This window comes from Anabrus simplex, chromosome X (genome assembly GCF_040414725.1).
Source record: "Anabrus simplex isolate iqAnaSimp1 chromosome X, ASM4041472v1, whole genome shotgun sequence".
NCBI classification, from domain to species: domain Eukaryota; kingdom Metazoa; phylum Arthropoda; class Insecta; order Orthoptera; family Tettigoniidae; genus Anabrus; species Anabrus simplex.
In genome coordinates, this window is record NC_090279.1 from 113,000,808 (window position 1) to 113,122,703 (window position 121,896).

General features: G+C 40.8%; 1 protein-coding gene across 1 annotated transcript; it reads right to left on the reverse strand.

The window, feature by feature from the left end:
• Positions 1 to 60,138: 60,138 nt before the first annotated feature.
• Positions 60,139 to 117,128, reverse strand: LOC137503328 (zinc finger protein 14 homolog). Its single transcript, XM_068230882.1, has 5 exons — positions 117,063 to 117,128; positions 110,393 to 110,514; positions 99,891 to 99,973; positions 86,919 to 87,211; positions 60,139 to 60,308 (listed from the first exon to the last, which is right to left on the reverse strand). The coding sequence occupies exons 2-5, from the start codon at positions 110,456 to 110,458 to the stop codon at positions 60,139 to 60,141; spliced, it is 612 nt and encodes a 203-aa protein (XP_068086983.1). The 5' UTR covers positions 110,459 to 110,514; positions 117,063 to 117,128.
• Between the last annotated feature and the right edge of the window lie 4,768 nt (positions 117,129 to 121,896).

The following is a 121,896-nucleotide window of genomic DNA, read 5'->3' on the forward strand; positions in this document are numbered from 1 at the left end:
AATATCTACAGATTCGTAAACCGTCTGGGCCTCTCGTGACCTGAAATGAGGTAGAAACATCATTCACTGTCGAAATCCTTTACTAAATTTACTATTTTGTGGCCTTTCAGACTGTGGTTCACTAGTCAACAATATTTGTACCCTAACCTAACAGCGTCTCACTCTGTGAAATAAGTTTTAGGTACGAGGGCGACCTAGTGCCATTGTTTGTAAGGTTGTCGATGTTCTACGACAAGTATAAAACTTGACTTCCTGTTCATGGAACATTGACTGTAAGAGGTACAAGTGAAATTTGGTAGCGAATATTCCACTAAAACGGAAGGGCCTGTGATGACAATCATCACTCGCATGAAACGGGAAGACCTACAATATGGCTGTAATCATGACATGAATGCCTACGACACACAAGTAATCCTTTAAGTGTCATATACCTTTTAAACTTCCTGTAGGTACGTGTGTAAATCTTCATAGTATCTTCAGATATTCCAATTAGGTCGTTGCACTCTTGTTATGGTTTAAATTAAAATCACCTTCTTAAGTGGTCCCATGTGACCGGCGATGTCATTTTCGAGGTTCTAAGTAGGGTTTTGGAGTTACGACTGCAGCGTGTAAATGACAACAGAGTAAGGGCCTCTCTACTAGCTGCTGAGTGATGGTTACCTTCGTGAAAGTAAAGTTGTTATTGTTATTATTATTATTATTATTATTATTATTATTATTATTATTATTATTATTATTAATTATGTGCTTATCACTTTGAGATTATCATTCATATCTTTACATTGAGTTTTGTATGGTTGAATGGACTTGACCACGTAAATGCTCGTTGTTGTTGTGTCATCTGTCCCTAGGCTGGTTTGATGCAGCTGTCCATGCCACCCTATATCGTGCTAATAACTACAACATCCTACATCTCATACTTCTCCCGTTCTTACCGCGTACCAACAGCTGAAGGGATCCTGAGAGTAGTGGGGCGGGGTCTCTTGTGCCTGGCGGGAATTTATTTTGTTCGATTGCGCTTATTTTGAAAGTTAGAGACCTCTGAGGTCAGGGTGCTCGTTCTTCTCAAGCGGTGCAGTAGTGTTTGAGTGAACTCCGCGCCACCAGCAGTGTTGAGTGTACTCAGTGTAATCATGTTAGGAATTCATTCCATCAATCCCTTGTTGCTGAAATGAGTTATGAAGGGTGTTATCACTTTTACAGTCTGTGGAAGAAGAAGATATTTTTGTGAGGAAGAATTAGCAGTAGTAGACTCTAACGGTAATACGGGACAGAGCGCTAATGAAAACGTAATAAATATTAATTATAGCGATTCAGCTCTTTCTGAACATTAAGAGGAAATAGTGATGTTACACAATAGACAAATAATCCTCTTCCTAAGATCTCATGTAGCCTACAACTTTGTCACTCATTTACCGGGAGTGAAACTCTAACAAGAAGCTCGGGATATTTCTTCAGGAATGGTAATATGTTGTAACTATTGTAAGCTGGAAAAATTTATCTAGTCTTCTTGGGTTCCTGAAGTCACCAGCTTCTCTGGTACCAAGTTTTAAGTTTCTAGGATGCCTGGGTGTGCCTCATTAATTCACGTCTATTTTAATTTTTATACCTTAAGTTATATATACAGTACAGTATACTACGTATATGGATAGTTCCAAACCGACTTTCATTCATTAATATGGGTTATATTTGACCCCGCTCCCTATGGGTTGTAGGGGCGTCATGCCCCCACAGTATATTTTCCAGATAGTAGGTAATATTTGTACGCCTCCCACGCCAAAGTGGACCGAACGTGCACTTTCAAAATATCCTGAGTGATACTATTCATCTCAGCAAGTCCGAAAAATTAAAAGCAAGATTCCTGAAGAAGGCCTTGTGTATTTCAAAGTATACACCCTCACGTCTAGCATATGTTCTCGCCAGAGAATCCTTCTACATTGAGGATTTAAGATACGACCTATGCCTGCCATCAACAGAAGCATACCAGAGTCTACTCCGTGAACTGCAAGGAAAAAGAGAAGAAATATTTCCTGAATTTTACGCTACAGATGCTATGGTCAACAGAGAATGGATGAAACCCAATTACGCATTGAGACACTTCATGACGCGTTTTGCCGTTCATGGTTTTCACCACGGTATCTGCACGAGAGACATCTACCACCAACCGGATGAACTATGCGTGTGTAAACTTTGTAATAACCCATGTGACAGATATCACGTAATGACATGTAAGCGCAGAGAAATATCTCTGACAAAATTCTGTGAAAATGTTTAAGAGTACGTCCTCTAATTATGCACATTGTGCGAAATTAAATTAAAATTAAAATTATGGATTCGACACTATTTTCGATTATTTTTATATATCACTCCCCTCGGAATCCCCACACCAAAGGGGGCTGAAGTTGGACTTTAAAAATTTTCGGAGTGTTACTCTTCATATCAGCGACCCCGAAATCAATGGATTCGACGCTATTATCGAATTATCGATTATTTTTATATATCACTGCCCCTCGCCCCCCTTCACGAAGGGGGCTGACTTGAACTTTTAAAAAATCCGGCGTGTCACTTTTCATGTCAGCGAACCCGAAAACTATGTACTCGACACTATTTTCTATTAATTTTATATATAACCCCCCACAGTGCTCGTCTCCAGATGGTAAGTTATGAGTGTACCAAATTTCTTTGATTTTTCTTCAGTGGTTTAGGAGGAGATGTGTCATTTACATACAAACATACAAACATTCATTTTATATATATATAGACTAGCAAATATACCCGTGCTTCGCTACAGTATTCTACAATGTATACGGATATCGAAGTAAATTGCTGTACATGAAGTGAATAAGAATTTTTTAATTGCATGTCTCTTGGCGTTCTCCGAGAAAAGCATAGGGAGGTCCGCAGACGTTGTTTCCAATGTAAAGTGCGAGTTGTGGAGTTGTGATGATAACGACAGGTCCACTTGTCTGCCGCAATTCACTATGCGTAACGTCAGTCACATTTTGATGGGTATATTTGTTTATAATCGGGGGCACTTATACCTAATGATAAAGCGAATAAGGTAAGAGAGATTTTTTTAAATGCACGCTCCCTTCCCTTCTGCGTTGGAGAAGGACCCCGTTCCCATTGCTAATTAAGGGCGATGTGGTGAGTACTGATCACAACAGCTGACAGTCACCATTGATGTATAAAGTATTAATTACAATGTAAGACACACCCCCTTCTAGATTGTTACAAATCGACTTAAATTAATAAATGTAGATCGATATACGGAAGTATGTGTATGTTCACGTTCATTTACAGAATAACTGCTGGTAAACGGTGCATTCATATTGAAAAATGGATTTATGAAAAGACGCCTCTGGACTCATTTAGCGATCTAAACGGCTGGCCCTATGATATTTAGTCGTATCTCGTCTATTTAAAGGCACGATTGTTTTAGAATCGTTGAATAGGGTGAAATTTGTGTAAGGTTTTCACACAGTGAATTCTTTTTCAGATACTTACGCGACAGCTTCAAACATAGAATTTGGCTGGGTGGGCCAATATTCGTGTAGAAGTTGATGATCCCATCTTTCCTATAAGTGAACCAAACCATCAATTATACGTGTACAAAGTGCAAAATTCAGGTAAATCCATAAATAGAGCCTTTTTTTTTTGCTAGGGGCTTTACGTCGCACCGACACAGATAGGTCTTACGGCGACGATGGGATAGGAAAGGCCTAGGAGTTGGAAGGAAGCGGCCGTGGCCTTAATTAAGGTACAGCCCCAGCACTTGGCTGGTGTGAAAATGAGAAACCACGGAAAGGAGCCAAATTTAACATAAGGGATAGAGATACGACAAAAAGTCATAGGACCAAATTTGTAGATCACTCCAAATTGAACCGAGGTTGTGCCATCCGTTTTGTGATACGACTTACCGTTTAGCCACCAAATACCTCGAAAGGAAGGTCTGTCCCATCATTAAAATTGCCTCCATACTTCGATAGTTTCCGGGAGTAAAAAATAAAAGGTTTAAACATCTCGTAAATTTTCCGTCGGTCACAGGATAAAAGCTATAATTTTGCCAAATTTCAATTTTCTAACTCGTCTGGGAGATTGTGCTGCCATCTTGATATGGGGAGGGGGTTAAAAATTAGGACCTTCAGGAAACTTTTAAGTCCGTGAAACCTATAGGTTATCGTTCAGGATAAATATCACCGACTGTGTTCTTATGCTGATTTGAAACTCCCAGCGTGTCTTTCTCAGAGAATTTTGAGCATTTTAGATTTTTCTAGGGATTCTGAAGTCATCAGGTTGTATGGTACAAAGTTTTTAAGTTTCTGGGATGCCTAGAATGGTCTCTTTAATTCACGTACGTTTTCATTTGTATGCCTTCATTTTTATATATATAGTACTCCTATCTATTAATATGGATTATATTTCACCCGCTTCCGTAGTGGTTCTAGGGGCGTCTTACTCCCACAGTAAGTTTTTCTTTCTTGCTATTGGCTTTACATCGCACCGACACAGATATGTCTTATGGCGACGATGGGATAGGAAAGGGCTAGGACTGGGAAGGAAGCGGCCGTGGCCTTAATTAAGGTACAGCCCCAGCATTTGCCTGGTGTGAAAATGGTAAACCACGGAAAACCTTCTTCAGGGCTGCCGACAGTGGGATTCGAACCCTCTACCTCCCGAATGCTGGATACTGGCCGCACTTAAGTGACTGCAGCTATCGAGCTCGGTACAGTAAGTTTCCCAGGTAGTAATTCATACTTGATATTCATACTGGAACATACACAAGTCTATTATCTTGGGCACTTTTGATAATTTATTTTTTCACCCTTTCTCACCCTCTATGCCAAAGGGGGCTGAAGTTGGACTTTAAAAATCCCGAATGTTACTGTTCATCTCAGCGACCCGGAAAACTATGGATCAGGCAGTATATTCGATTATTATTATATCACACTCGCCCTCCCTCCTAAAGGGGGTTAAACTTTGAGTTTTAAAATTCCGGAGTGCCATTATTCATCTCAGCGACCCCGACACTACTTCCAATGATTTTTATATCTCAGCCCCATCGCCCCCCCCCCCCGCCCCTAAGGGTTCCTGGGGTGTCCTACCCGCACGTGGTTTGTCTCCTGATACTAAAATTTCGAAGTGTACAATTCACCTCGGCGACCCCGAAAACTATGTATTCGACACTATTTTCGATTAATTTTATATATCACTCCGCCCTCGCCCCCGATCCCAAAGGGGGATGTACTTGGACTTATAAAATAACCGGAGTCTCACTAATCATCTCAGCGACCCCGACAACTATGGATTCGGCACTATTTTCGATTATTTTTATATATCACCCTCCCATCACCCCCACCACGATGGGGGCTGAAATTAGTAAAAATTCCCGAGTGTTACTATTCATCTCAGCGACCCCAAGAAGTATGGATTCGACACTACATTCGATGATTTGTGTATCTCAGCCCTCCTCGCCCCCGCCCCTAATGTTTCCTGGGGTGTATTACCCCCACGTGGTTTGTCTCCTGGTACTAAAATTCCGGAGTGTCACTATTCATCTCAGCGGCCCCAAAGACTACGTTTTCGACAGTATTTCCTATTATTTCTATATATCACTCCCCCATCCCCCACCCCCAACGAAGAGGGCTGAATTTGGACATTAAAAAGTTCCGGAGTGTTGCTATTCATTTCAGCGAGCCCGAAAAGTATTGATTCGACACTACTTTCGATGATATTTATATCTCACCCCTCGCCCTCCCCCGCCCCTAAGCGTTCCTGGGGTGTCCTACACCCACGTGGTTTGTCTCCTGATACTAAAAATCCGAAGTGTACAATTCACCTCGGCGACCCCGAAAACTGTGGATTCAACACTATTTCCTATTATTTTTATATATTACTCCCCCATCGCCCCCTACCACGAAGGGGGCTGAACTTGGACCTTTAAAAAAATCCGGAGTGTGACTATTCACCTCAGCGACCACGAAAAGTACGGATTCAACACTACTTTTGATGATTTTTGTATCTCAGCCCCTTCCCCCCCTGCCCCTAAGGTTTCTTGGGGTGTATTACCCCTACGTGGTTTGTCTCCTGATACTAAAAATCCGGAGTGTGACTATTCATCTCAGCGACCCCTAAAACTGTAGATTCAACACTATTTCTTATTATTTTTATACATTACTCCCGCATTGCCCCCACCCCGAAAAGGGCTGAACAAGGACATTTAAACATTTTTGAGTGTCACTATTCGTTTCAGCGAGCCCGAAAAGTATGGATTCGAAACTACTTTCGATTAATTTAATATCTCACCACCCGCCCCTAAGTTTTCCTGGGTTGTCTTATCCCCACATGGTTTGTCTCCTGATACTAAAAATCTGGAGTGTACAATTTACCTCGGCGACCCCGAAAACTATGTATTCGACACTATTTTCGTTTCATTTTATATATCACTCCCCCCTCACCCCACCCGAAAGGGGGCTGAACTTGGACTATAAAAAATCCGGAGTGTCACTATTCATCTCAGCGACACCGAAAAGTATGGATTCGACACTATTTTCGTTCATTTGTATATCTGACCCCCCTTGCCCCCGCCCTAAGGTTTCCTGGACTGTCTTACCCCCACGTGTTTTGTCTCGTGATACTAAAACTCCGGAGTGTACAATTCACCTCGACGACCCCGAAAACTACGTATTCGACAGTATTTTCTTTTAATTTTATATATATCAGTCCCCCCTCGCCCTTATCCAAATGGGAGCCGAAATTTTACTTTTAAAAAATCGGGAGTGTCACTATTGACCTCAGCGACCCCAAAAACTATGGATTCGACACTATTTTCGATTATTTTTTTACCTGAGCCCCCTAACCCCCACCCGTAAGGGTGGTAGAGGTGGCTTACCCCCACGGTGCTCGTCTCCAGATAGCAAATAATAAATGTTCAAAATTTGACTGAAATTGTTCTAATGGTTTAGGAGGAGATGTGTCATTTACATACATACATACATACGTACAAACATACATTCATTCTTATATATATAGAATATATATCAGTCCCTCCATCCCCAACCCCCCACCCAAATGGGAGCAGAAATTTGACTTTTAAAAAATCGGGAATGTCAAATTAAACTAAATTGGGGCAGAAGGCCTCTAAAAAATATAACCTTCACACTGTTGCAAAACATAGATGGCTAAGTTAATAGTGACATTACACAGGTTTCATCTGAGACAGGTGAATCCTAAAGATCCTCTCGGTGGCTCGATTGCTCACTAATAATGTAACGGGAGTCAGTAAATCTAAAATTATGCACGGCCCGTGAAATCTGGGGGCAAGCTTGCCCGCGGTAACAAAGTTTTTAACCATGACTTGATCTCCTACATTTAGATTGGTGGGCCTCCGTCCACGATCATATCTTTTCCTAACTTCTTCATGAGAAGCTTTAAGATTGGCCTTAGCCTTCTTCCATAGATCTCTAATGTTATCGGGATCTATTGTCTCAGGTAGAATATCACTAAGAGACCAAATGTTAGAGAGTGGCGTGTTAGGCACAAACTTAAACATTAAAGAAGCTGGAGTGAAGTTATGAGATTCATGAACCGCCGAATTCAAAGCGAAGGCCAACCAATGCATGGATGTGTCCCACCTGGAATGATCATCATGATGATAGGCGATTAGAGCCGATCTCAGATTACGATTGACCCGTTCAGCCAGAGATGGTTGAGGATAACACGCTGAAGTAGTTACGTGTGATATAGACAAGCCAAAACAGAATTTACGGATGAGATTGGAGGTAAAGGCTTTAGCATTATCAGAAATTATATATTGACACGCACCAAAAGAGGCAAAGATGGTATTTAAACAAGCAATACTGGACTGAGCGGTAGCCAGATTATTGGGAAATAACCAGGAAAATCTTGTGAAGCCATCTACACACACAAGAATGAATTTGTTGGCGTTCCCCTTTGATTGGGGGAAGGGTCCTACGTAGTCGACGTGGGGAGCGACGCTTGCTGAGAAGATAGAAGACCTAACTTAGTGGACAAGGTGGGTTTACTGAGCAAACATGATTTACAAGCTTTTACCAATTCACGAATTTCGCCGTACATACTTTTCCAAATGAACATCTCTCGGGTCTTTTCTCGGGTTTTTAAGTTGCCTAAATGCCCCCCTAATGGGGTCTCATGGTAATACTTGAAGATCATGGGTACGAGAACAGCTGAAACCACAACTTTCATTTCTTGATCATGCCTCTACGGGCAACATAAAACCCCATTCCTCAATACATAAGGGACGACATGTTCCCCAGTAGAAAGGGTTTCCATAATAGGAGCCAGCACTGGATCTTCACGTTGATATTTTTCAATATCCCTAAACAACATGGGGGCATCAGTTAGAATGTTATTCACACCATGAGGTATGGCCTCGGGAAGAGAAGAACTGTCTTCCTGTTCAGAGGTCTCCATATCATTAGAAAACATACGGCTTAGTCCGCCACAACATTTTCAGATCCTCTTATATGCCTAACATCAAACTAGAAGGCAGAAATTCTGAAGGTCCAGCGGGCCATACGGCCAGTACGACGCGGCCTAGCTAAGACCCAACTTAAGGCTTGGTTATCTGTTTCCAAGTCGAACTTGACGTGTTCCAGAGAGAGGCGGAACTTCTCTAGTGCAAATAAGACTGCCAAACCTTCAAGTTCATAGATGGAATACTTGGCTTCTTGAGCCGATAATACCCTAGATGCATAGGCGATGGGTCGCCTTCCGAGTACAGTCTCTTGAAGAAGCACTGCAGCCACCGCCGACGGCGACGTGTCGGTTTGAACGATGAATTTCTTCGAGAAATCAGGCATAGCAAGGACAGGGGCATTACAAAGAGCTAATTTCAGGTCTTCAAAAGCGACTTGTTGAGAAGGCCCCCACACTAATTTGAATCCTTTCCTACGGAGTAAGTTCAAGGGCGCCGCTCTGTTAGCGATGTTGGGAATCAATTTCCTGAAGAATTTCACCATGCCGATGAACCCGGCAATACCTTTGATGTCCTTAGGAGGTTGAAATCACAGATAGCCTGTGTTCTGGAATGATCAATGGAAACACCATCGGGCGACACAATATGGCCCAGAAATGACATGGAAGGTTTAGCGAAAGCAACCTTAGACAATTTCATGGTTAACCCTGCCTTACGAAGTCGATTAAGGACCTCTTTCAGATGATCTAGATGTTCTTCAAAGGTCTCGGAAAATACGACGACATCATCAAGATAATGGTATAAGTACTCGAATGTGATGTCGGAGAAGACCCTATCTAGCAGTCTCGTTAGCACAGCTGCCCCCGTGGGGAGCCCGAAAGGCACGCGGTTGTACTCACACAAGTACCTATCCGTGACGAAAGCTGAGAGATGTTTGGATTCTTCGGCTAGAGGGATCTGGTTATACACCTGATTAAGGTCTAAGATATTAAAAAACTTAGCCTTCCGAAACCGTGGAAAACAAGAGTGAAGGTCGGGAAGAGGCACAGATTGTAACACCACCTTCCCATTTAGTGCCCTATAGTCGAACACCGGCCTGAAGCCACCTTGGAGTTTCGGAACGAGGAAAATGGGCGATGAATACGCCGACTTAGAGGGCCGAATTAAACCAATTTTCAGCATCTGCTCTATGATCTCCTTCAGAGCCTTCATTTTAGGTGGAGATAACCTATAAGGTGGAAAGCTAACTGGGACCGAATCAGTACCCTCAATCTTGCATTCGATAAAGTCAGTAACAACAAGAGTATCGGAGAAAACCTCTGGAAATGACTGACACAACTTACGAATACTCTCAGCCTGCTCCTTAGGTAGATGTCTAAGGTCTAACAACATCTCATCCTGGATAGGCGAAACAGATGAACAAGACACAGAATTACATTTTAACAAGGGAATTTTACAATTATTGGCCAAATTGAAAGTGCACTTGCTCTGAATGTCGAGCACTAGATTAGTAAACGACATGAAATCCGCTCCCAATAGAATGGGGCAAGACAAATGCTCAGCCAAATACAGTTTATCTTTCCAAGTGAATTTAACAATCCTAATTTTGGCAAAGTTGAAACCTGAAATTTCTAATGGAGAAGTGTTGGCCGAAATGCATTGAACCGAAGACGAACAATAATCGGAAAATTTACAGACAGACTTTAATTTAGAGTACCATTGAGCCGAAATAATAGAACACACACTCTCAGAGTCTAATAGAGCTGTAACGGGTTCATTATTCAACTCAATTTTGCGAAAAGGAACTAGTGCGGGGGTCTCCGCCGCAATCCTAAGGCATTCTTTGGGACCTTCGAGTGATAAATTAGAAGAGCCCTGACTTTTCCCTGGGCTTTCGTTGGGTTTAACAGGGGCTGAGCCTGAAGAATGTGAGCACGCCGACTCAGTCGATGCCACTAGTCACTACTGATTATTTGCGTTGGTGGAAGTTGCACCAGACGTTGAAGAGGAGGGGGTGCTATTAGCATCGGGGCAATTCATGGCGATATGGGAAAACGAGCCGCATTTAAAACAGCCTTGGGATGACCCTGCTCCGCTCTTTGTCTCATTGAATTTGATCAAAGGGCACTTGTTCCGGAGATGATCTGCCCATTCACAAGCATAACACTTGCGGGCTATGGAAGTTCGGCGAGGTTGAGGCCGAAAATTACTCGAAGACGGAGGGGGCTCCCGAGCGACACGTAATGTGTCGGCATATCTAACTCCTTCGGCAGAGACAGCCATAGCCTCTAACTCAGCAAAAGTTTGCGGGCGCGACGCGAAACACAAGTATGACCTGTAGGGTGGTGAAATTCCTTCCACAATGGTCTGCACAATTTGGTATTCTAGGAAATGAAGAACAAATACCCTTGTGTAAAACTTAATATATTGAATGAAGTCAGCAAAGTTTTCATCCAGTCGCTGGACTCGGTAATAGTACTTTTGTATTAGTGAAGACCTAGCTCGAGCCGGAATGAAATTAGCTAGCAGATGGGCGTGATAGTCTTCTATAGAGGATTGTTCAGCTATGGCTCTGACTATTTTGTCTGAAAGGACACGAATGGAGTAAGGGTAAATAATCTGAAGAATTGAGAAGGGGAAAGCGAAAACACAAGAGCGTGATCCTGAAAATCAACTAAAAATTGTAAAAATGAAATGACATCGCTAGTAGAATTGACTGAAAATTTAAAAATTCCCCTAAGTAATATAGCCAAGGGATGAGGTAAACTACTAAAGCCAGGTGATATAACAGGTAATGGCCTAGGGGGTGAAGAGGCTTCAGAGACAGCGTTATTCAAAAAGAAAGGTGGAATGGAGGTACGACGATCAAGCTCATTCCCAGATGGGGCAGAAATTTGTTAAGTTGCCACAGATTTTCTGCTTTCTGCGTTCTCGGACAAGTCCTCCTCACATACGATGTTTACAACAGTGGCTTGATCAGATTTGGGAGTAGCAGACCCAGTTAACGAATGACTAACTTTACTGGACATATTAGAGAGGTGCTCAACAAGATTACTTGCCTCCTTACCCTGAACGTCGTTTAACTTAAGAGACAATAGATCACTCACCCTATTATAAAAATGGTACAACCTAGCCTGCACTGTTTTAAGTTGATTTGGAGATGGATCACTTACTTCAGAAAAATTAACTACAGATGCTAGCTCTGTAGTATTGTCAGTGATAGTGGAGAGAGCCTCATCAATATCTTTCTCTCGCAAGGTTGGGATACTAATTGGCAATCCAAGGGATTCCTTACGCTTGGTGGTATCGGCCGCAATCGTGCCTCCAGACTGAACATTTCTAATGGCTAATTCATAAATCAATTCCTCCTTGCGCAAGTAGCCGGGATAGAGGACTTCGCGAGGGCTGGACATGATGCCAGAAACTTAACAAATTTAGAAAAATAGGAAGAGAAAATTTCCGCGACTGAGAAAATTGTTAGAGTTCAAATCAAAGCTAATGTTTAGCCGTCAAAAGGGGCTTATTTGAGACCCATTTAACCACGCTCTGCTACCACTTGTTCCGGGATATCTGTGGAACAGCAGAGGTGAAAGAGGGTGCCGGGAGGAATGGGTCTAACTACAAAGTCAAAGTTAATTTTAAATTTTAAGAAAAGGTTATATTTCCTTTTTTTAAAAAAAGAACAACGAATAACAATGTAACAGGTGCCAGTGTTAACAAATAGGTCGAGTCAAGATAAGATACGCGGCATAAACTGATCTTGGGCTTCAAGACCTTACTTTACAATTTTGAGCTCCTAGCTCACATTACAACCACAAATTCGTTCAAAAGAGCAGAAATACCCTAATACGCGGAGCCCTTGCTCCTCATTACAATATTAAGCCTCCCAGAGGCATTCCTACAATACTAGAAAAGAGCTGCACCGCTCTCAGATTTCCAAGCCTCTTAAAGGCAATACCAGGCTTTACAATTAATTGCCATCAAGGCACAACTTACAACAATCACACGGGGGTATCTTGTACCCAATTTACTGGCCCTTAGCAGAAAAGAATAGGTTAAGTAAATGGCCCGAAATACAAAAATAAATGGAGGTGTGTACTTGCACTCCTAAATACTCATTTTCAAACCTAAAAGGCACTAGGCCGATGAAACAGGGGCTATTCCCAAACTATGGAGGTGACCCGTACATGAATAACTTAAGACATTACAGAAAGCAAGAAAACCACTTATCAAAATGCAGTCGCCTCAAACCAATATGAAGGGGAGCTCGAGAGGGTAAATCGCTCTCTATCCCCGAATTACAGTTGCAGACTTTATGTTTAGAAAAGTAGGTTACATATTAAAGGTTCGGACCTTTCCCGCGGGTTAAACTGCTAAGCTAGCAAGAAATAAGATGTTAAACGGCCATTACCTTGCTGAAGAGCTGCTGGCTGATGAACGAGGCACCACCCGCCTCCTGCTACACGTCCACACACTAGGTTACATATTGATCAAGTGGCCAAGGGACGAGAAAATCAACAGTTTATAAACCCTCAGGGAAAGTTCGAGACCTTTCCTGAATAATTAAGCCACAAACTCTCGGTTTTACTGGTAGATGAAATCGAAGAAGAAGCCCGTGATTGGTTAGAAATTAATTACAGAAATTCTGGATTGGCTAAATTCAAAACTGGCGGAAAGAAAGATAAATATTGCCAACCCACAACTGAATGAACGAAATTTAGTAAAGAACAAATTTATGAATACAAAATTTCTTCAAATAAAGTTCCTTCAGTTCGCACCAGGGTGCATGATCATAGTTTTTTAGTATAGACATCTATGAGAGAGTGTCCACACTTCTTGAAGAACAGAAAACAAAACAAGTTGAAATTCACACAGAACTGGCAACTTCATAATCACAAAATTAAGGTATTGACATCTTCTGAGCAAAAGTTTAAGGAGGTCTAGTTTTAAGTTCAGAGTTTCTCCTGTAGGGGAGTTTTATTAGCGCAAAACTTAAATGTGCGGCGTAGAGGTGTACCTCCCGGTATAGTTGTTATAATATTGTGCACACAAGGAAGGAACACTGTAGCCCAAAATGGACTTGTTCACAACTAATTATACTAACTGTTATCATAATGTGTGCACAAGGAAGGAACACTGTAGCCCAAAATGGACTTGTTCACAACTAATTATACTGTTATCATAATGTGTGCACAAGGAAGGAACACTGTAGCTCAAAATGGACTTGTTCACAACTAATTATACTAATTGTTGTTATAATATTATGTACACAAGGAAGGAACTCTGTAGTCCTAAATGGACTTGTTCACAACTAATTATATTAATTGTTGTTATAATATTATGTACACAAGGAAGGAACACTGTAGCCCAAAATGGACTTGTTCACAACTAATTATACTAACTGTTATCATAATGTGTGCACAAGGAAGGAACACTGTAGCCCAAAATGGACTTGTTCACAACTAATTATACTAACTGTTATCATAATGTGTGCACAAGGAAGGAACACTGTAGCCCAAAATGGACTTGTTCACAACTAATTATACTGTTATCATAATGTGTGCACAAGGAAGGAACACTGTAGCCCAAAATGGACTTGTTCACAACTAATTATACTAACTGTTATCATAATGTGTGCACAAGGAAGGAACACTGTAGCCCAAAATGGACTTGTTCACAACTAATTATACTGTTATCATAATGTGTGCACAAGGAAGGAACACTGTAGCTCAAAATGGACTTGTTCACAACTAATTATACTAATTGTTGTTATAATATTATGTACACAAGGAAGGAACTCTGTAGTCCTAAATGGACTTGTTCACAACTAATTATACTGTTATCATAATGTGTGCACAAGGAAGGAACACTGTAGCCCAAAATGGACTTGTTCACAACTAATTATACTAATTGTTGTTATAATATTATGTACACAAGGAAGGAACTCTGTAGTCCTAAATGGACTTGTTCACAACTAATTATACTGTTATCATAATGTGTGCACAAGGAAGGAACACTGTAGCCCAAAATGGACTTGTTCACAACTAATTATACTGTTATCATAATGTGTGCACAAGGAAGGAACACTGTAGCCCAAAATGGACTTGTTCACAACTAATTATACTAACTGTTATCATAATGTGTACACAAGGAAGGAACACTGTAGCCCAAAATGGACTTGTTCACAACTAATTATACTGTTATCATAATGTGTGCACAAGGAAGGAACACTGTAGCCCAAAATGGACTTGTTCACAACTAATTATACTAACTGTTATCATAATGTGTGCACAAGGAAGGAACACTGTAGCCCAAAATGGACTTGTTCACAACTAATTATACTGTTATCATAATGTGTGCACAAGGAAGGAACACTGTAGCTCAAAATGGACTTGTTCACAACTAATTATACTAATTGTTGTTATAATATTATGTACACAAGGAAGGAACTCTGTAGTCCTAAATGGACTTGTTCACAACTAATTATACTGTTATCATAATGTGTGCACAAGGAAGGAACACTGTAGCCCAAAATGGACTTGTTCACAACTAATTATACTGTTATCATAATGTGTACACAAGGAAGGAACACTGTAGCCCAAAATGGACTTGTTCACAACTAATTATACTAACTGTTATCATAATGTGTGCACAAGGAAGGAACTCTGTAGCCCAAAATGGACTTGTTCACAACTAATTATACTAATTGTTGTTATAATATTATGTACACAAGGAAGGAACTCTGTAGTCCTAAATGGACTTGTTCACAACTGATTATACTAATTGTAGTTATAATAATGTGTACATAAGGAAGGAACACTGTAGCCCAAAATGGACTTGTTCACAACTAATTATACTAACTGTTATCATAATGTGTGCACAAGGAAGGAACTCTGTAGCCCAAAATAGACTTGTTCACAACAAATTATACTAATTGTAGTTATAATAATGTGTACACAAGGAAGGAACACTGTAGCCCAAAATGTACTTGTTCACATCTAATTATACTAACTGTTATCATAATGTGTGCACAAGGAAGGAACACTGTAGCCCAAAATGGACTTGTTCACAACTAATTATACTGTTATCATAATGTGTGCACAAGGAAGGAACTCTGTAGCCCAAAATGGACTTGTTCACAACTAATTATACTAATTGTTGTTATAATATTATGTACACAAGGAAGGAACTCTGTAGTCCTAAATGGACTTGTTCACAACTGATTATACTAATTGTTGTTATAATAATGTATACACAAGGAAGGAACTATGTAGGCCAAAATGAACTTGTTCACAACTAATTATACTAATTGTTGTTATAATATTGTGCACACAAGGAAGGAACTCTGTAGCCCAAAATAGACTTGTTCACAACAAATTATACTAATTGAAGTTATAATAATGTGTACACAATGAAGGAACTCTGTAGCACAAAATGTACTTGTTCACATCTAATTATACTAAGTGTTATCATAATGTGTACACAAGAAAGGAACTCTGTAGCCCAAAATGGACTTGTTCACAACAAATTATACTAACTGTTATCATAATGTGTGCACAAGGAAGGAACTGTGTAGCCCAAAATGGACTTTTTCACAACTAATTATACTAATTGTTGTTATAATATTATGTACACAAGGAAAGAACTCTGTAGTCCTAAATGTACTTGTTCACAACTAATTATACTAATTGTTGTTATAATATTATGTATACAAGGAAGGAACTCTGTAGCCCAAAATGTACTTGTTCACAACTAATTATACTAACTGTTATCATAATGTGTGCACAAGGAAGGAACTCTGTAGCCCAAAATGTACTTGTTCACAACTAATTATACTAATTGTTGTTATCATAATGTGTACACAAGGAAGGAACACTGTAGCCCAAAATGTACTTGTTCACAACTAATTATACTAACTGTTATCATAATGTGTGCACAAGGAAGGAACTCTGTAGCCCAAAATGTACTTGTTCACAACTAATTATACTAATTGTTGTTATCATAATGTATACACAAAGGAAGTGACTCTTTGTAGTCCTCTCAGCTAAAATTCATTGTTGTTGCTGTACCAATAATTTTACCAGTCTCGGGTCAAAGGTACTGATACATACTAACAGCTACGGGGGGTTGCCTTGTCTTACTTAAGAAGGAATGTCCTCACAATCTGTTTGGAACGTTAATTTTATACTATATTAACTACGTTTTTATATTTTGTAGACACATCTAAGCCCAGCCAATGGTCGGGGATTGTTGGAATTTTCTAGGTTATTCTAGAACTCCCCTGATTTTATCTGCAAAACAGGAAATTACTCAAAGTGTTTTAGTTGCATTCCCTGTTCTGAGATACATGTGGCAGCATTCTGATCTCTTAGCATTGCATGCACAACCAGTGCAAGAGATGTTTCGGCTTGTCAACTCTTTTCCTCTGTCCACGTTTGGTGCTGCTACTAGGTTTTCGCTGGTGGTAGATTTTACTCAGAAGGAACCAAAGTCTTACAAAATTGTTAACAAGGAGCATTTTTCGGCCTTTTTAGAGATTCCTTGTGGATAAAATGTTTCACCTGGGAGTGCAAAGAACACTGGTGTCGTACCAATCACACAATGTCCACTACTTCAGTTGAGCAGGTGACCGAGTACGTCCTAGCATTTCATCCGCCACCAGTGCATGAGACGTTAAAAATGACCATCTATAGCCACCTGGATTTCAGGTGGGAGGGAAAATTATTAAGTCCTATTTCACTTACAGGTCTAGAAGATGAGGAAATAGATGGAATTAGTGGCAACCACATTTTGAAATGTACGTAACTGATAACTTATATTGCTTTAAAACCAACAAAAATCCTTGTATATTCATGCAAGGCAAAGCAGAGTTGAAACATGATGATATCATTAGAAACAAGAAGATTTGAAAAGACCACTGTAATTTAGAGTCCGTTAAATCTATCAAATGATTGAGCCCTTTAGAGCGGTAGTTGTAATTCACAGAAGATAGTCATTATCCAGAAAGAAGTCTTTGCAAAACTTAACGAAAGAACCTGGGATCGAACCTCTCGCACCAATCATCAAGACGACAAACTGAAACTCTGTTCCCTACTTGTGCTAAATCGGTTTGGGGAACGAATGTACTGAATTTGTTGGCCGTTTGATGTTAATATCCCGTGTGTTGGCTGTCAGATTCTTTATGACCCTATCAATAAAACATGCTATAGGTTGACTGATAATGAGGAACCTTGCCTGACTCTCCTCCTTCTCCTTGCTGCTCTACCGTTATTTGTGTCCACAAAGTCGTGGACTGTGCTTAGAACAGCAGGATAATCTATATTGTGTCTTGCCAAGAGAAGCCAGGTATTCTTATGTCCTACTTTATATTATTTTATTGCTTCCATGGAACAGAGAATCACGTTCTTCAAAATATTCACTTGAAAACAGAAGAAGTTAAATAGTTTCTGAAGTATATGTGGATCGTATTTCATGTAATTTCTTTATAAACTCAGGGCATTCTTTCCTAGATTTAAAAGAATTATTGAACTGAAGTATTACAGTGAGGCAAGTCAGTTTGACATGCATTGCATGTTAGTTTTGGGAAGGCATTCTTTCTGATAACGAAATATATTAGACATGTTCGCGATATTAATAACTGGTTCGATGTTAAGCAGTGCGGGCTTAGGAAAGGTTGTTCCACTGAAGCTCAACTTGTGGGGTTCGAGCACATTATAGCGGATATCCTGAATTCAGGAGGTCAAATTCTCACCGCTCACCACCCTCTAGGTCCCCGGTACCACCTAGGAGTGATGAGGTGAGTAACCTTACCCACCAGGGTGAGAGAAGAAGAGAGAGGAAGAGAGAGAGAGAGAGAGAAAGAGATGGAGAGAGATAGAGACCCTGGTGAGAAGGTTGTTAGCGTGTCCGCCCCAAAATGGGAGTAATAGCGAACACGAGGAAGAAGATGGGCACAAGAAGAATAACACCGAAGTTCAAGCACAATTTAAAAACAAGAAATCATAGAAAAACTTACCGGAAACAGCGGAGGAAGACGACTAAAAGGCCGTGGAAGTTAATCAGAGGCAGTGCTCCACCGAACGTGGCGAATGAAAACCAGCATTTACATGAAGTTTAAAAAACTTAATGGAAGGGCAAATAGTAAGTAACAAACCAAGTTATTAAGATGATAAAGCCTAAGTTTATTTTTAAAACGTAATGGCAAAATGTAAATAAAATCAACATAAGGTTGAAAATGGAAAAGGAAATTAACAATAAGTAAAATAAATTAGAATATACCCAGGTGGGGTTTTAAAGAAAATAAATTCATTACTAAATAACAATTAATGAAAAATAAATACTCTTTAACAGATAATAAATGGGGAGCTTTATGAAAACAACAAAGAAGGAAAGGGGTGACCTCCGTACCAAATAAAATGTAATCAGAAAACAACGGAAAACCAATAGACTCTCTTACATAAGTACAACTTGAAATAAAATGTGATCGATCACGGATAGTTATTTAATAAAAAAACTAAGTTAACAATTATTCAATAAACTGGATCTTCAACGCGGTCGTTTCTAATAATTACCAGATTTGAAAACGTTCAGTTTACACCAAGGACAGTTTCCAAGGCAAACAGAATTTTACGTAAAAATACCTCCTCACGCGGGGCAAGGAAATGGTAACACAACATTTAAGGAGGAGAAAATAAATTAATTAATTTAAACAGTAAACGATACACTCAACCCCGAAATATATATAATTCAAGATCCACACAGGCTCAACACGCCAGACAACAATTCACCCGACAACAATCCACACACGAACCGTCGCCAAGGAAACCACAAGAAAACAAGCAAGGCCTCCTAAAACACGGAGGAAAAACAGGCCAGAGAAAATGAGGAAATTCACCCAAACCCCAGAAGGGGGGGGGGGAGAAGAAAACCTACCAAACGAATTAGAAAACAAAACACAGGAAAGCAAACAGAAAGCCGAAAGAGGTAAGGTTCGGTACCTTGGAGACTGTACCTTGGTTTACAAAGAAAGTTACAATTTAAAATGCCAAAGTAGATCAGTAAAATTTTAAATTAATAATTCCAATTTAGTTCATGGTGAACCTTCCACATTACTGTGATTAGTTGCCGAAACAGTTTTCCAGATTTTCGATACCACACACGCAAATAGGAATAAATTTAACGGCGAAGTCCAAATATTTATTATTATTATTATTATTTTTCCAGAAATCTTCGAAAATATCAAAATCCTCTTCAGGACGACGTTTAAAGTGTGTCGAACACTGGTACGTACCTTAGGTGATGAAGAAATGAGAAGAATTTTTAACCTGACATTGTTGACGAAGAAATACAGTCAAGCCACAGGGATCCAGACCTCGTTGTGAAGTATCCAGACGAAAAATAAATCCAAAAAACGCTCAGAAGAAAAGGCAGGAGGTCTACAATTAGTTCATCTGGGGCAAATCCCCGTTATCGGGAGATTACGGTGGTTTCCAGCTACTCCACGACTCCATGACGCCGGACACAAAACCACACGAGCTCGCTATCATGGCTGACTCAAGCGAACTGCCTCTCGCGTCGGCAAGCAAGCGAGGAGGAGGCCAGTTTTGCCTGGTAGCAGGTCTGCGCATGCGCAACCAAACAGAGCTAGGAGATACTGCGCGCGGCCTACATTAGTTTAAAACGGTATGTCGAGCAGTCCATTGACACAGATATTCTAGGGCTCACAGGCCAGTTCAAAATGTTTATAAGGGGGAGGCTCACATTATTTAATATCGTCACAGCCCTCCCGCCCCGAATCGACGACAAAACCTCATGCACATGCCATCAATGATGAGGTGGTCACACATACACTAAATTTGGGCGGAGTAGTCCAACAGAAAACGACCACCAAGATTAACTAGTTTTAGTTAGAAGTTCACATGACCAGGTTAATAGACCAAGACACAGTTCCACATCACATAGTTTTTAGAAATAATTGGCGGGGTGCGATCAACATCAGTGTCCAGAAATGTTAACCGAGCACTCGGAAAATCACCAGAGTAATGTTTGTCATCAAATAGAGAGCACAATGACCAGAGTTCACCAAAGTTTCAGGTTCACCTAATACACATGTTTTCTATGCATCACACAATGATACAGTTTATGACACATGACGCAGTTCACCTAGAGGTTTGGCAACTCTCACACTAATCACAGATATACTGACCAAAATTAAATCAAAACCACATGATTACAAGTCCACGCATTCAGGTTATTTTCTCAAGCACGGTGGTAAATTAATTTTTTAATGCATGAATACCTTTACAAGTCTCCTATGATATTTAGGGAATGCATGATCTCGAGTTGCAAAAGGGTGACAACAGGGGAAAGAAACGCACAACGGGACCAGGGGAGGACCAAAGAAAGGCGCAATTGGTGAATGAAATCTTCAAAATAAGTGAACCGCAAATATTAGATCAACACAGTTTTGTTACGCTTGATTGAGTCAGGGCCACGGTACACCACTCAAAACACAGCAGTAGGTAGTCAACGAGGTAAGCACCAGTTAGTACACGGAGTATCCATAATACCAGAATGGAACGAGCAACCACACCCATCACCATAGCCAAACAAGACCTCAAACTTCAACACTCGATTCGGTTAGCAATCAAATACCCAGAATTAAAATCACCGCAAAAACAACAACCCATAATCAAGAGCATCGACCATAACATGAGGTGCCATAACCGCAGTGCCAAATAGCAATATTCCACAGAAGTTCAGATCAGAAGCTCTGAGTGAAACAACACCTAGCCCACAAGTACCATCACCACAGTACAACGGCTTACCACCACTAACTAAACATAAATAAATATGACATAGGTCGAGAAGGTTTTCCTCTAGACAAAGATCATTATACAGGCGTACACCAAAGAAAGCAAGTTAAGTCCAAGATATTGAATTTAGTAGATACAGGGCTACGACACAGTGAAGAATCGACCACTAACAGATTCCAAGATCCACTGACAAGAGCATTAGGGCAAAAAAAAAATTTTTAAATACGGGTTCAACTTCCCACATCAAAATACACCACCTAGTTGAATAAAAGAGAGGACAAGAAACCAAAACGCAATAGATAAATCCAGCTTCAAGAAGTCAGAGTTAGGATATAAAATATGGAAAATCCAAGGCTTAAAAGGGTAAACATGTTTAGAGCAAGGGAAGGATTGACTGGACCTGTTGGAGACTTCTTAAGGTATCCAGATGGAGGGTTCCCGAACAGTCTGTCATCGACAACAAATCAGCCAAGCAACACCAAGCAACCGCACACATCATTAGTCACAAATAAGCAACCTGGAACTAACGGAACAGAAATAGGGATAGAAGAATCACAGGAGGGAACACAATCTGGAATCAGTAACCAACCTACTACACCGAACCTTAAATACAATTAATTTCACAATGGCCAGCCAATCAAATTAAAAGGCAAAGTAAAACCTCAGATCGGAAGACCAAAATGGAAAATATCGAGCAATGACGCACACAACGTACACCACCGGATACCCAATAGGGTCTCGGCATTACCCGGTCTACAAATACGTGACTTTCCCATCACACTGTCGCTCTACAGCCAACAGGTACTTTCTCCTATCTACCAGGAGAGCAAGCAAATAAAACATAAGAGGCGGAATACGAGGCGAGTCCATGGAAAATGCTCACAGTAGCATGAAGAAGGCAGTACTCTACAAGAAGACCCCATAATCTACTCGCAGGAAGATTCCAGTACCGACCAAGGGAGCACTACTCCGTCCCATACCGGAGTAGCCAACCCAGAGCACGGTAAGATGACAAACACCAAAGTCAACAGACACAAGAGATCCACTGAGAAAAATGAAACACCATAGAGTGGTAGGTAAAATTAAAAGAGCTTTACTGTTGAAGAAATTACAGACAACGACATCAGACCAATAGGAAATGCATGGAGACAGGGAAAGTAAAACCCGAGCATACCAAACAGACACATTACTGAAGACCAACAAACTAATTCTGAGAGTAGTAGATTCATGTAGAAGAAATGGCCATATCCACAGAACACGGAGGTAAATCAAAGACAGATACTAACACTGCCCATACCAAGGTGCCAACATCACCAACTAATACAACACAAAAGAATAACCCAACCATGACAAACCACACCGGACATGTGTCAGCTCCACAAAGGGATAAAGGAACACAAACATCCTCAACAACATGCCGTGAAGTTCTCATGCCACCCCAAAATAAATCCCCAAAAATAATCCACGGTACCGTCACAACACAACCACCTTACATATGTCCAAAGCCATCCCAATGAAGGTTCAAAAGGGCATATACCACCCCTCAGGCAGAGGATCATCAACAACAACACAAGACCCGACAAGTAGATATGGTAGGGAATACTTGAACCCACAACTCAAAGGAATTAGATAAGTACCAATAGGTTAACAAAATTTTGACAACACATATTCTAGGCCTATAATTACCATGGCAGTGCACGATACCAACATGGAGAGAATAATCAGGCATAAGAGACACCAAATTACCAAGCAATGTTTACAGCAGGATGAAATCCAAAGCAGTAGTTCAGAAGAGGTCAGTCAGATTAATTAATACACAGCAAGACAAGTTACGAGTAGCAAACTAGAAGTGGCCATGACACCAGATAAATGTGCTTGAACTAGTTGATAGGTTACACGAGGAAGATGGTTCACGACACACCAGAAATAGTGAAACACGCTCGACCAAAAATCAGGAAGGAAAAAACCAGTTAAAACTATAATAGCTCAGGCACAAGGCCATCCAGTTATCCCAACCTAATACCGGCCAACATGGCCCAACCAACTGATGACTGCCTCACGAGCAGTTGACAGAAAAGACAACTCCAATCACAAACCAAGACCAGACATACATACACATATTCACGGATGGGATGATGAAATGAAAAGACACTCAAGCCAACAACACACAGCACACAGCCAAGGCACAAACACACAAAGCTCGGTAAAGATCGAAGCACATCATATAGGCAGATTCAATATACCAAATTCCACACAAGGATGGGAACACATCTCTAGTAACAGGTCAAATAAACCAAACATGATCTCACAAGGGTGCATATTTAACGGCACACTAAAAGCCAACTACACTTCAGATAACAGAAACTTGAACCAAATTTGAAGAAATAACAAAGGCAAGTAAGGTTAAGCAATTTCCAAATTAAAAACCAACCAAAGAGAACAGAAACATTACAGGCTTGATAAGTTTCAAAATACCATGATGTTGCCCACTAGATTATCAGATGCTAACACCCAAGAACGGTTACTGGCATGGAAACAACAGAGGTTAGCCATAAGTTAGTAGGGGCAAATAACTTACCCACACAGCCCCAATTAAATGAAAAGCACATACAACCATCAATACCATAACACCAGGTCACATTTCAAAACCATGAAAGGGCATAACACATCACCGTGCACTTCAGCACATAACCGTTTACACATATAATTAGGCATAATGACATGCTTAGCGGCTAGGTCAAATTATAGATCAGAATCACACGCCAGAGTTAACGCAACGGAAAACATTAAATTTAGAAGATAAATAAACGGTTAGCATGTACCCCACCGAAGTACCATACAGGAAATATGCTAGAAATGATAATAACAACATTAAGTCTCGGAGCCCAAGGCAAGGCCAGAACAGATAACGCAATAAGGTGATCCCAGGACACACAATGTCACACTGCAAAAGCAACCGAGCAACCTTCACATAACATAATGATCAGAAAAGCTCTCCACGATTAAACCAGTTTAATTCCCACCGAAATCGCAACCACAGTATGCAGGTAGGCAGCAAAAATACAAGGTTGACAGCCAGTACGCATAATACAGGACATGTACCAGGCGGTAGTACACCAGTAGCCCTGAGTCAACCAAGTCATACTCTATTACAAGTTGTTCAATAATTACAACTTCCACTAACCCAGAATAATTAATTACATGCAGTCACTCACCAAATCCGCCAGGAAAAAGGAAGAAAAATTTACAGGTCACCTCGAAACAGCAAGGCAGAAGCAGAATACACAGCACAGGTACCCAAAGGGTTTCAAAATCATAGTCAGCAAGTAGGTAAGACCATACAGCTCAGCATAAACACAGTTGAAAGCAACAGGGAACTCCAATACACAGGTACATGAAACAAATAACATAGGGAATTACACGAGATCCTTGCATTTCCTTTTACAATAGTTATTGACAACAACACCTTTAGTTTCTTAAGTCTTTGATTTTCATTCACCAACATTCACTACAGCACTGCACCAAGCAAGGGTAGAAAGGGAGGAAAATTAGGCTGCACAAGGCAGAACAACAGAGATTAGGCAGCAGAGCAACAACAGTGGAACAACAAACAACCACGCTCTGCTACCACTCTCACCGCTCACCACCCTCTAGGTCCCCGGTACCACCTAGGAGTGATGAGGTGAGTAACCTTACCCACCAGGGTGAGAGAAGAAGAGAGAGGAAGAGAGAGAGAGAGAGAGAAAGAGATGGAGAGAGATAGAGACCCTGGTGAGAAGGTTGTTAGCGTGTCCGCCCCAAAATGGGAGTAATAGCGAACACGAGGAAGAAGATGGGCACAAGAAGAATAACACCGAAGTTCAAGCACAATTTAAAAACAAGAAATCATAGAAAAACTTACCGGAAACAGCGGAGGAAGACGACTAAAAGGCCGTGGAAGTTAATCAGAGGCAGTGCTCCACCGAACGTGGCGAATGAAAACCAGCATTTACATGAAGTTTAAAAAACTTAATGGAAGGGCAAATAGTAAGTAACAAACCAAGTTATTAAGATGATAAAGCCTAAGTTTATTTTTAAAACGTAATGGCAAAATGTAAATAAAATCAACATAAGGTTGAAAAATGGAAAAGGAAATTAACAATATGTAAAATAAATTAGAATATACCCAGGTGGGGTTTTAAAGAAAATAAATTCATTACTAAATAACAATTAATGAAAAATAAATACTCTTTAACAGATAATAAATGGGGAGCTTTATGAAAACAACAAAGAAGGAAAGGGGTGACCTCCGTACCAAATAAAATGTAATCAGAAAACAACGGAAAACCAATAGACTCTCTTACATAAGTACAACTTGAAATAAAATGTGATCGATCACGGATAGTTATTTAATAAAAAAACTAAGTTAACAATTATTCAATAAACTGGATCTTCAACGCGGTCGTTTCTAATAATTACCAGATTTGAAAACGTTCAGTTTACACCAAGGACAGTTTCCAAGGCAAACAGAATTTTACGTAAAAATACCTCCTCACGCGGGGCAAGGAAATGGTAACACAACATTTAAGGAGGAGAAAATAAATTAATTAATTTAAACAGTAAACGATACACTCAACCCCGAAATATATATAATTCAAGATCCACACAGGCTCAACACGCCAGACAACAATTCACCCGACAACAATCCACACACGAACCGTCGCCAAGGAAACCACAAGAAAACAAGCAAGGCCTCCTAAAACACGGAGGAAAAACAGGCCAGAGAAAATGAGGAAATTCACCCAAACCCCAGAAGGGGGGGGGGGGAGAAGAAAACCTACCAAACGAATTAGAAAACAAAACACAGGAAAGCAAACAGAAAGCCGAAAGAGGTAAGGTTCGGTACCTTGGAGACTGTACCTTGGTTTACAAAGAAAGTTACAATTTAAAATGCCAAAGTAGATCAGTAAAATTTTAAATTAATAATTCCAATTTAGTTCATGGTGAACCTTCCACATTACTGTGATTAGTTGCCGAAACAGTTTTCCAGATTTTCGATACCACACACGCAAATAGGAATAAATTTAACGGCGAAGTCCAAATATTTATTATTATTATTATTATTTTTCCAGAAATCTTCGAAAATATCAAAATCCTCTTCAGGACGACGTTTAAAGTGTGTCGAACACTGGTACGTACCTTAGGTGATGAAGAAATGAGAAGAATTTTTAACCTGACATTGTTGACGAAGAAATACAGTCAAGCCACAGGGATCCAGACCTCGTTGTGAAGTATCCAGACGAAAAATAAATCCAAAAAACGCTCAGAAGAAAAGGCAGGAGGTCTACAATTAGTTCATCTGGGGCAAATCCCCGTTATCGGGAGATTACGGTGGTTTCCAGCTACTCCACGACTCCATGACGCCGGACACAAAACCACACGAGCTCGCTATCATGGCTGACTCAAGCGAACTGCCTCTCGCGTCGGCAAGCAAGCGAGGAGGAGGCCAGTTTTGCCTGGTAGCAGGTCTGCGCATGCGCAACCAAACAGAGCTAGGAGATACTGCGCGCGGCCTACATTAGTTTAAAACGGTATGTCGAGCAGTCCATTGACACAGATATTCTAGGGCTCACAGGCCAGTTCAAAATGTTTATAAGGGGGAGGCTCACATTATTTAATATCGTCACAAAATGTACTGTATCGCGATTGACCTATGTAAGGAATTCGAAAGGGTAGATCATGACAGAGTACTGGCAAAAATGTTTGTAATCGGACTAGAAAAAAGAGTGACCGAATGGGTGGCTATATTTCTAGAAAATTGATCTCAGACAATTAGAGTAAGCGAAGCTTTATCTGTCTCTGTAATAATTAAGAGTGGAATTACTCAAGGCAGTATTATTGGACCTTTATATTTTCTTGTATATATAAATGATATGAATAAGGATGTGGAATCAGAGATAAGGCTTTTTGCGGACGATGTTATTCTGTGCAACTACAAAATGACTTCGATAATGTTGTGAGATGGAGAGCACGCAATGATACGCTGATCAACGGGGTTGAAAGTCAGTTTTAAAAATAGGAAATGTCCTCTCACTGTTAATTACTGCGTTGATGGTGTCAAAGTTCCTTTTGGGGGATCATTGTGAGACAAAGGTGACAATATAAGGAAAGATCTTCATTGGGGTAATCACATGAACGGGAGTGCAAATAACGGGTACAGCTTGTGTAGGGGTTGTAGTAAGGATGTAAAGGGGAAGGTATATAAGTCCATGAGAAACCCCTTCCAGTGTATGGACCCTCACCACTATAACTTGATTCAAGAACTGGAAAAAATTCAAAGAAAATCAGCTCAATTTATTCTGGATGATTCCCGACAAAAGAGTGGCGTTACAAAAATGTTGCAAAGTTTGGGTTGGGAAGACTTGGGAGAAAGGAGGCGAGGTGCTCCAAGCTGACAACGGAGAGATGGCGTGGGAGGACATCAGTAGACGGAAATGTTTGAGTAACGTCTTTAAAAATAGGAAAGATCACTATATGAAGATAAATTCGTAATTTAGGAGGAAAAATTTAGGCAAATAATCTTTTATAGGAAGGGGAGTTAGGGACTGGAATAGCTTACAAAAGGAGATGTTCAATTAATGTTTAATTTCTTTGAAAACATTTAAGAAAAGGCTAGGAAACAACAGACAGGGAATCTGCAACCTGGCAGCTCTTCTAAATGCAGATCAGTAATGATTGATTGATTGATTGATTGATTGATTGATTGATTGATTGATTGATTGATTGATTGATTGATTGATTGATTGATTGATTGATTGATTGATTGATTGATTGATTGATTGATTGACTGGTCACGCCTCCCAGCCACAGCTCTCATACAGTTCAATGTATCTAAGGTTCAATTACCTTTATACACACAAAGAGTAAAATGAACAGAGTCAGAAATTGCTGTGATGGACTTTGGCGTGACCAGTCTTAAGGAGAACAATGATTTACATTAACTTCAGATAGATGGTATTGTGTCTTTAGGCAACCATGTTCTGTCTCGCCTAGTACTGAGAGCTAAATGCAAATGCTAAAATGAAACTCAAAATGAAGTACTTTCTTTTCCCCAACGAACTTATGAATAATTTCTTACACATGCGTAAAATATCAGAGATTTCCATTCTTTCTGAAAAGCTTGTGATAGTAATTGAGTAAAATATTTCGCAAGTACCTAAAATCCAACCCGTAAACTATTTTCTTTCTTCCCATTACTGCTTACATACATACAGGCATCTTCATTACAGATTTTTGTACATTTCAGCGGTCACTCTGCTCTCTGCTTCTCTTACCCTTCACTTACGGTACGAGTTCAGTATTCTCGTAAGTAACCTATCCTCCTCCATTCCTCACTTATGATCCCACTACTGAAGCCAGCATCGTCTGTGCGCCTCTGTGGTGTAGTGGTTAGTGTGATTAGCTGCCACCCGCGGAGGCTCGGGTTCGACGCCCGACTCTGCCACGACATTTGAAAAGTGGTACGAGGGCTGGAACGGGGTCCACTCAGCCTCGGAAGGTCAACTGAGTAGAGGGCATTCGATTCCCTCCTCAGTCATCCTCGGAGCAGTTTTCCGCGGTTTCCCAGTTCTCCAGGCACATGCCAGGATCGCCACTTTCTTCCGATGTTCTCATGCTTAGCATAGCAGGTGAGGCCGCCTGGGCGAGGTACAGTTGTATCCCCCGACCCAAAGTCTCACGCTCCAGACTGAGGCGGTAGAGGTGGTATCCCTCGCTGAGTCCGAGGGAAAAGCGACCCTGGAGGGTAAACAGATTAAGAAAGAATAATAAGTGCTGCTTTGGTAAATCCATTTCCGTTCTACCCTCCGCAATTACCTGCTGGTGATGCATTGATAGTTTCTAGGTTACACAACTTTAAGTAATCATAAATCATTAAATGATCACTTCAATAATCTTTCCCTAAGGTCGCTAAGAGACCAACTATTTAATTGATCTATACAAATAAAGTCTGCTGTTTGTAATTTCGTTTGTTTTGTCAATTATCAGATATTTATCTGTTTTACGTCAACCAAAGCCCGTATCAGTGGTTTTAATTTTTCGTGTCTGTTTGTTCCACCGTCACGGCGAAACGGCAGGATAGATATCGACCGAACCTCATGTTTGGAGTACTCATCCCGGGGAAGGTTTTGATATGAATATGATTTTAAATTCTTTGAACAGACGGGGGTTTAGAGTTAGGAGAGACAATTTTTTCTTATTCCCACCAAAATCCGTGAACTATGTGTGAAACATCCTTTCATTATAAACAGCTTTTGTCATGTGCATAATTTCGTTTATTCTTCACATGCCCGAGGAAATTACTATTTTCTGCGGGTCTCATGCTCTACATTGAGTGACCGACCACGAACCTTCAGGTTACCAGGGCAGCGTCACTAACTGCTTGCTAGCAGGGAGGTAACGTCATCATTCCTGTAAACTCTTAGTTGTTCCTTGGATCTAAAGCAATCGGCCATTCTGCAAGATATTGGTGGAAACCGTTGGAGGTTACAATCGTCCTCGAATATCACTAGGGGATATTTGAACAGTACCGCGGAGTGTAGCGTATTATTTAACACCGTAAGGTGTTTTCTGGCATTTGTTTTAATTTTTACTGCACTTGTATTCTACTTCCTTCTTCCGCTTTAATTTATTCCCTCTGCCTTGTCTCTTCAGGCTAAGCTAATAACACCATAAGTCAACTTCTTATCTGTTTACCTAAGAATCCTGCGCGTAAATTTCTCCCCTGTTACCGCCTTCTTACACCCTTAACCCACACAATGACAATGTATTGAAGGGCAGTTCATTCAAACACATCCACATGTTTGTCCTGTTCTCATCTTCCACTTCCTTAACCGTATTACTTTCTTCGTTAATTACTCGGTACGAAACCTCGATACTCTTTCCTTTGAGGAAACATTTCAAGCTGTTCAAATGTATAACTTTTGGCCCGCAAAATATCCAAATATGGATGCATTTTAATCAAGGTGCAGACCTTCGTTTCGTGGTAGTTCGTGGCTAAACGGTAAGTCGTATTACTAAACAGATAGCACAATCGGCGTTCAATGTGGAGAGATCTACAAGCTTGGTCCTATGAATTTTGTCGTGTATCGATTGTTGACACGTTCGATAGTGTTGCATACTAATAAAATCTCTCAAGCTTGATTGTGACTGTCATTAGGGAGAAGGGTTCTGCCTTTATAATGAGAAATCTCTATCTCATCTGCTAATGACAGTTCTCAAGTGAGACTGCCGTTGTAGTAGGACCTCCAGACCTCGATTGCGTTTCGCAGTAGGAAATGTGGCCTACCATTCTCTATAAAACTTCCCCAATACCTACCTTACATCGGAAACAACGTATGGCGTCCCCCATGTTTTGTTTTACGGATAGCGCTAAGAGACATGCAATTTAATATAATCTTAGTCACTGCCTTTAGAGTAATTTACGGATAAATACGTATACAATGTAGAATACCGTAGTGAAGTACAGGTACATTTGCTAATATTCTGATTTCATCCTGAATAATATCACTGCATGCCGCCACGTTTGAATACTTCCTGTAAAGCCAGAGAGTACACACTTCGTCTGATGTTGGAAGAACTCTCCGATTCTCTGAATATGCTCAACAGAACGTCCCCATTGACTTACAAGATGTTAACAGAAAACAGTGTATGACGCAGGGACAAAGAGTGGGCGGTTCACAGTATTCTGTTACAGTACGGCAAAAACGTCGCAGCACAGTGAATGAGAAGCAGCAGAGCAGCCTAACAATCAGACTACGACAGGACCGAACCACCTTTAAGGAAAGCACGGCGTCACAAGCAATAAAAATAACCTTACGCTTCAGCACCTTGACGGTTTTCTCAGACGGCGGGTGCTGAAATTTTGTCCCGCAAGAGTTATTTTACTGTTCTCCCCCGCAAGAAGCGATTTTTTTTACATGGGTAGGTCTTTAGCACTTCACACGACTTTAACGCAGACTGTGCCTTATCAGCCGAAAGGATGGATCGTCTTTCTGTGCGAGTGGTCCCGCAGTCTTTGGGTTCTCTCTACATCCCACAGGGCAACTGGTGTGCTCCCTGCAGGGGAAGCGTTGCCCTGTCTGCGTGGTCCCATAGTCATTGCGTTCTCTCTACACTCACAGGGCAACAGGTCACCCTACGTGTGCTTCCTGCAGGGGAAGCGTCTGAGTGGTCCCATATTATTCGTGGTTCTCTCTACATCCCACAAGGCAGCTGGTGTGCTCCCTGCAAGGGAAGCGTTGTCCTGTCTGAGTGGTCCCATTGTCATTGCGTTCTCTCAGCATCTCACAAGGCAACAGGTCACCTTGCGTGTGCTCCCTGCACGGGAAGCGTTGTCCTTTCTTAGTGGTCTAATAGTCTTTGTGTTCCCTCTACATCCCACAAGGCAGCTGATGTGCTCTCTGTAGGGACAGGGTTGCCCTGTCTGCGTGGTCCCATGGTCTTTGTGTTCTCACTACATCTAAAAAGACAGCTGGTGTTCTCCCTGCAGGGGAAGCGTTGTCCTGTCTGAGTGGTCCCATATTATTCGTGGTTCTCTCTACATCCCACAAGGCAGCTGGTGTGCTCCATACAAGGGAAGCGTTGTCCTGTCTGAGTGGTCCCATAGTCTTTGCGTTCTCTCTACAACCCCCAAGGCAACAGGTCACCCTACGTGTGCTCCCTGCAGGGGAAGCGTTGTCATGTCTGAGTGGTCCCACCATATCTTTCCTGCATTTAGTAACACCCTATTGAGCGATCTCCATGTGGTCCATTTCTCTGTGTATCCAGCGGGTGTTCTTATGACCAACGAAGACAGAGTAGAAGATGATCTGGAGGCGAAGGAAGTTGGCGATTGTGGTTGGAGAGGCCAGGGTTTTCCATGACTGTGGCGCCAGGGGAGTGAGTGAGTGAGTGAGTGAGTGAGTGGGTGAGTGAGTGAGTGTGTGAGCGACGGAGTGAGTGAGCGAGTTTGTGAGTGTTGAGTGAGTGAGTGAGTGAGTGAGTGAGTGAGTGAGTGAGTGAGTGAGTGAGTGAGTGTTCAGTGTGAGTGAGTGAGTGAGCCACGGAGTAAGTGAGCGAGTTTGTGAGTGTTGAGTGAATGAGTGAGTGAGTGAGTGAGTGAGTGAGTTAGTGAGTGAGTGAGTGAGTGAGTGAGTGAGCGACGGAGTGAGTGAGCGAGTTTGTGAGTGAGTGAGTGAGTGAGTGAGTGAGTGAGTGAGTGAGTGAGTGAGTGAGTGTTGAGTGTGAGTGAGTGAGTGAGCGAGTTTGTGAGTGAGTGAGTGAGTGAGTGAGTGAGTGAGTGAGTGAGTGAGTGAGTGAGTGTTGAGTGTGAGTGAGTGAGTGAGCGACGGAGTGAGTGAGCGAGTTTGTGAGTGTTGAGTGAGTGAGTGAGTGAGTGAGTGAGTGAGTGAGTGTTCAGTGTGAGTGAGTGAGTGAGCCACGGAGTAAGTGAGCGAGTTTGTGAGTGTTGAGTGAATGAGTGAGTGAGTGAGTGAGTGAGTGAGTGAGTGAGTGAGCGAGTTTGTGAGTGAGTGAGTGAGTGAGTGAGTGAGTGAGTGAGCGACGGAGTGAGTGAGCGAGTTTGTGAGTGAGTGAGTGAGTGAGTGAGTGAGTGAGTGAGTGAGTGTTGAGTGTGAGTGAGTGAGTGAGCGAGTTTGTGAGTGAGTGAGTGAGTGAGTGAGTGAGTGAGTGAGTGAGTGAGTGAGTGAGTGAGTGAGTGAGTGAGTGTTGAGTGTGAGTGAGTTAGTGAGTGAGTGAGTGAGTGAGTGACTGTGAGTGAGTGAGTGAGTGAGTGAGTGAGTGAGTGAGTGAGTTAGTGAGTGAGTGAGTGAGTGAGTGAGTGAGTTAGTGAGTGAGTGAGTGAGTGAGCGACGGAGTGAGTGAGCGAGTTTGTGAGTGAGTGAGTGAGTGAGTGACTGTGAGCGAGTTTGTGAGTGAGTGAGTGAGTGAGTGAGTTAGTGAGTGAGTGAGTGAGTGAGCGACGGAGTGAGTGAGCGAGTTTGTGAGTGAGTGAGTGAGTGAGTGAGTGAGTGAGTGAGTGAGTGAGTGAGTGAGTGAGTGAGTGAGTGAGTGAGTGAGTGTTGAGTGTGAGTGAGTGAGTGAGCGAGTTTGTGAGTGAGTGAGTGAGTGAGTGAGTGAGTGAGTGAGTGAGTGAGTGAGTGTTGAGTGTGAGTGAGTGAGTGAGCGACGGAGTGAGTGAGCGAGTTTGTGAGTGTTGAGTGAGTGAGTGAGTGAGTGAGTGAGTGAGTGAGTGTTCAGTGTGAGTGAGTGAGTGAGCCACGGAGTAAGTGAGCGAGTTTGTGAGTGTTGAGTGAATGAGTGAGTGAGTGAGTGAGTGAGTGAGTGAGTGAGTGAGTGAGCGAGTTTGTGAGTGAGTGAGTGAGTGAGTTAGTGAGTGAGTGAGTGAGTGAGCGACGGAGTGAGTGAGCGAGTTTGTGAGTGAGTGAGTGAGTGAGTGAGTGAGTGAGTGAGTGAGTGAGTGAGTGAGTGAGTGAGTGTTGAGTGTGAGTGAGTGAGTGAGCGAGTTTGTGAGTGAGTGAGTGAGTGAGTGAGTGAGTGAGTGAGTGAGTGAGTGAGTGTTGAGTGTGAGTGAGTTAGTGAGTGAGTGAGTGAGTGAGTGACTGTGAGTGAGTGAGTGAGTGAGCGACGGAATGAGAGAGCGAGTTTGTGAGTGTTGAGTGAGTGAGTGAGTGAGTGAGTGAGTGAGTGAGTGTTGAGTGTGAGTGAGTTAGTGAGTGAGTGTGAGTGAGTGAGTGAGTGAGTGAGTGAGTGAGTGAGTGAGTGAGTGAGTGAGTGAACGAGTGTGTGAGCGACGGAATGAGAGAGCGAGTTTGTGAGTGTTGAGTGAGTGAGTGAGTGGGTGAATGAGTGGGTGAGTGAGTGACTGTGTGAGTGAGTGACTGAGTGAGTGACTGAGCGAGTTTGTGAGAGGTGAGTGAATGAGCGAGTGAGTGAGTGAGTGAGTGAGTGGGTGAGTGAGTGAGTGACTGAGTGAGTGAGTCTACATCCTAAGCTACTTAGCTCGGACATTTCTTTCAAGTCTGTTACTTCCAACTTACGAATATCTTTAGTCCACACAGCTTTCACTCCCGTACACCAAAGTCAGCCGGAAGACAGGCCGATGTAAAGACAGTTTCAACTGGAACCTCACTAATTTCTTACAGAATACCGTTGGTCACAACTGCGAACAGACTGCATTAGCTTCACGTTTTTTCACGGTATACGAGTGGTGGTATATGTCAAGACACAATACAGAATGCACCTTGGATTAGATAAGAGCTCATCCAGTCCGTAGGTAGTTTTAATATTCTGGCTATTACTATTTTTACACACATCTGAATCCTTCCCTGTTATTCTACGTTTTTCAGAATGGCTCCTTTTAAACTATGAATAATGTTGCTGTTTGGTGCAGCCTTCGATGCCACCCTGTCCTGCGCTAATCATTTCATTTTTACCCACCTACTGAATCCTACATCTGCTCTAATCTGCTTGTCATATTTGTAACTTGGTCTACCCCTACTGCCCTTACCTCCTACACTTCCATCAAAAACCAACTGCACAAGTCCTGGGTGTCTTAAGATTTTTCCTATCATTCTCTCCCCTCTTCTCGGCAAATTTAGCTGAATCAATCTTCTCTCTAAAGGTCTATTAAGTATCTCTTCATTTGTCATTCAATCTATCCATCTCACACACAACATTCTTTTCTACCTCCACAGTTCAAGGTCTCCTTCTTTCTTTTTGATCAATTTATCGTCCATGTTTCATTTCCATTCAACACCACGCACCAATCGAATGTCTTCGAACACATCTAATTCATACATCAATGTCCGAAGCGAACAAATTTCGTTTCATAAGAAAGTCCCTCGTTGCTTATGTGGTCTGAAGTTTATGTCTTCCTTACTTCTGCCATTGCTAGTTATTCGCCACTCAAGTAAGAAATGTATCTGATTTCCTTAACACTTAATTTCTAAATGAATAACAAGAATGACGAATAATAATTTAATATTACAGCCTTTACATTTACTACTATGAACGTAGGAAATTCTGCACTCTTTATCTTATACTTTCAGATTTGACGACGGTTGAAACTTCAATCACCTGCGAAGAAGACTTGTATCGTGCATGCCTGTTAGAGAATGGATATGTATACTTCAGCTACTACTTCTAAAATATTTTATGTGAAAAAAACTGTAACTGGAAACGAATTATGAATCAGGACTACAAAATAACTCTCAGCGTTTTGAAAATCTTAGTATATTTTTAAACAGTTTCATATGTTCTTGTTCCAATGAACATGGAACAATGCTCCCGAAAACTGGCTCTGGATTAAATCATTTTGATAAATTGTGAGGAATATATAGACCGTGTTCTGCTTCGATAAATTGTTTCTTTCCTTTCTTTACATAATACGTTATCTGCTATCACCTGCCGATGAGACGGATGCTATTGTTAAGTGCGGTGGGTAATGAAAATCAACACCATAGCTCTGAACACATCAACTCAGCTGTAATTAACTAGGCTTTGTATATACAAAATACATTTCAACGCTTGTCAAAATGAATATAATGCTATTATTACTCTCAATCTACTCGTACTTGCCACAACCACCCAGTCAACTTAGCTACACAATCACCTTATATATCGCACGTGCTTTATCGACCGAACGTTCCCTCCAGTCAGTCTCACTTCTTGTTATACGCATTAGGTAATGCGCAAGAACTGAGGAGGTCCAGATCATTCAAAGTAGCGAAAATATTTTTGGCGCCAGTAGATTATAATGCAATCGTATCTGAACAAGGCGCATAAACTGAGAAGATCCAGATCATTCACAAGTAGTGAAAAGCACTAGTGGGTTATAATACAATCGTACTTGAATAAGGCGTAAGAACTGATAAAGCCCAGATCAATCACAAGTAATGGAAGGCACTAGTGGGTACAATCGTACCTGAACAAGGTGTAAGAACTGAGAAGGCCCAGATCGTTCACAAGTAGTGGAAGGCACTAGTGGGTTATAATACAATCGTACCTGAACAAGGCGTAAGAACTGAGAAGGCCCAGATCATTCACAAGTAATGGAAGGCACTAGTGGGTTATAATACAATCGTACCTGAACAACGCGTAAGGGTCATCAGGCCGCTCTACAATTGGGCGTGTGAGTTTCATAAATTTCAGTGGTTCTGATAGTTTAGATCGCTGATATGCAAATCTCACTGCAGAACTGTTGTGCGGGCAGGGATATACTTGCGCCTTCGTTATTTTCTAACATATTAGTGTCTAAAATCCGTTTCCATATTCGAATGATCTGGAAAGTCCGACGAGCTTCGGCGCACCACGTTGAGGTAAGTATGGTGTGAGCATAGGGGAAAATATTAATTTCTTATATGAGGCTCTTCAAGATAACGGAAGTACTAGAGAGCTTACCTACAGCGGTACTGAAGCGGGCAATCATTCTCCGTAACCCTAATCATAGAGAGAAGGAAAAAGTCCAACTGTTCGAAGAATGACAGTACCGTCAAAAGAGTGGTTAGGGCCACGATGGCTTCCTCATCTCCATTAACGTCATTCCGTGTGGGTCGGCAAAGAACAAGGTTTCAGCGAACAAGGGGTCTCTGACAGAAGCATTGCCGGACTCAGCTAGGGAAGCCGCGACCACCAGCTCACTGCAGCCTATTTAGCGTTGTCTCGTTTGAAATACAAAAAATAAAAAATGCTCGAGTAACCGGGGCTTGCAAAGATAATCGAAAGTACACGATTTCAGCCCGGAAACTGCCGATTTTCGAAACCTGCTGCATATCACATTTCAAAATCCACTGTAAAACTTAACTGTAACTCGTCGGAAACAAAGAACTCCTTACACATTTACATTCAGAAACCTTGGACTTCTTTTGAGTACTTTTCGATTCTCTATCGGGTAATCTGTTTCGTTCTTTTCGTTCGTAACAAAGAATACGATACAGCTTAACACTCATTGTCAATGAATTTTAGGAGCTATAATTGAGATCTGCGGCTAGAAATGTAGATCAACAATTTACTCCTCCTGGCTATATTCAAGAGAGAGCAAGAATTTTGAAGGTAACCATCCCAAAAAGCAACTTGAGTCTTTTACTTTCGGTTGGAAATGAACGATACGGATACGGAGTATTCGGAAACAACATGAGCATTACAGCGTTGGTCATGTGCTGCAGTTAACCAATCAGATCGTTGTAAATGTGCACGTGGCTTGAGAGATGAGCCTCGTTGGCGCTGGTGATTGGCCACGAGCAGGTTAAGCAGCACCCGCGAAGCGATCTGATTGGCTAAATTCAGCAGCTGATAACGCGAGGTTTCTCATTATCAGTATGATTAACACTGTAACGCATTTCACCCTGTATAGGACATGTCACGACATTCACCTGAAGATAAACAACAGAACATACTTCAGGAACGACCGATGGTGTGAAGGAAGCTCGTAGCGTCTTACGGCGGCAAAACGTGTGGCTAATAGCGCATGCTGAACGAGAACATTCGTCCTAATTATAAAAGAATACAGTATTTTAGGCTTGGTTTTTTATTGTATAAATTGCCGAACTATGTACGGATAACCGGGAGTTTGCTGTACTCCCCTTCTGTAATAATGCCATGCTTCCGACGCCAGTTCCACTTGTGGTAGCAGTCTAGGCATCACGACTGTTTCTGCTCACGATTCCAGTTTGATCACTTCAACTCTTTCTTCTAGACTGAACTTAAATTTTTGGAACAGGAAGAAATCTGCTGTAGCTATGCCAAGTGAATGTGGAAGAACGGTTATCTTCGTGTTCGTCAAAAATGCATGCGACTACAGCAGTAAATACGCGGACGCGTAGTCAGGGTGAAAGTTTCCCGACAATTTTGATCCTGAACATCTCAAGATAACTTCAGCGGTTCAATGTTTGACCCACAGGTAGGAATATATTCTTCTTTCTCTAAATGAAGTGCTGCAAGTGAGGATGAACTTCATGAATGAATCCTTGAACGCCTCTTCGTTCCTGGAATCGCAGTTATGCTTTTCTCATATCTACCTTGATGTTGTCTTGTCAACCTAACTTTGCTCGCCCAGGAGTCTTCTTCCAGGCTCACCTTGATGGATGAATACAATGCTTGCGATTCTGCTCGGTGTGATGTGCCCGTACCCTGCTAGGTTTGTATTAGGCCATCTCTAACCTGGAGTACAGACTCTATCCGATAACATTTCCTCCTCTGAAGACCTACCAGGCAAACGCCTACTGCTAGGTTTGTATTCGGCCTTCTCTAACCTGGAGTACAGACTCTATCCGATAGCATTTTCTCCTCTGAAGACCTACCAGGCAAACGCCTACTGCTAGGTTTGTATTCGGCCTTCTCTAACCTACAGTACACACTCTATCCGATAGCATTTTCTCCTCTGAAGACCTACCAGGCAAACGCCTACTGCTAGGTTTGTATTCGGCCTTCTCTAACCTGGAGTACAGACTCTATCCCATAGCATTTTCTCCTCTGAAGACCTACCAGGCAAACGCCTACTGCTAGGTTTGTATTCGGCCATCTCTAACCTGGAGTACAGACTCTATCCCATAGCATTTTCTCCTCTGAAGACCTACCAGGCAAACGCCTACTGCTAGGTTTGTATTAGGCCATCTCTAACCTACAGTACACACTCTATCCGATAGCATTTTCTCTTCTGATGACCTACCAGGCAAACGCCTACTGCTAGGTTTGTATTAGGCCATCTCTAACCTACAGTACACACTCTGTCTGATACCATTTTCTCCTCTGAAGGCCTACCGGCCAATCGTCTACTCTTAGGTTTGTATTAGGCCATGTATAACCTGGAGTACAGACTATATCTGATAACATTTTCTCCTCTGAAGACCTACCAGCCAATCGTATACTGCTAGGTTTATAATAGGCCATCTCTAACCAGGATTGCAAACTCTACCTGATAACATTTCCTCCTCTGAAGACCTACCAGCCAATCGCCTACTGCTAGGTTGGTATTAGGCCATCTCTAACCTGGAGTGCAGACTCTATCTGATAACGTTTCCTCCTCTGAAGGTTTACCAGCCACATACAGCCAAAGCCGTTGGCTCCCTGAGTATGTCGGTGTATTTCTCCCCGGCCAACATTCGGTGTTGAGTTATTGACTGTACGGAGCCAGAATGAACCGAGATGGTGTAAATAATACATTCCATAAAGTATATCACGTAATAATTGACCTGCCACACTTCCTTCAGCCCTGGCGATTTCATTGCACAGCGCTGTGCGTCTTCGTGAAGGTTCTCACCAATCTGAGGCAGAGGTGAATGTTGATACCAATCAGTCACACGACTCGTAAAGTAACAGCTGCTGAGCCAATGGACAGTTACGTACTTGGGACGGATACCACTATTCAGGAAACCATGATGACTTCGCAATTGAGCGGTAGTTTCAAAGTTTGTTTTTTATCTGAATGCATGAGGTCAATGATTTTGGTCCAGTGCTGGGGTAATGTTCCAGGAATTCCACGTTCAGTTCTGTCATAGTCTTTATGTTGCACCGAGACAGAGCGGTTTTATGCAGACGATTGTGTAAAAAGGTGCAGGGTAGCGTCCGGAGACTTAATTAAGTTAGAGCATTCGTCTGACGCCCAAATGGATTACCACTAGGGCTGCCGACAGTGGGGTTCTAACCCACTACCTCCCGAATGCAATTTCTAAGCCACACGACATGACGATCGGCAGTGGAATATCATTTTTAGTTATGAAGTTTCCATTTATTATCTCGTAACATAGTAACCGTGAATTGTGGCGGCTTCAGTTCCAGTCAGTTCGAATATCTACTGTAGTAACATTCATTAGAAGGAATAAATATGGGACCACACCCCGGTGGAGGTGTAGAGGCAGAGGCACGAATTCTTCACATCAATTTCTGTACGATTTCCCGCGAACGTTCCTTGAGCTAACGCTATAATTTCGCTTTAATGAGTCATTAAAAGTTTTATTATGGTTGTTATTAATTACTTATCTGAATGGAAGATTTATAAATGACTAAAAAACATCCAATGTACCTGATTACATTACATTAACATTGCCAATGGGCTATCCTACCCATTTTCTGTTTCATTAGTCGCCTACGGTCATTGACAATCAAATTATACCGCGAACAATATCTCTGCATCAGCACATGAACAGGTAACCCAAATATATTTTAAAACAGAATTTACAATTTCAGGTGCATTAATTTCAATTCTGGCATTATTATAGAAGGTGATTACAGCAAACTCCCGATTATCCGTGCATAGTTCGGCAATTTATACAATAAAAACCAAGCCTAAAATACTGTATTCTTTTATAATTAAGGCGAAAAATACATTGGTTTATCACAGAATCTTTAAAAGCGAAGTATCCCGCAATAATATGTCACTCATTCTACAGTTTAATGCCAGACATTTTTTAAACTTATTCACTCATTGCCGAAACATTTGTATATTAAACGGAACAGATTTTAGTAACGATGCTTTGAAAGATGAGTGAAGGATATTTAAATTTTTACGTACGCAAGAGGCAGCTTCAAAGCAAACTTCCCCATCCAGTCAACACGTAATATTAATATAATATTGGCTTTAGTCCCGACTAACTTACGGTTTCCGGAGCCACCGAGCTACCGGAAGCTCGTCCCGCAGGAGTTCTTTGATGTTCCAGTAAATCTACCGACAAGAGGCTCACGTATTTGAGGCAGGATCGAGGGAGTCAGAAGGCGAGCGTGGGCACAGGCTCGTGACATATTGCGGGTATCTCTTCTATTTATCTTGACAAGCGTAACTTTTGAATACAACTTCAAACTCGCTATTTTCTTAGAATTTCGTACTTGTCGCAAAATAAGTAGATTTCGCTTTACATTGTCTTTATCGCTTTAATTCGCGAATGAAAAATCGCTTTATTCCTAACGAGAATTATACGATGTGTTAAGATTTCTCAAAATCGCGTTTATCGTTAATGCGGGGCCTCCTCGTGTAGGGAAGCACGGGGTAGAGGTCCGTACTAATGTGACGTAAATACTGACTCTGGGTGGGAAGATTGTCTCATTCTTGATGCGTACGCTTGATGCATCAGGGGCCGATCGTGATACAGATATGGTGATATGACTCAAGTGTGGACGCACCTTAAGGCGTAGCATCTAACATACAGTATCCCTCGATAGCATTTTTGAGACAGGAAACCAGGATGAAGACAGGGCGTATGCATTCTCTTGCGGGAGATCTATCAGTAACTTTGGGCTGTAGTACACTACAACTCACCGGAAACTAGGCGTGTAGTTGATGTGGTTAGACATTATCTAATTGCTTTTCTTCATAGGAGATCAGTCAGAACTGCTGACATAACGAACAGACATCCGTTTTGTTCTTGCTCTTGTTGACTACCACAGGTAACAAATATTACTTTCATCAGTACAAACATTGATAGATAATTCTACAAGCTATTTAAACTATATGAAATGCAGGACCCATTTCAACATCAGAGTTACCAGATGGTCGGTACTAATTTTCTCTACCAAATCGGAAATTACTTTTTAACTAAGGAAGTTCCAAATGTTTTCGGCTAGTACCACGGTTACTCCTGTTATCAACAATATTACGTACATTTAGTATATTAATGGTTTGGTAGAAAAATCGTATATCAATAAAATTGCCAAATGGCGGAGGTGGTGGCAATTATTATTTCAAGAGGAGGTCGCCACCCTCCATGACTATCACAAAAGAATAATTATCTGCAATAATTTAAGTAGAAACTCGCCCTCACGCCTTCTTTTCTCATTGCCAGTCTTGAAATAGCAAATTTCATGATTTTCATTCATTATTCGTAAACACTCAATGTACTTAATCTGTACCTCCAGGGGAGTACGCAGGGCGGAGGAATAAATACACCCTCGAAATTTAGAAGTTGAGAACTTGTGGCAACCATGTAAATGAAGATTTTAGGTAGCTCGTTGTTTGCTTTTAACTTGAACTAGGTACGTATTTGATGCTTCCATTTTTTCTTCTAAAAGAATCATCCTGAACCAGTGGACTTCATCTATGCATTTTAGACTGATATTTTCCCAAGAATACGTAAAGAACTGAAATTGCGAGTGACGCACCAGAACACTCTTCTTCCTCCCTGAAATATCATAATGTGTTAGCATAAACACAAAGAAGAACATGAGCTGGTCAGAGTCGTCTGCTTCTGCAAGAGTGTCTTAATTAAACAATTATCTTACTTCGAAAATTTTAGTTAAGTGTTACTAATTTCACAATATACACCCAACATTAAGTCCTCAAATTTGAATATTTAATATCCCTCTATTCGAATATAACTTCTGCGTACGCCCCTGAAGACCTCGTCTCTTTATGCTTAAATACTACGAAATATTGCCACGATATCAATATATTGTCATTTACAAGTAAAAATTATGAAATATCTCCACTACTTCTTGTACTGCAGGATATAATCTGTGAAATGACATAACACGTCCCTAAATTTAGAGGTAAACTTGCTGTTCGGCCAATACTCTGGGAGGAGCACAGGCCAGAAGTGCTCAGTAGGGCAATACTTGCAGCTTTTCATTAATCTTCAATTAAATTCTTACTTCTTTCATATTAAAAAGTAAATTGCAACTTTCCACAAGATGACTCTATGTTATTGTTGTAGCACTCGTGTTCACAGCGCCTGCCTCAAAGTGGTGAAGGTGTACGGTCGACAGCGATCACACATTCACTCCGAAGTGCGCAGTGTCCTGAAAATTTCAATTGCTCCTGATGCCTTCAACTCTCTTTCTGAAGAAGACACCTGGATCTTTGTACATTCTTCGGTTCTACTGGCTCATGTGTGTGGCTGGTAACTGTACGGGCTACTACTTGACCAAGAACTGAGCAGGAGGCTGCGGGGGAAACGCAAACAGCTGAGTTTGAAAAATAATATATACACTTTCGAAGTCGGTAGATACGTCACATACACCGTGCGCATTGAGCTGTCGGCTCAGCGTGGTGCATCCATGGTTCAAAACAGGAGGGATTTTTCTGAAGGCAGTATTTCTGAAAGTGCGCAGATTTTTACATATTAAAGTCCCATTATACCGAAAACGCGTAAAATGTGATCACGTATAAGAAGGAATACCTGTAAACTGCTTGACATAATGTAACTTCGTACCTTTTGGGGCTGACGAAAAGCGAATTATTTTACATACAACACTATAACATAACTTTGAAAGAATGCAATTAAACAAGAAATACGAAAGCACCGTCAGATTCTATCAAGTCACTTTTAATTATGCGTATATATGAACAATATTGCTTAAGTTAGTTAAACTTGTCACTGGCTGTGATCTCGTGATGTTAACAAGGGCTGTTCCTCCACTGCCACCTTGGTAACTCTGAGAATGTTTTCTGTACTTATGTTAAGCTGATATACGTCCATTACCTCCAGCGACTGCGTTTGGACCTCTCAATTCACAACACATTATTTCAGTTACATTATCAGTGAAAAGTTGTCGCAAAGTAAACAATATTGATCTAGTTTGTGCTTCAGACGGTTACGAATCTAATGCTATGTGACAATCGTGAGGGGCATATGAATCACTTAGTCACTAATATAGAACATGCAATACTCAACCTTTCTGGTAAGGGTTCTAAGCTGAAATATTATCACACAGCGGTTTTACTGGACACACCTACGATATACATATAGTAATATATTAAATGAAAAGAAACATCAACTTACACTTCCTACGAACGTCCTGATGAAGGTGCAAAATGTGGTATTATATGAACTTTTCTTCAGTAGTATAATACGACGATTCACTTATATAAGCACAAGGTATTCGCCGGGCTGAGTAGCTCTGATCGTCCAACTAGGCAGGTTCGATCCCCGCTCACCCCGGTGGTATATGAAGTTGCTCAAGTACGTCAGTCTCGTGTCGTTAGATTTACTGGCACGTTAAAGAACTCCTGCGGGACAACATTCCGGCATCTCGGTGTGTCTAAAGTAGTTCTTGGTTCAAGGTCGTTACACTTCTGTTGTTCATAGTTTACATCTACTGAAAGGTATAAAGTTGCAGGAAGGATTCCATTAAATGTAATTACAGTAAGTAGTTTGAGCTGAGCCGACGACTGGTCTTAACGACGAACTGTGCTGAAAGCCTCCAGCCTAATCATTTAGAACCTGTAGAAAGGTGCAATGCGAATAATATGACTATTCTGATATCAGTAGGTGAGAGACCTGAGAGAACTCAGTGTAAACTGGAAGAGGATGTGTGTTCTCCCAATATGGTAGTACAGTAAGTGAGCCCGCAGTTTTGATGAGCAGTATTCTGTAAGGAAGAAACTATCATTATACTGGTCTGTTCTTAGAGGACTCCGCATGAAAGTAGTGAGAATGAAGTCAGGAATGAGCTGTACGCATGCGCCAGGGACTCGATCATGGAGGGTTAGAGAATGACTTAAACTAAAATTCGAATTAATTTAAACATACGTGGTAGGGGACCAAACGAGCCCACAGGGATTGTGTAGAAGTTTAGTGCAGACTGAACGGTGAAATGCACGATTTCATGTGCTACGGCCAGCCGGACAGACCCTCTGTACCTGTGAGGACTGCCGTGTAGGCCAGTGATCATAACTGATTTACCTCAAGTTCATTTCAGGTTGGAGAGCACAGGCATATGAAGAGACGTGTCTCAGAATTAAATGATCTCAGATAGCAGAATCATCATAACTTTAAGCGTCTGCTTAATTGTCGTTTGTCTTCCAAGGAAAGTTCGCCTGTTGGCTGACCCCTATTTCCTTTAAGCGACGGTGTTCTGTCTCACCTAGCTAAATGTATATACTACAATGAGATACATAATCAAGTAATTTCTTTTTTCGTTGTGAATTATGTATAATTTCTGACAGATGCAAAAATATCCGTAATATCGTTAGACGGTCGTTCAGTGAAGTACTTTTAACTGCAGTTTTACTGACTACCTGTTGAATAAATTAGTTATACTAATAGCAGTTGACTCGGATACTTCCTTACCAACTGTAATCCAATCCATTGACTACTTATTTGTACTTTTCCCATCACTGCTTACAGCAATACAGATATCTTCATTACATATTGTAGCGTTCACTCCACACGTGCCCCTCCCCCCGGCCCCCACAAATTCTCTTACCCTCCGTAGACGAGTTCGTCTACTGAAGCCAGGTTACGCGCACAGCACCATCCAAAAATATATTATATATTTATTGTCTCTACTGTAATAATAATTGTACCGGTTGGTACACCCCGACCCCGCAAATTTAAATTGTGCGCCAATTGAAACTCCTCTACAGGAGAAAGCCTGAACTTTAAAAACTGTATTAATTCAGCAGTTTCTCCAAAGAGGGCTCTGTGTGAATTTTGATGTGTTTTTGTTTATAGCTGATCAAGAAGTGTGGGCGTTCTCTACCTGATATCCCTACTAAAAACTATGAGTACGCACTCTGGTGCAATGGAATGAACTTTCTTGAAGAAATTTTGTATTCATAAGTTTTGTCTTTACTAAATTTTGTTCTGTGGTTTGTGGGTTGGCAACATTAATCCTTTCTTTCCGCCTGTTTTGAATGTAGCCAATCAGGAATTTCTGTAATTAATTTTCCACCAATAAGGTGTTTCTTCCTCGTCTTGTGTATTAGTTTTTGCTGTTATCCAATACGATTTTGTGGGCGGGCCGTAATCATTCATGAAACGTCTTGAATTTTCCGCGAGGGTATAAAAACTGCTGACTTTCTTGTCTCCGGGCCACTTCAGTAACATCTTTCTTAGTGTGTGGATATGTAGCAGGGGGCGGGAAGCGCTTCTTTGTTCGGGCAACAGATCTCCAACAAGGTAATGGCCTTTTAACATCTGTATTTCTTGCTAGCTCAGCAGTTTTACTCTCGGGGAGAGTAACCAGTTCCTTTAAAATGTAAATTAACTTTTCTGTGTATGTAAAAACTTCAAATCTCTTTTACTGTAAAGCGGGGATAGAGAGTGCTTCACCCTCTCGAACTCCCCTTCATTTTGAAATTGAGGTGACTACGTTTTCATAACCGTTTCTTCTCTTCCTTATGCATTAAAGTTTTCTCATACGTGTCACCTCCCTAGCTTGGGATTAGCCCCTGTATATCGGCCTAGAGCCACTTAGGTTTTAAAAATGGGTATTTAGGAGTGCTGTTTCACGCCTCCAGTCCTCTCTGTACTTTGGGCCAGTAACTTAACCTGTTGTGTTTTGTTTTTGTTTTTCTTTGCGAAGGCCCCGGTAGGTTGGGTACTAGTTACCCCTGTTAATTTATAAGGATGCTTTAAGTGCAGTTGAGTGTGAAGTTTGTTGTAGCCTTTGAGAGGCTTGTAAAATTGAGAGCTGGTATGCTCTTTTCCTTAACATTGTAATTAGGAGCTACTGCTCCTTGGCACGATGGGATTTTCTACCCCTTTGTACATTTGGTAACTTGGTAAATTTGAGCTAATCGCTCAAAGATTGTGAGTGTGGGGCTCGAAGCCCAAAACCTGGTAAAGAAAACCTGAAACCGGAAAAATTATTTTGTACCTGCCTTACGTTGTTATATCACCTAGTGGAAATTGTTGAATGTTGTTATGTGTTATTTGTTGATTTTGAAAATATAACCTTTGTTGGAGTTTTAAATTAACTTTAATTCTGTAGTTGAGACCTATTCCAGCCCGCACCTTCTTTCACCTCTGCTGTTCCACAGATACCTCGGAACAAGTGGTAGCAGAGCGTGGTTGAATGGGTCTCTAGTTAGCCCCTTTTGTCGGCTAAAGATTGTTTCTTTTGAACTCTAACAATTTTCTCCGTCGCTGGAATTTTTCCATTTTTCTAAATTTATATATCTTTTGTCATCATGTCCGGCCCTCATGATGTCCTCCATCCTTTCTATTTGCGTAAGGAGGAATTACTTTATGAATTATCTATTAGAAACGTTCAATCTGGAGGCACGGTTGCGGTGGATGCCAATAAACTTAAAGATTCCCTTACTTTGGCAATTACCTCCCCAACGTTGGGAGAGAAATAGACTGACGACGCTCTCTTCACGATCAATGAAAATATTACTGAATTAGCATCTGTAGTTTGTTTTTTTGAAGAAGGGAACCCATCCCCTAACCAACTTAAACGTGTGCAAGCTCGACTATTCCATTTTTATAATAGGCTTAATGATCTATTGTCTCTCAAGTTGAGTGACATTCAGGGAAAAGAGGCCAGTGCCCTCATTGAAAACATTTCTAAATTGTCCAGTACTGTTGGTCAATTGTTATCGGGGGTAACGGCTCCCTAAACTGACCCGCCCATGGCGGTAAACACTGTTAGTTAGGAAACTTCTTCCAAAGGGGAAGAAAATGGAACAGTTGCGGTTACTCAAAAGACACCTGCCCCTCTAGAAACCGAGCCTGATCGTCGGCCCTCAATTCCGCCCTTCTTTTTGAATAATGCTCCCTCCGAGCCTCCGTCATCCCCTAGGCAGTTCCCTACTATGTCACCTGGGTTCAGTAGTTTGCCTCATCCATTAGCAATGTTACTTAGAGGTATTTCCAAGTTTTGTAATGTAATTTCATGTTTGAGATTTTTGGTCGAGTTCCAGGATCATGCTCTAGTATTTTCCCTCTCTGCTTCGTAAATTCTTCAAATGATTTATCCGTATGTCATAGGAGACCCTCAGACAAAATAGTTAGGGCAATTGCTGAGCAGTCATCAATAGAAGACTTTCACGCCCACCTCGCAAACTTCATTCCGGCTCAAGCTAGGTCATCTCTTATTCAAAAGCACTATTATCGTGTACAGCGTCTGGATGAAAGTCTTGCCGACTTCATCCAGGGTATCAAATTCTATACCAAGGTGTTTGCTCTTCATTTTCCAGAAGATCAAATTGTTCATGCTATTGTGGAAGGAATATCACCATCCTATAAGTCATATTTATGTTTTGCGGCGCGCCCGCAAACCTTTTCTGAGCTTGAAGCACTGGCCGTATCAGCCGAAGGGGTTAGATATGCTGATACATTACGTGTCGCGAGGGAGCCCCCTCCGTCATCAAGTAACTTTCGGCCTACACCTCGCCGAACCGTCACAACCCGCAATTGTCATGCCTGTGGGTCGCCCGACCACCTCCGAAACAAGTGTCCATTAATTAAATCCAGTAGGACGAATAATGGAGCAGGGTCATCTCAAGGCTGTTTTAAGTGTGGCTCATTTACTCATATCTCCAAGAATTGCCCAAATTCAAATAGCACCCCCTCCTGCTCAACTGCTGGTGCAACTTCCACCAACACCAAGAATCAAAAGTGACTAGCGGCTGCGGCTGAGTGGACAGATTCACCCTTTCAACGCTCAGCCCCTGTTAATTCCGACGATATTGTAGGGAAAAGTCAGTTTTCCAACTTATCGTTTGAAGGTCCTAAAGAATGTTTAAGGATTTCGGCGGATTCCCCCGCACCATTTCCTTTTCTTAAAATTGAAGTGAATAATGAACCTGTAACAGCCCTATTAGATTCTGGCAGTATGGGTTCCATTATTTCGGCCGAGTGGTACTCACAATTGAAATCTGTTTGTAAACTTCCTGATTATTGCTCGTCTTCGGTTCAATATGTTTCGGTCAATTCATCTCCATTAGAAATGTTAGGTTCTCTAAATGCCAAAATTCGTATTTTTAAATTTACTTCGAAAGTTAAACTGTTTGTGGCTAAGCACCTGTCTTGCCCCATTATATTGGGAGCAGACTTCATGTCTCACACTGGTCTAGTGCTCGACCTTCAAAGTAAGTCGTGCACGTTCAAATTTGCTTCTAATTGTAAAATCCCCTTATTGAAATGTATTTCTGTATCATGTTCATCTGTTTCGCCTACCCAGGATGAGATGTTGTTAGATCTTAGACATCTACCTGAGGAGCAGGCTGATAGTATTCGTAAGTTGTGTCAGTCGTTTCCAGAGGTTTTCTCGGATACTCTTGGTGTTACTGACCTTATTGAATACAAGATTCAAGTGACGGATTCGGTCCCTGTTAGATTCCCGCCTTATAGGCTGTCTCCACCTAAAATGAAAGCTTTGAAGGAAATCATAGATCAGATGTTGAAGGATGGTATTATTCGGCCCTCTAAGTCGGCGTATTCTTCGCCTATTTTTCTAGTCCCGAAACCCCAAGGTGGCTTCAGGCCTGTGATTGATTATAGGGCTCTCAATCGGAAGGTGGTGTTACAATCTGTGCCCCTTCCTGACCTTCATTCTTGTTTTTCATGGTTTCGTAAAGCTAAGTTCTTCACCATCTTGGACCTCTTTCAGGCCTATAATCAGATCCCTCTAGCTGAAGAATCCAAACATCTGACAGCTTATGCCACGGATTGGAACTTGTATGAGTACAACCGCGTGCTTTTCGGGCTCGCCATGGGAGCAGCTGTGCTTACGAGGCTACTAGACAGGGTCTTCTCCGACATTAAGTTTGAGTACTTGTACCACTATCTTGATGATGTCGTCGTATTTTCGGAGACCTTCGAAGAACACCTAGATCATCTGAAAGAAGTTCTCAATCGCCTTCGTAAGGCTCGGTTAACTGTGAAGTTGTCCAAGGTCGCCTTCGCTAAGCCTTCCATGTCATTTCTAGGGCATATTGTATCGCCCGATGGTGTCGCAGTGGATCATTCAAGAACACAGGCCATCCGTGATTTCAAACCTCCTAAGGACATCAAAGGTATTGCCAGATTCATTGGCATGGTGAATTTCTTCAGGAAGTTTATTCCTAACTTCGCTAACAGAGCGGCGCCCTTGAACCTTCTTCGTAGGAAAGGCGTCAAATTTGAGTGGGGACCTTCTCAGCAAGCCGCTTTCGAAGACCTCAAATTAGCTCTCTGTAATGCCCCTGTCCTCGCTATGCCCGATCTCTCTAAGAAATTCATCGTCCAAACCGACGCGTCGTCGTCGGCAGTGGCAGCAGTCCTTCTTCAAGAGACTGAACTAGGGAGTTGACCCATCGCCTACGCATCTAGGACACTTTCGGCTCAAGAAGCCAAGTATTCCATCTATGAACTTGAGGGCTTGGCTGTCTTGTTTGCTCTAAAAAAGTTCCGTCTCTATCTGGAACATGTTATGTTCGACTTGGAAACGGATAACCAAGCCTTAAGCTGGGTGCTAGCTAGGCCGCGTCGTATGGGTCGTATAGCCCGGTGGGCCATCCGAATTTCTGCCTTCCAGTTTGACGTTAGGCATATTAGAGGAACTGAAAACGTGGTTGCTGACGGACTAAGCCGTATGTTTTCTAATGATGTAGAGACCCCCGAACAGGTTGATAGTTCTTCACCTCCCGAGTCCATACTACCTGTGGTTATTGCCATTCTAACAGATGCTCCCATGTTGTTTAGGGATCTTGAAAAATATCAACGTGAAGATCCAACGCTGGCCCCAATCATGGAAATCCTTTCTTCTGGGGAACATGTCGTCCCTTATGTACTGAGGAATGGTGTTTTATGTTGCCCGTCGCGGCATGATAATAAGATGAAAGTGGTGGTTCCAGCTGTTCTTATACCCATGATCTTCAAGTACTATCATGAGACCCATTGGGGGGGGGCATTTAGGCATCTTCAAAACTCGTGAAAAGATCCGTGAAATGTTCATCTGGAAAGGTATGGACGGTGAAATTCGTGAACTAGTAAAGGCCTGTATATCTTGCTTGCTTAGTAAACCCACCATGTCCACCAAGGTAGGCCTATTGTCTTCTCATCAAGCATCGCGCCCAATGGAACGTCTGTATATCGACTACGTCGGACCCTTCCCCCAGTCAAAGGGGAATGCCAACAAGTTCATCCTTGTGTGTGTAGATGGCTTCACTAGATTCTCATGGTTATATCCGACTAAGCTGGCTACCGCTCAGTCCACCATTCCCTGTTTAAATTCTATCTTTGCTTCTTTTGGTCCTTGTCAATATATCGCGTCCGACAACGCTAAAGCTTTCACTTCAAATCTTTTCCGGAAATTTTGTTTTGATCTAGCCATCTCGCATGTAACTACTTCTGCGTACTATCCTCAACCATCTCTAGTTGAACGGGTCAATCGTAACCTCAGGTCGGCTCTTACTGCCTATCATCATGAAGATCATTCTAGGTGGGACACGTCCCTGCATTGGTTAGCTTTTGCCTTGAATTCGGCAGTTCATGAATCTCATAAGTTTACTCCAGCTTCCTTGATGTTTAAGTTTGTACTCAACACGCCGCTCTCCAACCTTTGGTCTCTTAGTGACATTCTGGCGGAGACAATAGATCCAGATAATATTAGAGATCTTTGGAAGAAGGCTAAGGCCAATCTTAAAGTTTATGGTCAAGAATTTTGTTTCCGCGGGCAAGCTTGCCCCCAGATTTCATGGGCCGTGCATCATTTTAGGTTTCCTTACCCCGGTGACGTTGTTACTAAGCAATCTAGCCACCGAGAGGATATTTAGGGTTCACCTGTCGCAGGTGAAACCTGTGTAATTTCCGTGCTAACCTTCTCTTTATAATTTTGTAAGAATTCTGAAGGTTATATTTTTGGTTTCATTTTAAGGCCTTCTGCCCCTTATATTTTTTTCATTTGGTTGAATCTGCTTTGTATCAATTTTGTAAAACCCCTCCCAAGGGTACTCTGCTGTCCTCTCCATCCGGCCATTACCACGCTCCCGTCTCCTGCAAAACCACACCAGTGGCATAATGAAATAAAAGTTCCACGCCGCTGGCCCCTCAGCCTCAATTCCAAGACCGTACCCTAAAACATTATACTTCTACAAAAATTCTGCCTCCGAGATCTTAATGTTTCAGTGCTCCCGCAGCCGTGCGGCGCCGTACCGCCACTGAGGTGGGGTACGGGCCCACTCCACTCCCGTGAGGTCAACCTGTGTACGGCGAGCCGGAGTCCTCCTCCCGGCCAAGGCTGATGTGCGGCGCACCACCTGCAAATTGCTCGCGGACTGTAAACAATCGTCGCGTGTGCGGCGTGCTTCGCCACGACTACCCCTCTCATAGTAGCGGGAGAGGCGTATCTCTGCGTATTTGAGGGGTCCGAGCCGCCTCAGTGATACATCGGCAGCGGCGGCAGGACTTGCCGTCAAGATCAAGCAGCATGTAACAGTTACAGGGACATTTTATATCTGCATTTAACGCATTTCGGCTGCAGATCAACCATGATGGACTTACAAGAATTAATGTTTTTGGTTTCGGCATCCTACCACTTTGAAAATTTGAATAACTACAACAGAAACACTCTCAACCCGGAGTTCAACTAACTCCTGACTAATTACTTCAAAACAAAGGACCAAAAGAGGAGTTTTTGATGCTTTAAATGGTTTTTGCTTAAATTCTGCTAAAGACTTTGAAAATTCCTAAGGTCTCCTCCAAAATTCTTATACAGATCTATTTCAAACGCGGCTGAAATTTAATTAATGTCACATTATCTACAACCATCTGGGACTTCGTTTTGGAAAATAATTTTCTTCAACTGTTTTATGTGTCACCCTTGGAAAGTCTTTGGTGGGGGGGAGGTCATTACCGGTTGGTACACCCCGACCCCGCAAATTTAAATTGTGCGCCAATTGAAACTCCTCTACAGGAGAAAGCCTGAACTTTAAAAACTGTATTAATTCAGCAGTTTCTCCGAAGAGGGCTCTGTGTGTATTTTGATGTGTTTTTGTTTATAGCTGATCAAGAAGTGTGGGCGTTCCCTACCTGATATCCCTACTAAAAACTATGAGTACGCACTCTGGTGCAATGGAATGAACTTTCTTGAAGAAATTTTGTATTCATAAGTTTTGTCTTTACTAAATTTTGTTCTGTGGTTTGTGGGTTGGCAACATTAATCCTTTCTTTCCGCCTGTTTTGAATGTAGCCAATCAGGAATTTCTGTAATTAATTTTCCACCAATAAGGTGTTTCTTCCTCGTCTTGTGTATTAGTTTTTGCTGTTATCCAATACGATTTTGTGGGCGGGCCGTAATCATTCATGAAACGTCTCGAATTTTCCGCGAGGGTATAAAAACTGCTGACTTTCTTGTCTCCGGGCCACTTCAGTAACATCTTTCTTAGTGTGTGGATATGTAGCAGGGGGCGGGAAGCGCTTCTTTCTTCGGGCAACAGATCTCCAACAAGGTAATGGCCTTTTAACATCTGTATTTCTTGCTAGCTCAGCAGTTTTACTCTCGGGGAGAGTAACCAGTTCCTTTAAAATGTAAATTAACTTTTCTGTGTATGTAAAAACTTCAAATCTCTTTTACTGTAAAGCGGGGATAGAGAGTGCTTCACCCTCTCGAACTCCCCTTCATTTTGAAATTGAGGTGACTACGTTTTCATAACCGTTTCTTCTCTTCCTTATGCATTAAAGTTTTCTCATACGTGTCACCTCCCTAGCTTGGGATTAGCCCCTGTATATCGGCCTAGAGCCACTTAGGTTTTAAAATGGGTATTTAGGAGTGCTGTTTCACGCCTCCAGTCCTCTCTGTACTTTGGGCCAGTAACTTAACCTGTTGTGTTTTGTTTTTGTTTTTCTTTGCGAAGGCCCCGGTAGGTTGGGTACTAGTTACCCCTGTTAATTTATAAGGATTCCTTAAGGGCAGTTGAGTGTGAAGTTTGTTGTAGCCTTTGAGAGGCTTGTAAAATTGAGAGCTGGTATGCTCTTTTCCTTAACATTGTAATTAGGAGCTACTGCTCCTTGGCACGATGGGATTTTCTACCCCTTTGTACATTTGGTAACTTGGTAAATTTGAGCTAATCGCTCAAAGATTGTGAGTGTGGGGCTCGAAGCCCAAAACCTGGTTAAAAAAAAAACCTGAAACCGGAAAAATTATTTTGTACCTGCCTTACGTTGTTATTTCACCTAGTGGAAATTGTTGAATGTTGTTATGTGTTATTTGTTGATTTTGAAAAGAAAATATAACCTTTGTTAAAGTTTTAAATTAACTTTAATTCTGTAGTTGAGACCTATTCCAGCCCGCACCTTCTTTCACCTCTGCTGTTCCACAGATACCTCGGAACAATAATCATTTTAAGTTGCAATACTTTTACAGTTTTCGCAGACGCCTGGGAACTGAAATTTTGTCCCGCAGAACACAGAAAGTACTGTCTCGTAACAAGGGATTGGTCATCGGCACAGCACACAACTTTCCCACGGACTGCATGGCTTTTCTTTCTCTCTGAGTGGTCCCACAGTCTACATCTTACAAGGCGCTCTGCGTGAGCTCCCTGCAGGTGAAGGGTAGCGCTTCCCACCAGCTGCCCTGAAATGACAGTCTCCATAGAGGGGATAAAGGCGAGGGTGACAAGTTTGTGAGCGACTGCAAAATGACCTCGATAATGTTGTGAGATGCACAGCAGGCAATCGTATGTTAAAAGTCACATTATGAGTTTCACAAATAGGAAAAGTTCCTCTCTGTTTCGATTACTGCATTGATGGGGTGAAAGTTCCTTTTGGGGATCATTGTAAGTACCGTACCGTATCCAGTTGTTGATATCAGGAAATATCTTCATTGGGTAATCACATAAATGGGATTGTAAATAAAGGGTACAGATCTCTGCGAATGGTTTTGAAGGTGTTTAGGGGTATATTGATGGTAGGATGTAAAGGAGAGGGCATATAAGTGTCTGGTAAGACTTGGTAGAAAGGAGACGAGCTGCTCGACTAAGTGGTATGTTCCGAGCTGTGAGTGGAGAGACGGCGTGGAGTAACATTAGTAGACAAGTAAGTTTTAGTGGTGTCTTTATAAATGAGAAAGATCACAATATGAAGATAGAGGACAGATATTCGTTTCTAGGAAGGGGAGTTACGGATTGTAAAACATACGGTACCAAGGGAGATTTTCAATAAATTTCCAATTTCTTTGAAATCATTTAAGAAAAGGCTAGGAAACAAGAGATAGGGAATCTGCTACCTGGGCGACAGCCCTAAATGCAGATCACTATTGATTGATTGAACATTTACGGTTAACAACCTCTATCATAGCATGTTGTTTGTTTTGATGTGGCTGGTATGTAGTTGTTCCCTTAGGAGCATATTACGCACATCGGGTTACGTTTTGCATTTTTATTCCATTAATTGTGTTACATCTCCGAGATATTCTTCATTTAGAAATTGTTAATTACACTGTAATATTATAAATACAAAATAATATTTTAACAATCATTCTTTTTTACTTCGCTCCAGCTCGAAAGTCTAAGGTGTAAGATAAAAGACTTCGTCCAGTGGAGCGTTATCTGGAAAAGTGTCCATAACACTGGCAGCATTTCCTCGCTGGATAGCAATTCATATCCGCTGTCTCAGGAATTCTGTTGAAGAGGTGTCTCCAGTGATTGCTGTTAGTCGTTTGCCAATATCTGAAATCAGACTCTTAGCTTCTTGACACCACGTCCCCACCGTTTCGACTGCGAATACCACGAAGATGCAGTTGTCCGTTATTGCTCTGTATTTCGCCCTTTTATTGGGCACGGCCATTTCTGCAGCCTTTCCATTAGATTTCTCGGGGACACGAAGAGCAATGTATGCATAAAGCATTAGATCCTGCCAGCATTCCAAACAGTTCTGGGAAATACATCTTTCAATCAACTTTGATAGTCTACCCGCAGTTATAGCTCTCATCCCTTTTGGAACTCGTCTTAAAATTCTTATACTATCTTTACAATTTGATAGTATGGCCTGAAATGAGTTATTTGGAGATTCAGCATGAACTGGATCAATAACCTGTATATTGGGTATTGAGGTAGATTGATCTGGGTGAAGTGAAATATCGCGCTTGTGCGTCTGGTGCCGGTTCGCATGATGGGCTTTTGGATGAGCTCTACTAATGTGTATGTTGACACCATGTGCGGACTGACAGACGTTTTCGCAATGTGGACATTCAGGATTGGGCATCACGGTATCTGGTTCTCCACCTTGTTTAGGTGTTTGGGACCACATTGCCTGACTTCTGGTCAAATATATGTTGATACCATTTCTAGTAAAGGTCTTCCCACAGAGTTTACAATCAACATGGTCAGCTGTCGCACCAGATGACGTAGATGGTTTCTTTTTGCACGGACTCATTGGGACCAACAGCAGTAGGCCTACATATATGTTATACGTTAAGACTATAATACATGGCCTTGGGAAAGTAAATTTAATTAGAGTGACCTAATTCTCATTCATAAGCAAACTGCCATGGAAATATAAAATAATGTGTATTGAACTTTGCATAGATATATGCGCAATGAGGGCGATCATGTTGCGAAATAAGATGACACTAAGGGATGTCTGAGTGGTTTCCATGCTCCAATGCCAGTGTGAGGCAAATGCGATGGTGCTAATGTGTCCACACACGTGGCATCCCACAGGAGAGATCTGCCTTTGTTCCATGGGACTGAAGTCAGACCATCAGGGCGTTTTCCGTCTGTGTGGCTAATTCCACTCGGTTCTAGGACAGAAGGGACATTGACAGATGCAAAGCTCTTTTGATAATGTCATTAATTGAACAGTGTCTTGAAAATCGGCCAGCCCACTTAGGGCAACTTAAAACATGGCGTCCATAAACGTCGACGTCCGCTCCACATATGCATTTATGTGACTGGCATAGTTTGCAACCAATACGTAAGCCGATTGCTATTTGAAACGACATGTTATCCATAAGCGTGCCAACATTGGGTGACGGAAAAGCCTTAAGCCATGAGCCCGCTTCCCCTGGATAGCAAGATGTCGTGCTCGATCAGTTTCTGTTGGACATGACAAAATCAAAGAATTGAAAATTCAACGGGTGTTTAACATATCCCAACTTCTTTGTGAATCCAGGGATACTGGAGGACTCAGGTTATTGGGCATGATATTCCAGTGATATCTTGCGTCAACCAGATGGCATATCTCGACATTATCACCGTAATCAGAGACTAGACACTTGATAAAGTAAGATACTCCATGAGCGGAAGCAAGAAAAGCGGGGATGGAAATATCACTTAAAATACGAATTCCGAGGTCTCCAAATCTTACTGGTAAACACGCCAGAGTCCAGTTATGTTCCTCAAACGGTATATTTAGTGGAGACTCGAGAAAACTTCTTATCAAATCATCAGCCTGAGCAAGAAACGAATGAAATAAACATAGAGGTGTGGTCCGCAGAAAATAATTAAATTTTGGAATAAAAATACAGTTCTTTAATAATAAGTATGCCATGTGAGAATTGATCGCTTGGAGACCATCATACAGCCTCATTAATTCTGTTAGCTTTTGCTTCGCAATTTCCTCCACGGCCTTAACTGTAAGCGGTGATCCAAGCAAAGATAGACTGGAATTTGTTGTAACGTGAATGCCGCGAACAATGCCTTGAAATGCAGAAACTGTTGTCTCATCTCTCGCGGAACAGAAGTAGATTTCACATTTATGCGGATTAACTTCCAAACCGATGTTTTCACACTCAGTGATAATTTTCTTTAGATCCATAAGTACCGTATCAGGATCACCGCCAATGGTTCCATCATCCAAATAAAATAGGTTAAGAGGACTGTTCAAGTCTGCGATGACAGGCTGGAGTGCAAGACTAAAAAGTAAAGGTCCTGTTGGATCACTTTGCTGTACCCCAGACTGTGACGAAATAATATGAGACCCGAAATACAGGTTAGAAGGGTATCTATACGCTTGCCAAAGGAAAGCATAAAGTTAAGGAATTCTATCCTTTACTGCATGTAACATGGAGTCTCTATCTATGGTATTGAATGCATTTCTGAAGTCAATTTTTACTAAGATTTTATTCGATGTAGCATTTAAATGTAGGAAAGTTCATGGATAATGGTTTCCCATCCCTTTGGAATACCAAAGCCAAGTTGGTGAGGATAGAGATACTGGCTGATAGTCCCTTTTACTGCCATGCAAGATAATTTAGCAACCAGCCTTCGAAAGGTGTTCCCAATTGCAATAGGTCGAACGCCTCCGTCAGGTTTCTGAAGAGCAATTAATACGGCCCCATAAAAGTTTGGGCACAATTCAGAACTGAGTTGCCCTCTTAAAATGAAAATGCACAATTTTGTGATGGATTGGAAAAGTCTTCTCCCGGCATCTCCAGCTGATTTAGAGGTAAGATCTTTGAGATGTTGAGAACGGATACCGTCAATTCCCGAAGCAGAACCATTAGGGAACGTCTTTATTCCTTCAAGCACCAATTCCGGTGTCACGCTGAGATAATTGTCACCAAGATCAGGGGAATCGGGAAAGGACAATGGGCGTGACGGTGAAGGGTGTTTATCTACCAAGGATTCGAAGGTGGTAAGGGTGCGTTCTGCTATCCCACTTTCTGATGAAAGAATCCTAACTGCTCCCCGAATATCCCCATCTGCTACTTTGTTTCCTATACAACGAACTTCAGAGGGCGCGGTGTTCTTTTTAGTCACAGGTTCTGGTAGTTGGAATTCTCGTACATTTTCCTTTATTTTAGATACTAGCGAAGTAGCCTTTCCATTAGATTTCTCGGGGACACGAAGAGCAATGTATGCAAAAAGCATTAGATCCTGCCAGCATTCCAAAGTATTCTGGGATATACATCTTTCAATCAACTTTGATAGTCTATCAGCAGTTATAGCTCTCACCCCTTTTGGAACTCGTCTTAAAATTCTTATACTGTCTTTCCAATTTGATAGTATGGCCTGAAATGACTTATTTGGAGATTCAGCATGGACTGGATCAATAACCTGTATATTGGGTATTGAGGTAGGTTGATCTGGGTGAAGTGAAATATCGCGCTTGTGTGTTTGGTGACGGTTCGCATGATGGGCTTTTGGATGAGCTCTACTAATGTGTATGTTGACACCATGTGCGGACCGACAGATTTTTTCGCAATGTGGACATTTAGGATTGGGCATCACGGTATCTGGTTCTCCACCCTGTTTAGGTGTTTGGGACCACATTGCCTGACTTCTGGTCAAATGTATGTTGATACCATTTCTAGTAAAGGTCTTCCCACAGAGTTTACAATCAACATGGTCAGCTGTCGCACCAGATGACGTAGATGGTTTCTCTTTGCACGGACTCATTGGGACCAACAGCAGTAGGCCTACATATATGTTATGCGTTAAGACTATAATACATGGCCTTGGGAAAGTAAATTTAGAGTGACCTAATTCTCATTCATAAGCAAACTGCCACGGAAATATAAAATAATGTGTATTGAACTTTGCATAGATATCTGCGCAATGAGGGCGATCATGTTGCGAAATATGACACTAAAGGATGTGTGAGTGGTTTCCATGCTCGAATGTATCTTTGAACATATATCACTCCAACAGGTCATTCGGTATCGAATACTGGTTAACACACTTCCTACTCTTGAGGTCGACACTCAATATTTAGTTTGTCACTTTCATTAGTTATGAGTAGGCTAAGACATCAATCAATGTTGCTTGTTGCTTGTCTTGCACAGAATTCCTGAATGGTTTATTATCATTATGCGTGATATTGCGTTTTGTGAGATACGCTGAATTCCGGAAGGAATTCCCACAAATTGAACAAGAGAAAGCCTTGGTTTTAGTATGTTTATTTCGATGTCGCCTTAGAGGAGATATTGTTCTGAAATTTCGCTGGCAAATCGTACAATGGAATAGCCTACTGTCGGAGTGCGTAATAGAATGACTTCGAGGACTTGAAGGCGTTCTGAAAATACTTCCACAAATTGTACATTCAAACTATTTACTCGCTGGATGAATGAAGAGGTGGGCTTTGAGATGACTTCATTGGATGAACGCCTTCCAGCAGATTTTGCATAAATGTAGCCTATCTGCTATATGAGTTAGCAGATGACACTTCAAATCATATCTTCTGGCAAGTAGCACATGAATGCATTGGCACTGCATCTTTCTTCAGATCGTGAGATGTATCTCCACTGGTGTCACTGTCTCCATCTCATCCTCATTAGAACAAGGTTCTCCTCTGAACTCAGATCTGCAGTAGTAACCTTCAGCTTCACTTGTCTGTGAGGAGCACTTTTCTCCTGCAGACCGCCCCGTTTGAAAGTAAGACTTGCGTCTCGATCAGAATAACGAACTACACTACACATTCCTTTAACATTAAATGTAATAATCATATACACTTCAAGTCGTATTTTGTGCTGAAAAAGTAGAACGCTCTTATAATAACACTTTCAACCGAGGCACTAAAATATAAGTTATTTCTTATTATATGTCGAATTGAATATGGAAATATCCTCGCTAAAATCATGGCTCTATTAGTTTTGAAGAATAAAGGTAGAAGGTTGTTCTTCTGTATCCGAAGGGCATGATGGCTCACATTTGATGAACAATAGCTCCTCCATACCTATTGACAAGCAAATTAACGAGATTAACCTCCTCTGTTGTCACATCCTTCATCATGGACTTCTTCCACCTCATCCTTGACAGAACACGACTCCTTGATCATCCTCCAAATTAGAATCAGCAACCATAGTAAGTGGATCTTTCTTAATCTTCACCTCGTTTTTAGAACATAGGAAGTAATTTTGCTCAATGTTAGATGGTTGTTCCTCTGTATCAATGAAGATAGGTGTTCATTAATAATCATCTGCTGTCACATTTAAATACCTAATAACGGCATAACTCAACGTTCATTGCTCTTGAGAATTTATCTTTAGGCACTATCAGCTAAATTAATATAAAGTGTTTAATAAAGGGTCTAAGTGTGGCGCTAGTAAAATGTAGTTTTCTGTTGAACTGTGCGATGGGCTGAAGTCTTTGTCCAACTTTCGTAATTGAATTCTAGCTCGTTATGACTGTACATACGTATAGTCGTTATTCACTACGAAGCATAACGATTCTCAAATCACCTTCACTTCTGTAAAAAGGAAATGTATTACCTTATGGCGTCTTCACAACACTATTCACGTCTGAAACGCTTATTTTATATGCAAATATCATTTATTTATCAGAGCAACGATCTCGCAGTATCCTTACGCGGCCGCCATGATGTCTATAATCCAATAATACACTATAATAATACACTATACACTATAATAATACGGTATCCTATAATACGCTGTAATCACAACCACTAACATATTGTCGGTAATGTTCAAGTCCCACTCATTTATTTGCATTTGTCATCTAGTAGATCTGAATACAGAAATGTTATACATTAGCCTACCTCGTGAGTGCTAAATAAGAAATAATATTTCTCAATCAGGAACCATGCTGAAGAATTGCATATATTTTGTGCTAGCTACGTTTTTATTTCTTTGTTAATTATTAACGTCTTCAACTGCCTTTTGTTTTGGAAAATTTCAGCTTCCGTGTTACTAGTGATGGGTCGCGTGATGCAAAGCTTCCGATGCATTCTCAGCAAGCGATCCAGTACGTGCCTCATGATGCTATCTCGATGTCGTATAGTGACGTCAGGCGAATGAGCCCTTTGTCTCGAGGCAGTGCTGGGAAACGTATCGAGAGCTCTCGATGCATTTCGAGCAAGTTATGCAGTCCATGACGCGTACCGGTAATCCTATCTCGAAGATTGAATCGGGATATCATGCGCATGTTATCCCTCGACTATACTACGCCTGCTGATCAACTAATGACGTCTCCGAAAATCTTAATACGTAGTTAGTGGGACGTAAAGCAAATAACATCATTATAACAACTAATGACGATACGCCCACTACTTTATAATCTACTCGCAGTCAACTTACATACCTGTACTTCCTGCATTTTACTTATGCGCTGTCCGCTTCCACGGCGAAATGGTTAGCGTACTAGCGTTTGGTCCAAGGGCTTCCGGGTTCAGTTCTCGGCTAGGTAAGACATTTTATACTTCATTGATTAGTTCCTATGGTTCGGGGACTGGGTATGTGAAATAAATAGTAATGAAGAGTGTGACATATTTTTAACATTTTATTGAAACCAATTATTTTACGACGCATCGAGTTGTGTAATAATTTGAACAGAAAGGAAAATATACTGAGGATGGCATAAAGATACTGGTGTATGTGTGCATGCATCTGAAAAGGGACTCGTTCTCAGGTTAAGTCTCCTTCTGGACTATCGATACTTTTATATAAGTATGGTAACAAATTGATCGTTTCCATGAAAAGGATCATTCAAGACCAGCCACAATATTATCCGACCTGAAGGCACATACACAGGATGAAGCCGAACTCCGTCGACAAACTTTCGGAAACTGTTGAGGGAAACCTTCTGTGTATATTGGTAGAAGGTACCCGTGGTCTCCGGTGGCTCGTTATAGAGTAGAACCGGTAATTAAATTATGATTTATTCAGTTTTATTACCGCAAACAACCTTATTTCTGTGGAAATATCTTCACAACAGAGGAAAAGCTTGCAATATTCATTAACCAAAACGTACAACACAAAACCCTGAGTTGCAAAGCCTGTAATATGTAATAACCAAAACGTACAACACAAAACACAGTAATGCGAAAACCCTCTGTAGAAACACGTACACTTTTATCACAATATTTTCTGTCAGTGTACTGGTTTAAAGGTAACAATTCCATCTCGTTGGCTTCCAGCACGTTAAAGAACTCCTGCGGGACATAATTCCCACACCCCGGCGTCTTTAGGACGGATGTAAAACAAATAACATTATTATGGGTACTATTTTCAGTGCAATACAGATACAAAGCTAACTGATCTGATGACATGGCCACGAGGTAATCAAATTTGTTTACATTATGATTGGCGTATATTGCAAGTGTTCAAGTGGAAGAGATTTTATTATATATTGGTTATTTTGTACGTTCACTAACGTTACAATTACTTGTATTAGCGATTTGGTTGTTTCTGCACGAACAGGCGTGTGTTTGGTAGCCGAAACTCCGATTGCAAAGCAAGAACAAACAAAAATATTTTTTTTTTTTTTTGCTAGGGGCTTTACGTCGCGCCGACACAGATAGGTCTTATGGCGACGATGGGATGGGAAAGGCCTAGGAGTTGGAAGGAAGCGGCCGTGGCCTTAATTAAGGTACAGCCCCAGCATTTGCCTGGTGTGAAAATGGGAAACCACGGAAAACCATTTTCAGGGCTGCCGATAGTGGGATTCGAACCTACTATCTCCCGGATGCAAGCTCACAGCCGCGCGCCTCTACGCGCACGGCCAACTCGCCCGGTGCACACAAAAATATTTGAAGAGAAGATTCGAACCACCACAAAACGTAGCGGAGGATAATAACCAACGATGCTATTTAGCCAACTGAGCCATACTAACAGCTCAAGTTCAATGTTTGCTACTCATTTCTGTTTCTACCATATTCGTCCTGGCTGAGGTCCAATTGGAGCGTGCCTCGAGATAATGACGTCAGGCTCGAGTATCTCAAATGAGAGTTATGCCCATCCCTACGTAGACCTCGAAGATGCATCGAGAGTGGTGACGTCAGTCTCGAGTATCTCGAACGAGAGTTTTGCCCCACCATTACGTGTTACCTCTTTCTGTCTGTGTAGTGTTCACTGAATCCGATATCTAAATAATGGTGTGGATAAATTTTCTAAAGTGCTACTCTGCTTTGTTCTTAGTAGGAATATTCCAGGTTTGAAATCTTGAGAGTTATTCCCTTTACGTTTTCTTTAAGATTATGTGTATTTATATAGAATGTTTAGGCATATCACTGTTATTTTGAACATTCTTTTATATCATCTCATTACTCCAGTTGATAGCCAGTAGGCCTGTATACTTCTGACGTTTCATTTATGTGTGATATCATAAAAGTAGATTGCCTCTTATTCGGAAGATATTTCCTGAGAATTATTGGTGCCGAAAATATCTTCCTGACAGTTAAATTCTGGCTCTGGAACCGCAAAAGGCAGTTATTTACATTTAAAAATGATAATATATTGCCTGACAAAAAATTGAAGAAAGGGTGGAGAACACGAAATGAAACTCTCACATATTGAGCGGGTATGCGATATTAATTCAGTGATTACACAATCGAGTTAAATTTGCGGAGAACTTCGCAGAAATAGCCCACTTATCAGTATGAAGTTGCACCTCTTCCAGCCTAGATGCACTTATTAGTGTGGAAGTGTATTATTAAGCTGTTGTATACTCTCCTGAGGCAAGCTAACCCAGAACTGTTGCAGCTGGTCCTTGACATCCTGAATACTGTCACCGGGACGAAACTGACGTCGGAGCTGGTCTCATGCATGTTCTATCGGGGACAGATCTGAGGATCATGCTGGCCACGGTAATACCTCAACATCACGCAGACAGTTGATAGAGATATATGCCGTGTGTGGACGAGCATTGTCTTGTTGAAAAATGGCACCACGATACTGTCGAATGAGAGTTAAAACACGAAGACGCAGGACGTCTACGAGGTATCGTTGTATCGTTAGAGTTCCCCAATCACTACCAACCGTGACCTGAAGTCATATCCATGACACCAGGAGTACCACCGCTGTGCCTCTCCAAAACATTGGAAGAATGGGCCCTCTCCCAAGGTCGCCGCCATACTCGCGGCTGATGGCCCGGGCAGTGCAGAACCGCGATTCATCGCTGAACACAATGCGGCACCATTCATCAGCAGTCCATGCTTCCCGGTCATAGCACCACTCCAAACGAAGGTGTTTGTGTTGTGGTGTTAATGGCAGCCTATGCATAGGACGGTAATTCTCTAGCGTGGTTGCTGCTAATCCCTGAACAATGGTGCAGGATGACACAGAATGTTGCAGGGAATCCGACTTGCTTCCGGATGGCAGGAGTAGTTGTGAAGTATGCATGGTCTTCAACACAGTGATCCTTATAGTCAATCAGAACCCTGACATCGAATATCCCTTTCCTCACGTTCCCATGCGGTCCAACATCAATCCTCTGTCACACTTTAATGCCCCACAAATCTGGATATTGTCTTCTTCGACCTGCCAGCCAAATGGATACTCACCATGAGGCCACTTTCAAACTCTTGTCAGGTGCTGATAACGCTGTGGCATCTCTGTATCCTTCACAGCGATCAGTTAAGATCTGGCATTGTTTACACCCCTTATATATTCTACCTGGCCTGATAACAACACTAATGCACACTTGTGTCCATTCAGTCTGTCACAGAAAATTGCAAATCTAATCATGTTGTGTGCATGTACGATGTTACATTGACATCCACACTTTTCTTCTGGGTGCTTTAATGTTTTTTTCTTTTTTGTTTATTAGGCAGTGTATTTTAATAGAATTAACAGTGATGGCCAGAACTACTACAACACTGAAGTATTTACCCCCCCCCCACATTGAGATATACAGTTAATATGTCAAATCTTATAATCATACCTCATATTACATGTGCAACTGACTGAATTATTCTGTGTCAGTGCTGAGGATTAACCTGGCTGCCCTAATGATGATGTTTACTTTTATACTAAACTATCATGAAAGGACTGACACTCTCCAAAGTAGTCAACTAAATGAATTCTGCTATTAGGTGAAAGGCATCACTCCCAATGTTCAGCACAGACATTTTTTCATTAAACATACCAGGGTACCAGTACAAAGCTTATATAAGGCCAAAAATTTAGTGACAGTTTAGTAATCCGGGATTCCAGCCCCTCGTATTACATTTCCTGAGCTCTCAGCTCGACCTTACAACACATTATTGTTTTACACACGGGCAGAAAACCCCTAGTCCATGGAGCACTTACTCCCGACTCCAAATATCAAGCCTCCCAGAGGCACAGTCAACGCATTTGAAAAGAGCAGACACGCTCCCAGTTTTTCAAGCCTAATCAAGGCAACACCAAAAATATCTTACACTTCCTGGCCTTCCATGGCCAGGCTCACAAATTGAAACAGGGGTATCTTGTACCCAACCTACAGGGCCTTCGAGTAAAAGAAATAACCATTAAATAAATGGCCCGAACAAAAGGAAGGAGGCGAATACTTGCACTCCTCAATGGAGCTTCTTAAAACCTAAAAGGCACTAGGCCGATGAAACACGGGCTATTCCCAGACTATGGAGGTGACTCGTATAAGAATTATTTAAGACATTAAGAAAGAGAAGAACATCAGTTACCAAAACGGAGTCACCTCAAACCAAAATGAAGGGGAGCTCGAGAGGGTAAAACACTCTCTATCCCAGAATTACAGTTACAGATTTCATAAGTTTTTACATAAGCCGGCAGAACCTTACAGGTTTAGAAGATAGGTTACATGGTAAATATTTCGGACCTTTCCCGCGGGTAAAACTGCTGAGCTAGCAAGAAATAAAGATGTTAAACGGCCATTACCTCATTGAAGACCTGCTGCCAGATGAAAGAGGCGCTTCCCGCCTCCTGCTTCACGTCCACACACTTAGTTAAATGTTGATCGAGTGGCCGAGAGACGTGAAAATCCGCAGTTTATAAACCCTCGGGGAAAGTTTGAGAACTTTCATGAATAGAACAGCCACACCCTCACGGTTTTATTGGTAGATGAAAAGTTACACACAAAATCGAAGAAGCAGCCTGTGATTGGTTAGAAATTAATTACAGAAATTCTGGATTGGCTAAATTCAAAACAGGCGGAAAGAAAGATAAATATTGCCAACCCACAACTGAATGAATGAAATTTAGTAAAGATCAAAACTAATGAGTACAAAATTCCTTCAAAAAAGTTCCTTCACTTCGCACCAGGGTGCATGATCATAGTTTTTTTAGTAGAGACATCTCTGAGAGAACGTCCACGCTTCTTGAAGAACGAAAAACAAAACCAGTTGAAATTCACACAGTACTGGCAACTTCATAATCACAAAATTAAGGTAGTGACATCTTCTGAGCAAAAGTTTAAGGAGGTCTAGTTTTAAGTTCAGTGTTTCTCCAGAAGAGGAGTTCTAATTGGAGCAAGACTTAACGTGCGGCGTAGAGGTGTACCTCCTGGTACAGACCTCCCCACCAAATGTCCTTCCAAGGGGTGACACAGAAGAATTTGAATAGTTTATTTAACTTGAAAAGAAAAATATAGTTTTTTCTGAAGTAGTCATGTAGCAATTCATTAAATTTCAACCTAGGAGTGTCTTTGTTACTGCAGACTTAGAAATACATGTTGCTAATTTTGACGTCAAGACCTGCCGCCGCTGCCGACATCCAGGAGAGGTCGCCCGGAGCCCTGAAGTACACTCAGATACACCTCTCCTGCTACTATGAGAGCGGTAGTCGTGGTGAAGGACGCCGCAGATCAGAAGTGCACTGTATTAACAGTCCCCGGATGAGTTGGCGGTTGGTGCGCCGCACACAGGTAGACATCACGGGAGTGGAGTGGGTCCGTACCCCACCTCAGAGGAGGCACGGCGACGAACGGCTGCGGGGACAATGAAACAATAAGACCTCGGCGACAGAAAAAAGTTGTTGGAGACTTGTGATTTTAGGGTACAATCTGTATTGGGTGAGGCTGAGGGCCGGGCGGCGTGGAAGATTTAACATGCCACAGTTTGGATGTGCAGGAGGCGGGGGCTTGGTAATGGCCACTCAGGAACTGACAGCAGGAAAACCAGAGGGAAAGATCGTACATCTAAGACAGATTTCTGTAACAATTGAAAATAAATTGGGGCAGAAGGCCTCTTAAAAAATATAACCTTTACACAGTTGCAAAAGATAGATGGCTAAGTTAACAATGACATTACACAGGTTTCACCCGAGACAGGTGAACCCTAAAGATCCTCTCAGTGGCTGGATTGCTCACTAATAATGTAACAGGAGTCAGTAAATCTAAAATGATGCACGGCCCGTGAAATCTGGGGGCAAGCTTGCCCGCGGGAACAAAGTTTTTAACCATGACTTGATCTCCTACTTTTAGATTGGTGGCCCTCCGTCCACGATCAAATCTTTACCTTACCTTTTCACGAGAAGCCTTAAGGTTGGCCTTAGTCTTCATCCAAAGATTTCTAATGTTATAGGGATCTATTGTCTCTGGTAGAATATCACTAACAGACGAAAGGTTAGAGAGCGGCGCGTTAGGCACAAATTTAAACATCAACGAAGCAGGAGTGAACATATGAGATTCATGAACCGCCGAATTCAAAGCGAAGGCTAACCAATGCAGAGATGTGTCCAACCTGGAATGATCGTCTTGATGAAACGCAATGAGAGCCGATCTCAGATTACGATTGACCCGTTCAGCCAGAGATGGTTGAGGATAATATTCTGAAGTAGTCACGTGAGAGATGGACAGATCAAAACAGAATTTACGGAAGAGATTGGAGGTAAAGGCTTTAGCATGATCGGAAACTATATATTGACACGGACCAAAAGAAGCAAATATGGTATTTAAACAAGCGATGGTGGACTGAGCGGTAGGCAGCTTAGTCGGAAATAACCAGGAAAATCTTGTGAAACCATCTACACACACAAGAATGAATTTGTTAGCATTCCCCTTTGATTGGGGGAAGGGTCCTACGTAGTCGATATAGAGGCGCTCCATGGGTCGCGACGCTTGATGAGAAGACAATAGACCTTAGTGGACAAGGTGGGCTTACTAAGCCAACAAGATTTACAAGCTTTTACCAATTCCCGAATTTCACCGTCCATACCTTTCCAGATGAACATCTCTCGGATCTTTTCTCGAGTTTTGAAGATGCCTAAATGCCCCCCTAATGGGGTCTCATGGTAGTACTTGAAGATCATAGGTACAAGAACAGCTGGAACCACAACTTTCATCTTCTGATCATGCCTCGACGGGCAACACAAAACCCCATTCCTCAACACATAAGGGACGACATGTTCCCCAGAAGAAAGAGTTTCCATTTTAGGAGCCAGCGCTGGATCTTCACGTTGATGCTTTTTAATATCCCTAAACAACATGGGGGCATCAGTTAGAACGTCATTTACCCCAGGAGGTATGGCCTCGGGAAGAGAAGAACTATCTTCCAATTCAGAGGTCTCCACATCATGAGCAAACATGCGGCTTAATCCATCCGCCACAACATTTTCAGATCCTGTTATATGCCTAACGTCAAACTGGAAGGCCGAAATCCTGATGGCCCACCGGGCTATACGACTCGTACGGCGCGGCCTAGCTAAGATCCAACTTAAGGCTTGGTTATCTGTTTCCAAGTCGAACTTGACGTGTTCCAGATAGGGGCGGAACTTCTCTAGTGCAAATAAGACTGCCAAACCCTCAAGTTCATAGATAGAATACTTGGCTTCTTGAGTCAATAGTGTCCTAGATGCATAGGCGATGGGTCGCCTCCCGACTTCAGTTTCTTGAAGAAGCACTGCAGCCACTGCCGACAACGACGCGGCGGTTTGAACAATGAATTTCTTCGAGAAATCCGGCATAGCAAGAACAGGGGCATTACAAAGGGCTAATTTCAGGTCTTCGAATGCGGCTTGTTGAGAAGGTCCCCACTCAAATTTGACGCCTTTCCTACGGAATAAGTTCAAGGGCGCCGCTCTGTTAGCGAAGTTGGGAATAAATTTCATTAAGAAATTCACCATGGCGATGAACCTGGCAATACCTCTGATGTCCTTAGGATGTTTGAAATCACAGATGGCCTGTGTTCTGGAATGATCAAATGAAACACCATCGGGCGACACAATATGGCCTAGAAATGACATGGAAGGCTTCGCGAAAGCAACCTTAGACAACTTCACGGTTAGCCTTGCCTAACGAAGGCGATTAAGGACCTCTTTCAGATGATCTAGATGTTATTCAAAGGTCTCAGAAAATACGACGACATCAGAAAAATATCCAGGACGAGGAAAGAAGACTCAAGTACATTAACATGACCAGTGGAAGAATTCAAAGATAAAACAATGATAAAAACAATAAAACAATGATAAAACAATGAACAATGAGCCTATGCATCTAGGACACTATTGACTCAAGAAGCCAAGTATTCTATCTATGAACTTCTCTAGTGCATACAAGAACGCTGTGGTGGAAACAGAAAGGAATATCTTGGAAGAACTGTGTTTAAGGACTTCAAAACGTGAAAATCAGTTTAGAGTCCAAGAAGGTTTCGGTAATAACATGAAAAGACTTAGTCAAGCGACACGAAAAACCGATAAATAATCTCATAAAAGGAGGGAGAAGGGAAATTGGTAGTGTTCTGGATGAATCAGGTGAACTCATTGCAGATCCCAGGGAATTACTGGACATTGGAATATTTTGAAATTATTCCCAACGTAATCCTTCTGTTGGAGTGTTGGTGAGGAAGTGAAAAAGAATTATGAATAAAGTACTTTGTCATAAAGCAGCAGAATTGGTTGAAGGTGGGCCTGAAATCTGTATATATAAAATAAGGAGTTCTCAGAATTTAAAAATAACGGTATTTCTGTATCGGTCGTGTCTGCAGTAACAAGGAAATGCACTTTTTAATTTTCAGCCATCTCCGACAGCCTGTCCGTGTGTATGTATGACGGGCATCTCGAGAAAATGACTGAAGAGATTTTCATGAAGATCGGTATTTAAAGTCGGAGAATGAGGTACGCTGAGTGAAGTGGTGTGGGAAGGCCTTAAATTTAATTCTCAAATATTTACGTTATTAATGGTCGTATCGATAAACACTACACAACTAAAGTTATATAGAATTATAATTCCGATCATTTATGTCGTAATCATTTTTACCTTTTCGGCTATGATAACAGAGATATTGATGAATTTCGATTTTTATTGCTAAGTCCATTTCAACGCCGAACCACGAGAAAATGAGTGAAGAGGACTTAATAAAAACAGGTATGTAAAGTCTGGAAATATGGTGCTACAGTCTGGGTTATAAAAACATTTTAATCGCGCAGGATAAAGTGGTAGTTTAAGGAAAAGTGAGTAAAATGTATTTTCAATACCCCTCTTATTAATCCTATCGGAAAGTAATACATACCGTACCAAAAGTTATACAGAATAAAACTTCCAATCATTAATGTCCTATAGAGTTTTACCGTGCCGACTATGATAAGATAATTCATGAATTTATACTTTTGTCAGTTACAATTAGTCCAAGGATTGCTAACATGGAAATATAGTTTAATCTTGTTAACTGGCGATGGATTGCCTGCATAGTAATTGGTCCGTATCGATAAGGAAAAATGTGAAGATAGTTATAAAAATTACATGTTCTACTATCCCAGAGTCGGAAGGAAACTAAATATGAAGGTCTACAATATCGAAAGCTCATAGAACTGATCGACAATAACATTATATTGACCATTGTTGTAACGTGCTTTGTCTCTTCTGCTGCCACTCATCTCCGATAGATGGGATTACTGCTGCATCCCGCGTGAAACAGCCCGCCTGGATATTGGCGAAAACTAGCTGTGGAGTTAGAAAATTTTGCACATGTCCCGTCAACAGTGAAATCTAGTTATAATTATTTCATATAGTACAGAATACGAGGAAGAGAAGTTTTGGCAGCGTGGAAAACTTCACAGTTGAAGATACTGGAATTTAAGTCAATATGAATAAGAAAATTGCTTCGTACATAATAAAAGGAACAGTGAGTAACGTAACTTCCGACCTGTTAGGAAGCAAGGTCTGAAGGAACCGAGGGCGTTCTGCTAGTAAGGAGCCTGGCACAAGAAATAATTCCTGAAGACAGCTGAGGGCACCGTGGTCGTCAAGTTAAGAGGCTCTAGGGATACTTTTAGTCGCTGGGTTGCTATTTTAATATCTCGGAGCACTGAAAGAGGAAGTCAGCATTTCCACGACTGAAGTGATGTGAAACTGGAACAGGCAGATCATTTCGAGCACTAAGTGAATGAAGGTGTTCTGTTGTCTGTACGGGAGTGAAGGCTGGGTGGACTCGGGATAACAAGCTAGAAGTACAGTAACTGCAAACAGGTAGGAGCAGTGACAGGAGGACTAAAGTAGCGACGGTTGCACCCGGTAGAGTTGTGGAAAATAAGCGAGGATATGATAATTGACAGAAGCTTGCAGATTGAGCACTTAAATATATCTCAGACTACAACGAAGTATCTATATTAATATGTATCACAATGATATAAATATAATAAGACTTGTTACTGACGCCGAGGTATGAACTAACACTCTCGCAGTGAGAGCGACGCGGTTTTGGTTGGAGGTGATCGTTCGCCAGTTGCAGTTGAAAATAGAAAATATTATCCCACTGTGAACTGTTAACCATGAAGTCAGCTCTTAGTAAGATAACATCACTTGCTCTCAGGTGTCCTATTCATGTGTACTCGACACATTCTAATGAGCACCGCGCCGCCTCGCCACCTCTTCCGGCAACTTTGGACTGCCCTTGCTTCATTCCTGTTACATCTTAAAATAGCAATTATAGTCATGCTCGTAAGCTGAAGAGAACGGGAAGATAAGTTAAAATTTTCCGGAGAAATGTCTAAACCATTCGAAATGGGATTCAGATGGATTATTTCAACTACAACTCAATCTAGTTCTGGAGAAAGTGAATAAAAAAGAGTAACTAAAGGGATAAATACCTTTGGACTGGTTACATACAAAATTCACATTGACTGCTTAGACTTTGCAGACAGCTTTGCAATCATTTCCAACAACAGACAAAAAGCAATCCAGTCGATAGAAAACCTTCAAAACTTCCGGCAAAAACTGGACTACAAACTTCATTTGAAAAGATTCAGCATATGGAAGGAAACAAATAAAGATTCAACAACAAACCATTAAACACCAAATTCCAAAAGAAATGTTCCGAGTAGAGAAATTTGAGTATCTTCTGCAAAGACCTTACAAAATCAGCTGGAATAGATACATCATAAAATACGTACCAAAAGTAGAAGTATACGGAAGCACGACAAAGCAGAGGAATTCTCAGAAAAATATCAGGATGAAAATGGAATTTGGATGAGAAAGAAATGAAGGACGTTCAAGTCGCAGAAAAAATACGAATACAAATAGAAAGCAGCAATTTCTGCGGACACTTAGGCAGAATAGATAAACAAAAGCTGACTTCAAAACCTGAAAAACTGCAATAATATTGCTGGAAATAAGCGAAGAAATTGATATTATCGAGGAAGCGATTGAGAAAATAACAAAATTTAGGAAGGAAATACAAATTTGTACAGAAATCTAAACAGAATCGGCAGAAGAACGCAGAAATGTACGAATGAAGAGACGTTGGGAAACATGGTATTAAATATGTTCATTAGTTTGCTGCAAGGATTCAGGAATAAAGATAACAATGATTATGTTTATTATCTCATTTCGTTAATCGTTCTGCCCATCGCTGAGCGTTGTGTCCTCATGTTGCATCCTTGACGAGACGTCTTCTGAAGAGGTAGACCAGTGGTCATTATCGCTTGATCTATCTATTTGCTCTATTTCTAGTGGAATACTCCCTTCATATTTGCCTTGCAAAATGCTTCTTAAATTGTCACCTCATAATGTTACCAACGAACTGTAAGTGAAAGTCACTTACACTAGAAGAGACTATAATGGATGCTTGTTTTGTTCTTTCCGTCCAGGGTATAAGTAGTATTATCCGCCAAAACCACATCTCAGAAGCATCTATTCTAGTTTTTCGATTAGCTTCATGATCCAGGTCTTAAAAGAAAACGGACAACAGTAGTGATTCAACCAAACCCATTATCGTAGCTTTAGATATCGCCTGGTTTTACCAAATCTTAGTGGATTCAGCCATTGCAGCTCGACCTAGGACAATACACATTTTAATCTTCTGTTCACAATTTCGCGTGGCACGGTTGAATAAACCTAGGTATAGGAATTCCTTTCATTTAGGCATTCTGTAAGTTGATGGCCACCTACCAACAGTTTGATTTTTCCTTGTTTATCTCTAGATCATAAATAATTTTCCTGTGATCTGAAGAAGTTCATTATATTTCCACCAATGAGGAAAATGTCTGCAAAGGGAAAGTTGCTGTTTTCCCCGCCAATCGAGATTCCACTAGTCAACTCATTGAAAGCACCTTTGATGACACACTCAACATAAAATCTTTTTCTAGTTTTACATTAGACATGGTAGTAATTTTTGGTCATTCTCTACGTGTTCAAATCTTAAAATTTAAATATTTAATATCGTCGCTAAAGAAACCAAACCTCCTATCCGTTACTGTCCGTAAGACAGATCGCGCTCTCGGCCACATATGGATTCGGAGTCTATTCCGTTCATTTTCCCATGCTAAGGTGTAAAGGGAAATTACCCTCACCGCAAACTCCTACAGTATAACGTAGCGGTCCGACATTTGTAAACTTCTATATTTAATTAATATTTTTCATGTGTTTTAATTATCCGTTAACGTTACACATCTTGGAACCAAATGATATATAAGGTAGGGAGCCCATATTTCGTACCCTTAGCAGATTTGGACTTGTAGAACTTCAGGCATATTGTGGACAAAGCTAGAAATATGGTTTATATATTACTGAATATATCCTCCACCTACTTACAATGAAACTGTTATAACGTAAGGTAGTCAATATTTGACAAAAACTTAATTACTGCAAAAATAGACTTCCAAAAATATGTTCATAATTTCTTCCCCCACCAAATTCATGAAAAGCACAATTAGTTTTAATACATGTTTTCCTTTCTAACCTTACCAAATACTTTTCCTATAATGAATAGCTTGAAGGCCATTTATTACAAATGTTTTCTTGGCCTTCTTTTTAACAGTTTTTCAGTGTTGTTCGTGGGATGCTATATGTTTTACTTACACGTTCCTAACGAATTATCTTGTCCTTCACTGCCTAAATAGCCTTTTCCCATCTGAATAACAGATAAAATGAATCAGTACGAAACTACGAACATTCCCTGATTTATTATAATGGCCGCTATGGTAAGTCACAGCAGCCTACTCCCTGTAGCGATTACACGCCAGGAACTACACCACACCACATATCAGTGCTCACTCTAGGAATAACAGGCTGAACTAACTCAGCTAAACGTGATGCACATCACAAGAAGACAACGGGATGACGTGTGCGCGTGGCTAAACATTAAGTACCAACCGTAGAAACTGAAAAACCCTAGGTGGAAGAACTTAGGTGTGGGGACGGAATTTGGCCACCCTACCTTATTGCTTGAAAATCTCCCTTACTGCTCTTTTCATGGACTAATGTTACAAGATGTGACGTTTTTTTAAAGGAAGGATCCATTCTAAGTTCCGACAGAACTTGAGACAGAGTACCTGCGTTCTTCAGTTTATCTAGGGATTGTTACGGCGCCAGTTGCTGAGAAAAACAGTAGGTATTTTAATGTACTGAAATAAACTTTAATAAAAGTACAAGCATTCATAAAATATGATCACCTAGCAACCAGAATACACGGAAAAACCATCAGCAAATAAACCAAAGTACATCTCTACACAAAAGCAAGCAATTCTTTTACCAAACTCACTCACTGGCTGCTAACTCAAACAATGTGGGGAGGAAATTAAGTTACCAAACACAGAAAAGTGCTGTCAGTTACCAGCATTTCTCACGGTCTGCTGTGAATGTTTATTTTGTATAGAAGGTAACGGTAGTTAGTAAGTGCAGGAATTTAGATTGAATGATGTAAATGTACACTGAATCTTTGCATTTTGTTCAACACTAGAAAGACATCGTGTACTGTATGCTACATTCTGTTCAACACTAGAAAGGCATCATGTACTGTGTGCTACTCTTTGAACTGGAAAGTAATGTTTTAAAAATTTTCGAATTTCATGCAACAATGATCGAATCACAGGAAAAATTTGGTAAAAGATCAAGATGTAAATTTTTGGCAGTGAAATTATGTCTGCCTTGAATCGGTGAAAAAAAAAAGAAATAGCGAAGACTTGCACAAAAATCAATTACAGTGCATCAGAATAACTTCTTTCTTCGTTCTGCCAAGCGCGTTTGAACTTGTTAGCTTGGTCTTCTTCTTATTCTCCACCCAAAACCTCTTCTTGAATTCGCTGTGGTGTTTATACCTTCTTACCTATGTTAAGAAAGATATGATGTAACTGTTGAGGATTTGATTACCCGTACATCTGATAAAGTCAAACTTGCGGGAATATATCTTTAAATTCTTCACAATTTAGTATCAAACAAAACGTCAGCTCTATTTAGCAATGTTAGCGCTTAGAACGTGTTTCCAATCTGTGGACTAAACAATGCTATACACAGTTAATGACTAGGGGTCTGAACTTCATACATTTTGAAATGTTTCTCCCACAATTGTACGAATATGTTGGTAAATTATTAACGCAAATCACTAAAATATGAAGAGAGTATGCCCTTTTTTATTGTACGGTGCATAAAGTGCATACTTTGTCTTTTTTAATAGATGCATCATATTTGGGATTTCAGCCCTAAAATGGCATATTAAACAAGATTATATTTCTGATTAAGCTTACAAAAGCATGCCCTCGCATTTTCTACTAATTTATTTATTTATTTATTTATTTACTTGGGAGCAACAGCAGCGTAACACCGCATTACAAAAATCAGAAATACCTAGAATGTAAAATATACAAACATTTACAAAGGACACAATGAAAACTGTACAATCTTATATAAACAAAGGAAAATACACATAAATAACATGAGGAGGGGCACGAAAGAACAAGAAAGAAAATTATTTAGCAAATATCATGACAGAAGGAAGGATACGATAAGAAGATAGCTATGTTCTTTTTGATAGATAAAGTATTAAACATTGCTGCAATACGTGTAGAGATCTTTTGGATGAGATGAAGCCGAGAGTAAGGAATATAGAAGAGGATACTACGGAATGGGACGTGGACGAGGAATACGGAAACTGTGACCTAAATGAAGGTTAAATTTCTAGCTGAAATTACAAAACCCTTTGACATCAAAATTGAAGTCCAACACGGGGAGAGTTTACCAACTATTCTTGTTAATTGTGCCTTAGAAAACGTCATCATGAAATGGAGAAAGGCCCTCGAAAGAAAGTAAGTTCAAAGTCGACTCAGCACCATCCGTTGTAGCAGCTGAGCAACACTTTATCATCGGGCAGGCAAACTACGTCTGAAAATCTCCATATGGCCCGTATTAAGGACAGTATTTTTAAGACAAAAACATCACAGGGCGATGTTCAAATTTTGTGAAGCTTTCAGATAATTAGGAGAGAGGCTAGATGTGAAGAACAATGAAAAATAAGTCGTGGAGGCAAAATTAATGAAAATGAAGGCAGCATATATGAATCAGAAACACCGAGCTTGAGAAATAAAAAGCCAAACCGAGAACTGGGGAAACTAGGCCGAAGGAAGATCTTAGGACTCATTAAAAAACAAAATAACATGAAAGCTCAGAAAAATTTAAGAATTGCATAAGAAGGTAACGGTAACAGATGTCATCAGAAAAACGAGGCTGACTTTCTTCGGTCATGCGTTCCATTTGTCTGACAGCAGACTGACGAAACAGATCTTAACACAAGTTTGGAATCTCTAAACCCAGATGGCACCAAGGAGTGGCTGATGATATGAGACTGAGCGGGATGACGGAACAAAGTATCCTAAATAGATGAATCATGCATCTTTTAACAAAAAATCCAGGATTAGAGGGTGACGGAAGATGAGGTCAAACCAGCAAAACGACTTCCGTGGTCAGAGGACAGAAGAAACGCTCATATTCAGGGACATGTTGAGAAGGAAAACGTGGTCCAATGAGGCCCTGATGATGTTAAACAACCATTAGCTGCTTTCTTCCTAACAGAAAGAGTTTTAAGATTTAGTAGCTCATGCACTTGGTTGGTACACAAGTTGCAACAGAAGAACGACTGTACACGGTCAAGATGACCGAGATCTGAAGAAGAAGAAGAAGAAGAAGAAGAAGAAGAAGAAGAAAAGGTTGAGACTGGGGAGGCGTATTCAACAGTCGGTAAGATACAGGAAACATGGACTGCTCTGAGGGCATTTATATCTGAGACGTCAGAAAACCTGTAGAGTAAACCAATGAGTGATATAGCATGTGAGGTGACCCTGTTTATATGCCTCATTATCACAAATTGAAATAGGTTGGTTTTTGTAGTACGGGGGATTTGCCAAGTGTGAACGACATGGTGGAACACTTGGAGGGATGAGGTTTGAGACGCCATGTAGTATACCAACGTGACAGTGAATCACGTGCATGTTATAAGTGGATTGGGTCTGTGGAAGAAACCATCTTCTTGTCCGCCTCCGTAGCGTAACGGTTAGTGTTATTAGCTGCCGTCATCGGGGGCCTGGGTTCGATTCCCGGTACTGCCAGGAATTTAAGATTGGCAGGAGGGCTGGTACGTGGCTGGAATGGTACATGTAGCTCACCTCCAATGGGGGTGTGCCTGAAAAGAGCTGCACCACCTCGGGATGAGGACACGAGTTCACTCACCATCTTCTTTAAGACTTTACAATCATCCGCAGACAGACGCATTTCACAAGAATGGTGCGAAACTGTATCGATAATATTGTCAATAAACAGAGCAAAAAGAAGGGGACCCAGGACACTGCCCCGCGGAACACCGAACAGGGTGGTGACGGGAGAAGAACAGCATTCATCAAGGACCATGCTTTATAGTATTTCACTCAGAAAGCTGTTAATGAGAGTTAAGAGTATCTCATACATGTTAAACCGTTCAGAAAGCAAGCGCGTGATCCACGGTATCAAAGCCTTCACGATGTCGATATAGCATACATCAGGTTGGGAACCCGCGTGGATGATGGAGGGGGATAGCCAAATTAGTTACGCAGGAGCTTCCAGGAAGGAAACCATGCTGCTAGGGGGATATGCATTGAATTGTAAAGGAAAGCAAACGCTGATGGATGTTTCCTTTCACAAATGATTGCTAAAGCAGGTAATACAGAGACCGGGCGATAATTTCCACCTTTATGGACATGATGCTTGCTTGTTGTTTAAAGGGGCCCACCTTTAAGAACTGGCGTGATATTTGCAAGTTTCCAGGAGCTCGGAAAGTAGCCGACTGAGAAGCAACGACTGAATATCACACTAATAGGGTATGAAAGAGCTACTGCCGTAATATTCAGGAAGATAGGACCGAGACCATCAGAACCAGTGGGTTTATTTTCTGACAGAGTGGAAAGATTCAGCGGTAGGAACATTACTGACGCTACAGGAAGTAACATGTTTAATTTCAGGAAAATCAGCGTACTGAACAGATTTAATATAATTACAGGTAAGATATTCATTGACAAATTCAGATCTATCTGCCCCACTGGCTACGGAATGGTCCCAGGTTACTACTTCCGCTATTAGTTTGTTGTCTCTGATGTTATTTTTAAGTGGCCAAATACTTTTACCGTTGTGTCTTACTTCAGGACAATCTCCATTAATATGTTTCGAGTAACCCCGCCTTAATAAATACTTGTGGTTTTTGTGAAGGTCGGAGAATGCACTGGCAAAAAATGAACTCACAACACCAAGGAAACATTACTTTATTGGAATGTAATTTAGGCTGAGCAACCGTCTAGGTAAAATATTTACGTCATAAAAGTTTCCGGGTCCAAGTTGAAGAATGCGAAAGAAGACATGCGATATGGAAATACATGATTAACCGTTATAATACCCACGCTTTTGAATACAAACATGTAAACATGCATTCATTGTGTCGTATGTCATTTTATGGGATGGAGTTCCTCGCCTGTTGCACTTGGTCAATCAGCAATCGTTAATGCTGGTATTGGATGACACTGGTCAACACTCCGTAGAGCACGAGGGCAGCACTGCCGGCCCAGATAACAAATCAGCGGTCAAGGTTTTTGGGTGCTCCTGCTGTCAAATCAAATCACTCCCGGGGTAGGTCCAGTGTGTCGACAATTTGGTTCCAAGCATTCACCTGGCCTCCTTCTTACCAACCTGCGGCCATCACTGGCACCAAGACAGGATTGACTCTCTCATCTGAGAACACAACAGATCTCCACTCGGCCCTCCAGTGAGCGAAGTCCCAGATGTCAATGATTCGAAGTTAGTGGCATCAACATTGCAGAGTTGTCCCTCAAGTAATCGATTTGTTACAGTTCGTTGCGTCAGTGAAGCTGTAACAGCTGCTGCAATGCGGTTGTCTTCCATTTCCGTAGTGGTCCATATGCAAGCGGACCCTGATCTCCTTGAAACAGTACCTTCCCGCGACCATTGTTGTCAACATCAATGGACTGTTCATACATCCAAAACAGTCCTTCTGCAATATCGCGGAGGGAACATCGACCTTCTGGAAGCCCTAATACATGGCGTCGTTCAAGTTCAGTAAGCTACCCATACCGCCTTCTTCGCCTCACACCGGACGATCACTAACACTCACGAAATGTACAGCGCATATTTAAAGCAAACTCCTCGTTGACTAATGAGCAGCCTCCCGAATTTCGTTTATCTAGCACAAATCTTTGATGGTGGCATTTCATTTTCCGCCAGTGTATTTTGTAACTTCTCTGGAAAGGCGCATTCTTCCACTGTCTCCTGGCTTCCAATTTTGTAAGTTGAGCACATTTAGTATGTCTTTTCTTCCATGCGGGGCACTTTCTTGACATCAAACGTGTAGGAACGAGGTAAAGGGTCCAATTACAAAATAAGACCAGCTCACACTGAACCTCACCCATGGTAACAGGTAGAGCCCGCCAGTCAACAGGCACAGAGCTCCTAACAACAGGTCGATCACATCTCGGAGGACGGGACGGATTTATGGTTCGAGTTAAACATATCTCGCCCCACAGAAACAGGTGAAGGCTCGTTATAAGAATGCAGGTAGCCAAGAAGACGATATCCGCAGGTGTTTCCCAAGACATGTTTCAAATTCACTCCAGTAATATTGTGGTCCGAATACCACTTGGTAAGTTTGTTAGAAGGCTCACCTAATGAAGGGGAAATCCAGATGGACACATTAAGGTCTCCTTCTATGACAATCTTACCTTCGCACTTAACATCTTTAAGCACAAACGGAAGAAAAACTTCAGAAGAGCTGAGATTTGTTTGCAAATGGTTCATGGTGTGGATACTATAGTCAAGTCCTAGTTCGTGAAACATGGGCAACGGCTGAGTGGCCTAGTAAGAGGTCCTGAGAGTCGGGATACCAGCTGCTATGGAATGGGAGTGGGCATCTCGAACATATTCTGAGTCTTGGCCCTCCTTGTGCTCAGGCGGCAAGGACTACAATCCACTGGTGGTCCCTAACCTGTTAGAGGAGAGCTCCACACTTGGACTATGTGTAAGTAGGGTAGCATCCTGCTTCATTAATTCACCGAGCTCAGAACATTTCATGCAAGCCTCGGACCTATGGGAGTAATGGAGTCCCATTCATTTGACAGGTGAGGGACTCCTTGGAAACAACTTGGCAAACACAATGGAAGTCGATGGGGGAGCTATCAATATTAAAGGGGATTATGGAAGAAAGTAGAACTGGCTGAGGTAGCAAAGAGGATGAATCCGGATGTACTAGGAGTAAGTGATATTCGGGTAAGGGAAGATAACGAGGAAAAGATAGGAGATTATAAAGTGTACTCGATGGGTATTAAAAAGGGAAGCGCAGAGTATGGGGTAGGACTGTTTATCAGTAACACAATTGCACACACTATAGTTTCTGTTAGGCACGTAAATGAGCGAATTATGTGGGTAGATATGGCATTTGGAGGATTGAGAATGAGAATTGTCTCAGTGTATTCACCATGTGAGGGTGCAAATAAGGATGTTGACAAGGTTTACGAAGCATTGAGTGACATCGTAGTCCACGTAAACAGCAAGGATAAGATAGTGCCAATGGGCGATTTCAATCCGAGAATTAGAAATAGAACTGAAGGATACGAAAGGGTGATGGTAAATGTGGGGAAGATATGAAAGTTAATGGGAAAGGGAAGTGTTTGGTGGACTTCTGTGCAAGTACGGGTTTACCAGTTACGAATACATTCTTCAAGCATAAGGATATTCACCGCTACACATGGGAGGCTAGGGGTACCAGATCCATAATAGACTATATCTTACCTGACTCAAATTCAGGAAATCTGTTAGGAATGTGAGGGTCTTTCGGGGATTCTTTGATGATACAGACCACTATCTGATCTGCAGTGAAATAAGTATCTCTAAGCCTAGGATAGAGAAAGTGAAATCTGTCTGCAAACAAATAAGGGTAGAAAATCTCCAGGACGAGGAATTTAGACAGAAGTACATGGATATAATTAGAGAGAAGTTTCAAACAGTGGACAGTAAGCACGTTCAGTATATAGAAAGAGGATGGGTGGCATACAGGGATGTTGTAGTAGAATCAGCAAGGGAATGCTTAGGAACGACTGTGTGTAAAGAAGGGATAAAGTGAACATCCTGGTGGAAGGATGAAGTGAGAGCAGCTATTAATGTAAAACGAAAGCTTATCAGAAATGGCTCCAAACAAGGGCTCATGCAGACAGGGAATTGTATGTAGATGAAAGAAACAGAGCAAAACAAACAGTTGTAGCATCTAAAAAGAAGTTGTGGGAAGATTTTGGTAATAACCTGGAAAGGCTAGGTTAAGCAGCAGAGAAACCTTTCTGGACAGTAATAAAAAATCTTAGGAAGGGAGGTAAAAGGAAATAAACACTGTTTTTTTTTTAAATTCAGGTGAACTCATTATAGATCCCAAGGAATCACTGGAGAGATGGAGGGAATATTTTGAACATCTTCTCAACGTAAAGGGAAATCTTCATTGCGGTGTTGCGAACAGCCAAGCTCATGGGGAGGAGGAAAATTATGTTGGTGAAATTACGCTTGAGGAAGTGGAAAGGATGGTAAATAAACTCCATTGTCATAAAGCAGCAGGAATAGATGAAATTAGACCCAAAATGGTGAAGTATAGTGGGAAGGCAGGAATGAAATGGCTCCTAGAGTAGTAAGATTAGCATGGAGTGTTTATAAGGTACCTTCAGTTTGGACAAGAGCAGTAATTGCACCTATCTGTAAGCAAGGAACAGGAAGGATTGCAACACTATCGAGGCATCTCATTGATTAGTATACCAGGCAAAGTATTCACTGGGATCTTGGAAGGGAGGGTGAGATCAGTGGTTGAGAAGAAGTTGGATAACAAGCAGTGTGGTTTCAGACCACGGAGGGGCGGTTAGGATCAGACTTTCGACATGTGCCAGGTAATTGAAAAATGTTATGAGACAAATAGGCAGTTGTGATTATGTTTCATAGATCTAGAGAAAGCATATGACAGGGTACCGAGGGAAACGATGTTCACCATACTGGGGGACTATGGAATTAAAGGTAGATTATTAAAATCAATCAAAGGCATTTATGTTGACAATTGGGCTGCAGTGAAAATTGATGGTAGAAGGAGTTCTTGGTTCACAGTACATACAGGGGTTAGACAAGCTTTCAGCTTTGCTGTTCGTACTTTATAAGGAACATCTGCTGAAGGGTATAAAGTAACAGGGAGGGATCCAGTTAGCTGGAAATGTAGTAAGCAGTCTGGCGTATGCTGACGGCTTTGTCTTAATGGCAGATTGTGCCAAAAGCTTGCAGTGTAATATCTTGGAACTTGAAAATAGGTGCAATGAGTATGCTATGAAAATTAGCCTTTTGAAGACTAAATTGATGCCAGTAGGTAAGATGTTCAAGAGAACTGAATGTCAGATTTGTGATACAAAGCTGGGACAGGTAGATAATTTTAAATATTTAGCTTGTGTGTTATCCCAGGATGGTACTACACAGTAGGCGAGACTGAATCAAGGTGTAAAAAAGCTAATGCAGTGAGCTCGCATTTGCAATCAACAGTGTTCTGTAAGAAGGAAATCGGCTCCTGGATGAAACTAACTTTACATCGGTCTGTTTTCAGACCAACATTGCTTTACGAGAGCGAAAGCTGGGTTGACTCAGTATATCTTATTCATAAGTTAGATGTAACAGACATGAAAGTAGCGAGAATGATTGCTGGTACAAACAGATGGGAACAATGGTAGGAGGTGCTCCGAACACGTAGATAAAGGCTGTTAGGAATGAACTTGATGGATGAAGCTGTACGCATGCACCGGCTTCGGTGGTGGGGTCTTGTGAGGTTACCTAGGAGAATAATGTACTGTTATTGAGGGAAAGAATGGTAGAGGGAGACCAAGACGACAATGGTCAGACTCAGTTTCTAGCAATTTCATGTTAAGAGGTATAGAACTAAATAGGGGCCACAGCACTAGTTGCAAATAGAGGATTGCAGCGATGTTTAGTAAATTCACAGAGGCTTGCAGACTGAACACTGGAAGGCATAAGGTCTATAATGATAATGTATGCATGTATGTTTATTTTACATCGCACAGACACAGATAGGTCTTATGGCGACGATGGTTCAGATTATAACCTAACTCCATATCATTCACAAGTTTAAATTATTATGTAAACCATACTGTACATATATGCACATATTTTAAGTGATTTGATACAATCTGAGGTTGTTCTTGTAGAACGAAACATGTCATTTTTTGTATATAATAAGTGATTTTTACAGGTATGCTTATAGTGTTATAATTTGCATTTGAAATTGTTGTGTGTCTGACAGACTGGAAATTTTTATTACATTTCATAAGCCGACACTGGAAAATATGGTTTCTTTCATAACAAATTAAGGTAATCACCCTACTTACGAGCTGTTAAGTAAGTACTCGGAGCATAGCCGTCTTCTTAAGTTTTGGAGCACACACTGCATTCAAACCTAAAATGCTATGAAAGCGAGAGTCTGACTTCGTTTGATGGTGGAAATCTCCCAGCAAGTATTACATACAAAGATTCCATATTTCACATGAATAACCTTCGTCTGCTACCTGCGTTATGAAATCTTCCTGAAAGCTGTCCCTAATTGTATACGCCTTCTACAGACTAGTAAAACGTATTTTAGAGGAAACCTACCATTACGTTCTGTTGTGTAACAGGCTATTGCAAGTTTACACTGAAGATGCCAAAAGCAGATTCAATTTACTCAATAATGGTCTACCAGAGGGATCAGTTTTATCCCCCATAATATTTAACTTGTACATTCACGATCTGCCAGAAACGATACCCCTTAATTTCATCTACACAGACGATATAAATCTTACAGTCCAGAGTACCTCCTTTGAAGAAGCAGAGCATATTTTGACTGAAGAGCTTCAGAAGCTGGATGTTTATTTCAGAAAGTGGCGACTTCGACCAAGCCCTCCCAAATCTGAGGTAACCACATTTCACCTTAGTAACTTGTAGGCAAAATATTTGAAATACAACAGCTGCCCTAAGTACTTAGGACTGATATTGGACAGATCACTGACTTAAATCCATCATGTTGAAAAAACTGCTGCAAAACTAAAATAACCTACTCACTAGGTCAGCCGGACATCATGGGGCGCTGATGCCAACACTCTCAGGACTACTGCTTTGGCTGTCGTATACTCTCCAGCTGAATACTGTGCCAGAATATGGTTAAACAGCTCCCATTGCCAACTGACTGATATCCAACTCCGCCAGATAATGAGGATAATCTCTGTCACTCCACCTCAGTGGCTGCCTGTACAGAGTATTATTGTTCCCCTCACGTCAGGAGACAGCAAGCTCTTGTCCATCTGTGGCATAGAATAATGAATAATGACATTTCCCAATCCACCAAGACGTCAACCAAATCACTACATCCAGGTTGAAATCACGTAAACGAGTGTACAGGACCGCTATCAACTCCGTTTGACCCCCAAAATAGGATGAATGGTCTGATTGAAATCCATGACCCCACCATAAAACTAACTGGATATCATATCCCTTGGGCTATGTGGTCACGACAGAACACAATTAGATGTGGCACCGCCTGAATCAGTGCAACATTACATCAATGTGGCTGGATAGACTCGCCTCATTGTGACTGAGAATATATAGCACAAACCAACGAGCTTAACGTACAGGAGTGCCCTCTACATATGTATCCTGGGTCCTTGGACGATCTTCACACAGTCAATCCAGAAGCAATTGAATGGACTAAATATTTCACCAATCCACATTTAAAGTTATTTTCCATTTCATGCTAATGCTGTTAATTGTATATATTATACATACTCTGATTCTTACTGTGTTGTATGAATCATACGCTAATAATAATAATATTACGTTATTGTCGAAGGAGCGGCCTGGCCAAAGTGAATTTGCATATGGGCTCCTAGAGAATATCGCCGTTTGAACGTCATATAGCAAACATTACATCGGAACGGCCCTTCTATAGAGTGAATTACCATGTGTTTCCAGAGATCTTTTCGTTGGTAAAATGTAGTTTTGCATTCCGTACATGTATGCGACTTTTCACCAGAGGAGTGAATTAGCATGTGTTTCTGGAGATCTTCTCGTAAGTCAAATGTACTTTTGCATTCCCAACATGTATGCGACTTTTCACCAGAGGAGTGAATTAGCATGTGTTTCTGGAGATCTTCTCGTAAGTCAAATGTACTTTTGCATTCCCGACATGTATGCGACTTTTCACCAGAGGAGTGAATTAGCATGTGTTTCTGGAGATCTTCTCGTAAGTCAAATGTACTTTTGCATTCCCGACATGTATGCGACTTTTCACCAAAGGAGTGAATTAACATGTGTTTCTGGAGATCTTCTCGTAAGTCAAATGTACTTTTGCATTCCCGACATGTATGCGACTTTTCACCAGAGGAGTGAATTAGCATGTGTTTCTGGAGATTTTCTCGTAAGTAAAATGTACTCTTGCATTCCCCACATCTATGCAACTTTTCACCAGAAAAGTGAATTAGCATGTGTTTCTGGAGACATCCTCGGAAATAAAACGTGCTATAGCATTCACGACAGGTATGTGACTTCCCAACAGAGGAGTCAATTAGCCAGTGTTTCTGGAGATCTTCTAGTGAGTCAAATGTACTTTGGCATTCCCGACATTTATGCAACTTTCCACCAGAGTGAGGGCGTGGTTGAATTCTAACAAGATGTTGCCGTCTAAACGTTAATTTACATTCTTGACCTTTGTACGGCCGTTTTCGAGAGTGGACGAGCTTGAGTGAACGAGGTTGAGCTAAAATTTGTCCCCGAAGATAATTTTTCTGATCAAGCGCAGCCTTCCATTCCGTATTGTGTCTTTTGCTATCTGACTTCCGAGAAGAAGAACGCAGCACCCTTTCTCCGATGTGCGAAGTTAATTCTGCACCATTCCCCTCACTGAAACAAGAACAAAACTACTATAATGTCAGAGGAATGTAACACAACTATTATTCTTGATAAAATTTGATACCAATAAATATATATTTAAATGAAACTGTATTCAATGCAAGACACTCTGATCAAGTTTTTATTTTTATTTTTGAATTAGAACTTACAAAAATGAAATGTATGGCTGTTAGTGCCGGGATATCCCAGGACGGGTTCGGATCGCCAGTGCAGGTCTTTCTATTTGACTTCCGTAGGCGACCTGCGCGTCGTGATGAGGAAGAAATGATGGAGACAACAGATACACCCAGCCCCCGTGCCATTGGAATTAACCAATTAAGGTTAAAATCCCCGACCTGGCCGGAAATCGAACCCGAGACCCTCTGAACCGAAGGCCAGTACGCTGACCGTTCAGCCAACGAGTCGGACAGAACTTACAAATCTGTACTTTTCCTCCCGTCTTCCTATTGAAATCCTCAAGTGAAACCACCTTAACCATTATGATCAGACATTAAATGTTATTACCCGGTGACAAACGAACACTTTACAGAATGAAAGAGAATTCAGCATTAATGCCCTTTAATGCAGAACATATATGTCATGTTCCCTTACAGAAAAGAGTAGTTAAGTGACTCTGTAGCTAATTTCACAATTTTCTATAAAATATCAAATCAATCACGACTCAAATAATGGCTTTCAATTAACTCAGTAATCCACTGTGCGGCATTTCTTCCGACAAGTCGCAATGTATTGTTACCTTGAGTAAGGAAGAGAGCCGACCTACTTCTCCCTGCATAAACTGTGTCTACTCCATAATGGGAAATTCATAATGAACCAGGCTGAATAAAGTTTCAGTAATTGTAGGTCGTATCAGCAAGTAATTCCTGTCGAATCTATATATATATATAGTATATATATATAAATGGATGTATGTGTGTATGTAAATGACACATCTCCTCCTAAACCACTGGGGCAATTTCAACCAAACTTGGTACACTTATGACATACTATGTGGAGACGAGCACTGTGGGGGTAAGCCATCCATAGCTCCCTTAGGGGTGAGGGTCAGAGGGGTCAACGTATAAAAATAATCGAAAAATGTGTCGAATCCACCGTTTTCGGGGTCGCCGAGATGAATATTGACACTCCCGATTTTTAAGTCAAATTTCAGCACCCTTTTGGGTGGGGGCGAGGGGGGAGTAATATATAAAAATAATAGAAAATAGTGTTGAATCCATAGTTTTCGGGGTCGCTGAGATGAATAGTGACACTCCGGATTTTTAGTACCAGGAGACAAACCACTTAGGGGTAATACACCCCAGGGACCCTTAGGGGCAGGGGGGCGAGGGGCTGAGATATAAAAATAATCGAAAGTAGTGTTGAATCCATACTCTTCGTGGTCGCTGAGATGAATAGTTGCACTTAGGATTTTTTAAAGTCCAAGTTCAGCCCCTTTCGTGGTGCGGGGCGAGGGCGCTGAGATATAAAAATAATCGAAAGTAGTGTTGAATCCATACCTTTCGTGGTCGCTGAGATGAATAGTGACTCTTCGGAATGTTTTAAAGTCCAAGTTCAGCCCCGTGCGTGGTGGGGGCGATGGGAGAGTGATATATAAAAATAATCGAAAGTAGTGTCGAATCCATGGTTGTCAGGGTCGCTGAGATGAATAGTGAGACTCCGGATATTTTATAAGTCCAAGTTCACCCTACTTTGGGTGGGGGCGAGGGGGAAGTGATATATAAAATTAATCGAAAATAGTGTCGAATACATAGTTTTCGGGTTCGCCGAGGTGAATTGTACACATCGGATTTTTAGTATCAGGAGACAAACGACGTGGGGGTAGGACACCCCAAGAACGCTTAGGGGCGGGGTGGGACGAGGGGTTGAGATAAAAATATCATCGAAAGTGGTATCGAATCCATACTTTTCGGGCTCGCTGAAATGAATAGCAACACTCCAGAATTTATTAATGCCCAAGTTCAGCCCTCTTCGTGTTGGGGGGAGGCGATGGAGGAGTGGTATATAAAATTAATCGAAAACAGTGTCGAATACATAGCTATCGGGGTCGCCGAGGTGAACTGTACACTTCGAATTTTTAGTATCAGGAGACAGACCACGTGGGGGTAGGACACCAAAGGAACCCTTAGGGGAGGGGGGAGGCGAGGGGGTTGATTTATAAAAATCATCGAAAGTAGTGTCGAATTCATTCCTTTCGGGGTCGCTCAGATCAATAGTGACACTCCGGATTTATTTTAAGTCCAAGTTCATACCCCTTTGTGGTGGGGGCGAGGGGGGATTGAGATAAAAATAATCGAAAATAGTGTCGAATCCATAGTTTTCCGGGTCGCTGAGATGAATAGTAACTTTCCGGATTTTTAAAGTCCAACTTCAGGCCCCTTTGGCACAGAGGGTGGGAAAGGGTTGAAAAATGATTGTAAAAAGAGACCGAGATAATAAACGCGTGTATGTTCCAGTATGACTTTCAAGTATGACTTACTACCTGGAAAGCATACTGTGGGAGTAAGACGCCCCTAGAACAACTAGGGAAGCAGGTAAAATATAACCCATATTAATAAATTGTAGTCATTTTGGCGCGTGCTATATATACTGTACTATATATATAAACTAAGGCATAAACTGAAGACATGCGTGAGTTAATGAGACCATTCTAGGCAACTTAGAATCTTAAACCTTGGTGTCAGACAAGCTGATGACTTCAGGATCCCTAGAAAAATCTAAAATTCTCAAAATTCACTGAGGGGGACACGCTGGGAGTTTCAAATCTGCATAAGAACACAGTCGTTGATATTTATCCAAAACTATAACCTATAGGTTTCATGGGCTTAAAAGTTTCCTGGAAGTCCTAATTTTCGACCCCCTCCCCCATATCAAGATGGCAGCACAATCTGCCAGACCAGTTAGAAAATAGAAATTTGGCAAAATTATAGCTTTTTGCCTGTAACCGATGGAAAATTTACGAGATGTTTAAAATTTTTATTTTTTACCCCCCAAAACTATCGAAATTTGGAGGCAATTTTAATGACGGTGCAGACCTTCGTTTCGAGGTATTTGGTGGCTAAACGGTAAGTCGTATCACAAAACGGATGGCACAACCTCTGTTCAATTTGGAGTGATCTACAACTTTGGTCGCATGACTTTTTGTCGTAGCCCTATCCCTTATACGTTAAATTTGGCTCTATTTCTGTATTTACCTAAATTTTGCAATTTGTACATGAATAATTGATGGTTTGAGTCACTTATAGGAAAGATGGTATCATCGAATTCTACACGAATATTGGCCCATCCAGTAGCCAGATGTGAGCCAAATTCTATGTCTAAAGATGTCGCATAAGTATCTGAAAAGTAATTCAATGGGTGAAAACCTTGCACAAATTTCACCCTATTCAACTTTTTAAAAAACAATTTTACGTTTAATTAGATGATATACAAGGAAATATCATAGGGCCAGCCGTTTAGATCGCTAAATGAGGCCAGAGGCGTCTTTTCGTACAATCCGTTTTTCGATATAATGCACCGTTTAGCAGCAGTTACTCTGTAAATGAAGGTGAACATGCATACACTTCCGTATGTCGATCTACATTTATTCATTTAAGTCCATTTGTAGCGATCTAGAAGGGGTGTGTCTGACATTGTAATTAATACTTTACAAATCAATAGTGACTGTCAGCAGGAGGGCGTCTGCTGTTGTAATCAGTACTCCCCACACCCTAGCAATGATGTCCTCCTCCAACCCCTGTGTACCATTGTAATGAATAATTCACTTCTCGATTTGACTAGCAGAAGGCAAGGGAGCGTGAATTTTACTAAACCTCTCTTACCTGATTCTTTTTATCATTAGATATATGCGCCCCCTTGGAAGGGTGCCCCCGATTATAAACAAATTTACCTATCAAAATGTGACTGACGTTACGCATAGTAATTGCAGTAGACAAGTGGACCTGTCGTTATCATCACAACTCCGCAACTCGCACTTTACATTGGAAACGTCTGTGGATTTCACAATGCTGTTTCTCGGATAAAGCAAAGACACACCCAATTTAAAAATCTTATTGACTTCATGTGCAGTAATTTACTTCGATATCCGTATACAATGTAGAGTACCGTAAAGAAGCACGGGTACATTTGCTAGTGATTCATAATTCTGGACAACTCTCCTACATACGTACATATGAAGGGTTTATTACAATCCAACAGAATTTAACTACCGAAACTGCAGTAAGTATTCGTCGACTGATTCTTCTAATTCATACTTTTTTAAACGTTTCGCGGAGACATGACAGTTGAAGAAAGGTTCAGTTATGTGGATCTTACTGGCGTCCTTGACCTAATTTAAGGGAAGTTATTGACAAATATCTTCCCTGTTCCCTCTATTCGGAAAGAGAGTTAATCCAATGTGTTTTCAAACATGTCATTTGAATTTCTAATCGATGTCCTAAAACAGTTTCTACATTTGCAGCTCAGTGTGTGTCGAAGTATATAAACATGAAAATCGTTGAAGTACAACATTATAAGAGATGTAATAAGCAATTTATTTTAATCATCGTAACTGAGTTCGGTTATAATTTGGTTTTCAATGAATCGTGTATGAAAGTAAGCTCGTAGATGACGTTTCATGTCAAAGAGGATGATTGTTGACTAACATTTATTTCGTGTCCTGAGCTCTCACTCACCGAGCACAGAATAACATAGAGATGGCAATGTGCGTTGAAGTCAGTGGACACAGCGGCCGCCATGTTGTGTGTACCAAAACATTGGAGACCAGTTGGTGTAAGTAAGTGAGCAGTGAAGTAAATAAAGGAAGTTTGTGTTATGATTTTAAAATGCCTACTTGTGTAGTGTATGGATGTGCAAACAGAGCTTCAAAGAAAATACCAGGGATAACTTTTCACAGGAAAGCAATATGTTTTACGAATATTCAGTGCCGAATTGTTTTCCCCTTGCACATGCAGTATAGGTTAAGAAGCCCCTTTATCATTTACAGTTTTCCTAAAGACAATGAACGACGGAAGAAATGGATAAGAGCTATACGAAGATAAAATGTGTCCCCCACACCTTTCAGAACCATATGTTCAGCTCACTTTACTTTACTGAACGTGATTTTGATCGTACTTCATTGTGTGTCGTAAGGCTGAGGGAATGGGCTGTGCCATCTGTGTTTGATGCTTTCCCAAAGTACCTACAAATAAAATCAAAGGTTAGTTTCTCTTCGTTTTAGCCGTTTGTTGTGAGAAATATGTCGAAATAGGCCTACATATTTATAGAGTAAGCCTACTATCTCTTAAATTTATTTTGCAGGAGAGGAGGGTCCTTAAAATATTTGTAGTTGTTGTATGTACCTTATTTTATCTCACTTGAAGTCCATATAGCTATGTAGTTATTTAAGGTATGGTTATTTCATTACATTTCAAAATAATCCTTGAGATGAATTAATTTCATCAAGTGTACTAATGTAAAAATATTTCTGTATTTTTTTATATGATTTACTTGGCTCAACAATTCTATAATAATTAGGCCTATTTACTTCATTCTTACTGCTCTTCCAGGATATCTTTATTATTGGCCGTGTATTATTTTATTTATAGGCTTACAGACTGTATTTGTTTATTGTGTATGATACTGTATGTGGGTGTGTACTGTATATGTTATCCATAACCTGTCTTATTCTTTCTCTACAATAGGTCTTCATGAAAATGTTCCATTATTTTTTAGCTGCACCTTGCAAATCGGCAATTCGTTTGAGCTAAATACAATCTGATATAACAACAGGCTATTTGAGCTCATATTTCCGAATTTTAAACTACCGGTACTGCGATTAAAACAGTGTTCTGGACTGTCCCGTACTTATCATCATGACTGAGGCACTTTTCTACTGCGTTAGATACGTTAACCAATGAAATAATGTTACAGAAATCTTTTAAAATGACAGACTCTGATAGGAATTAACGTGACTCGGCTATGAATTAACTAGCACTGCTGGTAATGACAACATGGCGATGCGCGCAAAACTCGGCTTCAGCGAGCCAATGCATTGCGGTAGGTATTGCCATCTCTATGTTATTCTGTGCTCGGTGCTCTCACTACAAAAATTACGATTATTCCATTTTTTTTAAATTCGCGTTGTTTTACAATTAATTTTGGCCTTGACACTCTCCCTGCAGTTATTATACTGCTAGAAATGCATGAACTTGCAGAAATATTACGGATGTGTTTCATGAAGGCGATCTTTCTCATCATGATGCAGTTTCTGTTCATTCGGTTTCGTTCCCTCGTTTTCTTTGCCGGTCGAGTTGCTTTCACTTCTGATGGACATGGTTCGCACATTTGTTGTTCGCACGTAATACTTCTTCGGATTATTTTTGCATGCACTCCATTTACGTTCATTCTGCTTCGCCTTCATTTCTTTAAACTTTCCAAAACAGTCATTTATCATGTTTCTGGAGCACATTCTGATATTAAATTTAATTAATAGTATGTGTCTGCTGGAGAAGAAATATCCATTTGCTGATTGAGATGACTGTGAAAATGGAAGACTTACTGAATTTTATTGGTTCATTATTATTACTTAGTAGTAATTCTTTCGTTATGCTGTTGCTGCCGAGATATAGTGTTTAAAGTCGTCGATTGCTATGGGCTAGAATAATTTCCTTACTATCACTGACTTGGCTTTGAAAATGAATGTGATCTGGCTATTAGAGATGGTAGTAACACTGTTCCTTATGCAGTCAGTCCCTGCAGTAATATCGTTCATAGCGTGCTTGGCAGGCTGATGTGTAATAGGAACTTCTGGCTCAGAGAGGAAAGCAACAGGAAACTATCTCACTCCTCATTTCCCTACTATAACTCCTCAGTGACACCTATCTATGACAGCTGTTGGTGGGGCTGTGGAGGATCAATCCACCCTTCGGGCTGAATACTAAACATATATACAAATCTTTGGTCCTGCAGATGTGTGTCATTGAGCTGTTTGTCAAATTTTCATTGTGTGTGGTAGGTTTTCTGATTTGGTTTTGGCTTGGAAAAAGGTTGATAAATGTTGCTGCTCTGAATTAATTAATGCTACTTATATTCGAATTAGATTTTCTGTTCTCATGGGTTATCTGGGTGTCAAAAACACTGATTACTATTTTAAATAAGGAATTAATAATTCTTTACAATTAGTTGTGGAGTGTCAGTAAAATATTTATCTTCCACTCACGTAATTTGTGGTTGCTGCGGTGAATCAATGCAAGTTAACCAAAGTTGAAAATGTACCATATTACCCCGAACAATTTTGGTCTTTAATTATGTCCCTTCTAATATTAAGCTACTATTATTTAATATATGTGATGAGTTTTAGAACTTAATCAAGAATGAGTTCTTCGTCTTCCTCAGAAATTACCCAGCAGACAAAAACTGGTATCCACATATCAACTCCAATAATGGGTTATAACTTCTGATGATTATTGCGAACAATATTATTGTTAAAAAAAATCATTTTGGATGCCCGAAAAGCATATTTATTTTAAAATACGGTTTGGAATAAATCCCTTGTTTCTCAATTTCATTTACTGATGCCATACAATTATGTATTATTCTCACTGTTCCTCTAATTTTCATCAAATTTAGCTATATTTGAAAGTTGTGAAATTTGTTTGGGACATTCTCTTTTTAGCTAGATATATTTTGTTGGGAGAGTATACAACTGAAAATTCACAATTCTTTAATGGGTAAGGATTTCACCCCCAGTTTTTAATTACTGTATCGTCTAAGACTGGAGGAGGTAAGTTTGAAAGTGGTGTATGTTTCTCTTCACAGCCGAATTTAATTATAATCTGTGATTATTTTTCTGGAGTCATTTGATATAACTAGCACATCACAGAGAGTGATGTTAAATGGGGCTCCCAAGTTCCTACCTGTTTATAATTGTCATCGCACAGAGGCTTGCAGACTTAAGAAATAAAAATGAGTACAAAATACATAGGCAGTAGTAAGGCAACAGCGGCTGTAAAACAGTTGGTGCTGAGTCAGCGTATTCCACAAGGTCATTGACACCAGGCAAGGTCACTGAACCATAGTATACATACATACACACATACATACTGCCCTGCAGGATTTTGCATAACAGAGCAAGCCTAACCTCACAGACGACATCTTGGAGGGGCCTAACATGACTACTACAGCCCGATACCTTCCCAGGGCGGATTTTGCATTAGTGAGCAAGCCTAATCTCACAGTCGCCATTTTGGAGGGGCCTATCGTGACAGGGCCTATATACACGGCCTGATGCCTTTCCCGACGTCATATTTTGTGTATGAGAGCAAGCCTAACCTCACAATCGCCACATTAGAGTGGCCTAACCTGAATTTTACGGCCAGATGCCTTTCCCGACGCCATCCTGGATGGGCCTAACTTCACATCCTGTCGCCATTTTGATCCTCCAACCAGAGGGGGCGTATATGGCCTAACCTAGTTTTATAGTCAGATACCCTTCCTGTTGCCATTGATCCTCTCACCAGAGGGTGCACATAAGGCCTAACCTAGTTTTATAATAGATGCCCTTCCCGACTTCATCTTGGAGGGGCCTAACTACACCGGACCCAGTTTTACGGCAAGATGCCCATCCCGTCGCCTTTTTGATCCACCCACCAGAAGGGGCACATATGGCCTAACGTAGTTTTATGGTCAGCTGCCCTTCTCGACGCCATTATGGAAGGGTCTAACTACTCAGGGCTAAGTTTGACGGTCGGTGGTCCTCCCGGTCGCCATTTTGGTGGGGCGTAACTGCACAGTGCCTAGTTATACAGTTAGATGCCCCTTCCATCGCCATTTTGGAGGGGCCTAACACAGTCGCCATCATGAAAACAGTTCTACTGTTAGATGACCCTCCCTCCACACAGGCGCCATTTTGGAGGGGCCTAACTACACAGTCGCCATCTTCGACGCAGTTTTACTGTTAGATACCACTCCATACAGGCGCCATTTTTGAGGGGACTAACTACACAGTTGCCACCTAGGGCGCAGTTTTACGGTTAGATGCTACTTCCTCCTCCCATGCGCCATTTAAGAGGGGCCTAACTACAAAGTCGTTATCTTGGGCCCAGTTTTACAGTCGGATGCTATTCATTCACACACAAGCGGCACTTTGCAAGTGCGTAACTACACAGCCGCAATCTAGCGCCCAGTTTTACGGTTAAATGTCCCCTTCCCGTCGCCATTTTGGAGGAGCCTAACTACACAGTCGCCATCGTGGGCCCAGTTTTAGGTCAGATAACCATCCCGCCGTCATTTTGGACGGGCGTAACTACACACTTGCCATCCTGTGCCTAGCTGCTGAGAGGTCAGCTGAAGTCTTTACGTCTCCATCCGACAGTAACCAACATGTCTAAACATGCATAACCTTGATGATGTGTTCATAATGCGAACTGGCGCAGGCCTTTATAGCTGTGACGTTACATTGTGACAAATGTCACGGCTTTACGTCTCTATCCAACGGAAAATAACTATGATCACTCTTCTTCCTTCTCCTAAAGTGCATTTATACTTAGTGGTGCACCTGTGTTACCTGCAGAAGGCTTAACATCTCCATTCGACAGATATATGCCCTCTTCCTCCTCATTGTATGGCCCAGTTTTACGGATAGATAGCCTTCCCTCCTCCTCCTCCTCATCGTATGACAGTGTAGTTTTAGGGATAGATGCCCTCCCTCCCCTTCCGCCTCATCTTCAGACCTAGATTTACGGAGAGATCATCAGCCTCATGTTGGTAGATTTTCAGGCACGTGAAGAAAGTCCTGCGGGACAAAATTCCAGCACCTCACTGTCTTCGACACTGTAGTTAGTGGGACGTAAAGCCAGTAACATTATTCAAAACCATCTTCAGGACAATGAGGGGATCTTGACCCAAAGAGCACAGCCACTTGCCCAGCACTGCACTCTATGTCTGCCACAACCACCAGTCCTCAGCACTGTGCTCTATGTCTGCCACAACCACCAGTCCTCAGCACTGTGCTGTGTGTCTGCCACAACCACCAGTCCTCACACTGCGCTGTGTGTCTGCCACAACCACCAGTCCTCAGAACTGCGCTGTGTGTCTGCCACAACCACCAGCCCTCAGCACTGCGCTGTGTGTCTGCCACAACCACCAGCCCTCAGCACTGTGCTCTATGTCTGCCACAACCACCAGTCCTCAGCACTGCACTGTATGTCTGCCACAACCACCAGTCCTCAGCACTGCGCTGTGTGTCTGCCACAACCACCAGTCCTCAGCACTGTGCTGTGTGTCTGCCACAACCACCAGTCCTCAGCACTGCGCTGTGTGTCTGCCACAACCACCAGTCCTCAGCACTGCGCTGTGTGTCTGCCACAACCACCAGTCTTTAGTACTGCGCTGTATGTATGCCACAACCACCAGTCCTCAGCACTGTGCTGTGTGTCTGCCACAACTACCAGTCCTCAGCACTGTGCTGTGTGTCTGCCACAACTACCAGTCCTCAGCACTGCACTGTATGTCTGCCACAACCACCAGTCCTCAGCACTGCGCTGTGTGTCTGCCACAACCACCAGTCCTCAGCACTGCGCTGTGTGTCTGCCACAACCACCAGTCCTCAGCACTGTGCTCTATGTCTGCCACAACCACCAGTCCTCAGCACTGCGCTGTATGTCTGCCACAACCACCAGTCCTCAGCACTGCGCTGTATGTCTGCCACAACCACCAGTCCTCAGCACTGCGCTGTGTGTCTGCCACAACCACCAGTCTTTAGTACTGCGCTGTATGTCTGCCACAACCACCAGTTCTCAGCACGGCGCTGTATGTCTGCCACAACTACCAACTATCAAACTACCAGTCCTACGAAATATGGGCTCCGAACCTTATGTATCATTTAGTTCCAAGATGTGTAACGTTTATAGATCATTAAAACACATGAAAAATGTTAGTTTAGTATAGAAGTTTACAAATGTCGGACCGCTACGATATACTGTAGGAGTGTATGGTGAGGTTCATTTCCCTTTGCACCTTAGCATGGGAAAATGAATGGAATAGACTCTGTACCCATATGTGGCCGAGAGCGCGATCTGCCTTAAGGAGAGTAATGGATAGAAGAAGCATTGCCAGATATGAGGTATGGTTCCTCTAGCGACGATATTCAACAAGTAGAAAACGCCCAAAAGTTACTACCATGTCTAAAGTAAAACTAGAAAAAGTTTTTATGTTGAGTGTGTCATCAAAAGTGCTTTCACTGGGTAGACTAGTGGAATGTCGATTTGCGGAAAATATCAGACATTTGCGGACATTTTCCTCATCGGTGGAAATAGAATGAACTTTTTCAGGTTACAAGAAATATAATAATGACCTAGAGATAAACAAGGAAAAATTCAAAATGTTGGTAGGTGGCCATCAACTTAAAGAATGCCTAAAGGAAAGGAATTCCTATACCTAGGTTTATTCAACCGTGCCACGGGAAATTGTGAAAAGAAGATAAAAGTGCGTATTGTCCTAGGTCTTGTAAGACCTGGACCATGAAGCTAATCGAAAAACTAGAATAGATGCCCTTGAGATGCGGTTTTGGCAGATAATACTACTTATACCCTGGACGGAAAGAACTGAATCTTCCATTATAGTCTAAGTAACTATCAGGGACTGTTTCTCTTCTACTGTAAGTATTTACAGTTTGTTGGCAACATTCTCGGCAATACATTTTTATATACAAGTTATATCATAGCAGCCAATATGAGCAGATGACAGCTGTAGTGACAGAATTTAAGAAGCATTTTGCAGAGTCCATTCTATGTACAAACTTGCCTAAGATCTTCTTGGTTATAATCTCCTCTCTGTCCTTTACCTCATGTTCTCCACTCCAATGGAGTGTGCATGCCTTCATCAACATCTTCTTTCCTTTTCCTCTCCATTTAACTGCAATCAATCCCACCATAACTACATTCTCCATCTCCTTCAAATCTGTGACAGGAGGTGGATCATGCCACCTTCGTAAAGATATTACTGGTTGCCCACTTGTCACAGTTCCCCAGCATTACAACTGTGAGTTGCTTCTGTGAAAAGCTCAACAAAGAGGATATTCTACGAAATATCAATAGAATGAAATCTAAACAGCAGGAAATTTCAAGGAAGCGTCGATCTCTACCATTCCTAGTAACAAATAAAACAACTGACTACTGTGTACTAGAAAATGCAACAGATATACTGATCAATGAAATTTTGGTTTATGGATTTCGGTTCTTAATTATGAATGTCTGCAATAATTACATCATTTACAATATATTCTGAGCCAAAATATGGCTCCCTATGAGTGCTACTATGGATATTTATGAGATGGAGGAAATAGTTGTAGGTGATAAGAACATGATGAGAAATGAGGCAGAGGCAGCGAAGAAACGAAGACATTTTTCATGGTTGATCAAAGATAATATAATGAATCTATACCAGAAATATCTCGATCTACCCGAGATAATTTTTGCAGATATGTACGCAATAACACTATAACAAGGAAAAGATTAAACACGTTTTTTAAACTTGTTGAATATTTTTCTCAATTCTAACTACTAATTTTTTAATATGTTAGAATTTAAATGTAACCTTGTCATGAAAAGATTAAATTGACAAAACTAAAACACCCACCACAGAGCATGGCAGTGACAAGGTTAACAACATATTCTGTATTGTGTAGAGTACTTACACGCTTTCTTCTTTGATGAATGGAACAAGCTGATCGACTTTTTGTTGCTCTATGGATATTTCCTCCTTAATGTCTGCAGAAGGCTATAATTAAGAAATAATTGCAAAGAGGTAACAAAACAAGAAACAGCTGACAAAATAAATCTCATATTGGCAGAATAAAATTATCATTAATTTGTCTTCCAATGTAAAAATATAAGGAATGGAAAGAAAAAAGCAGGGGTAAAAGCAAATCATAAGAACGGTATGTAGAGAGATTAGAAAATAAATATGAGCAACTGATATGACAGCACTAGGAGAGGTACCAACAGAAATGGAGAAACTTGAAAGGATATTTTTACACAATGCTTTCTCTTTCCACACTGACTACTTCCTTCTCCTGTTCCAATCTTTCTATTCATTACTTCACTTGTCACCTCCTTGTACTTCCCTCTGCAATCAGGATTGTGATTGTCAAGCAGATATGTACAGGTCCTCTCCAGATTACCTGCCATCATTCCCGGACTGTGTTTATCCAAAGACGATTCTGCCATTATATTTTCTCCCACAGAATTCCTTCCCCAAGCTCACTACTGTTCTAAATGTTGAATCCCACAATATTTTTATCCTTCTCAACCAGTGGACATAATTATCCCTCTCTGTTCACCTCAATAAAATAATTCCTAAAAGTACAAAGTGATACAGCCCTTACGCCAGTCCTCCTTGTACAAACTATCAAATACCAACTTTAAAAGAAGTGGATTTGATTTCATCACATGATGTAATCAGTGGTACTGGAAAAAATACACCTGTTTTTCAGACCAGAAGTCACCCCAGATGATAAGGTGCGCCTTGATTTTCGGGACAGAAATTTAATGAAAAATATGTATATGCCTTCCTCACCAAAAAAAAATCATCTCGGACATTACACTTCAAACATGGACGAAAAACCGGGCAGTTGACTGTGTGGTTAGGGGTGTGCAGCTGTGAGCTTGCAGCCAGGAGATAGTGGGTTCAAATCACACTGCCGGCAGCCCTGTTCTGTTGTTTCCAATTTTCACATCAGGAAAATGCTGGAGGTATAACTTAATTAAGGCCACACCCACTTCCCTATCACTCATAGGCCTTTCCTATCCCATCGTCGCCACAAGACCTATCTGTGTAGGTGCGACATAAAGCAAACTGTCACTGTAAAATAACACAGCAACCCATTTTAGTCTTAACTGTTCAAATTTTCACTTCCCTACACCTGGTAGCTAACTATGTTCTACTTGAAACTGGTGAATCATATTTTGTGCTGCCATATTGGTATGTTTTTTTGTATATTAAACCACTTCTATACTCAAATGCCACAGTATGAAAAGGCTCCTAACTTTGCCACTGTCTGCAGCCTGACAACATACCTGAGACAAAGAACCACTCCTCTCTCCCAGCCTCTTTGCTGGTCAATAGCCTGTTCAAGACCAGGTATTATAACAAGTGCATTTCTGAATAGTCAGTGTGACAAGTGTCTACAGACCTTCCGACCGTAAGAAGCAGGGAAATTTCAGGCTGTATTTCCTGGTTAAAAAACGCACCTTATGGTCCAAAAAGTACAGCATATAAAGAAGAAAGTAGGATTCATGGTTATTTGAGAACACCAGGGTATAATTTTATAAGTTGGTGGCACTACTGTAGAGAATTTCAAATAATTATTTGTTATTATTTATTTATTTATTTATTTATTTATTTATTTATTTATTTATTTATTTATTTATCTCATGTCTGCATTTGTGGCGAAGTTAAGGCTCACGGCCCTCTGTTACACTTAACCACATATCTAATAAACTTTATAAAACAGAATAATGAAATAATTTAACAAAATATAAATCTTAACCTCATTCATTCTTCCATTCATACTGCCATTCATACAAGCTGGTTATACATTTAATAGGTAATCTCGGCAAGACCACTTGAAAGAAGCTAAGGAAGTGCAATTCCTAACACTAACTGGAAGGGAATTCCATAGCCTTGCACCAGACACTTGAAAGGAGCGGTTAAATGAAGATGAGCGATGCACAGGAATCGAGAGTGTCGTAGTCGATCATGTGTTGTGTTCATGAGAGGAGGAGAGTAAATTAAACTTTGAGGAGAAATACTGGGGTTTAGATTCATTCAGCAGATGAAATACGAGAGTAGCAACGTGAAGATGTCATAATTTATCGATTTTTAACCACGAGAGAAGTTCATAATAGGGGGAGATATGAGTTGAAAATTTAATTGGAAATATAAACCTAATGCATGAGTTCATTGCCCTCTGTAATTTTAGTGTCTGTTCCATGGTGGCATCTATCATTACAATATCACAACAATTAACCATGGGAAATATGAGGGTCTGGATAAGTTTAATTTTCAAGCTTAGTGGAAGAAGTGATTGGCGAGTTTTGAGGGGGTGAAGTGACGAGTGAATTTTCCTACAGATGCTTGTTATGTGCTCACTCCAATCTAGTGTGTCAGTTATGATAATTCCAAGATTTTTTACCAACTTCTGAAATGGTATAGTTACACCACAAAGCAAAAGTGAAGGCAATAATTTCTTATTAAGGATATTTAACTGCCTTTGTTGCCCTATTATAATAGCTTGTGTCTTCTTAGGATTAATTAATAAACAATTCTTATTAGAATAGGAGCTAATCAGATTTAAAATGGAATTCATCTGATGAATTCCAAACTCAATATCAATAGCTTTACAGTGATAATATATTTGTAGATCATCTGCATATAAATGATACTTACAGTTACTGAACTGATAAGATATATCATTGATATATAGAGTAAACAGAAGAGGTCCAAGCACGGATCCCTGCAGGACACCTGTTTGCTTCGTCTTCCAGTCTGTGGTAATGCCGTTTATGACACGTTGTCGCCGATTGGAGAGGTACGAAGCAAAGAGCAGAATAGCAGAGGGACTTTGTAGTTTCGCTAATAATATGTCAATATTTACTGTGTCAAACGCACTACTGAAGTCAAGTAAAATAAGTATAGTCACTTTCCGCTCATCTATAGCTCGTCTAATGTCGTCTGTAATTCTTAGTAGTGCCGTCCCCGTGCTATGTCCTTTCTTGAAACCAGATTGGAAGGGGTCACACACAGAATATTTTTCCTGATATTGTTCAAGTTGGCTATAGATCAATTTTCTAGAGCTTTAGACAGTGCTGAAAGAATGCATACAGGACGAAAGTCGGATGCTACATTAGCTGGCGACCTTTTTGGAACTGGGACAACTTGTGTATCTTTCCACTTTGTCGGAAAATAACTACGGGAGAGGCATGCATTAATTAAGTCAGTAATAACCGGCTCATACAATATATCAATGTAATGATTCACATTAAATACTAATGTTCCTGCTGGGGAAAAATTAAATTGCACGAGAAAAAATATTTGGAAAAAAGCAAAAGAGGTATTATTTTGGAGGAATACTGTATCAGTCCTTCAGGGATATGAGCTACAAATTTTAGGAAAATAATGTATGTGAATACATTCCTTATTTATTTCTTAATCATCATTATCAGGTCGATTATGTTAGCAGGATGCCTTTTTCTACCACAACGAGTGCTAAGTCAATGCATTGTTCCACTTAAGCACCACTACGAGCGCTAATGTGAGTCAATGCATCGTTCCACTTAAGCTCTTATAACTAGATTCAGGGGGGAAAAAATTTTCAAAAGAAAAATCCTGACGGTATTGAACCAAGGAACACATTACAGAAATAATTATGTACATAAGTCAATTTGGATTTCAATAAAAGAAACAAGTAAAAAAACAAGCGATTTTGGCCCTTTTTTGAACTGCATTTTGACCAGAAATGATTTTCAAAATTTGTCTTTTTAGTTTGATAGATCTGGGCTTCAACTTATTGAGGAAAGTGCAGTATGAGGACTGCTAGGAAATGTTTTCAACATAACAACTGGGAAAAAAAATGTGATAAGTTGAGAGAATATGATTTCTTTATCGATGCCAACTTAAGAAATTGATAATATTTTTCTATCAAATTCTAAAGAGGATTGTTCTAAGCCATCACAAAACATTCGCACAATAACTAGAAACTGGAACTGAACAGACAACGATTTGACTTTGTACATAACTTTTAGACTGATGATATCTCCTACAACTTCCTCACAAGTGAATCATGAATGCCATGCAAGGTGTGTCTAAAAATAACAGTGGATGGACGAGAGCACAACACTGCATTGAGCAGCTGCACAAGGACAATCTGCTGCAATGGAGACCCATCCAAGTGGACGGAACAGAAGCCATAAGCAGAAACTTGTTCAAATGTTTCCAGGACATATGTTGTTCAAACATTTACATGCTCAAGGTAGCAGGTGGCAAAGCTTCTACCTGTCTGGCTCCAATGTAACTTGCATGGCGTCTCGAACATCGTAATCTACAGACACCCGAACAAATGCATTTAGTGGAATTATTTACAGCACCATAATTATTTTAAAAAATGCTTCCTAGCTGCTCAGTGTTTTGTAGCATACCTTCATATCAAATTTTCTGAAAGTATTAGAGAGGTGATGGATATTGTTACAATTAAACGTGAAAGTTGAAAAAATGGATTTAGGTTTCTGTTCCCTGATTAATTGTGATTTATGTTTTTACCAATTTTGCCAATAACATCAATATTTATGAGGCTCTCTTCAAACCCGTTCTTCTTAGCCATGGATCTGACAGTATTTACTCCTTTTCATAAATTGCTTTTTGTTAAGGGAATATTAAGAGCTCTATAAGTGATAGAAAAGTAAGCTGCTTTTTTATGCCATGACGGGTGGAGGGAATCTGTTTTAAATGTGTTAGCCGTATGAGTCGGTTTTCCATGTATATAAAAGGAAATGTCAACCGAATGTCTGGATAAAATTAAGTGAAAACAATTTAACAAATTTTCTAACTCCGTTTCCAATGTAAATTTAATGAAAGGATTTATACTGTTAACGGCATCTACGATAGACTGTCCACTTGTAAAACGTTTGTCTATGACTGAAAAAACAATTTCAGCGTACCTCACCCAAAAAATTGTTATTTATATTCTTGATAGCACTATGTTTTAAAAGGTCAAGATATACTTCTGCCATGATCCCTGAAGCAGTAGAACCCATAAGAATACCTTATTGTAAATAAATTATGTCATTGAAAGTAAAGAAGTTGTTATCAAAAGCAAGTACGAGAAGTAAAAAATGTCTTTACTTCACAAATGGTTAGAGTACTGTGTTCAATTAAATTGTTCTCATTGATGGACATAGTTTCTTGAACCAGAACACTCCGGTACATGTTTTTTATGTCAAACAAGAGTGATCTATGGTAAGTTCTAATATTAAGATATATTGTAATATTTCAAAATTCTACATATTTTTGGCTTGAGAAACATAATGCTTCCTTAAACATTTTTGGATGAATTTAGAAAGGTCGTACGTGGGGCTCGGTTTCAAATGAACAATCGGTCTCATCGGGATACTGGGTTTAAGTATCTTAGGTAGTTCTCTAGTGACAACTAAGCTAGCATTCATATTGATGAGTTGGTTGGCTTCACGTTCATTAAAAATGAAATAAGTGTTTAGGATTTTTTTGGATCATAGTAGTAGAGTCTTTCTTAATGGTTTTAAATTCACCTTGCTCGAAGAATGCCACTGTTTTTTTCCAATATATTCTTCTTTATCCATGATAATTGTTGCATTAACTTTTCATCTGTGTCGGTGTGACGTAAAGCGACCAGCAAAAAAAGTAGTTATTGGGACGTAAAGCCGATAGCTTTATTATTATTGTATAGTAAAATTTCATTCCAATTGTGTATATGACCCTTATTTAGAATATTAAGTTCATCTACAGTAAAATTCATCTTAGACAAATTTATGACTGGAGGGTGGAAACTTGCAATTTCTTCCTTTGTACTTTCGGAAGGATGATTAATCTGTAATTAATGGGTTCAAAGAGGAAGTAGTGTTGTTAATATTCAGTTCATTAGCTAGCTGAAGGTTTTCTAACTTCTTTTGTAAGGTATTTTGTTTCCTATGGCTATAGAATTCTCTGTTGAATTTCTGCTCTGCCCAATAAAGAGTTGGCAAACTTTTGGCTGCACATTAAATAAATTATCTTCCCTACAAAGGACTTTGATCTTATCAGTTAACCAGATGAAGTTTGATGTGTATTATTTGGGAGAAAACCTGTTTTCAGGTTGGTACGCGGGGTAGTCTCAAGGGGTGTGACGCTTCTAACTGTTTTCAGTGAGACGTTGAGGAAAGAGTTGAACCTGCTCATCCTGTTTTTGTCTACCACTACGCAGTCCCCTCTTTATGAACTATTCATAAAAAATAAGCCTCAGTTTGTGCCTGCTGTTGACTACGTATGCTGCATTGCTCCTGTTTAAATTTTTTGTTTCGAAATCTATTCATTCATTTAAAGTTTTTCAGTAGCAGTAAAATATCAATTAAAACTTCATAATTCACCTCACGAGGAAACCATATTCCTCGATCCATCTTGTGAAGGCTTGCCGCATTGCCTGAGGAAGGAACGGGAGACTCCAGTGGCAATGACAATTTAAGGCACATACGTAATTGTAAAATTTACAACTTAGCATAGAAGGCTCTATTCATGATCTTACACTGGTACAAGTAATTCATGTAGTTAATTAAAAAAAGCCTCACATCAATTTCCTAGGCTGATAATGGCACAGGAAGGTGCCAAAACCATTCCCAAAATGACAGGTGGTATATATAAGATATTCTAATAATTTCACTATTTTATTGTATTGAACAGGTGGAAACCTTATCCTTTTCTGTAATTGTAAGCATATTTCAAATCAACGCTTGCGAGTCCATCCTGCTGGAGTGACCTTTTGATATAGGCATACGCCTTTGCCTTTCTGTTATAATAGGCACCATTCACGATCTCTGTGAGATCTCTTGAGTTTCATGGTGTCCAATAGGCCATCATGTGTCTGCAATTTAGCAGCATTTTTGGTGAGACATTCAATGTTAATGCACAATGAGCAGTTTCAACTTTGAGGTTTCTTGTTGCTTCAATGTTCTTATTACCAGCTTTGTGGAGGATGTTACAGCTACTGATCTGCTTCCCACATTGCAAGAAAAGGACCCAGACCTTTAACCGCTTTGGAAGAATAGATCATTGCATCCGATGTATCAGCTGGTAGTGATAAAATCTCCTTGAGGGTACTTTTAATCATTTTGTCTGCATCATCTTAGAATTGTTCAGAATTATTTCCAGTGGGGAAGAAACGAAGTGATATCAATGTGGGACATAAAGATGAATTTAAAATGTTAAATTTTTCATCAGGATGTAGTCAAGGAGAAGTTGCCAGGTCATTTAGTTTATCTTGCAGTAAAATGACATATTGCTTAGAATCAAATACAATAGTGTCAGCAAAGTTAATGCCCAGGTATGTAATGCATTCAGATCCGAAGATGCACCGTATAGTAGTTCTGTTTGATATGCCTAGGTTCCCACTGGTGGGAATTAGAAAAGCCATACATCTAATTTTTTATCTGATTTTTGGTATGCTCTATTGGTGAAAAAATATCTAATTCCCTCCATGGGAAGTTAGAATTTCCATTCGGAATTGCTAGGCGGGCATTAATTCCATTGTGGAATTTCATCTCCCGTATGCAGTTATCAGACTGTGCCTCTTAAATAGGCTTCTGATAAGTTCACCTACATACACCCCAGCGTCAGTGGGTAGGGTCTGACACATCCCACTCTGAAGAGTCTAGTGTCAGACCTAAGACAAAACGCTGGTTAATAGAGCAAATGCCTGAAAAGCCATACATCTAATTTTTGATCTGATTTTTTATATGCTCTATTGGTGGAAAAATATCTAATTCCCCCGTGGGAACTTGGAATTTCCATATCGAGCATTGTATCGAATTATCGAAAATAATATGGTTCCTTATAAAACATTATATGCTTAACATTATTACAGACCGAAATATGACTAAACCAAATGATTAAAATAACATTAACATGAAGGGGCTTCGCAGCAGAGGTTGAGTATATAAGCTATAGACGTGGCACATAGATGTAGAAAAAGGAAATGGGCTGAAACATCACAGATGATGCAAGCACCGCCCAGGTGTCATTGTTTGACACATATTGTTTCTCTCCGACGACCACCATAGAGAAAAAATATAACCTATAGCTAACAATATTAAAACAAAATGGCTACCACATAGGGCAGAATATAAACTTCATCTACAGTGCAAGAATATGGAGATAACACCATCCAACTTTACAAATACATCAGGATGACCTTTTGCTAATCCCCTGGTCATTGTCAAATGTATCATGAATACTCTCCTCTGTAGTACTTGCACTTTAGAACCCACCCAGCACAAATTTTTTCTTAGAACAGTGTACATTATTTGCAAAATTGTATCTCTTAGCAACTCTTGGGCAATATCACATTTATAAAGTAGCAGTCCAAAGTCTTTTGAACAGATTATTCCTGTCAGATGATATAGACACTGATCTCTACAGAACACCTGAAATATTTGTTCTATATGTTTAAATTCATAATTACAATCTAAATAGTCCCTTATCATAAATTTAATTTCTTCCAGCAAACTCATTCTTGGATCACAGTGTTTCGCTCCAATGTCCCAGTTTGGACTCCTCAGTTGGGAACCAGCACACCTATCGCGACTCACGGCTAGTGCGTATACTGTAGGCTACTTGGAGTCACAGACAGTGCCAATAAGAAACTTTGTTTCTCTTACAAAAATTGGTGCCTGCTAGGCCATCAGATGATATAGATATTGATTCCCATTATTGCAAATTCCGGTAATGGACCATTTACATTTGAATTATGAATTTACTTATTCAGAACATGTTTCTTGGTAGGGGGGCTAGTTACCAAGTGATGAGCCCAAACTGGCACACTGGAACAAAACGCTGGCAACCAAGAATGAGTTAGCTGGAAAGTTTGTAATTTCCGATAACAGACTATTTGTACTGGAATTATTCCCGTCAAGTGACAGTTATTCCCTTAAAGTCCCTCTAATCTCATTTAAGGTTTTCAAAGATGCTGAGGTGCAAGAATGTTGTCATGCAGGCGATCACAAACATACCAGTACAACTACTAATATATGCTAGTATATATCAGCATCTTCACATACCATACTGGAAAAAATTAGGTTCACACTTTCTAACATGAAATTAGCAAGCCATCGTTTTACCCTCTGAGCTAATCACAATTACATTTTCCTATCAAAATGCAAAGCAACTGGCCTACAAGCCACACACTCAGAGGATTACAACAGCAACAGAGAGCAAAAAAAGCTGCAAGCCACACGACCAGAGGATTACAACAGACTGTATTGTGTATAGCAACAGACAGAGCAACTGACCTGCAAGCAACACACTCAGAGGATTACAACAGCAACAGAGAGAACAACAAAGCTGCAAGCCACACGACCAGAGGATTACAACAGACAGTGTTATACATAGCAACAGACAGAGCAACTGACCTGCAAGCCACACACTCAAGAGGATCACAACAGCAACAGATAGAGCAAAAAAGCTGCAAGCCACACACTCAGAGGATTACAACAGGCTGTGTAGTGTACAGCAAGACAGAGCAACTGACCTGCAAGCCACACACACTTAGAGGATTACAACAGCAACAGAGAGAGCAACAAAGCTGCAAGCCACACGACCAGAGGATTACAACAGACAGTGTTATATATAGCAACAGACAGAGCAACTGACCTGCAAGCCACACACTCAGAAGACAACAACAGACTATGACATGCATAGCAACAAACAGAGCAAATGACCTGCAAGCTACATACTCAGAGGATTACAATAGACTGTGTTGTGTATAGCAACAGACAGAGCAAATGACCTGCAAGCCACACATCAGAGGATAACAACAGACTGTGTTGTGTATAACAACAGACTGTGTTGTGTATAGCAACAGACAGGGCAAATGACCTGCAAGCCACACATCAGAGGATAACAACAGACTGTTGAGTATAGCAACAGACAGGGCAAATAACCTGCAAGCCACACATCAGAGGATAACAATAGACTGTGTTGTGTATAGCAACAGAGCAACTGTCCTGAAGCCACACACTCAGGGGATTACAACAGACTGTGTCATGTATAGCAACAGACAGAACAAATCACCTGCAAGCCACACACTCAGAGGATAACAACAGACTGTGTTGTGTATAGCAACAGACAGGGCAAATGACCTGCAAGCCACCCACTCAGAGGGACTACAGCAGACTGTGTTGTGTATAGCAACAGATAGAGCAACTGACTTGAAGACACACACTTGGAGAATTACAACAGGCTTTGTCGTGTATAGCAACATAGTGCAAAAAGAAATGATGAAAACTATCAATTTTTGCCAAAACAATACCTTTCACTGCATCTCAGCCTTCATGCTATACTGACAGGACCACACCAAATATACTCAACTGCTATAGGTTAAATTCTAATCTTTATAAAGCTTTATGGAATGGCACTTACAAGAGAAGTACTCGCTGCTCCTTCAAGCCAGACTGGCTCCTCTTTGATTTTTGCCTCCAAGTCCATTTCACACTGCGATGAAGTAGTTGGAAGGTCTAGGGTCGTAGATTACTTCCACTGGCCTACCACAGAAAAATACCTTATGATTATTACTATTGTTATTGTTGTTGCTTTTGTGCAAGTAATTAGTCAATAAACTAAACAACAGGTCTGTAGATTAACATGACTATGAATAGCATGATCAGAGCTAAAGGACCTTCAGTTTCACACGACTGCTGGTATTATGCTCAAATGCAAAGGATGTACCGTTTTACAAAGAACCAAACTCACATGGGCAAGAATTTTCATTTCGAAACCCCATGTGCAGAGATCAGAATTGAAATCCTTCATGCAAATACAGTGACTAGGCCACTAGTTCATATCTATGAACTCCTAGGTTCATATCCTGTTTTGATGCATCTCTCTGTGATCAATCTATAACTTCCTACATATACTCTAATCTGCTTGTTGTATTTTATGGGCATCTTACTACCATCCTTATTCTCTGCGCGTCCCTTCAAATCCAATTGAACAAGTTCCCAGTCTCGAGATGTGTTCTATCAATATTTTCCTGCCTACAATCAAATTTTCCTAAATCATTTTTCTCTCATCAAGCTGATTCACTCTTTATTTACTACTCATTCTATATATATGACCTTCAACAACTTCGGATAGCCACATCTGTTTTTCTCATCACAAGAGTTCTGAACCTTGGTTCACTTCCATACTCCACACTCAGTGTAAAAATAATGTTTAGGTTTTCCAATCTGACAAAATCAAGACAGAATTTATATAATATGGCTATCAGCTCATTTCGCACTTAGCTTGCTAGTTACTCTCACACCTGTCCCAAGTGTTGAGAGAGTTGTGAACTCATCAGACTACACCACTGACTTACAGACCATTCAGTGTGTCCCTACATAATGCCGTACGGCCATGTACAAGTATTTTATAAATGTGTATCTTGAATTTGATGGACTTTAATTGTGGCTTGCTAAGATGGCACTTACACAGGTGAAGTATTTGCTGTTCCTTCAAGCCATACTGGTTATCGGTCTTCAGCGTTGACTTAGCTATAATTGCCTCATGGATTTTATATCTGTAGAATGCAAGATACACATTTATTAAACATAAGTATGTAGCATTAAGTGCAATCTTATCAAGCCATAAACATTATTTTCTAAAATCGTTCTAATATGAGTATGAATATCTATGTGTTAAGTGAGGAACTTAACTTTTCTTATGAAAGGTCTAGCATCAGCCAGCTTTGCAAGAACACATTGCACTGGGCACACCTGTTGTTAATGCCTTGCTTACTTGCTCTGACAATCTATCAACCTTTACTGAAGCATTTTCTCCTTATTGCTCTGTATACGTCTTTCTCACTAATGACAAAAATCACCCTTCCTAAGCAATAAGCCTCTTAAAGAGAGTTTGATGTCAAAATTGTTCCTCAGGTAATAATGAGATCTCTCTGTGTTGAATTCTAGGAGTTATACATCACTGAATTATTTTCAGTCAACAACAACATTTGTTCAGATGGCTACATTAGAAAATGCCATTCATTTAGTAATTTATTTTATGAATGTTAACATACAGTAGTTATTAACTTCTACGATATCCAGAGCTATTATTTAATCCTGAAGACCTTTCATGCTGTGATAACTCTTACAAAACAGGGGCAGGCTAATTTTATATCACTGATAAAGAACATGAAATAACCAGTAGTAATGCTGTATATAGCTGTTGAGATGATAGAGAGGAATCTTCAAAATTACACTGATACACCAGGAATCCTACAGATAACCTAAATGGAAAAATATTCAATGAAATACTACTAACATTTTTCGTACAAAGTAAAGGACAAATTAACATTCACTGTGTCACATTTATATTGCATGAAGGGATAAATTTGAGTCGCCTAAAAGCAAAATGGGTCAAGTCCACATTTTACAACAAAAGTGAGTTATTGGTAGAAGACCTGGCGAGTTGGCCATGCGGTTAGGGGCACGCAGTTGTTAGCTCGCATCTGGGAGATAGTAGATTCCAACCCCACTGTCGGCAGCCCTGAAGATGGTTTTCCATGGTTTCCCATTTTCACACCAGGCAAATGCTGGGGCTGTACCTTAATTAAGGCCACAGCCACTTCCTTCCCATTCCTCAGCCTTTCCTGTCCCATCGTCGCCATAAGATCTATCTGTATCAGTTCAACGTAAAGCAAATTTTAAAAAAAAATTATTGGTAGAAGTATATCCGTAAGAGATGTGTATACTGAAGCATGCAATAATATACTAGCAAAAACCATACAATTCTTAAGCGTTTCCCCTTTAAAAACTCAGGTTAGATGCAAAACGTATAAAGTCCACTGCGATTTAAAAGCAAAATGAGCAAAGTGTTTAAGAAGCCTTTCTCGTGGACAGTTGAGATTTTCTTCTGACAATGCAGAGCACAATTCTCTGTGAAACGTAAAGAATTTCAACTTATTTTCTTGACACAGCATAAGCCCAAAAGCTTATACAATATCATGTCTAAAATGAGTAAAGTTTGCTGGAACCAATCAGAACCTGACTTCCACGGCATGTGACTACAACATAGCTACCATTATGCTAAAGCTGCATCCTTTCTATTAGTGCTTTATTCATAGTCTTTTATCAAAGTTTGCTTGTTTTCCACTTCTGAAAATGGAAGTATCACCTTCTGTTGTGTCTTCATCAAAGGGAAGAAAGGAAGGGTCAATTTCAGTGCAACTAAGAGAGCTGTTGCAAAAGAATTGAGGAGTAGCTAGTTTGCTTTCGTACAAGAGAACACAATAATGTTGACAATAAAAATATATTATTTCGGAAAATGTAAATGCTGTAAGTATGCTCAGTTGGTTCTTACATAGTTGATTTGCCAATCATATCAAGTATTGACTTGAACTGCCATTTCTTTTATTGCTTTCAGGTACTCTATGTAAGGGGACTTCTTCAGAATGTACACATAAGAAGACAATTCTCAAATGTGTGACATTAACTGATTAAGTTACCGTCCCATTTTGAGATGCTTTCTATACTACAAAGAAGAAGCGTGGTCAAGAATCGTGAAACATTGTGTGCTGGTTCCTTGCCGTGTCCATAAGAAAAGAACATGTGGCAACCGCCAACATATACAGTTCACAGAAAAGTACTTTGTGGGGAATTTTGATACAGGTGAGGACTGACAAGTTTGTGGACAGGCTTTTCGCCAAATTCTAAGGGTGGGAAATTCCAGAATACAGAATATTTTCTACACATATGCAACAAAAGGAAATGTCATCCAGGAGAAGAGAGGTGCGATCACACTTCTCAGAAGTACAAGAAGAAGAAGAAAGCAGTGGATGCATATACTAGTTCTCTAAAGTGCCTTGAATTGCACTGTCATACTAACACTCATAGAAGTTACCTTATTTCTGTTCTGAATATCCAAAAGCTAGCTAATGTGTACAATTCCCAAGCTGATAATTGTGGGAATATGAAAAACTGCTACTTTAATCACATTTTTTATCGTAAGTTTAACCTAAGATTTGGATCACCCAGGCTCAACGGTTGCTCCCCTTGTCTTGAGCTTTCAGAGAGAATGAAGCCGGGAACTGAGCCCATTAGGTTGTCTTCACTGGAAGCTATCAAGGCAATTTACAAGAAAAGGGCACACCATGGTTTCCCATTTTCACACCAGGCAAATGCTGGGGCTGTACCTTAACTAAGACCACAGCCACTTCCTTCCCAGTCTTAGCCCTTTCCTGTCCCATCATCGCCATAAGACCTATCTGTGTCGGTACGACGTAAAGCCAATAGCAAGAAAAGGGCACAAGCCCTTTTTGCATTACTCACAGAAAGTGAACCTGGTTTACTTACACTGCCTTTCGATTGTTAGAATAATTTGCGTATCCCAAAATTCCTGATCAGGAAACTTACTACCAACGGCAACGCTACTTACTGAATTTCATCATTGTTGTTGGAAATTCTAATAGCACAATGATACTAGCTATATAAGGACTCAGAGGACCTACCCAAAAGGTTGATACAGGTGGCATCTTGCATCTATCACCACTTTCACACCTTGTACTTATTGAAAATTATGAAGATAGAGCTTTTCACTGACGGATGTGCGGTAGGGGGTACTAAAAACAGAACTACCCCAATGGTGGCTACTGCAAGCACCAAGGGACGTTTCCAGTAAGAGTTCATTCCTCCTGATCGTTTATTTGGTCTCTCGAATTCAAGAAGAAAGAAGTAATCCAAGGTCCACAAAGCTACATGTCAACCATTCGTCAACTAGGGATTGACTGAGAACAAGAGGCAACAGAGCTCATGAGACCTATTCAAAATTGGCACTTCAAATTCGCACCTTGCAACTGTTACTTTTTCCAATGATCAAAAACTTGTTGTCTCAAGGTCCGTGTGGATGGGGTGCAGTTTTACTTTCATAGAACTGGAACCTACAGATCCCTAATGAAAACTAAGAATGTGTTGGCTATAAAACCTCCACCCGTTCAAAATAACACTACTTTAGTCCACAGGAAAAAGAGTGTCAGATGTGAAGAGGCTCCTTGAATTGAACTTTGGCTCTGATTGGAAGTTGAGCCCTTCACTGAAATTCTATGCTGATTTCTTTGATTCTTGAAAGAGTTTCAGTCAAATGTCAACAAAAAGGAAGCTCTTGAACTGTATGTTTCAGGGCATACTCAGTGCCAAATAACATTGATATCTCCTCTTGTATTTCTTGTGCTTTTAATAAATAGTAGCAAAGCGTAAAATCTACACTGCTAAAATGAAAAAAAGAAAAAAAATAGTCCACTTCTTACAAGCAGAATCAATGAAGTTCACTTTTGAAACAATAATAACAGTTTAAATAACAACAATACAAGTATATTAATTTGTTATAATAATCAGTGAGTTGTTTTGTTACTGTATGCTTATATTTCGCAAGCAACAGACTTCATTTTAAGGTGGTAGTGCTTTTCTGCCATTTCCTCGAAATTTGCAGGAGTGGACTTTATCCGTTTACTTTAGGCGACACAATTTACTCATCAATACAATAATTAAATGTCGTCGTTTCTTTCTAAAATTTATCAGCATCAGTTCTAAAGGACTATCTGTGTAGCACTTCAGAACAATTCCCCCTCCATTCCATTAGATTCATGAAACTCGCATACACATCGTTACACCACTCACAAAGGGAAAATTTCGAAAATAAAGCTAGTTAGTTCTTAATGATTAACCTAAGCATAGAGGTGGTACAAAATATATGTGGAATTCAGCAACAGTTTAGCCAGATTGAGGAATACTATCTGCGCACTTTTTAGTGATAGATTTTTGTACTCGTTGGAGAAGTAAGAAGGGTTCCGTTAATACTGCCAACTGAATGGAAATGAAATCTGAATTGAATCGATAATATGATCGATCGATATGAATTTTATAAACCTTTATTATTTTAAGCAAACAACTGTGTCACACACACAATATATAATACTATATAACATTTCCCGTTGCGAAACGTGTTCCTAGCATGAATTCTATAGTTTGGCTTTGCTGTGTAAACAACAACAGTATGAGTACTTAAAGTGTACGCCAGATGTCGCACAGCGATGATAAGCGATTCTTAGTTTTGTGTTTCTAAGGTTGCCAATACGAATCTCGAAGATAACCGAAGTCGACCATTTCAGCACTAGGGTGTAAATCTATCACTAAAAAGTGCGCAAATAGTACTTTTATTAGGTACTTTCTTACCACGTACAGTACGGTATATCACTATTGAGATCCAGAAGAAAGATTGAGACTTGAATTTCACCGAAAACCAGCTATGTCAGAGATTCTGGAAAGAGTGTAAAATGATTGAAATCACAATTCCGTAATGAAGAAAATCTTAGAGAAGTAATGAGGTTAACGGAATAAACCCGTACAAGATATCACAATATACCAGAAACCTATTACGCATCATACATTACATAAAAGCATACCCGCCACTTCGAAACAAAAACTGATGCAGTGTCGATCATCACTCGTGCTTGGAGGCTGCTTATACAATGACTGGCAAAATTAATCCCTTTCATTTCAGTTTATGTCATGGAAGCTGGGAATTTTTAATGTATAAATTAATATCTTTTTAAACACAGCTGGATCGAAATATGCCCGTTTTTAGTAAGAAATCGAACAGAACTGCATTCAGGGCAGTCGCCCAGCTGGCAGATTCCCTATCTCATTTTCCTAGCCTTTACCTAAATGATTGCAAAGAAATGTATTGAACATCTCCCTTGGTAAGTTATTCCAATCTCTAAATCCCCTCCCTACAAACGAATATTTACCCAATTTGTCCTCTTGAATTCCAGCTTTATCTCCACATTGTTATCTTTCCTACTTTTGAAGACACCACTAAAATGTTTTCGTCTCCTGATGTCATTCCACGCCATCTCTCCACTGAGAGCTCAAAACATACCGTACCACTTGATTTTTTCTAGCTTCTCAATCAAGTAAACATGGTGAGGGTCCCGTACACTGGAACCATACTCTAGCTGGGGTCTTATCCTTAAACACTCTCATAACTATGTGCACACATCTTTACCATTTATTTATAATCATATTTATGTGATTACCCCAATGAAGTAGGTACCTACAATGATCCCCAATTCGGCCGCCGCCACCGCCACAGGCCCTCCGCAGAGGCTTCCGCCGCATTGACCTCTGGCAAGGTCATTGCTATGCTGGCTAAGACTGCATGCTTCAACTCACATCCGCAATCTTGGAGGGGCTTAACCTTACTTTTTACGTGTAAGAGAACAAGCCTAACCTCAAGGAAAGGTTAACCTCAGTTTTACGGCCGGATGACCTTACTGACGCCTATGAGAGCGAGCTTAACCTCACAGACGCTATCTTGGAGGGGCTTAACCTTACTTTTTACGCACATGACAGCAGGCCTAACCTCAGAGCCGCTACCTTGGAAGGGCTTAACCTCACTTTTATGGCCGGATGCCCTTCCCGACGCCAATTGCACAAGATGGCGGCTATACACAGCTCCTTATGAGACGTTTTAAGGGCGCTTGCGCAAGATGGTGGCCGCAAGATGGCTGCAATACATAGACTCATATGAGAACCCGTAGGGACGCTTGCGCAAGATGGCGGTTATCTAATTCTACAAGATGGGGCTATACACAGCTCCTTATGAGACGGCTTAAGGACGCTTGCACAAGATGGCGGCTATCTAATTCTACAAGATGGCGGCTATACATAGCTTCTTATGAGACGGCCTAGGGGTGCTCGCACAAGATGGCTGCTATACGTAGGCTCTTATGAGACTCCCTAGGGACGCTTGCGCAAGATGGCGACTTTACGCAGGCTCTTACGAAGAAAGCTAGCCTAGAGGCAACTGCACAAGATGGCGGCTTCTGTTATGAAGATCCTTATGCTTGCGCTGGAGGGCAATTTGATATTCCGCGTCCTCTTGTTTTGTAAACAAAGCCACGTGCTTTTTGACAGTGGCCATCTTTAATCAACAGAGCATCGTGCTGCCATCTTTAGCTACTACCTTAGGTACGTGGTAGCGGGCAATTTGAAAAATTCCACATGCTTTCTTGACAGCGGCCATCTTTATTCAACAGAGCATCGTGCTGCCATCTTTAGCTACTACCTTTGAAATGTGGTGGCGGGCAATTTGAAGAAATGCACATGCCTTTTTGACAGCGGGCATCTTTAATCAACTGAGCATCGTGCTACCATCTTTAGCTACTAGCTTTGAAATGTGGTGGCGGGCCATTTGAAAAAATCTACATGCTTTTTTGACAGCAGCCATCTTTAATCAACAGAGCATCGTATTGCCATCTTCAGGTACTACCTTTGAAATGTTGTGGCGATCAATTTGAAAAATTCCACGTGCTTTTTGACAGCTGTCAGCCGCTATCTTCAACTACATGCACGTGGCTTACTGCTATTTTGGTACGGAATTTAACAGGACAAGAAAGCAAGCTGCTACTTGTCGACACACTGCTAGCAAGGTGTCCTTCTCAACATCTACGTTAAGTGGGGTGGTAGAGAATGCATAGATCAGCATGTGCGCGCGCACCTCCTGCTATCTACCTAAATCCGGAAATGAGTCAGCACTTGTTCTGCTGAGACAGCACCCGAGGTCTAGTAGTGTAGCAATGCAGGTTCCAATGTAACATCATTGACCCCTAGTATAGTAGGTGATCAATGTCGATTTGCGGATTTTGCATAAGAGAGCGAGCCTAACCATACAGTCGCCATCTTGAGGACGTAACCTTACTTTAATGGCTAGTTGCCCTTCCCGACGCCTAAGAGAGCAATCATAACCTCTCATCCGGCATCTTCAAGGGGGCAATCCTTAGTTTTACGGCAAGGTGCCCTTCCCGACGTCAATTGAACAAGATGGTGGCTATACACAGCTCCTAATGAGACGGCCTAGGGGCGCTTGCGTAAGATGGCTGCTATACATAGGCTCTTATGAGGCTAACACTAAGAACGTGGGACAGAGCAAGATCGCGGCTATACATAGGCTCTTATAGAGAAACCTGGCACAGGGGTGACATAGGAATTAAGGTGACGGCCTAAGGCTGATTGCGCAAGATGGCGGACGCGTACAAGTTCCTAGTGCAAGGGACCCCGAAGCAAGATCGTCGCTATATATTGATTATATGAGACTAACTTTGGACCAGGAGCTAATGGCGATACATTGCTTTTATAGGCCTAACTCAACAGAGTTGCCTCAGGGGCTCACAACTTGTAACTTATGACCTATTAGTTTGATCAGCTTAACATTCGAGCAATGAGACAAGGGCTACTATGCAAGATGACTGCTATACTCTATTCGTATAGACTAGATGGCTACTTCTCTTATGGAGAAAGCTAGCTTAGTAGCTACTGCGCATGATGGCGGCTATACATAGGCTGTTACGAAGAAAGCTAGCTTAGAGGCTACTGCACATGATGGCGGCTATACATAGGCTGTTATGGCCTTCTCCTCTTCCTCCTCTGTAATACTTTTTTCAGCATGCAAAAAATAATGCAGGATAGGCAACTGCTGTATCCGACAAGACAAAACAGGTTCAATCTAGTTACAGAATGCAATTTTAAACAAATATAGAATTGACATGCCATATGTCTTTATCCGACAAGACAAAAACATGTTGACTATTAAACAGAAAACTTTTATCGCTACTGTGCTTCATCAAGACAAGTTACAATACGCACACACTAGAAATGATTGTAGAACAAGACGAAGCATGTTGGCTATCAGTGTTCAGAACAGAAAAAATTTATAACGCCAATCATTATAAGATGAATCTCTCTGTTGATACAATCGCACTCTTATGCAATCAGCGTGCACACATAGAATTGCAAATGTTGTATATCTCCATCCGACATACTTCTTCTTAATCACTGCAGATAAAATGATTTTACTACTTTGCAGGGGATATCTTTTGTGGGATTCGAACACAGACAACGGAAAAAAGTATGTGTAGATTTCGAAAAGTGATTGAGTTACAATAGATTCAAACCCTGTTCTCTTATCGTAAACATGGAAAGTAAAATTAAACAGAACCCTAGTACTATAAGAAATACACTGCTTACATTTAAGCCCCCAGCCGTCAAACAAGTTATCTCATAAACATGTAGCATGAAATTTCGGTTCAGGAACATACTCTTTCAATCTGTTGGCATGGTTTACAAGCATGTAGCTTGTGCAGGAGGGGGCTACTATGCAAGATGATTGTAAAATGCTGACCCGAAAAAATAATCGTGCTACGCACATGATAGGGAATGGAACCCAGGGGTCATGTCTTATCAGAAGGGAAAAAGGATGAAAAGACTCTTCCCCACTCCTAGATATAAAGGGCTAATAGACTAAAGGGTTAATGGGCTAAAGGGCTAATGTGCTAAAGGTCAAAAGGGCAAAAGGGCTCCACATCCTCTACCTTACCGCGACCTCCTCCTCTCAGAAGGAGTTAGCTGAAGTTGGTACATTTTTACAGCAGCAACACCCTCATCGACTGTTATCTGCAAGAACGCTTCTACTTTGTTAGATGTAGCAAATTAATCTCTATTGGTAAATGGTTTATCTCTTCTATTTTTCAAACTCGCGACGATGCGTAACTTCTATTGTTCATGATCAATGACTGTTTACAATGTATCTTACAGTAATGTAATCTGTTCGTCTTGTGTATATCTGTGGTTATTCTTCAATACACAACTGCATTGAATGATCTACAGACTTATCGTTTTGTTATAGTCTTCCTACTATGAGTAGTTACAACCTAAACTGCTTAACATTTGTATTATTCTTACTACTAGTACCCGGAAAAACCGATAACTGTCTCGTCCTAAAAACGAAAAGGTTAACGTGCTAATGACCATGAGATAAAACTTTGTGTTCATAACTGAAGAAATATATGCTACACATAACAGGGAATGGAACCCACGGGTCACGTCTTACTTGAATCACCTAATAAAGAATAAAATCCCCGACCTATTAGTGGTGCACTGAGTTGCGGTATTTTAACATAAATCAGTATCTGCTTGATAGTTTTTCAGTGTTTGGGACACTGAACTTTTTAAGATGGCAGCAGTGAGGTTAGCGATGTTCTGTTGTTGGACTTTAAATTCCGCGCTACGGCGTGCATATGAGGTTTAGCGCCATGAAGATGACAGCAGTGAGGTTAGCGATGTTCTATTGGCCTTAAAAGTGAGGTTAGGGTTCGTTAAGATGGCAGCTGTCAAAAAAGCAAGTGGCTTTGTTTACAAATAAGAGCACGTAGTCGTGACGTCACGGTCACGTGGTATACTACGTCAGCACGCGAAGTTAAAAATCCATACCCACGTGGTTAGAACTCGTCAAAAGCAAACAATCGTCGACAATCCAAAGACAGTTGAGTAATTTAACAGTGAAATACAGTGTAATCTCGTTAACTTCTTTTTTTAAATCGAAGTTCACAGGCGTATCGTGTTATTTAATTGAATAAGGTATTACATTCGCGACAGTTTGATCAGATATCTGTACGAAATATCGTGTCTATTGTCTGCTCGAATGTAAAAGTTGCAGAAGTCAAGAACTCCTTATTATACCCAGCTAGCGTACTTAACCTAGAAAACATAATCTACTGAACACCAACTGAACTACTTGATATAAAATTCAAATAAATAGCAATACTCCCAATTTCCACCAACTAGCACAAAACAGCAAAATATAATTAGTACTAGATGGATCAGACACACACAAAAAACTATTTCAATAAGTTTTAAATACCGTGCTTTATAAGTACAATGATGCAAGAGCACTCACAACAGCCGATCATTCACAAACGCTTCCAACGATTTCAAACCTGGAACATTACTACTAAACAAAGTAAAAAAACAAATCTACATTCAGTGCATCACTCTTAAATATCGCACAAATACAAGTTATATAACACGCCAATGCAATAATTCTTGTCATTGTTT

What these genes read in the sequence shown, in the direction of transcription:
- LOC137503328 (XM_068230882.1), bottom strand. Translation starts at nt 110,458, where the DNA reads ATGGACTTGGAGGCAAAAATCAAAGAGGAGCCAGTCTGGCTTGAAGGA. An exon ending in GAGCAGCGAGTACTTCTCTT is followed by an intron (nt 99,974 to 110,392) that starts GTAAGTGCCATT and finishes TCTTAATTATAG; the next exon opens with CCTTCTGCAGACATTAAGGA. An exon ending in TAAATGTCGGGAATGCCAAA is followed by an intron (nt 60,309 to 86,918) that starts GTACATTTGACT and finishes TTAATGTTAAAG; the next exon opens with GAATGTGTAGTGTAGTTCGT.